Consider the following 144,179-nt stretch of genomic DNA (forward strand, 5'->3'; position numbering starts at 1 on the left):
TGGAAGAAATGGACAAATTCTTAGAAATGCACAACCTGCCAAGACTGAATCAGGAAGAAATAGAAAATATGAACAGACCAATCACAAGCACTGAAATTGAAACTGTGATTAAAAATCTTCCATCAAACAAAAGCCCAGGACCAGATGGCTTCACAGGCGAATTCTATCAAACATTTAGAGAAGAGCTAACACCCATCCTTCTCAAACTCTTCCAAACAATATCAGAGGAAGGAACACTCCCAAACTCATTTTACGAGGCCACCATCACCCTGATACCAAAACCAGACAAAGATGTCACAAAAAGGGAAAACTACAGACCAATATCACTGCTGAACTTAGATGCAAAAATCCTCAACAAAATACTAGCAAACAGAATCCAACAGCACATAAAAGGATCATACACCATGATCAAGTGGGGTTTATTCCAGGAATGCAAGGATTCTTCAATATACGCAAATCAATCAAGGTGATACACCATATTAACAAGCTGAAGGAGAAAAACCATATGATCATCTCAATAGATGCAGAGAAAGCTTTCGACAAAATTCAACACCCATTTATGATCAAAACCCCACAGAAAGTAGGCATAGAGGGAACTTTCCTCAACATAATCAAGGCCATATATGACAAACCCACAGCCAACATTGTCCTCAATGGTGAAAAACTGAAACCATTTCCACTAAGATCAGGAACAAGACAAGGCTGCCCACTCTCACCACTCTTATTCAACATAGTTTTGGAAGTTTTAGCCACAGCAATCAGAGAAGAAAAGGAAATAAAAGGAATCCAAATTGGAAAAGAAGAAGTAAAGCTGTCACTGTTTGCAGATGACATGATACTATACATAGAGAATCCTAAAGATGCTACCGAAAAACTACTAGAGCTAATCAATGAATTTGGTAAAGCAGCAGGCTCCAAAATTAATGTACAGAAATCTCTGGCATTCCTGTACACTAATGATGAAAAATCTGAAAGTGAAATCAAGAAAACACTCCCATTTACCACTGCAACAAAAAGAATAAAATATCTAGGAATAAACCTACCTAGGGAGACAAAAGACCTGTATGCAGAAAATTATAAGACACTGATGAAAGAAATTAAAGATGATACAAATAGATGGAGAGATATACCATGCTCCTGGATTGGAAGAATCAATATTGTGAAAATGACTCTACTACCCAAAGCAATCTACAGATTCAATGCAATCCCTATCAAACTACCACTGGCATTTTTCACAGAACTAGAACAAAAAATTTCAAAATTTGTTTGGAAAAACAAAAGACCCCGAATAGCCAAAGCAATCTTGAGAACGAAAAACGGAGCTGGAGGAATCAGGCTCCCTGACTTCAGACTATACTACAAAGCTACAGTAATTAAGACAGTGTGGTAGTGGCATAAAAACAGAAAGATAGATCAGTGGATCAGGATAGAAAGCCCAGAGATAAACCCACGAACATATGGCCAAGTTATCTTTGATAAAGGAGGCAGGAATGTACACTGGAGAAAGTATAGCCTCTTCAATTAGTGTTGCTGGGAAAACAGGACAGGGACATGTAAAAGTTTGAGATTAGATCATTCCCTAACACCATACACAAAAATAAGCTCAAAATGGATTAAAGACTTCAATGTAAGGCCAGAAACTATCAAACTCTTAGAGGAAAACTTAGGTAGAGCACTCTATGACATAAATCACAGCAAGATCCTTTTGGACCCACCTCCTAGAGAAATGGAAATAAAAACAAAGATAAACAAATGGGACCTAATGAAACTTCAAAGCTTTTGCACAGCAAAGGTAACCATAAAGAAGACCAAAAGACAACCCTCAGAATGGGAGAAAATATTTGCAAATGAAGCAACTGACAAAGGATTAATCTCCAAAATTTATAAACAGTTCATGCAGCTCAATAACAAAAAAACAAAAAACCCAATCCAAAAATGGGCAGAAGACTTAAATAGGCATTTCTCCAAAGAAGATATACAGACTGCCAACAAACACATGAAAGAAGGCTCAACATCATTAATCATTAGAGAAATGCAAATCAAAACTACAATGAGATATCATCTCACACCAGTCAGAATGGCCATCATCAAGGAATCTAGAAACAATAAATGCTGGAGAGGGTGTGGAGAAAAGGGAACACTCTTGCACTGCTGGTGGGAATGTGAATTGGTACAGCCACTATGAAGAACAGTATGGAGGTTCCTTAAAAACTAAAAATAGAACTACCATATGACCCAGCAATCCCACTACTAGGCATATACCCTGAGAAAACCATAATTCAAAAAGAGTCATGTACCAAAATTTCATAGCAGCCTTATTTACAATAGTCCGGAGATGGAAACAACCTAAGTGTCCATCATCGGATGAATGGATAAAGAAGATGTGGCACATATATACAATGGAATATTACTCAGCCATAAAAAGAAACGAAACTGAGCTATTTGTAATGAGGTGGATAGACCTAGAGTCTGTCATACAGAGTGAAGTAAGTCAGAAAGAGAAAGACAAATACCGTATGCTAACACATATATATGGAATTAAAAAAAAAATGTCATGAAGAACCTAGGGGTAAAACGGGAATAAAGACAGACCTACTTGAGAATGGACTTGAGGATATGGGGAGGGGGAAGGGTAAGGTGTGACAAAGTGAAAGAGAGGCATGGACATATATACACTACCAAACTTAAGGTAGATAGCTAGTGGGAAGCAGCCGCAGAGTACAGGGAGATCAGCTCGGTGCTTTGTGACCGCCTGTAGGGGTGGGATGGGGAGGATGGGAGGGAGGGAGATGCATGAGGGAAGGGATGTGGGAACAGATGTATATGTATGACTGATTCACTTTGTTATAAAGCAGAAACTATTAAAAAAAAAATTACCTGTACAGATATTCTAGCCTTGCACCAATGAATTAAGGCACATGAGTAGTTTTCAATTGAATTTTATAAATAAACTGATATAATCTAAGAACAGAAGATACTGTTTTTTATTTAGTGATGAATATTTGCAGTAACTGTATTATGTATGTCCCTTTTAAATAAAATATGCTGAAACCATGAATTTTGAAATAAACAGGAATTTTTTTGTGAATGTTTTTGATGTGTATTTTATGATAGACAAAATAGCACATGTCATGTAACAAGCATATCATGTTCTCAGTATGTTGCCAGACAGTAGAAATACAGACATCAATAAATCATGGACTTTCTAGAAGTTTGCAATAGAGTGAGGAAATAGTGAAATATATAGAAAAGTACAATACAATATTCATGCTACAGTGTGGATGAGAACCTAGAGAGGAGAGGAACTAGCTCTTCACTGGAAAATAGAATTCAAGTATCACCATGTAAATGGCATTTGAGATGTATTGTGAAGCATGAGTACCAACTCTTTAGGTGAACCAGTAATGGAATGGAATTCTAGGTTAAGGGAAAAGAATATGGAAAGGCAATGGGTCAAAACAAAATGCATGATGAAGTCTGTGGATACTTCTTTGGATCTTATTATTGTCTGTGCAGATTATGAAGTATCCAGGTATTAGTTGAAACATGAAAATAGAAATCATTTTTTTCCACTAAACCAAATGATTTTAACTCTAAGATAGAGCTGCAGTGCACTTATCAGTTTGGTGATAGTATATTAATAATAACCATAATGATCATCTCTGTCATGCCTTCATTAAGCGGTTACTAAGTGCTAGCTATTTGAATTCTCATAACCATACTTCATTTATAGCTGAGAAAACTTTGGCTCAAAGATGTTAAATAATGTGTTCAATAGCTAGTAGTAAGTTGTAGAGAAAACATTTAAACCTTGTTCCTATTTGCAGCTCCATCACTGAACTGAGTGTAAGGAATAAATTATTTGTACTCACTGATTTTCTCCACCTATAAATTCCGTGCTATAATAGAAACTAAATCCCAAGGTTATTGTGATTAACTAAGAATGTAAAAGAAAAAATTTTGTAAATAGCAATGTATGGAATCACTACTACTGATACAAATAAAGGATATTTTAGTGATTCAGGCTATTTTAAATATTAAAGATGAAGAGATTAGGTACATTCAACAGACTAGCTTTGTATTCCTAGAATAGTTCATTCATAGCAGACAATGATTTTCAGAATACATTTTAAAAAATACAATTTATGCACATTATAAATAGTTTTAATTGTGGGGAAAGTGTTACACATTTAGAAAATACTGAGGTAAACATACTTAAACTATTTTTTTTAATTTTTGGACTTCTCAGTGGCTTAACTATATGTTCAATGAGTTTCCAAGGACTAGTAGAATCTGAAGGATTCAAATAAATTCTCAAATTTATTTGAGCTCAGAAAATTATTTTCTTGGAAGTTATGAGACTAGGATTTTGTGGAATACATTTTGGAAATCCTGATAATAAGACATGATTTTAACCTTGGTGTTTATGTATTAATATTCATGTAGATATAAATTTTTAAAACATATTATTATAATGCTTGGGTAATACATGAATTACCTTACAGTCACCTAGAGCTATTAGTGAAAGAATCTAATGAATTAGTGAATGAACCCTAAGTCTCAGTAAAATGGAACTTTTAATATGCCACATTTAACACTGTGTCAGACTTGATTATCAGGAGTTGCAAGTGTAGATAATTGAACTTTTTGAATATGCTCTTCCATGCCTACTTCCCAGTAGTTTTCCTTTCAGATATATTTTTTCCTGAACTTCCTCTACAGCAGGAATTTAGTTCAATTCTGGCTAAGTAGATATTATATGATGTTGGCTTAAAAATGTTTTGTTGACAATTTTTGTCCCCATCAGAAAGAAAGAGGCACGTGAGATGAGTGATCTCATCTCATAACTTTGCTCTTATTTCCGAACTTTGAACATAATATTCCTGGACGTGATGATCTAGCCAATGTAGTCAGTTTGGCATCATGAAGATGAAACAGGACACACTGGAAATTCAGACTAGAAAATCATGAAATTCTGAGTCCTTGATGACATTGTTAAGCTATCAAAAAAACTGAAAACAGCTTATCTTTGATTTCTTGTTACTCACATTACTTACTGTGTGATTTAAATTACAATTAGTTTCAGTTTCCTCTTATTTATAATGCAATGCCTCCTACTTGGTAGAAGGACATTTTACTAATGGACTCCTTCCTATATGTGTGCTCCAGAGAGTTTGGGATAATCAAGTATTGCTTAATTGCTTATCCCAACAAAAGGCATTTCTGTCTTATATGGTATTCTTTTCTTTCTTATCTGTATTCTAACTTTATATCACAAATGATATGTGTGATATATGTAAAATATTATTTTAGAACAATAAGTTTTAAAAACGGTTCTTTTATTCACCCACCATCATCACAATAAAAGTATATATATATATATTTAAAATCAATATATTTGTTCTGCTACTGGCAAGATGGAGTAGACATATCTTTCCCTATTCCACCTGCTAAGTAGAATTAAAAATACTGAACATTATTTATAGGACAAACAAAATAAATTTTTGAAAGTTAGAGAGTAGAAAGCACACTGCTGAGGTTCTTGGGACACAAGTTAGAGCACGTTGAGTGAGTTTCCTTGGTTTTCTTTTTGCTTGATCCCAAGCTTGGAGGTGAAGAAGTTGGCAACGTGTATTAAAAAACAAGACCATACTTTGTGTTGCCAACAAGAAACTCACTTCAAATACAACGATATAGGCAGATTGAAAGTAGAAGTACGTAAAAAGCTGTATCATGAGAACATGAGTTAAATCAGTGTAAGACTGGTTATACTAACATCATATAAGATAGATTTTGGAGCAGGTAAAATTATCAGAGATAAAGAGATAATGTATTATATGGGTAACATAAAGGGAGAATTTATGAAAAAAGCATAGTAATGTATGCACAAAAGTTACATAGTTGAGAATTAAATGAAGCAAAAAGTGATAAAATTAAAGGAACAAATTTCAAAATCCACAAGCTTGAAATTTCAACACACTTCCCTCAACAACTGATAGCCAACTATATAGAAAATTAGCAAGGATACTGCAAGATCATCATGAAACAGAATGTAGTCAAAATTTATAAAACACTACACTCAATAACAGCAGAATACATACTCTATACAAGTGCCAAGGAACATAGAGCAATATAAATGATATTCTGGTCCATGAAAGAAACTTTGGCAAACTAAAAATCATATACAGTGTGTTCTCTGACCATAATGGAATTTAACTAGAAATAAATTTTTAAAAAAACAGCAAAATACTTAAACACTTAAACATTTGGACAATAAGTAAAACACTTGTAAATAATCAATAGGTCAGAGAGGAAGTCTTAAATAAAAGGAAAAGATGTTCAACATCACTAGCCACAGGGAAATGCAAAATAAAACCACCATGAAATATTACTCCACACCTCTCAGAATGGTTAAAAAAAAATATTGTGAGGATGCCAAGAAACTGGATCACTGATACATTGCTGTTAGGAACATAAAATGGTTCAGCCATTTCAAAAAAGAATTTAGGAGTTTCTTATGAAACTAAAAATGCAACTAATATATGACTCAATAATTGTACTATTGAACTATTATCTCAGAGAAGTAATGAAAGCTTATGTCCACACAAAAGCCTGTACACAAATTTTGATAACATTTTTATTTCTAATAGCCCCAAACTGGAAATAATCCATGCATTCTTTAATGGCTGAATAAGTAAACCACCTGTACTACATCCATACCTTAGAATACTACTCAGCAATACAAAGGAATAAACTCTTGATGGATGTAGATGAATCTCCAGTAAGTTATGCTGAGTGAAATAGATAATTCCAAAAGTTTACATATTGTATGACTCTGTGATTCTCTTTAGGTAATACTTTTGACCTGAAAAAATTATAGAAATGAAGAAGAGATTTTGGTTGCCAGGATATAAGGAGTGAATGGGGGCAGGAGGAAGGTGTATGTCTCTACAAAATGTCAACTTGAGGAATGCTGTGATGATGAAAATGTTCTGTATGTTGACTGCAACAATATCAAAATCATGGTTGTGGTCTTATTCTATAGCTTTGCAATATAGTATTCTTGTGGGAGATGGGGTAAAAGTTACATGGGATTTCTCTGTACTATTTCTTATGCCAACCTACAATTACCTCAAAGCTAAAAGTTTATTTAGAAACTATCACTATGACTTCCCTCTTAGAACTGCTTTTACTGCATCCCACAAATTTTCACATTTACATTTCTCATTATAGTTTTTATTTCTATTTTGATTTCTTCTTTGACCCATTGGTTGTTCAGTAGCATGTTGTTTAATCTCCACATATTTGTGAATTTCCTAGTTTTCTTCACATAATTAAATTCTGGTTTCATACCATTGTGGTCAGAAAAGATGCTTCATATGATTTCAGTCCCCCTACATTTGTTAAGACATGTTCTGTGGCCTAATTTATGATCTATCTTGGAAAATGTCTCATGTACCCTTGAGAAATATAAAAATGCATTGTGAATAGATACCTTAACCTGATTAGTTAAGAAAAAATAAAGATGAAACTGTTTGTTTCAACTGTAAACTTTTGTCCTAAGTGGCTGCAGGTTTTTTATTTGCCTTCCAATGTTTTCAAATAATTCCCACTGCTTTCCCACCATGAGTAAGTTTCAAGTTTGTTGAATCAAAGGTAAGAATCTTGCCATGTAGGATCTAGTGATGGGATAAAGAATAAAACAAAGAGATCTTAGGAACCAAATATATATTTCACCACTTAGAGAAGGCAGTAATTGAGTCTCTCACATATTTACAGACTGACAGTGGAGAATCATAATATTAGTTGTGGTGCTGGTGGAAGAGGAGTTCATGGTTCAATGTTTCTTTGCTCTTTAGTCCTTAACTAAGAATTTACATTAAATAAAATATAAAACATCAGTGTTTCAGAAATATTTAGACTACACCCTACAGAAATTAAAGTATATGCATCTAGTAGTCATAAAATAACTCCTGCTCCAATATATGTTATATGGTAAATATTGACTTCCCTTTCCAAAAATACTATAATTTAAATATTAATTTCACTTAAGAATAGTTGAAAACATTCTTCTTGCCATAAGGCATGGGGGGAATAACTATTGTTAGATATAAAATATCTGGCTGTATTATTGTGCACTGATATTTATTAAGATAGTATTTCCAGATAATTTCAATACTGTTCCTTATTAACTTTCAGAAATATTAATTTTCTGACTCTGGCATACATTATCAAACATTTAATTGGTCACAATTAAATAACCTCTCTTAGCAAGCATATTGATCAGTTGTCTGAGGTTAAATATTGTGGTTAACTCATCGTGACACAAGCACCAGGGAGCCTTTCAAAATCAGGCATTTTGTTGGAGCTTGAAGCCTCTTTTATGATACTATAATAAAATTTCAGTATTTTTATTTTTTTCTTTTCCTATTTGACATTTAGATTCAAAACATTCTTCTCCAGAGCTTATTGATAGAAAATTGATGATAAGATCCATGCTGGTGTTATAGATAAAGTGTCACAAAAATTTTTAAAAAAATATGATTTACAACAATGTTCTAAAAGACTACATAAAAGAGGAAAAGTAGGAATAGCTAGAATTTTATCAGTATCTAAATCAGTGCCTGATATTTCATAATTTATGGCAGTCAGATAAATGTAAATTGAAGAGAGTGCTCAGACTCTATGTAGCAGGTCATTTAATTATTACTTAAGTCATACACTAGAACAGCACACTCAGAAAGAAGAGGAAAATGGTTAGACACACACATAGGACCTTTAATTCTGTCACAATTATGGCCATATCACTTGGAAAACAGGAATAAGATGACCCTTCTGACCCAATGGTCTGTGACTTGCTTATCAAGGGAGAGAAAAGATTCCTGAATTTCTCCCTTTCAGATGCAGTAGTACTTCCCATTAATATACTTTAGCACTATAAATATATTTTCTTTAACATTTTAAAGTAGAAATTCCACCTTATTTTGAGAAGACTTTGGAAAAGTTGTAGAAATGACCTATAGAAAAGAGAAGTTAAAAAAAAAACCTCAGTATTTTTTTTTTCTTTTTGGTTGGCTGAAGTTTATTTTTTGTTGTTGCTTTTTATTTGTTTAGTTTCATTTTATTAAGATTTTGTTTTTTAGAGCAGTTTTAGGTTCACAACAAAATTGAAGGGAAGGTGCAGAGATTTCCCGTATAGTCCCTGCATCCACACATAAAGCCTCCCTCATTGTCAACACACCCACCAGAGTGGTACATCTGTTTCAACTGAGGAACCTACATTGACACATCATAATCAGCTAAGGTCCATAGTTCACATTGCAGTTCACTCTTGGTGTTTATATTCTAAATGTTTGTTATAGAGATATATGATAAAATATTATATAATATATATATATGTTATATATGATATTATATATTATTTATTTATACTATAATATTTTATGTAATTTAATATTTATATAATATATGTATATAATGATGTGTACCCATCATTATGATGTGTACAAAGTATTTTTACTGCCCTAAAAATCCGTTGTGCTCCACCAATTCATGTCTCCCTCTCCCAATCTTTGGCAACTACTGATCTTTTCGCTGTCTGCATACTTTTGCCTTTTCAGAATATTATATTGCTAGAATCTTACACTGTGTAAAGTCTTTTTCTTAAATTAATTTTTATTGGAATATAGTTGATTTACAATGTTGTGTTAATTCTGCTGTACAGCAAATTGAATCAAAGATATACATATATCCAGTCTCTTTTAGATTTTTTTCCCATACAGGTTATTACAGAGTATTGAGTAGAGTCTTATTAATCACTTTTTTTTTTTTTCTGCAGTATGTGGGCCTCTCACTCTTGTGGCCTCTCCTGTTGCAGAGCACAGGCTCTGGATGCGCAGGCTCAGTGACCATGTCTCACAGGTCTAGCCGCTCCACGGAATGTGGGAGCTTCCCAGACTGGGGCACGAACCTGTGTCTCCTGCATTGGCAGGCAGACTCTCAACCAGTGCACCACCAGGGAAGCCCAATCACTTATTTTATATTTAGTAGTTTGTATATGTCAATCCCAATCTCAGTTTATCCTTCACCCCCTTCCCCTTTTGTAACCATAAGTTTATTTCCACCTCTGTGACTATATTTCTGTTTTGAAAATAAGTTTATTTGCACCATTTTTTAAGATTCCACATATAAGTAATATCATATGATATTTGTCTTCCTCTGTCTGAATTACTTCACTCAGTATGACAATCTCTAGGTCCATCTATGTTGCTGCAAATGACATTATTTCATTATTTTTTATGGATGAGAAATATTCCATTGTATATATGTACCACATCTTCTTTATCAATTCATCCATTGATGGACATTTAAGTTGCTTCCATATCCTGACTATTGTAAATAGTGTTGTGATGAATATTGGTGTACATGTATCTTTTTGAATTATTGTTTCCTCCAGATATATGCCCAGCAGTGGAACTGCTGGATCTTATGGTACTCTATTTTTAGTTTCTTAAGGAAACTCCATACTATTCTCCATAGTGGCTGTACCAATTTACATTCCACCAACAGTGTAGGAGGGTTCCCTTTTCTCCACACCCTCTCCAACATTTACTGTTCGCAGATTTTTTCATGATGGCCATTCTGACTGGTGTGAGGTGATACCACGTGGTAGTTTTGTTTTACGTTTCTCTAATAATTACTGATGTTGAGCATCTTTGCATGTGCTTTTTGGCCATCTGTATGCTGTCTTTGGAGAAACGTCTATTTAGATATTTTTCCAATTTTTTCATTATGTTTTTTGTTTTATTTGAAATTGAGCTACATGAGCTGTTTGTATATTTTGGAGATTAATCTCTTGTTGGTCACTTTGCTTGCAAATATTTTCTCCCATTCTGTGGATTGTCTTTTCGTTTTGTTTGTTGTTTCCTTTGCTGTGCAAAAGGTTTTTAAGTTAAATTAGATCCCATTTGTTTATTTTTGTTTTTATTTTCATTACTCTAGGAGTTGGTTCAAGAAAGATCTTACTGTGATTTATGTTAGAGAGTGTTTGGCCTGCTCTCCTCTAAGAGTTTTATAGTATTCAGTCTTACATTTATGTCCTTAATTGCTTTTGAGTTATTTTTGTGTATGGTGTTAGAGAATGTTCTAACTTCATTCTTTTACATGTAGCTGTATAGTTTTCCCAGCACCACTTATTGAAGAAACTCTCTTTTCCCCATTGTATATTCTTGCCACCTTTGTCATAGATTAGGTGACCATAGGTGTGTGGGTTTATCTCTAGAATTTCTATCCTGTTACATTGACCTATATTTTTGTTTTTGTGACAGTACCATAATGTTTTGATTACTGTAACTCTGTAGTATTGCCTGATCTCAGGGAGGCTGATTCCTCCAGCTCCATTTTTCTTTCTCAAGATTTCTTTGGCTATTTGGAGTCTTTTATGTTTCCATACAAATTGTAAAATGTTTTGTTCTAATTTTGTGAAAAATTGTATTAGTAATTTGATAAGGATTGCATTGAATATGTAGATTATTTTGTGTAGTATAGTGATTTTGACAATATTGTTTCTTCCAGTCCAAGAACATGGTATATCTCCCCATCTGTTTGTGTCATCTTTGATTCCTTTTATTAGTGTCTTATAGTTTTCTGAATATAGGTCCTTTGCCTCCTTAGGTAGGTTTATTCCTAGGTAATTTATTATTTAAGATGCAATGGTAAATAGGATTGATTCTTTGATTTCTTGTTCTGATTTTTTGCTGCTAGTGTAGAGGAATACAACATATTTCTGTGTATTAATTTTATATCCTGAAACTTTACCAAATTCATTGATTAGCTCTAGTAGTTTTCTGGTGTCATCTTTAGGATTCTCTCTATATAATATCATGTCAGCTGTAAAAACTGACAGTTTTACTTCTTCTATTCCAATTTGTATTCCTTTTATTTCTTTTTTTTTCTCTGATTGCCATGGCTGAGACTTCCAAAACTATGTTGAATATAATTGGAAAGAGTGAACATCCTTGTCTTGTTCCTGATCTTAGAAGAAATGTTTTACATTTTTAACCATTAAGAATGATGTTTGCTGTATGTTTATAGAATATGACCTTTATTATGTTGAGGTAAGTTCCCACTATGACCACTTTCTGGAGAGTTTATATCATAAATGTGTGTTGAATTTTGTCAAAAGCTTTTTCTGCATCTATTGAGATGATCACATAATTTTTAGTCTTCAATTTGTTAGTGTGGTGTATCACACTGATTGATTTACATACATTGAAGAATCTTTGCATGCCTGGGATAAATCCCACTTGCTCATGGTGCATGATCCTTTTAATATGTTGTTGGATTAAGTTTGCTAAGATTTGGTTGAGGATATTTGTGTCTATGTTCATCAGTGATATTGTTGTGTAATTTCCTTTTTTTGTGGTATCTTTGTCTGGTTTTGGTATCAGGGTGATCGTGGCCTTGTAGAATGGTCTTGGGAGTGTTCCTTCTTCTGCAATTTTTTTGGAAGAGTTTGAGAAGGATAGGGGTTAACTCTTCTCTAAATGTTTGATAGAATTCACAGGTGAAGCCATCTGGTCTTAGACTTTTGTTTGTTGGAAGTTTTTTCAACATACTTTCAATTTCATTTCTTGTGATTTGTTCATATTTTTTTATTTCTTCCTGGTTCAAATGGAAAGTTGTAGCTTTCTAAGAATTTGTCAGTTTCTTCTAGTTTGTACATTTTATTGGCATAGAGTTGCTTGTAGTAGTCTCTCATGATCCTTTGTGTTTCTGTGGTGTCAATCATAACTTCTCCTTTTTCATTTCTAATTTTATTGATTTGAGTCCTCTCCTTTTCTTTCTTGATGGGTCTGGATAAAGTTTTATTAATTTTGTTTATCTTTCCAAAGAACCAGCTCTTGGTTTCATTGATCTTTACTATCGTTTTCTTCATCTCTATTACTTTTATTTCTGCTCTGATCTTTATGATTTATTGCCTTCTACTAACTTTACATTTTTTTCTTTTTTTTCTTTTGTTCTTCTTTCTCTAGTTGCTTTAGGTGTAGGGTTAGGTTGTTTATTTGAGGTTGTTCTTGTTTCTTGAGGTAAGATTACATTGCTATAAACTTCCCTCTTAGAACTGCTTCTGCTGCATCTCATAGGTTTTGGATCATAATGTTTTTGTTGTCATTTGTCTGTAGGTATTTTTTGATTTCCTCTTTGATTTCTTCAGTGATCCATTGATTGTTTAGTAACATACTGTTTAGCCTCCTTTTGTTTGTGTCTTTACAGTTGTTTTCCTATAATTTACTTCTAATCTCATAGTGTTGTGGTCAGAAAAGATGTTGGATGTTATTTCAATTTTCTAAAATTTACCAAGACTTGATTTGTGACCCAAGATGTGATCTATCCTGGCAAATGTTCCATGTGTACTTAAGAAGAAAGTGTATTCTTATGCTTTTGGATGTAATGTCCTATCAATATCAATTAAGTCTATCCGGTCTAGTGTATCTTTTAAGGCTTGTGTTTTGTTATTAATCATCTGTCTGGATGACCTCTCCATTGGTGTAATTGGGGTTTAAAGTCCCACACTATTATTTTGTTCCTGCTGATTCCCCCTTTTATGGCTTTTAGCATTTTCCTTATTTATTGAGGTGCTCCTAAGTTGGATGCATATAAATTTACAGTTGTTATATTTTCTTCTTGTATTGATCCCTTGATCTTTATGTGGTGTTCTTCCTTGTCTCCTGTAACAGTCTTTATTTTAAAGTCTATTCTGTCTGATATGAGTATTGTTATTCCAGCTTTCTTTTGATTTCCACTTGCATGGAATAACTTTTTCCATCCCCTCACTTTCAGTCTGTATGTGTCCCTAGGTCTGAAGTGGGTCTCTTGTAGAGAGCATATATATGGGTCTTGTTTTTGTATCCGTTCAGCCAGTCTATGTCTTTTGGCTGGAACCTTTAATCTATTTACATTTAAGGTAATTATTGATATGTGTGTTCCATTGCCATTTTCTTAATTGTTTTGGGTTTGTTTTTGTAGGTTTCTTTCTTCCCTTCCTGTTTTGTTCTCTTCTCTTGTGGCTTGATGACCATCTTTAGTGTCGTGTTTCAGTTGCTTTTTCTTTTCTTGTGTGTATATCTAGCAGAGTTTGGGGGTTTGTTGTTCCCATGGGGTTTTGATATAGCAGTCCATATATGTACAATGTTGTTTAAGTTGCTGCTCTCCTTCTTGCCTAGAGAAGTTCCTTTAGCATTTGTTGTAAAGCTGGTTTGTTGGTGCTGAATTCTCTTAACTTTTGCTTGTCTGTAAAGTTTTTGATTTCTCCATCGGATCTGAATGATAGCTTTGCTGGATGCAATATTCTTGGTTGTAGGTTTTTCCATGTCATCACTTGAAATATATCATCCCACTCCCTTCTGGACTGGAGAATTTCTGCTGAAAACCAGCTTATAATCTTATAGGGATTCCCTTGTATGTCATTTGTTGATTTTACCTTGTTGCTTTTAATATTTTTCCTTTGTCTTTAATTTTTTCAGTTTGAATAATATGTGTCTCAGTGTAGTCCTCCTTGGTTCATCCTGTATGTGTATCTCTGAGCTTCTTGGACTTGAGTGAGCATTTCTTTTCTCATGTTAGGGAAATTTCAGCTATGATACTTTCAAATATTTTCTCAGGTGCTTTCTCTTTCTCTTCTCCTTCTGGGACCCCTATAATTAAATGTGCATTTAATGTTACCCCAGAGGTCTCTGAGACTGTCCTCATTTCTTTTCATTCTTTTTTATTTATTTTGCTCTGTGGCAGTGATTTAATCCACTCTGTCCTCCAGCTCACTTATTCATCCTTTTTCCGCAGTTATTCTGCTATTGATACATTCTATTGTATTTTTCATTTCAATTATTGTATTATTCATCTGTTTGTTCTTTAAATCTTCTAGCTCCTTATTAAATATTTCTTGTATTTTCTCAATCTGTGCCCCCATTCCTTTTCTGAAATTTTGGATCATCTTTACTGTTATTGCTCTGAATTATTTTTCAGGTAGATTACCCATCTCTTCTTCATTTAGGTCTTCTTGTCGGTTTTTATCCTGTTCCTTCATTTGCAACATATTTCTCTGTCATCTGATTTTGTCTAAATTTCTGTGTTTGTGGTCTCTTTTCTGCAGGCTGCAGGATCATAGTTCCTCTTGCTTCTAGTGTCTGCTCCCTGGTGCATGAGCTTGGTCCAGGGGCTTGTGCAGGCTTCCTGATCAGAGGGACTGGTTCCTGCCCTCTGGTGGGTGGAGCTGGGTTTTGTCCCTCTGATGGATAAGGCTGTGTTAAGGTGTGTGTTTTTGAAATGGCTGTGAGCTCAGTACGACTTTAGGCAGCCTGTCTTCTGATGGGTGGCTCTGTGTTCCTATCCTGTTTGTTGTGTGGCCTTAGGCTTTCCAGCACTGGAGCCCGCATGTTGTTTGTTGGGCTTAGCTCTTGGTGCTGCAATGTGGACTTCCAGGAGACCTCACTACAATCAGTCTTCCCTGGGGCTTCCACTACCAGTGTGCTTGCCCTCACAGTGAGCTATAGTCGATCTTAGCCTCCCCAGGAGACACTCCAAGACCTCTAGGTAGGTGTAGCCCAGGTTCCTATGGAAATACTGCTTTGTGCTGGGTTCCAGTGCATGTGAGACCTTGTGTGTGTGCTCCAATAGTGGAGTCTCTGTTTCCCCCAGCCCTGCACTCAAGCCCCACTGGCCTTCAAGGCTAAATGCTCTGGGGGTTCTTCCTCCCAATGTCAGATACTCAGACTATCTTGGGGGTCTTTTTTTATGTGGGAAAATCCCAGTGTAGCCTGTGTGGGTTTAATATGTTTTGGTGTGAGGGCTGTTTTTAGTATAGATTTCTGCCACCTCTTTTCTCAGTGTATGCTAGCCGTTATCCTCTTGTTAGGAGGTGTGACTAATGTGGTGACCAGAGCCTGCAATGGATATTGAGCAGGGTCTCCCTTTTGCTCTGTGGTTGTCACTGTCTTATCAGAGGTGGCGTCTGTTCCCTAGTTGTTGGAGTAGAGGCCCCCAGTTCTGTTTCTTAGCTGTGTTTCTGATCAGTGGTGCAAGATAGGTGGAACTGGAGCACACTCACTTGGAGGGAAGCCACTGAGTATTCCTCCTCTGGAGCTGTTCACCTATGGGTATGCTCTCTTTTGTAACCTACCACCCCTTGTACAAGCTCTCAGATTACACTGCTGTTGCCACTGCTTTCAGGCCCACCTTAACTGTGGGTATGTCAACAATTGGCCCTGTTGTCTCTCAGACGTTTTTACCAGGCCACCAGTGTAGATCCACTGAAGTCAGGTCCCAGAATTGCAGTAATCATGGGTCTGGACTCCCTGTGGGTGGTGTTGGAGCAGCTCACCTGGCCTAAGCCCTGTATGTATGTGTCCACAAAGGTTACAGCTGCTAAAACCATACCTATCTTTGCTGCAGGATCACCCATTGCCTATTCATTCAGATGTTCTGTAGGCTCTGCTTTATAAAGCCAGGTGTGGAGGTGTTGATTCAGTTTGTGTAGCTGTGAGGAGAGATTTCACCTTTTCTTCCTCAGTTGCATACCCCCTGGGGTCAGTTGTGGTTTCAGCCCCATCTCTGCCTGTGGGCCACTCACAGGGGTGTGCTCCCAAGGCTGCCCTGGTACACATGAGTTTGCCCAGTGAGGAGGGGCCACAGAGGCAGTGGCAGTCAGAGTTGCGAGAAAGCTGGCCCGTGTGGTGATGAGTCACATGGGTTAGCCATTGGCCATGGGCACAAGACAGCTAGTCCCAGTGAGAGCCCTTCTTAGTGCCCTGGCAGGCAGCGGCCAGCATTTGGGGAGAGAGGTTTCAATGGCAGCCTCTCCCCTTACACATCACTTAACAATGGTGCTTTGTTTCTATGGCGGTCTAGGTTTCCTCCATGAGCATTCCCAGTTGCAGATTTCTTCATTCCCATCCCCACATGCTGTCTCCTCACAGCCAACAGCAGTCCTCTCCCTGGGTTTGCTCTCCAAACCCCACATTCCTGCTCCCAGCCACATCTGCAGCAATGGTCACTTGTCTCAGGCTGGGGCACACAGGGTTGTGGCATGAACCATCTGTGTAGGTCTCACTCTCTCCTGCCTGCCAGAGACTGGTTGCTGTGCTCTTCTCTGAGAGCCCCTGAAGCTCCCCTTCTACCCCAACTGATCTCCCTGCCAGAGAAGGGTCTTCCCCAGATATGGCAACCTCCCCTGTCCTTCATCTGCTCCCTCCCTCACAGGGGTGCAGGTTTCATCCTGCTTTCTCTCCTCTTCCTTTTCCTTTCTTCTCTCTCTCATCCTACCCTGTTACATGGGGATCTTTCTTGTCCTTTTAGGTGTCCGAGGTCCTCTGCTAGTGTTCAGCTGGTGCTCTGTGAGAATTGTTCCATTTGTAGATGTATTCCTGATGCATTTGCGGGGAAAAATGAACTCTATGTTCTCCTACTCCTCCGCCAACATAACTCCTTGTGTATAGTCTTTTTAGGTTGCCTTGTTTCACTTAGTATTATGAATTTAAATTTTCCCCACATATTTCCATAGCTTGATAGTTTATTTCATTTTAGTGGAAAGAATATTCCATTGTCTGAATGTGCTGTATTTGTTTGTCCATTCAACTATTGAAGGACTTCATGGTTACTCAAGTTTTGACAATAGTGAATAAACCTGATATAAACACCTGTGTGCAAGATTTTGTGTAGAAGTAAGTTTTCAACTTCTTTGGATATGTACCAAGAAGTGCTATTGCTGGATTGTGTGGTATGAGTTTGCTTGGTTTTGTATGAAACCCTCAAACAATCCTCTAGAGGACTAGTCCTCTAGAGTGGCTGTATTATTTGGCATTTCCACTAGCAGTGACTGAAATTCCTGTTGCTCCACGTCCTCACCAGCAGTTGATGTAGTCAGTGTTGCAGATTTTAGTCATCTTAATACTGTGGGTAGTTGTTTCTTATTGTTGTTTTCATTTTTATTTCCCTTATGACATATGATGTGGAGCATCTTTTCATGTGTGTCTTCTTTGGTGATGTGTTTATTATTATCTGTCCCATATTTTAATTGAGTTCTTTCTTTTCTTCTTGTTGACTTTTAAGTGTTCTTGTATATTTTGGCTCACAATTCTTTATCAGGTGTGTCGTTTGCAAATATATTCTCCAATTCTGTGGTTTGTCTTCTCATACTCTGAAATCTTTCACAGAGAAGATGTTTTTAATTTTAATGAAATCTACCTTATTAATTATTCCTTTCATAGATTGTGCCCTTGATATCTCTAAAACGTTACTGCTATACCAAAGGTCATCCAGGTTTTCTTATTTTTCTGAGTTTTATAGATTTTGTTTGTTTTTTTGTTTTTGTTTTTGCTTTTTTTACAGTATGCGGGCCTCTCACTTTTGTGGCCTCTCCCGTTGCAGAGCACAGGCTCCGGATGCACAGGGCCTGCAGCCATGGCTCATGTGCCCAGCCGCTCCGTAGCATGTGGGATCCTCCCAGACCGGGACACGAACCCAAGTCCCCTGTATCGGCAGGTGGACTCTCAAGCACTGCGCCACCAGGGAAGCCCTATAGTTTTTCATTTTATATTTAGATCTGTGACCCTCTTCAATGAATTTTTGTGAAGCATATAATATCTGTCTAGATTCATTTTTTTTTTTTGCAAGTGAATTTCCAGTTTTTCAGCACCATTTGTTGAAAAGACTCTCTTTGCTCAATTCTCTTACCTTTGGTCCTTTGTCAAAGACCAGTTGACTATATTTATATGGACCTATTGCTGGGATTTCTATTCTATTCCATTGATCTATCTGCCTATTCTTTTTGCTAATACTACACTATCTTGATTATTGTAGCTTTTTTTATATTAAGTTTTGAAATCAGATGGCATCAGTCCTTCACCTTTGTTCTCTTTCAATATTGACTAATCTGTGTCTTTTGTCTCTCCATATAAACTGTAGAGTCAGTTTGTCACTATCCACAAAATAACCTGCTGAGATTTTGATTCTGATTACATTGAGTTTATGGATTAAGTTGGAAGGAACTGACACTTTAACAATATTGAGACTTCCTATCTATGAATATGGAATACCTCTTCATTTATTTATATCTTATTTGATTTCATTCATCAGTTTTGTGTTTTTTCTCATATATGTCTTGTACATATTTTGTTAGATTTATATCTAAGTAATTTTAGAAGGAACTAATGTAAATGGTATTGTATTTTTAATTTCAAATTCCTGTATCCTGCAACTTTTTAAAATAACTTATTAGTTCCAGGATTTTTTTGTCTATTGCTTTGGATTTTCTATATAAATAATCATGTCTTGTATGAGCAAAGATGGTTTTATATTTGCCTGTCCAATCTGTGTAACTTTTATTTTCTGTTTTTTTGGTTTACTGCATTAGCAAGAACTTCTAGTAGGACTTTGAAAAGCAGTGGTGAGTGGGGACATTCTTGCCTTGTACCTGATATTAGTGGGAAAGAGTGCAGCATCTCAGCTTTAAGTATGATGTTAGTTATATGGTTTTTGTAGATAGTCTTTATCAGGTTGTGGAAGTTCCCCTTTATTCCTACTTTATTCCTATTTCAGGGACCCATTGAACTTGCTGACTGTACTTTGTATGTGTGCTGAAGCTGTTTGTTTTTAGTGTTGTAAATAAAGTCTTATTGGGGAAAAACATAGAGCAATTTGTTGTCATCTTATTTGGCTTATGAATAAATGAATTCTTAAAAGATTTTTTTGCATTTGAATTATTATTTGGCTTCTTTAGTTCTAAGTGAACTAATTTAATGGAATGTGACTTTTCTCTTGAGTTTAATCTTACTTCTACATAACATCTGTTCTCTTTCTTCCCATTTTTTCACCTAAATGAACAGTACTGTTTAGCACAAACATGTTTTTCTACTTTGTTATCACTAGCGCACAGTATTGATAGAAGGGTATTAAATATAAGGTTGTGTGGGAATGAGATCTGGTGGTGGATTATCGGTAGACTTGTACCTGGGAACCTGACTAGATATGAATCACAGGAGTCATTTAGGATTAGTTACCACGAAAATAATTATTTTGAAAGAGTAGTGAAACAAAGATAAATTTTTGCCCATGTTCCCACTAATACCCACAACCCCACTCCCATGTAAGATTTATTACTGGTCAAAATTGTTGTTAGTGGAGGGGTGAAAGCAACCTCTCTTCATATAATAGTTCTTATGGTGTTAAGGAAACCAGTATCAATGAAACACGAAGTATTTTTATTTATTTATTTATTTATTTATTTATTTATTTATTTTTGTGATACATAGGCCTCTCACTGTTGTGGCCTCTCCCGTTGTGGAGCACAGGCTCTGGATGTGCAGGTTCAGTGACCATGGCTCACGGGCCTAGCCACTCCACGGCATGTGGGATCTTCCCAGACCGGAGCACGAACACGTGTCCCCTGCATCAGCAGGAGGACTCTCAACCACTGTGCCACTGGGAAAGCCCCATGCACTATTTTTAAATGGGATTTCAACAACAGTTTTTTGGAATCAGGCTCCCAGACTTCAGACTACACTACAGTGCTACAGTAATCAAGTCATTATGGTACTAGCACAAAAACAAAAATATAGATCAATGGAACAAGATAGAAAGCCCAAAGATAAACCCACACACATATGGTCACCTTATTTTTGATAAAGGAGGCAAGAATATACAATGGAAAAAAGATAGACTCTTCAATAGGTGGTGCTGGGAAAACTGGACAGCTATATGTAAAAGAATGAAATTAGAACACTCCCTAGCACCACACACAAAAATAAACTCAAAATGGATTAAAGACCAAAATGTAAGGTCAGACACTATAAAACTCTTAGAGGAAAACATAGAACACTCTATGACGTAAATTACAGCAAGATCCTTTTGACCCACCTGCTAAAGAAATGGATATAAAAACAAAAATAAATAAATGGGACCCAATGAAACTTAAAAGCTTTTGCACAGCAAAGGAAACCATAAACAAGATGAAAAGACAACCCTAAGAAAGGGAGAAAATATTTGCCAATGAAGAAAATGACTAAGGATTAATCTCCAAAATTTACAAGCCACTCATGCAGCTCAATATCAAAAAAGCTAAAAACCCAATCCAAAAATGGGCAGAAGACCTAAATAGACATGTTTTCCAAAGAAGATATACAGATTGCCAACAAACACATGAACAGATGCTCAATAACACTAATCATTAGAGAAATGCAAATCAAAATTACAATGAGGTATTTTTGATTTGCACACACCATCTTCCTCACACCAGTCAGAATGGCCTTCATAAAAAATCTACAAACATTAAATACTGGAGAGGGTGTGGAGAAAAGGAAACCCTCTTGCACTGTTGGTGGGAATGTAAATTGATACAGCCACTATGGAGAACAATATGGAGGTCCCTTAAAATACTAAATATAGAACTACCATATGACCCAGAAATCCCACTACTGGGTATATACCCTTAGAAAACCACCATAACTCAAAAAGGGTCATGTACCACAATGTTCATTACAGCCTATGTACAATAGCCAGGACATGGAAGCAAGCTAAGTGTTCATCGACAGATGAATGGATAAAGAAGATGTGGCACATATATACAATGGAATATTACTTGCCATAAAATGAAACGAAATTGATTTATTTGTAGTGAGGCGGATGGACCTAGAGTCTGCCATACAGAGTGAAACAAGTCAGAAAGAGAAAAACAAATACCATATGCTAACATATATATGGAATGTATTTTGAAACAATGGTTCTGAAGAACCTAGGGGCAGGACAGGAATAAAGATGCAGACATAGAGAATGGACTTGTGGACATGGGGAGGGAGAAGTGTAAGCTGGGACAAAGTGAGAGAACGGGATAGACATATATACACTACCAAATGTAAAATAGATAGCTAGTGGTAAGCAGTCACATAGCACAGGGAGCTCAGTTCGGTGCTTTGTGACTACCTAGAGGAGTGAGATAGGGAGGGTGGGAGGGAGACACAAGAAGGAAAAGATATGGTGTTATATGTATATGTATAGCTGATTCACATTGTTAAAAAGCAGAAACTAACAAACACACCATTATAAAGCAATTATACCCCAATAAAAATGTTTAAAAAAATAAATAAATACCAAAGAAACACAAGTGAACAAGACAAAATTGGCCAATAAATACCTATTTTGAAGTCAGACAGAAAAAGAGAAATATCGTATGATATCACTTATATGCAGAATCTAAAAAGAAATGATAACAATGAACTTATTTCCAAAGTAGAAACAGACCCATAGACCTAGAGAATGAACTTATGGTTACCAGGGGGGAAAGGTAGGGGGAAGGGATATAGTTAGGGAGTTTGGGATTGACATATACACAGTGCTATATTTAAAATGGTTAACTAACAAGGACCTACTGTATAGCACAGGGAACTCTGCTCAATGTTGTGTGGCAGCCTGGATGAGAGGGGAGTTTGGGGGAGAATTGATACATGTATATATATGGCTGAGTCCCTTTGCTGTGTACATGAAACTATCACAACATTGTTAATCATCTCTACTTCAATATAAAATAAAAAGTTAAAAAAAAACCCATAACCATTTGAAAACATTTCAGCAAATATGAATAACTTGATATTTAAATGGTCTTTGCCCTGGTAGATACATTTCCACAAGTCATACACACACTGTGGAGCATAAGAAAGTTCAATGGCTTGTCTCAATGTGAACGTGAATTTGCACCTTCACATGGACAAACTGAATAACCGCATAAAAATTCAATTCTTTCTCCTAAAGACTCAATCACAGTTTTATATCTATGTTTTATTTTCTGTTTTAGAAGAGGGATACATAAATCCTGTTTTTTGTTTCCATGTCATTGAAGTGTAATTGATTATTGGATTTAGTAAGAATAATTTATTTAACTAATGGAACTCCTAATAAATATTGTTGTATTAAGTCATTTCACTGAATCCTAGTGGATTCGTTAACCACTAATTTTCTGTTTTTTTTTTTTTTTCTGGTTTGCTTACTTTGGAAAAGATTTGGCCATCTTTCTAAAGCTGTGTTATGAAGGTAATGGATGATAGCAGCACCTGAACTGTTACTGCTCTGAGAAGGTGAAGTCAGCAAGAGGGATGGACACAGAATCAGGATTTCAGCTGCAACTGTGCTCTCTGGAGAGGATTTAACTTCACATTCCAGATGTGGGTTTCAGAGACCTAGGGAATGTCATGAAGTTGGAATAAATGCTGCCAAATAGCAATCAATATATTTTTGGTTATGTAACTGCCTCTATTTTGACATTTAGGGACCATTTTGGAATATATTTAGCAATATTAAAGTTGTGTTGCTTTTTCTTACTTTTTTTTCTTGTAATTGATGGAGGGCTTTTTGAGGATGCTAAATAAATTTACTAGAGAATGGGCTTGAGGACACGGGGAGAGGGAAGGGCAACCTGGGACAAAGTGAGAGAGTAACATGTACATATATACACTACCAAATGTAAAACCGATAGCTAGTGGGAAGCAGCTGCATAGCACAGGGAGATCAGCTCTGTGTATGTATGTATATGTATAGCTGATTCATTTTGTTATAAAGCAGAAAGTAACACACCATTGTAAAGCCATTATACTCCAATAAAGATGTTAAAAAAATACTAAAATCCACTGACAACATGAGTATGACTAAATTAATACACAAGTATGTAAGGCTGAAAGGGTTTTTTATTCTTAACCTATTTGTTTATTGTGATCTTAAAAATAAATATTTGGAGAAGGTGTTGTGTTGCTCAGTATCATCCATTGATTGTTGACAGTCCTTTTGTATCAGAAACACTCTGAATAACAGGTCATTTACTTTTGTTATAAAAGTGAGTCATTCTATTTGCCTCAAAATGGAATCCATAGCTTCTTAAAGCAGTAGAAATCTGATTCCCAGAACATCAGTAATAACTGAGACTTGTAATATATATTATTGTTAAATGTATTTGTAAATGGATGATATTGAAGAGGGTTTAAACATAGCAGCAGTTAAGTGACAAAAATGAGCAATAGAACTAGGCAAGACAAATATGTAAAGATCTAAATACTATGGGTCAGGAAATTTAGCAAAACTCTATTAGAGAAACCAAAAGATCAGAATTTTAAATATGTTCTTAAAGTATTTAGGTGCAAGGATTCTGAAGCAAATTGCTTTGGTTCAAATCCTGGGACCTCCAATTTCTTAACCGTGTGACCTTAACTGGGCAAATTACTTAACCTGTCTGTAATTCATTTCCCTACTGCAACATGTTTCAGTAGAGAGTTTTTGAACATTGTATGAGTTAATATGTGTAAAGCACTTAAAAAAGGGCCTGCTTCATGTAAGTATTATGTCAGTATTGGATATTTGTATTGTCATTCTTTTTCTGCATATAGAGAATGAGAATTCTTTTGGACTATGAGATCCTTTGGGCATTGGGTCCCATGGGTGAACAATACTGCTGTTTTTTCTTGTTTTTTCTCACTACACTGTCTTCCCAGCATGATCAATGAAGATCACATCTGCAGCCATCTTGAGACAATCCTAGAATAAGATTTCCAGTTCCAGAAGTTATATAATGTTTTCCATGTTTTGACATATAATATGTTTAACTATTGTAGTGTTGTTTATCTGTTTATCTTCAGGTTATCTGAAAGCCTCAGGGTCGCTGGTATAAGGAGTGGTACAGGATCAATTAATGGATCTACATGAAAAACATATCTATTAGTACTGATGAGAAAATTAGTACAGACATTTCTATTAGAAAACATTTTTATTTATATTGGGAATTGAGATATGAGAGTGAAGGCATTGTAACATAAGTTTAAATAAAAGATCAGAATCAAAGGCACAGGGACTTGGAATTCCATTTCTAACCAGTAGAGGCTCAAGGTCTGGGTTTCTAAGATATGGATGATAGCGTTGGAGCAGATCAAGACTACAGTTTTAAAATGAGTTAACCTTTGCCAAACTAATGCTGTGTGAGATCCTGTGAATAAAAAGAGCACTTGGAAGAGACCTGTGCTGGCTTTGGAAATTTTCCTTTAGTAAAGCTTAGGTAAGGATAATAAAAGACTACTTAGCCTAGTTAAGCAATACCCATAACTTCTATGGAAAATTCCAAATCCTCCCTATCTTTGTAAATTTGCAACCATCTGGAGAAGCAATTCAAGTACCAGCTACAGGGAAATCAGAGAGAATTCCTTTTACTCTCTCTCTCTCTCTCACACACATGCACACACACACACAAACACACACACACACACACAATCACACTCTCTCTCTTAAAGGTAAAAGATAAATCAGTAAGAAATCTGATGCCCAGAGTTTTGCATAACCAGAATCTCATAGATCACTATTTAGAATGCAACTCTGCAAATTCCCAGGCGTCTGTTCCAGGACATGAAACTACATGCTTTTTCACAATTCTTTTGTGTGACATTAAAGTAATATTTGCGAAGTATAAGAGTAGCAAGTATAAATGGCATTTACAAAGATTTAAATAATTTTAAATATAATTTCTCTGTTGATAATAGTTTGGGAGACAATCATAGTGTGTCTATAAAAAAACTCATTTCCATTGAACTATTTATTTTAATTTACTTTAATTTGATTTGAAGGATTTGCCCCCACAGCACATAATTAAATCTTAATCAAAATAGGAATAAACATTATTAATTAAGTTCCTGCATTAATATGCCAAAACAGTTTAAAATGTTTTTTTCACTTTAACATGCAGTATTTCTCTATAATGATTTGATTCCAATGGGCACAAAATTTTGAATATTACCTCTTATGTGAAACTGTCATTCAATTCTGAACTAAGATATCATTGATTCCATTAGATTTTCTGTAAAATAATGATGGACTGATATGGCTATAGAATTGCTTTTGATGCGATTAGTTGTCTATGCATCTTACTATTTTATTTCAAGCCAAAAGTCACACTTTAAAAGAACATCTAAAGCAAACAAATTAAAATATTTACAATTTTAGAGTCTAGATGGTGATTATGTGGTTATTCACTGTACATTTCTGTCAAATTTGCAGTATGTTCATAATGTTTATAATAAAATATTGGAAAAAAGCCTCATATAGATAGATAGTTATCAAGGTATGGCACCCTCTACATCAGTACACAGACTGATGTTCATTGGCTTCTGGGATGCTTTTAACTGATACATTTTTACCTCTGTTAAAATCACAGATAACATTAGAATCACTGATCAATGAGTAATATTTTCTTTTCTCTTAATACAATGCTAATTATCATTTAGTTTATAATAAATAATGCGTAGAGTAAATTTAAATTCATGACTGTTTTAGTCTTTGGCACTGACTATTTTTTTAATACATTTATTTATTTTATTTATTTATTTTTGGCTGTGTTGGGTCTTCGTTGCTGCATGTGGGCTTTCTCTAGTTGCTGTGAGTGAGGGCTACTCTTTGTTGTAATGTGTGGGCTTCTCATTGTTTAACTTGTTTTGGAACACTGGCTCTAGGTGCATGGGTTTCAGTAGTCCTGGCATGCAGGTTCAGTAGTTGTGGCTTGCGGCCTCTAGAGCACTGGCTCAGTAGTTGTGGCACACTGGCTTAGTTGCTCCGTGGCATGTGGGATTTTCCTGGACCAGGAATTGAACCCGTGTCCCCTGCATTGACAGGAGGATTTTCAATCACTGTGCAATCAGGGAAGCCCTGGCACTGACTCTTTGAGTTACTTTATTTGTCAGAATTTTAAACTCAAGACAGGATATTTAAGTATTCAAGTAAATATTTAAATATCAGTATATTTAAAACCTTTTATATTATGTGGTACATAGTAGACTCATCATCAGTAAATGTCTGATGAAAGGAGAAAAAAAAGAAGCAAGAAAGAAGAAAAAGAAAGAAAGAAAGAAAAAACTGTTATTTGCTTTGGCCAGTGTCCAGCTATGGAACTAAAGTCCCTTTGTTAATTACCTCTCAATATAAGGTACTATGGAAAATCAAATCTAAAGAGAAAGTGTTTTCTTAGTTTCTTAATTCCATTCAACTCTCTTGTCTTCCCTCGTGCTTTTCTCATATGTTTCCCTAATTCAGAGATAAAATGGAATATCATTAGTGAGCTAACATTTATGAAACAAGGGGGCAGTGGGTGGTAGGGAGAGGAAGGTATCAGTAGGAATCCCTAGTGCCTTGTAGTGTGAATTGAGTCCTTGAATAGTTATGCAAACAATAAGTTTCAGTGAAGTGAAGCATTTCAGAATTAAATCTATTAATTATTTTTCATGTTGTTTAAAAGTGTTTTCAAATGACTTTCTACCTGCCTTGCCCAATATGTAGTCCCTTAAATAAGACAGCTTGCCTTAAATTGAACACATTTAAATTTAAACCAATGCAGCCAATTGTATACATCAAGTCCTATGGGTAAGATGTAGCACTGTATGTTGTGAAAAAATGTAATGGGAAGAAAAATCAAGTTTCTGATTATATTATTATCATTTTAGAGATAATGGTAAATGGTTAAAGAACAAAAAAAATAATTCACCTTCAGCTGGCAGGCATCTTTTATAATAATTAGAAGGAAGGAATAGAAAGAGGTGGGCATTGTTTGCCTACCTTACTAATAGCCATCTGTGTCCTCAGGATTGACCCTCACCTCTCCACTCCACTGCCCACATCGTTTCTTGTTCTGCTTTTGTCTAGTTGTAAAACAAATTAAAATCCTCAGCTATGAATGCTGTGGTTGGCAGAGTTAGAGCAGTGATATAGTTCAAAGAACCCCATCTGGCAAGCAAGCTCCAAAAACAAAAATAAAACCTTTTTTCCAGTTCACAGAAGTCCAGAGAGGGAGATTAATTAAAGTCAAAGGAGACAACACACACACACACACACACACACACACACCCCACTTCCTAGTATTGTCAGGATGATGATTTATTTTCTACCCTCTGCATACAAAGTCTTTCTCCTTCACGGTATGCTCTTTGATAAACCAATAGTCTCTTCACGTAAAATTCAAAATATTATAATATTTATGAATAAATCTCCTTGCTGAACCCATATTTCAGGAATTCTAAAAGACCTGACTGTATAAATTCTGTCACATTTACATATTATGTTTCTTCTCATCCAGTTTTAACTTTGGCACAGTCATTAATCTTTGGGGTTGGGTTTATTTTCACTTAAGGCTTAACATTTTTCCTGGTCTATTGACACAGTGTACCATTTGCTAACCACATCGTCCCCTTTGAGCTCCTCACATACTTATTTAAATGGCATGGATAATGCTATATTTCTCCCATATGATGAGGTAATTTACATAAGCATCCTCAGGGGTCTCTGAAGTTCTTGGTGAACATAACATTGTCCAAGATAATAGGATGCCTAGACAATGCTTTGTCCTTTGAATCCTGACTTTTCCTTGTGGTTTCAGGATCTCTTTAGAAGAGGCTGAACTTTCTTTTAGGTTTTTGTTTCTGTGAGGAAGAAAAAAAATGCAAAATCAAAGCTCTATAGTGTGCTTTCAATTCTAACATTTTAACAGATACTAAAAGCGAAAGAACTAAGCTATCTCTGAAGTATTGTTGGTTCGATGGCTAGGGAGGAGGGAAAACCTGCTGCTCTGTGGTGGAAAAAAAGAAATTCACGGATCTTTTGTGTTGAGTGAAATAACATAGCCTTTACTTGTTCTCCTACACAGCTGGCAAAAATGACTTTCTTCCCTTATTTCTTTCCTCTTCTCTTTACTTACTGCACCTTATTGGCTCATTTGCTCAGTGGGAGAAAGAGTAGGTGTAATGCAAATTGTCTGATATATTGAGGAGGAAATTCTGAGGGTAAACACCTGTATTCTGTAAGGTGATTTCCTATCACCAAATGATACAAAACTGGGCAGGATAATTCCAGTTGGAGAAATATGTTTCCATTGTTAAGTTATATGATTTCAGAATTGAAATGGTAATTTAGTAGCATATGACTTAACATATTAATTTGAGTTTTTTGTGTTTTTTTGCACTTGCTTTGATTTAGGCTTTATTTTAATTTTAAAATATTAAGATATTGTCAAAGTATACATTATGTTTTTACTCCTGATATTTCTAGTTTAAGTCTGCAGTAACAACTGCAAAACTATGAGGACGTTTCAACTCACAAAAACATCTGGTACACCTCAAATTATTTGCCAGCACCTCAGATTTTCCTGTCAGCATCACAACATGGGTTAACATCATGGATCAATTAAAGTTCAATTTACTGCCACAGTATATCATATGAATACTATCAAGATGCCTGTGGTTTTAGAAGCAAATTAGTAGCTCAGAATGTTAGGAAATTAAAAAAAAAATTCCTTTTCTTTTTTCCTTCTAGTTTTTCAGTTTGAAATGAAAGCAGACTATTTTTCAGAAGTGAACAAAGCTTTAATATGTTTTGATAACTAATGGAGTGTAACATGATCTTTAATACCTAGTCTCAAAGGAGGTGCCAAATTGATGTGGCAGGAAGAAGCCTGGATTGAAATCTAGAATAAGGTGGGGAAAACCTTATTCTAAAGTCCTGTCACTTAATAACTGTGTGACTTTGGTCAAGTCACTTTATCTATTTAGTCATTAGTTTCAATGTATATTATACATTGTTATAATGCATTTATTTGGAGAAAAGTTAGGGAAATTAGAGTTCCATAGCAGGGATTCTGGAAGGAATTTCCCTCCTCCTTTAATAGAAACAAGCAAACACAGAAATATACACATCATACAAGTGTTCTATCAGCTTAGATATAAACTGCAGTGGTCTACAAAGCTGATTAAACAGTCAATTTCTCCTGTCAATTCATTAAGCTTTATGAGAGTGAGAAAATGTAAAGATACAGATACTGTCACCAATAAAAAATAGGTATACATGAAAAGAAATTTAACAATACAAGACCTTTTATGAATGTATCCCAATTAATAGTTTATTTAAAGGCTAAGGGACACCATGTGTTTTCAATAATCTAATTTTAAAATGAAACATTTAAGGATGGAGAGATTCTCACAGTAGTGCAGGAAAAGCTGACTTAACTAGTCTTGAAGAAGGTCACAAAATAGGCCAGCTCTAGGTGAAGTCTCATTTCTTCACTGTTTTGATTTCACACTCCTAATTTGGTCGTCTCCATCATCTATATCTTCCTAATGTTGACATGCAGATGGACCAATCATTCCCTCCTTCCTTAATTCATTTTGTCATTTATTAACCAATTCATTTTTTATTGAGTTTTCATCACCTATACGATATTATCTTGTTTACCTCTGCAAATATAAAATGGAATAAGACATACTTTTAGTTTATAAGGAAATAGAGGACTACAGGTGAGGTAAAACAGATGCAATAAACATATTGGAGGAAAATGTGGGTATTTAAATAAAAGTAGTGCTTCTGTATTATATGAAATGAATACAGTGACTAGTGGGATAAAGAAATCAGTCAAGGAGCAAGTGCTATTTGAGCTGGATTTAGAAGTATAAATAGTATTTCATTTCACCAAGAAAGAAAGTCATGCATTTCATGGAGAAGGATTGGCAAAATTAGCACTTAAAAAGCAAGAGGATAAAGTATTTAATGGGGAAGAATATGTATTCTTATTTAACAAGAACCTAACGAAGAATAGTAGTTGTAGATAATGTCTGCAAGGTAGGTCAAATTCAAATAGAGAATGTGGAATTTAAACATTAGTCCATTTACAATGACATCCAGTGTTTTTATCAGCTATATGCTTGATTAAAATATGTTTGTAGAAAAATAAATCCATATGGATAAGGAAAGACATAATAGAGAGTATGGAAATTACAATCTGGAAAACCAGCTAGGACTATCATGAAGATCTTAACCAGGAAGCTGGCATCAAAACAAAGGGTGACTATGAGAGAAATTTATGAGGTATAATTAAAACATCTGGCTGCTATTTTAATTTGAGGCATGAGGAAGATATAGAGAGGAAAAAAATGAATCTGAAGAACTCAGCTTGAATAGCTAAGCAAATTGTTTCACTAGTAACAGATACAAAATATAGAATAAAAATTACCATGGAAGTATGAAGGAGATTTTGGAATGTTGTATAAGTTCATTATTTCACCCATTGAATATCAGCATATGTATACTTTTGGGTGAAATCATATGCTTTAAGAAATACTTCAAGTAGCAGTCAAAACGTATCAATTTAAAAAAAAAATGTCTTTTGACTGACACTTAAAGAATATAGAGGAAATAAGGAGATAAATTCTGCTTTTAAAAGTCTTGTGATATAACTGGAGGAAGAAAATAATATAGTAATAATTACTATAAAAATTCACTGGAAAACAGATGCAAACTAAGTTGTGTCATGTTTACTTAAAGATTAAAAGAATCTCAACACAGAGTAAGAAGAGCATCCGTTATCTGCTACCATTATAACAGGTCAGCTTCATCGAGTTAGGCAGAGGAACAGTATTTTCAGGAGACAGTAAGGTAAAAATGTACATGTACATGATGGATAGGATTCTGTGGTTGGAAAGAACCTGCTTATCAAGTCATCATTAACTCAAAAACCTGAGTGTTCAGGGGAAGCTACAAAGTCCAACTGTTTGCATATTCAGTTTAATAACTTGAATGACTTGAACAAGACCATGCAGAGAGCAAAGCAAATTCTTCCTCTGCTTTACATTATCATATGTTAAGCTCACTGGACTACAGTATAAGCACTCAGATAAAAACCAATGAATAAATATTGATGGCTGAAATAGGAACTCTTTCCTCACTTGGAGCAGTCCTAAAATGAGGAATGTTTCAGTTAATATTCTGGAAGAAGAGATAAATTTATAATTTTCCCAGAAATTTAAGGTAGAATTACTCCATTAATTTACCTATACCAACAATGTTAGCAATTGCTTCTGTTTTTCTGAAGTAGGGGATTGCTGATTCTTTTGTAATTACTCCTCAGGGACTACCTCAGTGACCCCTACTCATATTAAGCTAGAGTTTAGCTAACTCCGTTTCTCACTTTCACATAATCACAAGCTTTCCTATAGGACCTGTTTTGCTGTGGTTTTCTAAGGCTGATGTTTTATTAGTGCTTCTTGTCTTGCCACTTGAATTATATAAGGTATTTATCAACTAACAGCAGACCACCAAAATTTTAAATATATATATATATATATATATAACAATACCCAAGAACAGGTTTCTATTAAAGAACACTATTCTAAAAATCTCAGATTATACACAGAAGTTACACAGCATAAAAAACAATTTTTGGACATGAATCTTAAAGAATAAATATAAATAGTTCCTTATAATTTTTAAAATTCCTTCATTCAACAATTATAACAATTATTTACTGAATATCTGTTATAAATTGCATGTTTGTGTCCCCCCAAAATTCATATGTTGAAAATCAAATACCTTGTGGTATGATATTTGGAGATTGGACTTTTTTTTTTTTTTTGAGGTACGCGGGCCTCTCACTGTTGTGGCCTCTCCCGTTGCGGAGCACAGGCTCTGGACGCGCAGGATCAGTGGCCATGGCTCACGGGCCCAGCTGCTCCATGACATGTGGGATCTTCCCGGACTGGGGCACGAACCCGTGTCCCCTGCATCGGCAAGTGGACTCTCAACCACTGCACCACCAGGGAAGCCCACAACCACAGATTTTTAGACTAACATTTTCTTATTAATCAAAATAATGTGATGTACAAAATTAAAGTGAATTCAGATGATAATCTTGATAATTCAAGCATATATGTTTAAATATTATCTTTCCCTCTTGCATTGCTTAAGATAAAACAGATCCAATCTCAAGTTTCTAGCAAATAATCTGCTTTCCCCTTTACAGGACAGTGTAGGATAGCAAGATTGATTAGCTTCATTGGTTTTAAAAAACAATTTGGTATATAAATGAGCCAACTGCTTATTGTTGTTTTTAATGGAAAAACAATTTTATGCAATAACTAGAGGGTATGTCACTAACCTGGGCCAGATTTATTAATTTGTGAGCAGTTTTGTTGTTGTTGTTGTTATTCAGAAGTGAAAGAGTGAGTGAATCAACAAAACTCATCGCCACACCTGGGAACAAGAACCTCCCGCATATTCTACAGGAATATTGGAATGTTATATCATTACAGGAGGCAGGATCCCAATTATTTGAGTGTAATTACTAAATTTTTGGCCAAAGTGCTTATTTCATTTTCTCAACATGTTAATGTTGCTATGGCTGGCCTAACTCAAGGTAGCTGATTTTGTAGTAAATATATTTCATAAAGTCGTCTTCCAGAAGTAACAATGTGTTATTGAATTTTCTCTAAATAAAAAAATATATATTAGAATTTTGTTCATGACATTGACTAATTAAGATTCCATGAAGGTGCACACTTTGGTCAGTTGAAGACACAAACTAGTTCAAAAGTTATTCCTACACCATTCCATCAATATTATTATAAGGGTAGCATAAGTGTAAATAATAAGTATTATTATTATTATTTAATTCATGTTTTAGTTTATCCTGAAGTGCATGGAAAAAAATATTCTTGAGACAGAATAACTTTGTTTTTACTGCCAGGGAAACACACTTTTCTCAACATATTTTTGAAACATCTGTTTAATGTCTCCGATTGTTTTTCACTTACAGTAAGCTTGTCAATACAAATAATCATTCAGAGAAAATTTCATGCTTGAATGTATTTGGGAATAAAACTCAGTATATTTGGTATAAAAAGCTTTCAAATAATAAAACACTTGCACTTATACTAGAAGTACATAAAAGCTGATATGAATAAACAACTGATATGGATGGAAGGTTTCACATGAAGGGCCTTATTTTTATAGTTGGAATGTTTTCTCAATGAATGCTTGTTACCAACTGTCCTTCCAGCAGTCCTCTCTCAAGACACCTACATTTTGACAAAGCCTAGCCACAGAATCTTACCCTTCCTCTAGTTAAAGTCTCCATCAATAAAGTTGTCTTGATCATTTTCCTTTATTTCAGTTTTTGCGCAGTCTTTCCCACTCCAGTTTTTAATTCACTCATTTTTTGTCTTGCTAGTCTCTTTAAAAGAGTTATAATGATTGTAATACTATAAATAATATTTAAACATCAACTATGAGCCATACATCATTAAACTGGATTCTTGAATTTGTAATTAATCTTCCTAGCAATGCCATTAATATTTTGTTATATTCATTTTACAAATAAGAAAATAGAGGGCCAGAGAGTGAGTAACTTTTCAAAGTTAGAAGTAAGGGGCAGGGCCAGGTTTTAACCTTGGTCCCTCCAAGTCCAGAGATATGCTTTGCATCAAGTCACATGATTTCACTGACTTTATTGGGGAATCAATCTTGTTCTCATGGATCAAGTACAAGATATGACAGGATCAATTGTACTACTGGGTTGCCTTCTCTCTAGATCTCTCTTTCTCTCTCTTGGTGAGCTTTGTCAGTCATCCGTGATAGTAAGGTTAGAAAACTACTCCAAATCTGAGAGAAATATGAAGAGTGGATGAATCTATTTCTAAAAAAATTGTGTGAAATTTCCCAGTTTAATGAAACCAAATTGAATCTATAATCTCGAATTGCACTTCCAAACATTTTGACTTTACTGATAAAATGATTACCCAAAACAGTTATGGAATTTAGAAACCAATTTATTCAAAATCTTCATCTTATAGTAATGAATCTAAGGCTCTAACTGGTAAATGAGTTCCTTGAAGTCTAAGTCAACTGTATTTTATCATTAATGGGGTTTTAGAATTTTATTAAGTTCATATCCTTTGCTGTGAAAGTTTTTTTAAAAAATTTATTTAGCTAAGAAAATACACAGAATGAACTAGTTTTATTCTTAAAGAGAATTTCTGGAAAACTTTTCAACATAATTATATGTACATTGAATTGTGGTTCCTACTAACTTACATTGAAACATAATGCTTAATAAAACATATTTTAGGAGACCTTAATTTTAATATTGCTTTACTCAATTTCCTTTTCTCAAGCATAACCTTAAATCAGATTTTAAACTTGTGGTAGTGTGAAACAGTGAAAGAATTTGTGTTTCAGATTCACATAGTTCTTTCTGTTCTGATGCTATCTATTGTTCAATATATTAAATTTCTCACAAATTATTTAACCTTTCTGAGCTTCATTTTTAGTTTAAACTAAAAGTTATTCTCTTCATAAGAACTATTATAAGAATTATATATGATAGCTGACATAAAACTCTAGCCCTGTGATTAGTTTGTAGTTGAAGGAGATGGTGTTGTAGTTGCCCAATATTTTGTGGCCTATCCTCCTGGGAGGCTTTTATAATCCTGATCCCTGAAATCAGTCTTAAACCATGATTTATGAGTGGAAGTGTTATGTTACCCTGCCATGCAGATGTTTCAAGTGTCTATCATGACAACTGAAATGTCTCATACTGGCTTTCCAGCCAGCAAGAGTCTTGCAATGAGGAAGGTATGGCCACCTTTGATGAAAACGTAGAGTGAAGAAAAGGCAAGTCTTTGTTTTTTGTTGATGGTAGCATGTCATAACTGTTATAAAGGCAACACAGTCTAGCTTATTTTGGCTGATTCAGAAATAATTAACATGTAGCAGTACTCCTAGTAGACATTTGTGATTTACTCTCTAATATTTATTCCTCATTTCCCAATAGAACCTGATTTCTTTTATGTCACCTAGGAAAAGTTCATTCTGCCCACTATAGAGGAGGGGTATTTAAGTCTGAGCCCTTTAATGTATTCCCTCATTTTCTTTTCTAAGACATGCCCTTTCAGCTGTTCACTGCAACACAAAATTGGATAGCATTCACTTTTCCAGGATTAGAGAACCAATTTAAGTGGATATAGTAAATTCTAAGAAGGTAGGAAAGTGGTAAAGTGATTAAAAAACTTTAAGGCCAGGAACACCTCCCTCCATCACACTCCCACCCTCATCCCCAACTCCCACACACACAGCACACAGCTGTTGACTTTATCTACCCCCCAAAAAGAGAAAAATAAATATAATTATGCAGAGAAATTTGGAAAGCAACTTGTACTTTAGAAGTATATTATTGTGCCTTGCTATCCAACTTATTGTTTCAGATTTCTCCTAAACAGAGGATTATGCTGAGTCAACAGAGTGCTATGATAATGCAGAATACTAAGGTGAGTTAGAGATTTCAAGACACTCTCTTGGACTCAAACTTAAGTATTTAAAGACTCTGGCTTTGAGGACCAGCCCATGGAATTTCTGCGTAGCACACAGATCAAAACTCTTCTAAGGTTTTAGGGAGTTATTTTGCTGGAGAATGGCAAAAATAACAAAAACATGACTGTTGGTCCTTTGATGATCTCTAGGTCTTTAGAGCTCCATGAATAGGAAGGAGGATGCTAAAGCCAGAGTAGCTCATGAAACCTTTCTAATGTTCATCTCAAGTGTGTCAGTGGAAGACAGTGTAGAGTGGAGACTCTCTTAGTAAACTCAACCAAGGTAATCCTTGGAGACCTGGATTCTGATAACAAAGAAATGTTTTTTTTTTTCTTCCTTTGGTGAGGATATAAATGCATTTCATATAAGCATGACAATTTTTAATAGTTCATGTTGTGTGTATAGACATTGGTTAATTAAAATAATTGACTCATTGAGACCTTTGTCATGTCCTACCATGAATTTAATTTCTCTTTTCTACCTTCATTGTTATTCTTTTGGGGATTCACATGTTCCAAGAAAAGCTAAATTATAGAACCAAGAACATGGCCTAATTTGCTTCATCTGGATACAATAATTGATTAAAAATTGGACAAAGGATATAAGCCGTATTATATATATATATATATATATATATATATATATGTCATTTCCTGGTAAATCTGGGGAAACAAAAAGTCTTTCTCTTGTTCCAGATGGTATTTTGTGCATATGTGATGTTTTGAAATACTGCTGCCATTTTGCTATCAGAAGAGAATATCATAGATGTGAGAACCAAAAACAAGCAAACAAAATCTGATCCAATATGTCCGAATTCTCTTCTAGTTCTGAAATTTTTACAAGAAACCATGACCTGCCTTATCCAAAAACTTCCAATTTTGTTGATGTTACTTTAAAAAAAATACATTTTGTCAAGTAACTTTTTAAAGGACTTTATTTTAGAGCATTTTCATATTTACAGAAAATTGAGAGGAAGGTGCAGAGATATTCCATATGCTGCACACACACACACACACACACACACACACCCATACATGCATAACCTCCTTCATTATCCTTATCTACCACCAGGGCAGCACATTAGTTACAGTTGATGAACCTACATTGACACATCATTATCACCCAAGGTCCATAGTTTACATTAGGCTTCACTTTTGGTGGATTTAGGCAAAGATATAATGGCATGTATTCATCATTATAGCATCATAGAGAGTATTTTCACAGCCCTAAAATTATTCTGTGCTTCACCTTCAAAAAGAAACTTTTTGAATTCAAAAATTCAAAAAGTTTTTGAATTTGAATTCAAAACTGTGAATTCAAATTTGAATTTTAATTCAAATTCAAAAAAAAAATACTCTCCCCACCCCCTTGTAATCTTTTTACTCTTTCCATAGCTTTGCCTTTTCCAGAATGTCTTATGGCTGGAATCATGCAGTGTGTAGCCTTTTCAGATTGGCTTCTTTTACTTAGCAAATGGCATTTGAGGTTCCTCCACATCTTTACATGGCTTGGTAGTTTATTTCTTTTTAATGCTGAATAATATTCCATTTTCCGGATGTACCACAGTTTGTCTATTCACCTACTAAGGACAGCTTAGTTGTTTCCACGTTTGGGTAATTTTGAAAAAAGCTGCTATAAACCTCTGTGTGCAGAATTTTGGTGTGCGCAAGTTTTGTTTTTTGTTTTTTTCTTTTTCCTTCCAATATTCTGGTTGCTTTACCTCATCCTTTCCAAGGCCCTGAGGTAATCTATATTAGTATTTTGCTAGCACCTTCTATGTTTTCCTCCATGCCAATATGAAGATACACTCATATAAAACATATAGAACACACACACAAAGATATACATTTGTAGTCTCTTTGCTGTCCTTGTGAAAAACAGTGGGATCACCTTTTAAACACATTTATGCATACCAAATTATCTCCTGGAAATCCATGTCAGTTAACTGGTTGAATTTTAAGTCACTCCTTTAAAAGCTAGGTAATATCTTTTGGTGTGGATATACTAATTCTCTATTGATGGGTATTTATTTAAGGTTTTTGGTTTTGTGTGTGCTCACATTTTTACTACTATGAGAATTATTCTGATATTAATATTCTTGTACTTATTTTTATTTGCATCATTTTTGTATTTATATAGAATAACTTTTCTAAGAGAGTAAATTACAAAGTCAAAAGATAAATTTTAAAAATTATATCAAATTTTATTATACTTTTCCATAATGCTGAAATAATTCACATTTCCTTGAACAAGAACTGAGCATACTGTCTTCCATACTATCCTACAAGGAATAGATATGTAACTAATTTTTCCAGTCCAAAATATACAAATTACTATCTCTTTGTCACTTAAATTTACTGACTACTGAGTTTAGGCATCTTTTTTTCAGTGTTTGGACAACTGAATTTACTCTTCTGTGAGTGTCCTAGGCACATCTATTTTTGCTACTTAAGCATTGTGTTTATTTTTCACCAGGTTACATGTGATTTTGAGTTTATCTCTAAGAGGTCTGAAAATTTGAATTCTTACTATAAATATATTTTTCCCAGCTCCCAAAATTTTGTAGACTTCATTTATGGTATATTCTGAAATACAATCTTTTAAGACATTTTATATAGCAAATGTTTCTTTATTTTTACAGTTACCTGACCTAAAGATTGCCTCTAGATTTTAATACAGCTGTTTTGATTTTCTTGCTATATTTTTATCAGTATAAAAATTGATAAAAGTGTTTTTAACCTTAAGTCTGATATCATTTGGATATTTTTTCAGTATGTGTTATGTAACATAGAAATCCAGCTTACATTTATTTCCAGATGAAGATACAATTATGTCAACAACATTTATTAACTACTGTTTTTTATTTCCCCCTCTGGAGTTGAAGCACTACATTTGCAAGATAGACATTAAATATTTATATGTACTGGGAACAATTTCAAGATTCCCAATTCAGTTCTATTAATCAGTTTGATTATTCTCAAGTCAATATTGATATATGTGTTTATCCCCAAGCCAATATTAATTTTATTATAAAAACTCTAAATATATTATGATGTTAGATATATTAGAACTATTATTAGGATTTTATCAGCCCTGCTCACTTCCATCTGCCAACAAACAAACCAACATTCTGTTGAAATATAATTGGATTTGTATTAAATTTATATATTAATTATGGGACAGTGGTTATTTTTATTATTTGAAATCTTTCCCTCAGAATCATTTTTATCCCTTTTTAAGTTTAGATCTTGCTTTATGTTCTACAAAACGTTTAAATAATTTTGTATTCTGTCTTTTTTATTAAAATTTCCCAGGATTATTATAGTTTTGCAACATTACAAATATAATTCTTTCTTCATTTATTTTTAGATACTTACTCCTAAAATGAAAAAAAAATATTGATTTTCATGTATTTGTCTTAAAACTAAAACATTTCTATAATTTATTATTTCCAGAAAATCTATTGTACTTGGAGATCATAATCCTAGAATTGCATAATCAACAATTGCTATAGTATTATGCATTATTTTTCAATGTTTTTATCAGTTCTTTTTATTATATTATTTCACTTTTTATTTTACTATGTTTTAGCTTATATTTCAACTCTGACAATATGGAATAATAATGATGAAAGTAGTCATCCATTCTAGTTCCTGAGCTAAACTGAAATTATCTTTCTGTTGTAGGATAATATTTACTCATATTTTTGATAAATTGTCATGATTACATTTTAAAAGTTTATAGCTAGTCCTATTTATCAGCAAGCAGCTAAATTTTATGTACAATTATAACCTCATTATTTATCAAGTTTTACTTTCTTTTTTGTAATACAAAGCATTTTAACTGACACCATTTGTTACCTTCAATCCACACAATGACAAAGTTTATAAACATATTTAAATATAGTAGTATAAATTCCCAATCTTACACATTCTATATGAATTTAATATTTCAATGGTCTAGTTTTTACCTAATAACTTCAAATAGAATTATTAACTGAAAATCTATTCTTCTTCATTCAGCTTTATCAGTGAGTGTACATAGTATAGCTTATTAAGACACTCTCTTTTTCAAAACTTTAATAATGTTGTAGTGATTTACTTTTATGTATTAAATTTAATATTTGAAAGTAATTACATATTGTCACACATTACATGCTGCAAGTGTTCTATTAATATTGCTGATTATAATTAAGTTAAATATTTTTGACCTGAAGGTTTTTGGTGATAGGGAATACAAGATTATGCATTAAAAGACTAAAATTTACAAGTAATAAATTTTAATCTGTGTTTTGAAATGCCAATATTTCATAAATGCAAGAAACAAAACCTAACTTATTGAATATGCAATATGGATATTACTTTATTTCACACTCAGAACATTAGGATTTTACCCTTGTTTTGTTCCTGTTCAAACACATTTCTCTGATTTTTTGTGTTTTTTTTTGCAAGTTTTAATTATTTAAAAGTTGTTTTCACTTTTTAAAACATCTTTATTGATATATAATTTATATATCACACAATTTACCCATTCAAAATGTACAATTGAATGTTTTTTTTTAATTGAAGCATAGTTGATTTAGAATGTTGTATTTATTTCTGCTGTACAGCAAAGTGATTCAGTTATACATGTGCATACATTCTTTTTTATATTATTTTCCATTATGGTTCATCACAAGATATTGAATATAGTTCCCTGTACTATACAGTAGGACCTTTTTGTTTACCCAATTTTAAATTAGTAATGCTTAATATAAATAACATTACTGATTTTAATAGAGAAGATTCATTCAGGCTTTTTTCTTCAATGGATACATACTTTCATCAACAATGTACAACATAGTTTAAATAAATAATAATATAAAATAAGTTATACAAATCAAAATACTTCTTTCAGGGTCTAAAATAATATCATATTTGCAAGCCAAGGTTTTACTGCTATCATTAGGCTGCATAAATAACAAGCAGTGTGTGTGTGTGTGTGTGTGTGTGTGTATTTTCCCAGTATGTGTATTGGATTACAAGTTTAGGTTCTTTGATTTATTTAAAACATCAGTGAACTTTCTAAAGTAACTGACATCCTCTAGGAAATCATTTATGTTAGGGTAATAGGACTAATAATTTACCATGGATTTAAAGATTCTGTACATATAGTTCTACACTGAGTATTTCAGAGCTGATAAAGTAGGACCAGTCCCTTGATCAGAAATATGGGAGAAGCACTTAAATAATCATAACATGATCTGATAATCTTACTCATAAATTAAGACCAATAAACGTTGGAAGAGTACTGCGTTTGATTGATGTAATAAACTTAATTGACATGTGTCCCAGCTTTAATAGGAAAATGTGTTAATATTTTCTTCAAACTTCCTCTTGGTTTTACCATACTTAATTATCTAAAAACATTCTTCTTCATCTGAGAATTATGGGTAAAATATTGATTATCAAATTAGAGAAAAAATTTAGACTATTTCCTCTGCTCATGTTAAAGTTGCCAAAGCCTTTAGTCAACTATTTGAAAGAACTTAGCTCTAACCTACCTATTAGAGAATTATAGAGAATATTGTATAAAAGTTTGTGCTTATAGAGAATTGTAGGTAATATCCTATAAAAGTTTGTGCTTTTTATTCATAGCATATTTTATTGTAAATTTGTCAAGTTTTCATAAAAATGCTGTGCATCAAGGAACAAATTGTGTCCATCATCAGTGTGGTAATTGCTACAGACTAAGATAGCCAAATGCAGAAATATTAAGAGCTATATAATTAACCAACCATGAAATAATTTGGCTGGCATCATACAAGTCTACTTTGCTGACAAATGATAAGGCCAATATTCTGCTTTGAAATGGAGAATGTTGATTACATTTCCAACTCAAAGAAATTACATTCTTTAAGTCTCCAGTGGAAAGCAGGAGTCCAGAGTTAATGAAAGAAAACGCAAGACTATCTGGAATTCCTGGGGCTTCCATATTATTATAATATATGATTAATATTTATGGAAAGTTTTTGAAGTGCCAATAAAAATAATTATGTGTGTGTGCATGTGTGGTTATGTTCAAAAACTTCCTAGAGACAAAAGTACAAAAACTCAAGAAAAATACAAGTTTAGATAAATAAAAAGTTATTACAGTAAACTTGCCAAGTTTGACCCTAATTCCTTGAAGGAATTAAGATGATATACTATCATTTCATATTAAACAGATTTTGAACATTACATTATTGTATGATGACCACACACCATCATTTATCCTAGACTGACACAGCTTTAGATATTGTTATTATTTTCTTCAAAGCTGATAATTTTGATTTCTGAGGGTTTTCTTTTAAGTATATAAAAAAATTAATAACTTTTTTGGATTTCTGTTTCTAAGTGAGTCATTAATTATGGGGAATGCTCAATATGAATAAGAGATGACCTTGAAAACCTCCCATTCAAACACACACAAGAAAATATTCAATGAAATTTTTATTAACTCAATTACTTTCTATAAAAAAATAATTCATTTGTTATTTCTACTTCAAATATCACTAAAAATATCAATTTCAATAAGGTAAATTTTTCTGACCAGTTTTGTCTCAGTGTTTTCCTTGCCAGCTGGAATTTTCCACCAACATATTTACCCTGCCGTTTTACACTTATAATTACAATTTTGCAGAATGTTAATGTGCTTTTTGTAATGGAACTTAAAGATTATACAGTTTAGCATTCTTATTTTAATTTACTATGTTCACATCTGAGGGGGGAGCGGAAACACTCTATAGTTGTATGATTATTTCAGTCTTTGGTGAACCTGTGTCCCTGAACTCTGAACTTCAACAGTGCTTCTCAGTTTTTTCCCCACTTAGGTGGACAAGATGGCTGGTAGAAACTGGAGTTAGGTATTTCCCTTCTCCCACATGATAGGATAGAGTTGTGTATTTCCCTGCTCCCTAAGTACGTTAGGCTCTGACTAAACTCCAGCTGGTTAGGTAGACTCTGGTAAAATAGTTTATTCTAAAGGCAGGCTTTGTAAAGAACAGAGTGCTGCTGTGTATTTCTTTTTTTTTTTTTTTTTTTTTTTTTGCAAATCATAAAATTTATTGAATATGTTGAATTCATTACCAAAAGCGTTTACACAAAGAAAATTTAAGCCATATGGTTTCTAAGGGTTTATTCTAATAAATATTTATGGAAGAAATAACATCAGGATTACATAAACTCTTTCAAGTATAAAAAAAAATGGGAGACCATTTCCAAATCACTTTATGTATTTAAAAATGGTTCTTTTTATCCTTCCCCCTGCTGGAAGTTGGAGGCTATTTTTCTCTGATATTTATTATGAGGTCCTGGAGGTAGAGATCCTGGAAGTAAATATCACAAACATGCAGTGTTTCCCCTATAGCTGGGTCCCCTGGATTTTTTTTTAACAACTTTATTGGAGTATAATTGCTTTACAATGTTGTGTTAGTTTCTGCTGTACAACAAAGTGAATCAGCTATATGTATACATATATCCCTATATCCCCTCCCTCTTGAGCCTCCCTCTCACTCCCACCCTCCTTATCCCACCCCTCTATATGGTCACAAAACACTGAGCTGATCTCCCTGTGCTATGCAGCAGCTTCCCACTAGCCATCCATTTTACATTTGGTTGTGTATATATGTCACTGCTTACTCTCACTTTGTCCCAGACTCCCCTTCCCACTCTGCGTCCTCAAGTCCATTCTCTACTTCTGTGTCTTTATTCCTGCCCTTCCAGGAGGTTCATCAGTACTTTTTTTTTAGATTCCATACATATGTGTTAGCATATGGTATTTGTTTTCCTCTTTCTGACTTACTGCACTCTGTATGACAGACTCTAGGTCCTGGATTTTTAAACTCTCAGCATTCTTTACACTGAGGCTCCAGCAATTCGTCAGTTAGAATTTAGGTTTTCCTACCTCAACACTGGTTCTCATGGAGGATTATACTCATGGGTTTTTGCATTGGTAAGTTTTTCTTTTTTTTTTTAAGTTCTCATTTATTATTTTATTTTTTCAGCTTTATTGGACATAATCGGCCAAGTTTTGTATCTGTCTTTCTCTCCAATTGTGGAGGCAGTGGTTTGCCCTGTGTCTTAACTTCTCTGGCAGATCTAAAAAGAGTTGTTTATTTTTCCATTTGTTTTAACTTTTTATTTGTTAGGACAGAGTGACAACATCTAAGATCATTTCATGCTAGACTGGAAAATCCAGAGTTGTAAGTTTTTAATGAAACACTACATTAACACTGTAGAAGTTCTGTGGAATGGAGGAGTAAGCATATCACAAGTGCTGAGGACAACCTAGAGCTGCTCCACAGATTTGAAACAGTCTAGTTTTTCTGTGTATAACTGTGTCACAGCTGAAGAGGTAGAAACTCAACTAGTATTTAGCAAAACTGAGGAGAAAAGACTAAGAAACATCCTATATATGAATTAATCATATGAAAGGGCCATCATGAGAGGCTGCCAGACAGCAATATTCCTATTCAATTCTGAAACACCTGCAGGAATTTTTACCAAATTGATTGTCTTTTTTGCAGCTTTTATATAGAGCTTTTTGGTAGGACAGTATCAGCCATGGAGCCTGCCTCATAATGGCATTTCTCGTGTGCCAGAGGGTTTATATTTCCAGAGTCCATATTGATCCACTTTATCTGGTTTACCTTTATAGAGCATTTCACATCTTTGTTGATAACGCTAACTGAATTGCTGCAGGACTGAAAGATTGTTCACAGCATATTGCAATGAAAGTTGTCAAGCGTCTTTAGAATGCAGTGAAATTGACAAGATGGAGAGCTTATGATTCTGAATGCATTGACAGTAGCGCTTTAAGATGATTATCTCAACAGAGAAATTTTAGGCTGAATTCAATCTGTAAATTTCCCAACTAGTGTCTCAATCACACTGTATAGTATGACATTTCAGAATGTATTCCCTTTAATAAAAGCATGCTATTGTGCCTTTTTTAGTTGCTATGGTTAATAAAATTTAAGATTTACCTTTGGGCAGTATTCTCCTGTTTTACTGGGTAAATCGTTTTTCCCTCACTGGGCTTCAAAATATACATATTTCAACATTGTTCATTAGTTATTATCAAATAGGTACTTCTGCTATGATTCTAACAACTCAAATTATTTTATTTATTTATCAATCTGTTATTTATTTATTTATTTATTTGGATTGCAGTCTATACTACTGACCCTAGAAATATGTCAAACTTCAGTCACACTATTTTATCACTCACATTTGGCTATGGATATATCTAAAATTAACATGTAATTACATTATTATCCAAATTATGCATATGATTTAAAGAGTCAAATAAATTTACACAACTTGTATATGTCTAGAGAACAGGGACTATTAACTCTTTTAGCTACTTATTGTAGGACATCCACATTGCTAAATAACATGCTTGTAATTATTTTAATAAATTTTTTTCAATTTTAGACATAATTTCTGAGCTTTTATTTTGGGAAAATAATTTTGTTTTTCTTTTTCTATTCTTGCTTAAGCCACTCTACCACTGGCACAGGTTTTTCAGCTCTTCGTATCATTAAAATGTAGTTATTTATTAATTTTGATTAATTAAAATTTAGAAACTGTGACCATCTAAACATCACTTACATGTTGTATGTCGAAAGTATGCTTTTTTTTTCTTTAACTTCCTTGTTTTCTCTGAAAGTAATAGTCTGCTTGCTTACTCACTTAGTTTTCTGTATACTACTTAACATTAATTCAACCCCAGATTCTCTACTCCATAATTTTATCTCTTCTGTTTTTCACATATGACTGGCAATCCTTGGCTGTCCACTCATATTTAAGAGTGGTCAGTAGAAAGCTGCTTGGAAGTTACTTGTAGGTGTACAGGTGTGTCAGTTGTGGCCTTATGTTTTTTTTTAATTAATTAATTTATTTTTGCTGTGTTGGGTCTTCGTTTCTGTGGGAGGGCTTTCTCTAATTGTGGCAAGCGGGGGCCACTCTTCATCACGATGCGCGGGCCTCTCACTATCGCGGCCTCTCTCGTTGCGGAGCACAGGCTCCAGACGCGCAGGCTCAGTAGTTGTGGCTCACAGGCCTAGTTGCTCCGCGGCATGTGGGATCTTCCCAGACCAAGGCTCGAACCCATGTCCCCTGCATTATCAGGCAGATTCTCAACCACTGCGCCACCAGGGAAGCCCAGGCCTTATTTTTAATTTGGCTTAGTCAGGTTCTTTTCTTGGGAAACTCCTGCATCTACAGCCTTATATCTTTTCTGGTACACCAAGGAAACGTCTTCTAGACTCCTAACTTCTGGGTATGACGGTGGATGCCAGCACTCTAGAAAAGAGTGGGGAAAGAATGCTGGAGGCATGTCATCCAGTGTGAGAGCGTTGTCTTAGCCTCTGACATCACAATGTACTCAGTCCTCTCCTCTGCCTTGTGTTTCCCCTCATTCACCCTGCATTTTTTTCTCTTCCCTTCTCTGGAGTTTAAATGTCTTTTACCTGGGAGGAGAGAAGGCATTTAACAATGCTGCATGGAAAAACGATTCAGGGATTCTTAAAAAGTCTTTAATTCAGTGGACACTCTTATTACCCATTACTAAGCTTTTTTATTGCAGGGGGCCTTCTATGATACAATTTATGTTGTTTCATGTTTTTTCTTACAGCAGACTAAGGATTAAGCATTGCTGGGTCTCCAAAATAAGTTACACTGCTTTATACTCTTTTGCTGTTACTGTTCCCTATTCCATTCACAATCTCTCTTATTTATTTTTTAATCTCTTTTAAATCTGTATCTACTTTTTAAAAATGCTACTTTTAAAAAATATTTATTATAATTTTAGGGCAGTTTCCGTAGGGAAGAGAGCTAAATATGTTTGTTTAATCTAACATCTCTAACATCAAAATTTTTCTTTTATGTTTCTTTGAATTTTATTTTTTTTCAGTTATTATGTTGAAAATTCAATAGGTAAAAATTGATGAGTGTTTCAGAAATATCATAACAGAAGAAGTATAGTTTAGACATTGACTCTGATAATTTGATTCTTTTAAGATTATTCAAGTACTTGATGTTAATTATTTTTAAAAAGTTAAGAATACAGAAAAGTAAGAAATTATGTTTATCCTTATCACCCAGAGGAACCAGAGTTAATATAGGCCCACAAACAGTGAGATAGTGTTTTGTTTTTTCCAACATAACTTTACAGGCTGAAACAGTACATCACTAATACACTTCATGTAACTAACATTTTCAATTGACAATATAGTAAAACATATTGTGAGCAAAATAATTAAATAACATTATTTTAATAACTACAGGTTATTCTACCATATTTATATACCAATAAGCATAAATATTTATTATATATTTATTTTGGACATTTCAGAATATTTCTAAAGTTATACCATGAAGATCATTATTTTTTGCAATTTTATTTTTATTTTTTAATTAATTTTTAAATTTTTACTTATTTTTTTATACAGCAGGTTCTTATTAGTTATCTATTTTATACATATTAGTGTATACATGTCAATCCCAATCTCCCAGTTCATCCCACCACCATCAACACCACCACCAGTTCCCAACTTGGTGTCCATATGTTTGTTCTTTACACCTGTGTCTCTATTCTGCCCTGGAAACCAGTTCATCTGTACCATATTTCTAGGTTTCACATATATTCGTTAATATATGATATTTGTTTTTCTCTTTCTGACTTACTTCACTCTGTATGACAGTCTCTAGATCCATCCACGTCTCTACAAATGTCCCAATTTATGAAGATCATTCTTGAATTCAAGAAACCTTGTTGATCTCAGTTGACAATTAATACTAGAAACAAACTATTGTCAGAAAGACTAATTTGAAAAACTAGTCAAATTATATTTAGCAATCAGTTTCCAAATTGTATTTCTTTAGTTCAAATAACTATGTATAACTGACAAATCAATGCAGTTATCCATGGGTATGTTTTGCCAAGTTCATTTCATGGGCTTGGATACCATTGTAAATGTATTTATATGTTTCAGTAGATTCAGAACTGCTCCTTAAAGAAAAATTGGGTTTGCTTGACCATACCTCTGAGTCTTTTAAGAAATTGAATATCCAAGTTAGACCCTCCAATTTCCACTGGGAATTACTACAGATTCCTTACAACCTGATCATCTTTTGTCTTAAGAATGTGGGTCTGTCTTTGAACAACAATATATTTTATCACCTCATTGACAGTATAGTTTTACCTAGTCAAGAAATCTACTCTATCAAGAAATTTGATTACTAGAAATAATATTTATAAAATATTGTCTGACATATAAGCAGTCTGTTTTTTGTAATATAGATTGTATTTTCTAAATATAGTTAATTGAGCACATTAATTCACCAAGAGATTTGCCTTTTGGGGGATATGCAATTATGCTCCCCATTGGCTACAAGAAAAGGCCACATGAGACCACATTTGGGTTATAATATAAATGTTTAATATGCTGGTCAATGTATCATTTAGTAGTCTATATATATAAACCATATATGGGAACTTTCTTAAGGAATCAAGTTTTATGAATATGTACCATGAATGTCATGAAAAGGAATCATGAATCTTATTCAGTGCCCATCTCCTGTGCTTATCATTATATATATATATATATATATATATATATATATATATATATATATATATATAACAATGAAAATCATTTTTATTTGGTCATATAATTTTTTGTTTTGACAATTGTTTCAGTCTTACTGTTAAATATGAAGACATAATTAAGTAGAATTTAAATGTTATTAAAAAAAGAGATTGGGGAAAGGTAAGGAGAGGTAGTTAAAAAGAGACATTGCTCCACTCTTGTAATTATGACTACCTTTATGTGTTAACTCTCTTCAGTGTTTCTATAATTTAACAACATCTGATACATTTAAGAATTAGCCTCATTAAATGACCATCTACATTACTGACTGATAGTTTATAATGTTTTTGCTTATTATTTTGCTTTACTTTGTGTGCTCACTTGAAATTCTCTAACATTTTTAGGCATGTTAAACTACATTTTTTTTTAAATCATGTCCAAGCTCTGAATTCCCTTACAAAAATTAATTCAAAGAAGGAAGAACAGTGTGAAAAATTTTCACTAATGAACATTTTACTATCAGTCCCCGTTTGAAAAAGGCAGAAAAACTAACTAAAGATATACTGAATAGCTGTGTTTATGCTGCTTTAGTCAGCCAGCTATCTATTTCTGTTTAGTATTACAAAAAAAGGTAGATAGTCCTCCCAAGTATGTAAGTTAAACAAAATGGGAGATATTTTAGTTTATAAAGCCCATATAAAAGTAATTTTTCCTTCTCACCATATATTTTTATTCAGAATGTATCATTGATTTGAATGGGCAATTCTGTATATGGATCGATGGGATACTGTGACTATGTCTGAAAAGAACCTAACTACAAAATAGCTTGTGGCTAAACACCTTATCTAAAACATTAATCCATCTGTTCAAAGTAAGCCAATATATGTCTCAAGAAAATAACTACAAATAAGTAAAACTGAATGATGAAATAATGCCTATATTCTCTATGGGACAAATGTACTCTGGATATAAAAACATCCTTCCTTTTTTTTTCCCCTATTCTGAAAGGCTTTTAAAAAAATGTTTTCACATTTAAAATGGTTATCTTGAAATAAACAAGTCAGTTATGTGAAAAAATTGTTCTGAATTATTTTAATTTTACATTATTCTATAAAGCAGGCCATATATATATATACAAACACATTCTGCAACACATTCTATATGAATCTTAGAAGTTATCATCAGTGCACATTATTTGCTACCTGTCTTCCACATAAAGAGTGAGCAGTTGGCACATAGAGCAGGAGGAAGCGAAAAGGAGTGCCCAACCCAAAGGGGGAACATTCAGAGAGCTTGCTTTTTTTTCCAGCTACCCCGGGTCACTGATACAAACTGAATGAAATCCTTCTCTGACTTTTGAAGACCCATTAATTGACATTCAAATGCTGAAGATCATGTATAGGGTACAAATTACAAACCTGTAAGGATTTTAAGTATTTATGTTGCAGAAGTAATCTGTGATACAAGATAAACACATTTTCCCAAATATGTAAATTTACGAGGTGGAAATTTTGAAGGAGACATAATTAGAGAGAGTCAAGTTTGGAGGGTTTGACTGACACCTTGAAGGTGTTCTCACAATGGGATCATGGAACAGAGACAAGGTATAACTTAGCTTCTTACAAAACTTATTTTCTTTACATCTGGAACAGGGTCTTCTGGATCTCTTCCTTCTCAAATCACTAATGAAGACACTCTTTATACATATAAACTTATTTTCTTCTTCCAAATCCTAAAAGTTTCAGATTCCCCATACTTCTGTTCTTTGTCCTTTTATGTTCTTGTTTTCCTTTTGAAATGGGATTTCATTTTCTCTTGCAAAATTCAATCCTATCTATACTTGTGTCATCTAAAGCTTCATTCCTGGTCTTGAGCTTTCTCCTATCTCCAGTAAATGAGTTTAGGCAGAATATAAATAAAGCAGAACAAATTGCTACAAGAATGCCCTGCAGTTAATCACCACTTCAAATTGACCAATCCTACTCAATTTCTTTCCCCAAATCCATCCCTGGTTTTGCCTTTCCTATCTTAAGAGCATTATTTGTTTATTTATTTATTTTATTTTATTTTATTTTTATTTTATACTCTTTATTGGAATATAATTGCTTTACAATGGTGTGTTAGTTTCTACTTTATAACAAAGTTAATCAGCTATATATATATACATATATCCCCATATCTCCTCCCTCTTGTGTCTCCCTCCCAACCTCCCTATCTCACTCCTCTAGGTGGTCACAAAGCACCAAGCTGATCTCCCTGTGATATGTGGCATTATTTATTAATCTGTTTACTTGCTTAAGGAAAAAAAATCCAAGTACATGAGTTCTAAAATTATAACAGTTAAATATTTTCTGTGTCTGAAGCTTCCCTCACATGTCTTCTATCAGCCATTCTCAACCTCTTTAACAAATTCTTATTTCTTACTAGTTGTCTCAACATGATTGTCTTAGGCTCTCTCTGATTTTATTAACACTTCTTTTCAATCCATCCATCATATTGCTACTAAAATTTTCACTCAAAAATACCAGATTTAACTGTCACTTTCCTGCTTCAAATCTTTTATTTTTTCTTAAAAAAATTTTGAAGAAATTCAAAGTACTCTCTATAACATAGCCTAAATTATTTTCTGTTTTATTTTCTATATTTCCTCATCCAAATATATAGCCACACTTAATTAATGGCAGTTTTCTCATGTGTGTCATGAAATATATATATATATATTACATTATGAGTCCTTTGTCTTTTTTTTTTTTTTGCTATGTCTCTTCAATTTTGGTAAATCTAGTGGACAAATCTGATAAACACTTCAAAGTCAAATTCCAGTTCCATGTCTCCTCTGCTGCTTTGTAAATAACACACCATCAATATAGGCTTCCACATTTATTCTCCACTATGTTACGACAATCTCTAATTTTCACAGCTGATTATAACTATATGCTTATATCGCAGCCAAACTGACCAGATGACAAGCACCTGGAGGGCATAAACATTTTTCATTTATATTTGTAGGTCCTGTATTTAATGGGCCCATTGTAGGCACTTAAAACATTTTCATCATTTAAAAATCTGAGCTTGTGACTGAGTTTGTGACCTTTCCAGTTGAAATGGAAAAAAATGAGAAACAAGCATCTTTCTAGAAAAGTATAAAAAATGTCCTTGTGGTCCTAGCCAACGTTCTACCTATCAACAATATGGGCTGTAATATCCCAAGGTCAGCTCTTGTAGAGCACTCACCTAACAGCTTCAGAATTACCCAGACTGATATTTAGCTCCATTACAAAGCATTTTAGGAGGTGCCTATAGCATGAAGCATACACTATAATACCATATTCACATCCTTTCCTTGTGCAACTCAGTGATAACTGGACTGTTAGGAAGAAAACATTTTGTATGGTTTCTGACTAACCCTTCTGAGTAGTTTTTGTGCCGTTTCAAAGTAATTTAACTCTGGGGAGGGAGCAGAAGCAACAATCATCAGTCTAGGATCAGAATTAATAGGGTCTGTATTGATCGGACAAAGCTCTTTACTGGAGTTCTGGCCAGAGTCAAAAGTAACATTTCTTCACTTCTAACTTTGATTGTCTTTATGGACCAGCATCAAAAGATGTGTGAGTTGCAAAATATCAGTCATCTTTTTCAGACCATTAAAAAAGGCAGAACAGTGTGTCAGGTGATTGAAAACAATGTGAACTATCATTAGAACCTGAATTTTAAAAATCTTGTAGAATAATAAAAAAAAAGTTAAGTAGGAAAAAAAGAGATAACCTACCATTTACTACCCATGTTAACAAATGTTTTCACTATTTTACTTTTTATTTATTTCTAAATACAGAAATATAGGTAATAAATGTTAAGCCTCCTAGTTATAAATCTGTAATACTAATAATTGTAGCTTTTTTTTTTAAAGTGGCTTATTTTTTCCATGTTCTCCTCACATAACAGCAAGATTTACATATACCATTTTATAATGCTGTTTAGGTATATTTGTGGAATCAATTATACTGTATATCTTACTTCATGGCTTATTTTTTAATTGAATGTTTATTTTTATGTCTGATAATAAAAATTTAGGAGAAAACAAAGTATTACTCAGTTGATTTATATTTTCTCTCCTGTGATTTTTTTTCCAAGATCTTTGAATGGGAATTCACTATTGGTTCTTATATTTAGATCAATAATGTGAAGGTAGGGTTTCCCTGGTGGCGCAGTGGTTAAGAGTCCGCCTGCCGATGCAGGGGACACAGTTTTGTGCCCCGGTCTGGGAAGATCCCACAAACCACGGAGCGGCTAGGCCCGTGAGCCATGGCTGCTGAGCCTGCGCGTCCAGAGCCTGTGCTCCACGACGGGAGAGGCCACAACAGTGAGAGGCCTGCATACCACACACACACACACACACACACACACACACACACACACACTAATAATAATGCAAACGTAGATGCAAGACATTTTATAGAATGAAGAGGAAATAATGAGCAAAAATAGAAGACACAAAAGAATACAAACATATGCAGAATAAATGGTTCAGTGTGAGATGGAAAACTAAAATTTCATTCATGCCTTACTCTATTTGATAATTGTAGTGATTTTCTTTGGTGTGAATGTTAGAATCCCATCTCTCTCCTCAACCTCATCTATATTATTCCTTTGAGTTTAATAATAAACACTTACATTTTCATTTCATTTTTTTAATATGTTAACTTATAACTTTAACTAGTTTAGTTCACACCTTGTTTGCTGGTTTAAAATATCTTTGTCATTAAAGTAAATATATATGACACAAAATGATGAAAGTATAAAAGAAAAATAAAAACATGAAATCTAATGTTTTATCCATATAATTCCAAGGAAATGCCTTCACTCATTTCCCTTACTTCTATTTCAATAGCTCTCAGTGAATTCATATTTCTAAACCTAATGATTTACTTACGAGACTGACATTTTTGTATACAATCCTTACCCCAGATTCTTACTCTATCTTGCATATAAAATTAAATAATAACAATTTCCATGGTGTTTTATAATTGTCTCTTTGCATATCTGATATTTACTTGACAGCTAAGCATTTTTTCTTTCACTTTTATATGTTTATTGTCTACCCTACGACTAATATTAGTAAATGAGTACAATAATTGACAAATACATGCTAACATTAACATTATTATCTCTGAGGAGATAATCCGCAAAATGCTTAGTCATGACATGGCATTTTTTCGTCCACAGTCTTTCCCTCCACAATCATTTCCTCATGGTCCTCATTTTAATCTTCCTGGGAAACTATTACTATTTTCTGGAGACAGCATTAAACAAGAGATAAATCTTTTAATTGTATGTTTTGTTAATAAAAACTGTTGAGAAAATGCATGATATCTATGAAGGGACATGCCCCTTCCTATGAAGAAAAAGACAAATTTCACAGCACTGGGTACATACTATCTCCATTTGCACCTTTCCTCTCTTATTGAACTACATTTTATTTCCCACTCAAACACAAAAGCTATAAATTCATACAAGGACATGTCTTGATTTGTAACTTACAAGGTTAATGTAATTATTGACATTATGATGAAAAAGTCTACATAATTAATAAAACAAAAATTGATAGAGCAGACTGCATTTGTTAATAATATTATAAGGATCCCTATATGGTCACTTCTCAGGGAATTTAGTTTGTATTGTGAGCCGACCACAATCATCTCTATTTTTATTTCATATAAGGGCAACACAATTTTTACCTGCTTTCATTTTTCAGTGTCAATTGTTTTTTCTATTCACAACACACAGTCAGTGTTTGCTGAAGATAATTCTTCAGAAAATCTCTATGGTAAACCAGTGACTGTACATTATAAAGACCTATCATCACACACATATCCACATTTACAAATATATATTCTTTCTTCCTATGTCTCTAGAAGATTTTCTTTTCCTCAACACAGTTATTGTCTATTATTATCAATCCCTTATAGGTCTATTCCCACTGGGCTATATACTTACAATTATCCTTTCTTCCACCAGTTTAAACTTCCCATTTCAAAGATTACTTAGCTTCTGTTAATTCAGTGACATTGAAACACATAATCCAAAGAATGAGTGGAATGAAATGAGGCTGGAATGATACATTAGAGCCAGGATATGAAGGTAGTAGGAGTTTTACTTTTCCTAAGAACAATGGAAAAACTGATATTTTGGTAACGTATTTAACTTATCATTTAAGTGGGGTTATTTAATCTGCTATGTGGAGAACAACTATTAAGAGGACAAAACCAATAAAAGGGACACAAGTTGATTTAGCAATTTGAGTCAAAGTTGGTTTGACATGATCTAATGATATGGCAGTAGTCACTGAGTGTAGGCATAGATTTATGAGAAGTATGTGGGAGAAAGGGAGACAGATAGAGAAATAATTGATGATGGCTACGTTTCTGTCTTGATAGCTTCTTGGATGATGATAGTGTACACAGGGTTAGGGAATGAAGGAAAACAAAAACTGGTTTGGAGAACAATAGCTTGGAGGGTTGCACCTTAGTTTGGATTTCTTGACAAACAGACGCTGAGGAGATGACTCTAATTCAAGGAGCTTATTTGGAAGAGGACTTTAAAAAATACTGATGGGGAGGAGAAAATGAAACAGGGAAACAGATACAACAATGCAGGTTATGTTACCTGGTAAATTGCCACTTAAGTTAAATTGCTAGATCCAGTTTCCAATGAAAAACTGAAGTTTGATCAGGCTGGCATATTTTGGTGTCCGTCATGTGTAAAACATGTTCCCTAGTGTTATCTCCACTCTGAGAAAAGCATATTTACAGACTGCAGAGTTACAGTATTGATAGAAGAGGACTTCTCCCAATGTATAATTTCCTTCCACTTCTGGCTTATATGCAGGTGGTAAAGGGAGCTCCACCCACCAGAGAAAGCTCTGTTTTGGTGGTTGGACCTGAATGTGTACTACAGTGAACAGGATGAGAAGTTATGTGAGGGAAGAGGGCATTTGTTACACAATGGATTGAAGAAGAAAGAAGTAATAAGTTGAAACTCATGATAATGTATTTTTTCCAGAAACCAATAAAAGAGGGAAATTTCAAGAAAGATAAAGCTGAAATATTGAATCTTTAGAATTCAGGGGGAATACGGGCTAAAAAAGAATACAGTAGATTTACAAATGTTATTTCTGACGTCATATGAAAATGTGCAGAGTAATAGCAGAGGTAGAATTCATAAGTTACATAGTGTTTTTTTCTAATTTTGCCCTTTCAGTTATGGTATACTTATTGTAATTTTTATCAGGATCACATTTACTTTTAGACATATGAGAGGATTGTATTTCCTTATAAGCTTGCATTTATGTGACTTGCTTTAGTCAGCTAAATGTCAATAAAGATGATACACGTAGAAGACTGGAATGACCAGGGGTCTTCTGCCTGGCACTACTGCCAATTTCTTTGTAGATAAGTGTGTGTTCTGTAATACAAACTCTATTGGCTACTGCTGTAACACAAACCCTAGCATTGCAGATTTCACATTCCTCTTTGGCTCAGTGATAAATACATATCTGAATTCTATGCTGGCTTTCTACTTCACAGCTCATTTTAAACTATAGGCCTTCCTCTTCAAATCAAGGTGTGTAACTGGGTTCATTCAATGTGTCCCCACCAACATTCCACATTCTGAAGTTTGTGAATGGTGCATCTTTGTTACTATTCTTTTTTCTTAGTGCATTTTCACTTTTTCATAAATTCTAAAATTGTCTAACATTTGTGTTACATTATTCCCCATTTTCTAGTGTGATTACTTCTTATTATTATTGTCATTGTAATGTAGATTTTAATGCGTGGTAAATCTTCACTGTTTTTTCCATTCCCTTAATCTGAATCTGGTATTTACTTTGTTTCACTGAAACTTCTTTGTTCATTTATTTATTTATTTAGTATAGCCAGTAACTTTATTATGTTCAATCTAACGGCCTTTTAAATATTTTTTTATTCTCTTTGACTTTTCAAATTCAAATTATAATTTCTTCAAATTCTTTACTCTTTTGTTTAAGTAATGATACTTCCATTTTTTAAAAACCCTTTGTTTTGCTTCAATACCTTGCTTCTTTGTACTTATTAAACTTGTGTATGTGGATAAACTTTAAACTTAAGGCTTTATTCTCAAATTTACCTTTGTCTTCTTCAACATCCAGTGTTTGGAGAAATCTAATTGATACTCATGTATTACATTGTAATTTCTAGACTTTCTTTCAGGTAATCATCTTTGCCAATGATCTTTCCTCTGATTCATACTTTTATTTTACAAGTCTACAAGCAGAATATTTCTATTTTGCATTTTAATGACCAAAATTCAGCAAATATGAAGCATAATTAATTTATCGTCCCTGCCTTTTCTCCTCATGGTGGTGAATGACATTACAGTACCCTCACTCCTTCATTCAGTTAACTAAAATGATTAGTTCACTTTAACTGTATATAAGCATATTTAGTGGTTGGGGCAAAATTTAAAGATAAATAAGCATGTTTCTGATGTCAAAGAGTTCATGATACATCAGGGGATATAAGTCAGCATAAAAATACCATGATGGTAGCAGAATGTAACAGCACAATGAAGAGAATTTTGTATGAAATATAACAAGCATTCAGATCTCTAAAGACTTCTCCTTGGATTTCTTGCAAGTAAATTACTAAATACAACTGGCTCTTCTTTTGAGAATTCTCTTAGATTCTTGTTTCATTTTCATTCTCACAACCACCACTCTACTCTAGAATATTCAGTTTGCCACACAGAGTTAGGTTATTTTCTTCAATGAAAACTGATCGTATAATTGGTTTTGTAATCTGATTATAAAATATTATATTGATTAGGGCCTATCTATATGCACAGAAACTATCATGTGTTCCAAAAGCGGAGACAACACATTTTGTTAATGAAAATGAGAATAAAAGATAATATCTTGTTCTACTGTTCTCTGAAGACACAGAAAAAAAAATCATTTAACAATTAAATATTTTTTTCCCTCACAACGAAGGGAAAATATACAAAGTTTTTACATATTTCTCATCTGGGAACACATCAGGGAAGCCAATCAGCATTAGTCTTCAATTTCAAAGATGACTCTACCTGCTTATAAATTTCAATACATCATTATGATGTATCTTTAAGAGTTACAGAAAAAAATGTAATACAGACATTTTTCTCACTTGTAAATAAATTTGAAGAAAATCATTCTGGAATTCAAGATCTATCCTAGAGCATCACCTCTTCTCTGAGTTCCCTTTTCACCTGAATATATTATCTACATCACTCAAGCCAGATTAATTTTACCTCAACGATGTTTCCTGTTGTATTCTCCATAGTTCTCTATGTACTTGATATTAAAATAAGAAAAAAGTGATAGTTTACAATGACTATGATGTCTATCTAAAGTGTGCCAACATATAAGTGCCTGTTATAATTAATATAACTTGCTTAGAGATATAGATTATTAGAATCTAGAATTCTATCTAGAATCTTAGAATTCTCCTCTAGAAATATCATGATTTCTTAATTTTGTTACTTATGCAGCTATATTGTAAACACCAAACCAACTGTCATATCTAATGATTTTGTGTCCTTCAAAGATTTTCACAAAGAACTGGGCTTTCAAAAGGTTTTCAATCAAACTTTGTTAATGTAAGTTCATATAAACAGTTATCAGATTCAGACAGTCATTCACAAGTAATGTTTTCTCTCATATATTTTACTTTCAATAAAAATACAAAGATGTAAGATGCACAACAATGCTATATTTTAAAATATTCAGAGAACTGATGAAAAGGAAATTTGGAGGTTAATGTTTCCAGATAATTGCACTCAGTCTCTATTTAACATTATAAAGACAATAATTCATATTCAAGTATATTCTCTTAGTGTTTAAAATGTTTGTTATTATATTTTATTTTTTAACATCTTTATTAGAGTATAATTACTTTACAATCGTGTGTCAGTTCCTGCTTTATAACAAAGTGAATCAGTTATACATATAAATATGTCTCCATATCTCTTCCCTCTTGCATCTCCCTCCCTCGCACCCTCCATATGCCACCCCTCTAGGTGGTCACAGAGCACAGACCTGATCTCCCAGTGCTATGTGGCTGCTTCTCACTAGCTAACTATTATCCGTTTGGTAGTGTATATATGTCCATGCCACTCTCTCACTTTGTCCCAGCTTACCATTCCCCCTCCCCGTATCCTCAAGTCCACTCTCTAGTAGGTCTGCATCTTTATTCCCGTCTTGCCCTTAGGTACTTCTGACCATTTTCTTTTATGTGTTTGTTTTTTGTTTGTTTGTTTGTTTGGTTTTTTTAGATTCCATATATATTTGTTAGCATATGATATCTGTTTTTCTCTTTCTGACTTACTTCACTCTGTATGACAGTCTCTAGGTCCATCCACCTCACTACAAATAACACAGTTCCATTCATTTTTATGGTTGAGTAATATTCCATTGTATACATGTGCCACATCTTTTTTATTCATCTCTTGATGGTCACCTAGGTTGCTTCCATGTCCTGGCTAATTTAAATAGAGCTACAATGAACATTTTGGAACATGATACTTTTTGAATTATTGTTTTCTCAGGGTATATGCCCAGTGGTGGGATTGCTGGGTAATATGCTAGTTCTATTTTTAGTTTTTTTAAGGGACCTCCATACTGTTCTCCATAGTGGCTGTATCAATTTACATTCCCACCAACAGTGCAAGAGGGTTCCCTTTTCTCCACACCCTAGCTAGCATTTATTGCTTGTAGAATTTTTGATGATGGCCATTCTGACTTGTGTGAGATAAAATTACATTGTAGTTTTGATTTGCATTTCTCTAATAATTAATGATGTTGAGCATTCTTTCATGTGTTTGTTGGCAATCTGTATATCTTCTTTGGAGAAATGTCTATTTAGATTTTCTGCCCATTTTTGGATTTTATTTTTGTTTGTTTTGTTTTGTTTTTTGGATATTGAGCTGCATGTGTTACTTGTATGTTTTGGAAATTAATCCTTTGTCAGTTGCTTCATTTGTAAATATTTTCTTCCATTCTGAGTGTTGTTTTTTGTCTTGCTTATTGTTTCCTTTGCTGTGAAAAAGATTTTAAGTTTCATTAGGTTCCATTTGTTTATTTTTGTCTTTATTTCCATTACTCTAGGAGGTGGGTCAAAAAGGATCTTGCTGTGATTCATGTCATAGAGTGTTCTGCCTATGTTTTCCTCTAAGAGTTTGATGGTGTCCTTACATTTAGGTCTTTAATCCATTTTGAGTTTATTTTTGTGTGTGGTGCTAGGGAGTGTTTTAACATCATTCTTTTACAAGTATCTGTCCAATATTCCCAGCACCACTTATTGAAGAGGGTGTCTTTTCTCCATTGTATATTCTTGCTTCCTTTATTAAAGATAAGGTGACCATATGTGTGTGGGTTTATCTCTGTGCTTTCTATCCTGTTCCATTGATCTATATTTCTGTTTTTGTGCCACTACCATACTGTCTTAATTACTGTAGCTTTGTAGTATAGTCTGAAGTCAGGGAGCTTGATTCCTCCAGCTCCGTTTTTATTTCTCAATATTGCTTTGGTTATTTGGGTTTTTTTGTGTTTCCATACAATGTGTGAAACATTTTGTCCTACTTCTGTGAAAAATGCAATTGGTAGTTTGATAGGGATTGCACTGAATCTGTAGATTTCTTTGGGTACTAAAGTCATTTTCACAATGTTGATTGTTCTAATCCAAGAACCTGGTATGTCTCTCCATCTATTTGTATCATCTCTAATATTTTTCTTCAGTGTCTTATAGTTTTCTACATACAGGTCTTTTGTCTCCTTAGGTATGTTTATTCCTAGATATTTTATTATTTTTGTTGCAATGGGAAATTGGAATGTTTTCTTAATTTCTTTTTCAGATTTTCCATCATTAGTGTATAGAAATGCCAGACATTTCTGTGCATTAATTTTGAATTCTGCTTCTTTAGCAAATTCATTGATTAGTTCTAGTAGTTTTCTGGTAGCATCTTTAGAATTCTCTGTGTATAGTATCATGTCATCCACAAACAGGGACAGATTTATGTCTTCTTTTCCAATTTGTATTCCTTTTATTTCTTTTTCTTCTCTGATTGCTGGGGCTAAAACTTCCAAAACTATGTTGAATAATAGTGGTGAGAGTGGACAACCTTGCCTTTTACTGACCTTAGAGGAAATTTTCACTATTGAGGACGATGTTGGCTGTGGGTTTGCCATATGTGGCCTTTTTTAAGTTGAGGAAAATTCCCTCAAGCCTACTTTCTGGAGGGTTTTTATCATAAATGGGTGTAAAGTTTTGTCAAAAGCTTTCTCTGCATCTATTGAGATGATCATACATTTTTTCTCCTTCAATTTGTTAATATGGTGTATCACTTTGATTTATGTGTGGATATTGAAGAATCCTTGCATTCCTGGGATAAACCCCACTTGATCATGGTGTATGATCCATTTGATGTGCTGTAGGGTTCTGTTTGCTAGTATTTTGTTGAGGATTTTTGCATCTATGTTCATCAGTGATATTGGTTTGTAGTTTTCCTTCTTTGTGACATCTTTTTCTGGTTTTGGTATCAGAGTGATGGTGGTCTCTTAGAATGAGTTTGGGATTGCTATATTTTGGAAGAGTTTTAGAAGGATAGGTGTTAGCTCTTCTCTAAATGTTTGATACAATTCGACTCTGAAGCCATCTTGTCCCAGGCTTTTGTTTGTTGGAAGATTTTTAATCACAGTCCCAATTTCAGTGCTTGTGATTGGTCTGTTCATATTTTCTATTTCTTCCTGGTTCAGTCTCAGAAGGTAGTGCGTTTCTAAAAATTTGTCCATCTCTTCCAGGTTGTCCATTATATTGGGTTATAGTTGCTTGTAGTAATCTTTCATGATGCTTTGTATTTCTGCAGTGTCATTTGTTACTTCTTCATTTTCATTTATAATTCTATTGAGTCTTCTCTCGTTTTTTCTTGATAAGTCTGGCTAATGGTTTATCAATTTTGTTTATCTTCTTAAAGAACCAGCTTTTAGTTTTATTGATCATTGTTACTGTTTCCTTCATTTCTTTTCCATTTATTTGTGATCTGATCTTTATGATTTCTTCCTTCTGTTAACTTTGAGGTTTTATTCTTCTTTCTCTAATTGCTTTCGGTGTAAGGTTAGGTTGCTTCTTTGAGATGTTTCTTGTTTCTTAAGGTAGGCTTGTATTGCTATAACCTTCCCTCTTAGAACTGCCTTTGCTGGAACCCATAGGTATTGGGTCTTTGGGTTTTCATTGTCATTTATTTCCAGGTATTTTTTGATTTCTGCTTTTATTTCTTCAGTGATCTCTTTGTTATTAAGTAGTGTATGGTTTAGCCTCCATATGTTTGTATTTCTTACAGATTTTTTCCTATAATTGATATCTAGTCTCATAGCGTTGTGTTTGGAAAAAATACTTGATATGATTTCAATTTTCTTACATTTACCAAGGCTTGATTTGTGACTCAAGAAATCATCTGTCCTGGGGAATGTTCCATGAGCACTTGGGAAGAATGTGCATTCTGTTGTTTTTGGATAGAATGTCACATAAATATCAATTAAGTCCATCTTGTTTAATGTATCATTTAATGTCTGTGTTTTCTTATTTATTTTCACTTTGGATGATCTGTCCATTGGTGAACATGGGGTTTTCTTATTTATTTTCACTTTGGATGATCTGTCCATTGGTGAACATGGGGTTATAAAGTCCCCTATTATGATGGTGTTACTGTGGATTTCCCCTTTTATGGTTGTTAGTATTTGCTTTATGTATTGAGGTGCTCCTATGTTGGGTACATAAATATTTACAATTGTTATATCTTCTTCTTGGATTGATCGCTTGATCATTATGTAGTGTCCTTCTTTGTCTCTTATAATAGTCTTTGTCTTAAAGTCTATTTTGTCTGATATGAGAATTGCTACTCCAGCTTTCTTTTGATTTCCATTTTCATGGAATATCTTTCTCCATTCCCTCACTTTTTGTCTGTATGTGTCCCTAGGTCGGAAGTGGGTCTCTTATAGACAGCATATATACCAGTCTTGTTTTTGTATCCATTCAGCCAGTCTATGTCTTGTCATTGGAGCATTTAATCCATTTACATTTAAGAGTATTATCAATATTTATATTCCTATTACCATTTTCTTCATTGTTTTGCTTTTATTTTTGTAGGCCTTTTCCTTCTCTTGCATTTCCTTTCTAGAGAAGTTCCTTTAGCATTTGTTGTAAAGCTGATTTTGTGGTGCTGAATTCTCTTAGCTTTTGCTTGTCTGTAAAGGTTTTAATTTCTCCATCAAGTCTGAATGAGATCCTTGCTGGGTTGAGTAATCTTGATTGTAGATTTTTCTTTTTCATCACTTTAAATATATCCTGCCACTCCCTTCTGGCTTGCAGAGTTTCTGCTGAAAGATCAGATGTTAACCTTATCGGGATTCCCTTGTATGTTATTTGTTGTTTCTCCTTTGTTGCTTTTAATATTTGTTCTTTGTATTTAATTTTTGATAGCTTGATTAATATGTGTCAACGTGTTTCTCCTTTGATTTATCCTGTATGGGACTCTCTGTGCTTCCTGGAATTGATTAACTATTTCCTGTCCCATATTAGGGAAGTTTTCAACTATAATCTCTTCAAATATTTTCTCAGTCCCTTTCTTTTTATCTTCCTCTTCTGGAATCCCTATAATTAGAACATTGGTGCATTTAATGTTGCCCCACAGGTCTCTGAGACTGTCCTCTATTATTTTCTTTCTTTTTTCTTTATTCTGCTCTGCACTAGATATTTCCACTATTTTATCTTCCAGGTCACTTATCCATTTTTCTGCCTCAGTTATTCTTCTATTGATCCCTTCTAGAGATTTTTAATTTCATGTATTGTTTTGTTTGTCACTGTTTGTTTGCCCTTTATTTCATCTAGGTCCTTTTTAATCTTTTCTTGTATTTTCTCCATTCTACTTCCAAGAGTTTGGATCATATTTACTCCCATTTTTCTGAATTCTTTTTCAGACAGACTGCCTATATCCTCTTTATTTGTTAGGTCTGGTGGTTTTTTGCCTTGTTCCTTCATCTGCTGTGTGTTTCTCTATCTTCTCACAAAATATTCTTTATTTTAAATTAGACATAATTGGAAGATGAACTCACTGTTAGTACTATTTAAAAACAAATCATAATATAAGAACATCATCACTTATCTATTGCTGTACAATCCCATGATGATTTCACCTTGGGGAAATTATAGAAAGAATGTTAGCAATAAAACAACTTAAAGTTTGGTTTGGCAAAATGTAAGATATAAGGATTTTTAAAAGCTTTTCTTAATATGTTTACATTCTTTCTTTTGCAAATTGCAGTGCTTTTCATATATCATTGATCGACTTTTTCCCAATTAAATTATCAAGAAATGAGGTAATTACCTAAAAATAAACGTACCTAAGGGACAAAAGACCTGTATGCAGAAAATTGTAAAACACTGATGAAAGAATTTAAAGATGATATAAATAGAGGGAGAGATATACCATGTTCTTGGATTAGAAGAATCAACAATGTGAAAATGACTATACTACACAGAGCAATCTACAGATTCAATGCAATCCTTATGAAACTACCCCTGTCATTTTTCACAGAACTAGAACAAAAAATTTCACAGTTTGTATGGAAACACAAAAAGATCTTGAATAGCCAAGCAATCTTAAGAAAGAAAAACGGAGCTGGAGGAATCAGGCTCCCAGACTTCAGACTATACTACAAAGCTACAGTAATCAAGACAATATGGTACTGTCACAAAAACAGAAATATAGATCAATGGAACAGGATAGAAAGTGCAGAGATAAACCCACTCACATATGTTCACCATATCTTTGATAAAGGAGACAAGAATATACAATTGAGAAAAGACAGCCTCTTCAATAAGTGGTTCTGGGAAAACTAGACAGCTACATGTAAAAGAATGAAATTAGAACACTCCCTAACACCATACACAAAAAATAACTCAAAATGGATTAAAGACATAAATGTAAGACCAGACACCTTCAAACTCTTAGAGCAAAACATAAGCAGAACACTCTATGACATAAATTACAGAAAGATCCTTTTTGACCCACCCCCTAGAGAAATGGAAATAAAAACAAAATAAACAAATGGAACCTAATGAAACTTAAAATCTTTTGCACAGCAAAGGAAACCATAAACAAGACAAAAAGACAACTCTTAGAATGGGAGAAGATATTTGCAAGTGAACAAACTGACAAAGGATTAATCTCCAAAATTTTCAAGAAGCTTATGTAGCTCAATATCAGAAAAAACACAAACAAACAAACAAACAAAAAAACAACTCAATCAAAAAATAGGCAGAAGACCTAAATAGACATTTCTGCAAAGAAGATATACAGATTGCCAACAAACATATGAAAGAATGCTCAACATCATTAATCATTAGAGAAATGCAAATCAAAACTACAGTGTGATATCATCTCACACCATTCAAATTGGCCATCATCCAAAAATCTACAAACAATAAATGCTGGAGAGGGTGTGGAGAAAAGGGAACCTCATACGCTGATGGTGGGAATGTAAACTGATACAACCACTATGGAGAACAGTATGGAGGTTCCTGGAGGTTCCTTAAAAAAACTAAAAATAAAACTACCATATTACCCAGCAATCCCACCACTGGACATATACCCTGAGAAAACCATAACTCAAATAGAGTCATGTACCATAATGTTCATTGCAGCTCTGTTTACAATAGCCATGGAAGCAGCCTAAGTGTGCTTTGACAGATGAATGGATAAAGAATATGTGGTCCCTATATACAATGGAATATTACCCAGCCTTAAAAAGGAAATGAAATTGAGTTATTTATAGTGAGGTGGATGGACGTTGAGTCTGTCATACAGAATGAAGTAAGTCGGAAATAGAAAAACAAATATAGTATGGTAACACATATATATGGAATCTAAAAAAAAAATTCATGAAGAACCTAGGGGCATGTTGGGAATAAAAACACAGACCTACTAGAAAATGGACTTGAGGACATGGGGAGGGGTAAGTGTAATTTGGGAAAAAGTGAGAGAGTGGTAGTGTATATATGGACTTATATACACTACCAAATATGAAATAGATAGCTAGTGGAAAGCAGTCTCATAGCACAGGGAAATCTGCTCAGTGCTTTGTGACCAGCTTAGAATGGTGGGATAGGGAGGGTGGGAGGGATGGAGACTCAAGAGGGAAGAGATATGGGGATATTTATATATGTATAAGTGATTCACTTTTTTATAAAGCAGAACCTAACACACCATTGTAAAGCAATTATACTCCAATAAAAATGTTAAAAAAAAAGAGAGTGAGTGGGGAAATCAGGTAAAGATACCTCAGATGAAGTTATTGTAATAAAAGTATGTAATGTAAATAAAATAAGCTATTAAAACAAAAGAAATGAGGTATTTCATAAACCTCTGGGTTTAACAATTATCCTATGTGGACATTTTCTAATGAGGTTGACTCAATGTAATTATAGTGAATACCTTTTAGGAAATATTTGTTCAATGCTCACTATGCACTAGGTGCCTTTTTTAATGCCTATAATATTGCATGGTACACAACAGGTACTTAATAAGAATGTGTGGAATATATAATGAAGGAATATGTTAAAATTGATGATACAAGGAAAACTTAAGTCAAATAGCTAAGGAAAGTATCTCTGCAGCAATTCACTGATTGATAAAAGTCATTCAAGAAGTGTTTATTGAGCTCTACCATTTGTCTTATAAGTGCAAGCAGTGTGTGGTGAACAATATGGATTCCTTGCTCTCATAAAGTTTAAGTGTTTAGTAGGAGGAAACCGGCAAAGAACTAATATATTTTTTAAATGATAAGTGCTATTACTATAAACAACTTTAAGTTAATATTAGGAGATTGCATTAGATAGTGACTGGTGCTATAACCTGCGTATTTGTATCTCCCCAAAATTCATATCTTGAAATCCTAACGCCCTGAAAAGTTGGTATTAAGAGTTGGAGCTGGGCTTCCCTGGTGGCGCAGTGGTTGAGAGTCTGCCTGCCGATGCAGGGGACACGGGTTTGTGCCCCAGTCTGGGAAGTTCGCACATGCCACTGAGTGGCTGGGCCTGCGATCCATGGCCGCTGAGCCTGCGTGTCTGGGGCCTGTGCTCCACAACGGGAGAGGCCACAACAGTGAGAGGCCTGCGTACCACAAAAAAAAAAAAAAAAAAAATGAGTTGGGGCTTTGGGGAGGTGTTTAAATCCTGAGGGTAGAGCCCTTATGAATGAGATAACTGGCTTTTAAAAGAAACTCCAGAGAGATCCTGAGCCCCTTCTGCCCTGTGAGGACAAAATAAGAGCTCTTGACCTGGTAGAGGGCCTTCATCCCATTATATTGGCACCCTGACTTCCAGCCTCCAAAACTGTGAGCACTAAATTTCTGTTGTTTTATAAAATACCCAATCTGTGGTATTTTGTTAGAATAGCCTGAATGGACTAAGACAATTGGGTAGGGATATTAAATAGACAGTGTCAGCAAAGGCCTAACTGAAAAGGTGTCATTTGGTGAATAGAAAATTAAATTAAAAAAATAATAAATAATTTTAAAGAAAGAAATAAAATAGAAGTTGCCTTTTGGTAGCTGAGAGGGTAGTTTTGGTTAAAGTATCTCAGATGATTCTAGATATTCAAAGAAATAATAAACCTATGGGAGATTAAAGGGAACATTTGGGAGTGATAGATATCCATAAAAGTATATTAGGAGCAAATATGAGAAATTATCAGTTTTTTCGAAATGCAACTTTTTGCCTCTTACCTTATGTGGTCTGGAGAAATAAGATTTAAATGTGAACTTTCAGATTTTTATAAGTCAATTTATGTTATATTTAACAAATAGCTTGGTAATTGTTAAATTAGTATTAAATATGAATTATTGTTATTAAATATTGTCCTTACCTGCAATCTGTAATGATGACCACTTCCTGCTAAAATAAGGAGGAGGGAAAATAGATATTATATTATTCTTATTTTATTTCCCAAGGGACTCTTTAGGACAAAGAGACGAAATGAGAAGGAAAAGGCAAAGTGAAGAACAGATAAAATGCTGAATCATTTGATAGGAACAGAAACTGGAGAGGAAATCTGGGTATCAACTAGGAGCTAAAGTGGAGTAAGGAGTGTAGAGAAGGGGCTGTTCAGGAGTTGTGGAGAGAAGTGCATTGTGAACCCTGCAATGAGGAGACCATCAAAAGAGTCACTGCAGCCAGAAGCCACTGATTAATCTGTCACTCTCAGTACTGGTGATCACTTTTGATTTGAGAGGTAAATTCACACAGGTAGCTTTGTAGGATCTTTTTGAAACACAATCATCAAGTCACCTTAGTAAGATCTCTGAAATTCTTGTTCAGAATCAGTTCAGGGGCCAGTATCTGATACTAATTATCAGCACACTTAAAAAATAAATTTTACTGATTATATGGAATGTTAAAAGTATCACTCCTCCCTCAGTGAACTATGGTCACAAGTTCCTGCCCAAGGGGAATCAGAGTTCTTACAGCCCAGGCAGAGCTGTTTGCCGAGCTGTTTGGAGGTAGCTTGTACAACAAAATGTCTATCTGCTCTTTAACTGATTTAAGGCTGTGTGAGCATTCTATTTACCTAATATATGAGAAAAATGTGTAAAGGAAACCTGTGTAAATTGAATTGGCGTTCAAACCAAGATGTAGTTGTCAGTTATAATAAGACTGTGAGTGCTATGTGACCTTAGCTTGCAGCAACGAGCAGATTTAACAGTGATTCTGGAAGAAGGAGGCAAAAAACAAATTATTATCTTTCACAAGTAACAGCTCATAATATTAATGCAGATCAAGAATAACATAGGGAAAAGGTGCATTTTAACAAATATTGTACTACAATGATCTTTGTAGGCAGAGACGTTGATTGACAATTAAATAGCAAGCATGTTATATAGTTCATTGCCTTATTTCACCATATATGGAAACAGAAAATGTGGCATTAAATTTGTTCAAAAAAAGGAAAATAGAGGAGAAAATGCACCATTTAGAAAGAAATTGCTGGCAATCTGAAGTTTATCTTTTTTTTTCTCATATTTTTTGTCTAAATCCCCCAAAAGAGATCTTGCTAATCTTTCCAGCTCCTGGATAAATTGTCATTAGTTCCAATCCAAACATCAAATGAAGGACACCAAATTCTAGTCAGCAAGGCTACTGAGAAATTTAATGTAGTGTTGACAGAGCTGAGAGTAAGTTGTCAAACTGAGCAAGAGAGAGAGAGAACTTCATTAGCATCTATGGAAATGTGATTTCAGTACAAAAAAGTCCCTTATTTAAATCATGGTGACCAGACACATCAAAAAGATCTCCTTCATGGAAAAGAAGAAGGTTGATTAAACAATCTTAAATAATAGTTTATTTTTTACTTGAAAGTTGGACATTTGGCCAGTAGATTTTAAAAAAAGAAGTACATTCCTTACTGAGTTTTAAAACTAAAATTACTAAAGGCTAAAATGTATATATTCAACATGAATAAGCTTATTCTGTTTAAAAACTATGATCAATTGACTTGGGGGATGACATGAAAATTTAGGGATTGTATTTTTCAGAATGATTCAATATTTCACAGGTGATAAAATAAAAAAAAATGAGGTAGCGTCAAATTTTATAAGTAATTTTGCTATTTTGAAAGTTATTTTTTACAAAATATTTCTCCAATAATTATGATATGCTTAGATGAAATTAGTTATATCATGTGGCCACACGTGTAGAAAGTTCAAGGAAAAATTAGGATATGTTACAATACTTTAAAAATTATTACCTTTCATTAAATTTATCACATTGCAGTACACTACCTGAATTGTTTGCAAGGAGATAAATCTATTTCACATAACTCTTTCAAAGAATGTTTTTCCTTTGGGGAATTAAGGAGTCTACATAAGAGGTAAAATTGAAAGAATTAGTAAGCAACACCAGAAAGATAAAACCATACTATGTCCTACTTAGTATCTGATTAAGTGAACAATTCTTATTCCCTAAAAATACAGTGCTATATTTTAGAGTTTAGATATTAGAACTAATTTCAAATTGTAGAAATTCCAATGTTTGTTATTAAACAAAAAATATTAAAAGTTAATTGTATGAATGAAAGCAAATGTTTTAAAAACCAAATATATGCTTTTGGAGGAATTTTCAGCATTACAGAATGATATTGTTTTTAATATCAGTTCAATAAAATCTATACTTCAAAAAGTTATTGTTTCAAGAGTGTTAAATTTATATTTAAAATTGGAGTGCTTGTCTGGGAAATTTTTCATAGAATATGTGTGTGAATGTCTTAAAAAGCTTTGATTGATGAATACTGGGAGGGAGGGAGTATCCCTGATAGGTGTTACACATCTGTCTCATACATTAGGTTTTCTCTTTATTAGTTCAGAGTATGTTTCTGGAAAATTCTTTGACATTGTGTTGGTAATTTCAGCTTTCTTCAGAGATTTGATGATATGCATACCAGTTGTCTTTCCATTCACAGTTCTGCCATAATTTTTGTCACCATTAATTGAATGTGGTCTAGTAACAATGTATGGATATTATTACATAGGCAATAATGTCACCATTGACTACAACAGTCAAAAAATTGTAAATATAAGATAGGGTCACTACTTTGGGCTTCATTATTACAGAAGACTTCAAACGACTGGAAATAGCCCTTCAGTACATTAGTAAGAGACTTCTACTATGGAGTGATTTGAATTAAAAAAAAAAATTCCTAAAAAATAATGACATTTCTCGGAACATTTTTTTTCAAATTGAATTTGTTTACTTCTATTTTTTATTTCCATTTTACATTGTCTTATGGGAAAACACATCATTTATTTATCTCAAATAAATTGTATCTTTAAGAGCTAGCACCATCCCATCCCTGACACCAGGCTTGATTATTAGGATATCCTGCTAGCAAGAACAAGAGAGTTAAAACCAAAGAGAATGTACTGATTTTCCCTGACTCTATACTTTCTTGATACAGGTTTTTTCCACTCTCCCAAAGTAGAGTGTTTCTATGAAAGCTTTTGTAAGACAAATGGCATAAAGAAGTAATTGCCATAGGACACATCTTGCTAACAGATGCACAAAGTAAATCAAGATCAAGCACAGAAGCTCACAGAAGCACAGAAGTTCAAAGAGATATTGATGCTGAGATACTGAGTGTAGTTCGCAGGGAAGGAGCTTGGTGGTACCTCTCTCTCTGCTCATGGTGCACTGCCTCTATAACTGCTCCCTGAAAAACAAATGCTGAATGCCATCTTCACTGTTCAACTTTTTTCATAAAGGCAAAAATCCTCTTTTGCTTCATTTCAGTTATCTAAAACAGGTACTAATATAGAACTTTGGTAAAACAGCAAAGTGGTATAAAACAAACTTTCTAAAAGCCAGGTATAACTGTACTCTAGAGCTGCTTGGGTTTGCTGAGTGGTCATATCAAGAAACTTTATAATTTAATGGTAGATAGATAAGTATACTTCCAAATTGAATGACAGTGCAGTTTTTATTCCCTATTCATAATAGAATTGTTTCACATTATTCTAAATTTTCAATTTAGAAAATACTTTTTCTCACTTGATTCATACCAGTGTTACCAATATTCTACCTCACTCTAACTTCAGGTAATATGCCAAGGAAAACATCAAATATACAGTGATGAATCCGTATTAGGGATAATGTTGTTTGTGAGAAAAACTTGAGACAAAATTATCACTTTCTTCCTGGGTTCCTTTCTTTTATTGTCTTTTAATACATCTTGTCTTGCATTTTGATTTCTGCCTTATGGTAATTCTCTGTATTGGACAGTTACTTGGAACAGAGTAAGCATTAAAAAACAAGATTCATGGTATTGTTTGTGAGGATGTACATTCTGATCTGAACTAAACCGAGAAGAGTAGGGAATAAAGGAGTCTGAATTTATGTATTAGCTAACAGGAGAAATATTGGGTGTTCCCTGTAGAACTCAAGCCAGGATTCAGCACACATTTGACTGAAGTACTCTTGTGATAATCTCTCAGGAAGGAGAGCAAATTAGTTGGCAGCTGGATGGGCAGTTGAAGGCTAGGAAACTATAAGTGCTGGCAAAGCCCAGAGGATATGAATTCAGCATATGAGAAATCTAATATCTTCATATTGGCAGTACAGACGCCCAAATCTGGATATTATTATCACTTTCAATTTAGAGGGGGAAAGTAGTATAGATATAATAACAGGAATTAGGGAATGAATGAATATGGGACTTAAACTCAAACTTCTTTCCTATACAATGAGTTCAAGAAGGAGGAATGAAACACAGTTTTACACATACACACACACACACAAAATGAGAAGAGAGGTATTCTATAATGTTGAAAAATATTGATATGTTTTAAAAATAACTAGATCAAAGATTGGTATGTTTTACTGTCTTATGAATATTTCAATGTAAAAATAAATTAGCTAAGGGAAAAGAGTGTAGTGATGGTTTTGATTTCAGTAGACATGGGTTTTGTTTTCAGTGCCTCCACAGAGATGGGCTAAGTATTATAACTAATATGTATAATTTGTAAAACAATACAGCCTTATTAACTCATTACAGAATATTTACCAAGCCTTAGTCAGCTAATCACCATATAATGTGAATCCAAATGTTAATTTTATAATAATCTTATAATAGAAGGTAATAATATTTATTATTGAAGGTAAAGTGGTTCCCCACTCTTCATTCTTTTACATCTTTCTCATATATATTAAAAATGACAAATGTTTCAACCATATGCCTTCTTATCTTCTTAACTGAATCCAAGCTATACTAGTATTTAGTTTGAAATTTTTTATATTTTATTGTAGGTTCAGGGAAATTTCAAGTGAACCAACTACGAGAATATTCAATAGAATATTCCATGGGACTTCCCAGGTGGCTCAGTGGTTAAGAATCTGCCTGCCAGTGTAAGGGACAGGCGTTCCAGCCCTGTTCTGGAAGGTCCCACACGCTGCGGAGCAACAAAACCCGTGCCCCACAGCTACTGAAGCCCACGCGCCTAGAGCCCCTGCTCAACAGTAAGAGAAGCCACCACAATGAAAAGCCCGTTCACTGCAACGAAGAGTAGCCCCCCACTCGCCACAACTAGAGAAAGCCCTCGCACAGCAGCGAAGACCCAACACAGCCAAAAATAAATAAATAAATTTTTAAAATATTCCCATTATCTATTGAGATTATTTTTATAGGGATTCTAAGCATTACACTCTGAAATAGAATTTCACATTTCTACATAACAGCACTCCACTCACACAGAACCCAAATAAATACAAATCATTTTTTTAGTAAACAAAATTACTTGATGTCCAGGAGTAAACCTAATCTTTAAGAGTAGAAGCTAGTGAAAATGCCACTCTCAACTCTAACAAAAGGTCTGTACAACTTTCATAAAATGCCTGGTTTATCTATATGGTTTTATACATATATAACCATTGGGATATGTAGCCCAGGTATCTTCTCTACAGAAAATGGAAGGTCCTTGGGAAATTATTATAAAGGAATTTGTCATACCATTGTTGCTTTATTCTAATTCATTTTGTTCTTTAAGATATTATTGTCACTCCCTGTGATGAGATTTTCTAGAGGTAATAAGTTTAAAAGTATTGATGTCATATGCATACATTTTCAAAATTAGAATATTAACCTAGTTTCTAAAATGGACTAAGATTTTGAGTATAGCCATCCAGATATTAGGATTTACAGTTTATCTTTAAGTGCTCTCTCCCAAATATTTGATATAGTTAAATAAATCCTGGATTTAGTGGCAGGTGGTTTGTGTTTAAGACTTTGTTTTCCCATATACTCTCTTTGTGAACTTAAAAATATGAGGGCATCTTGTAGAATAACCAGCTCCACACCCACACCCACATCCACTAAATGGTGTTAAAATATTGCTGCCCTTGATAGCTTATAGACTTTTTTTTTTTTTTCTGTACTCGGGCCTCTCACTGTTCTCACTGTTGTGGCCTCTCCTGTTGTGGAGCACAGGCTCTGTAGACATGGCCCACGGGCCCAGCCGCTCGGCGGCATGTGGATCCTCCTGGACCGGGGCACGAACCCGTGTCCCTTGCATCGGCAGGTGGACTCTCAATCACGGCGCCACCAGGGAAGCCCCCAGGCTTATTTTTTAAATCAAGTAAAATGACATATATGAAAGCACTTGGTAAATGATAAAGTACTAAGCAGTGCAGTATATACTTTTTGTTATAACATTCTTTAATTTAAAGTGCGTAGATTTTTTCTTTGTAAAAAAGATGATTTTAACATGAATATATAAAAATTACAGGTTTATAAAATCAAATCCAAGCAATTAAAATTTCAAAAATGATCCCTAGGAAACATAGATGATGTGCTTCTTGCATGATAATCTCCATGACAAACAGCAAGCATTGTGTAAAATTACAGACTATCTGCTTTTGCAGTAATCCTCATTAAGGCTTCAAAGAAAAATGATAATGTCAAGGTCTTGGGTGGCTCTAGGACATTGACTGCCATCCAAACCATTCTTGCAAATATTAGTAAACTAAGGAGGGCAGACTGCTGCAAGCTATTTTTCAGCCAGAAGGATTAGATTTGTCTCCTAGATGGGTCTGACGTGTTATAGATTTCCAGTGGGTTGAGGTTTTCCCAGTTACAGGGTGACTTTCTATGAGTTGCTGCTTTCTGAGGGTCAAGAATGGACCCGAGTAGGGGACTGAAATTCAATATTTTGCATATGAGTGCAATAAGAATTCCTCCATAAGAAATTCTTGGTTGAATTCCCTTGGTTTAACTGCTTAATACATGGGACCACTGCTGCTTCAAGATTCTTGTAAAAGCAGTTGATGACATTTTGGTAGTGGTTGCTGTGTGTCAAGCCCTGGTCTATACACGTTACTCATATTAACGTTTCTAATTCTTATAGCAATTGTATGAAGTAACTATCATTATCATCTCAATAGCAAGTGAGGAGACTGAGACACAGAAACACTAATTAATTTGTCCAAGTTCTCACAGGTAGCAAGTGATGGAGCAGGGAATCAAACCCAAGCCAGTTGTCTAATTCTGGAAACTGATCCCAAGACTTCTATCCCATACTGCTGTACCGAGCCTATAAGTTTTAAACAGAAACAAAAAAGGGGAATAGTACAACTTAAAAATTCCACTTTAATATGTTTTTTCCACTTTTTTTCTGAAATGACAGGAAGAAGAATCATATTAAATACTCTCCACCCATACATAGTTGTCCATTTTCAAATACATATAATCTAGAAAAACTGGACCATCTCCTATTCTTCCACATAGAACAAAAGATGGGTATGTACAAGGTGAGGCTCCAGAGAATCTCTTTCTTTTATAATCATGGGGAAAGGATCTGAGGTTATTTCCTTTTCCCATCCTCTATCTTTCATACTCTATAGAAAGAAAATGAGAGGAAATATTTATAATTAAGTAAAACTGGTAAGATACACTGACCAGTTCAATCCGGCTTTAATAGTGAATTTTACTTGTTTCTCTAAAGATATCAACATTATCTATTTAAATAACAACAAAGTACATCTGCTATTTAGCTTTGTGTGAGCTTTTCCCTATCACTGAGATTTAGGGAATACCACTTAAGGGAAGAAAAGCAATTTTAAGGTTATCATATAAGTGACAAAGACTTTGATCTGACAAGATATGCTCAAGAGACAAAAGACAGCTGTAGAATTCCTTCTGGATCTCTCACCCATAATTTCACGGAGCTTGGTATAATTAACACACTTCATGGGATTTAAGTAACATTTGTTGCTTCTCTATCAGAATGCAAATTTGAGAGTTATATGGATCTGCACAGGAGACAGGAACAACTGTTCACTAGGTAATAACTTGTGCACTACTTCCCAACATAGAAAGAGGTGACAGATACGGCATCACTCAGGTTTTATTAGGGAGTTAACATATGTTTTATTGCAGCTACAAGTGCTAAAACCATATATGTCATAAAATCAACTAAAATTAAATGGTTTATTGTCATTTTGAAATTCTTAGTTTCCATGTTCTTAAAAGCTATATTAAATAATAGGACCTGTTGTTGTCAGATGAGTGACCATGTATGGGTAAATGGGAATACAATCTAACAAACAATGAAAAAAAATTTCACTGGGTCAGCATCCACTGTTTAGACAGGAAGAAAATTTCTCAACAATAGGAAGTAATTACTGGTTGGAGTGTGTGTACACATTAAACAGTGCTACTACAGTCAAGCTTTCTAATCCTGGGACTCATTCTCTTCTATAATAGGTGAAGCATTTGATAAAATAATCATTTACAGAAATGGTTTATTCCCCTGTCCTATATTTATGTAAAATGAAAGAAACAGGACCCAAACCCTTTACTATATAGATATGAGGTAGTCTGATTTATTTTTTTCTAATTTTGAAATTTGCCTGTAAAAAATCAGTCTAATAGAATACAGACATAGAAAATGATACAAACAATCCATCATATGGTAGATCTTTTGAAGTGACACTTTAATATGGAAACATATTTCAGGTTATGTATGTACTACTTCACTTAACAAAAAATTGAATGAAAATGAATAAATGTATAAATGCACTTTCTTTTATATGTATAATGCATTTGTACATGTATATACTTATAATACATATAATGAAGAAGGGAATACTGGACATACTATCTAATGTTTCAAGTTTATGTTTGTGTGTGTACATATATATATATATATACATATATATATATATATATATATATATATATATACACACACACACATATACATAATATATATTTCTTAGCTGCATTATCTATAGTAGTTCCAATGATCAGGTTGCTCTCTCATCTAAGATAAGAATAAAGAAATACATAATTTCAGAAACATGCTATTGTCCAATTCAAGCTTTCCTTAATGTGTTCAGCTTTGGCAGGACCCTCATCCAAAAGAATGCTCCTATGATTTTATATGCATAAAACTCTATTGAAGTCTCATTTATCCCAAATGTCTCTTATTTGTATTTAACCACAGACAAATTATTTTAAGATTTCAAGATCATTTTGGGGTACTACAGCAGTACTTCTTTATATCAATAGTGGAGTTAAAAAATACTCTATGAGAAATATAGTGGTTAAGCTAGCATGAACGGCTTACTGAATAAAATCAAAGTCTCATTATCATACCACATGAAAAGGAGCTATGAGCTCCTAAGTAGAAATGGTGCTTTTAAATTCTAAACTTTATAGGCCATATATCAAAGCTTATTGAAAAGGAGAAATCTACTAGAAAGAATAAGGAATGAAGTCTATGTAGAAGTTAAGTTTCTTGTAAGTTGTCAAAGGGAAGTATGCTTCTACTGAAGTAAGTAGAGTGGAAAAAGGCAAAGGTAATGCATATAGTTCTACACAGACTGCAGACGCATGGAGAGAAGTTTCAACTAGAACGTCTATCCATGCACTGCTTCCTTCTTCAAGAATATCTTGCTGAACAACATGATAGGAAAGTCCTGTGAACTCGGTGAACTAAGTGACTTACTTGATTTCTATTTTGCTACAAGCTCCTTAACAGCTCGTAGATTGGAAACAAAATCTGAGATGAGTAGACGAGACACAAACATACTTGGACTAGCCCTCCAAAGAATTTCAAGATTCAAATTATTAAATTATAACACAGAAATATTTCATGTGCTTATACAATGTAATTATGTAACTAAACAGAATATTAGAATTTTAGGGTACAAATATTTTTGTGTTTATTTGATAAATCATATTCTTTAAGTAAAACTTTTAAGTAATAATTGTTTATTTATTTGCAATGTATATTTCTTTTATCGGGAGGTAAATGGTCACCTCATCTAATCTGAATTAGAATTTTTTCAAATGAACTCATTACATTGTCAAATGACAAAAATATTATAATTTAGCAATGAGTTTGATGTCCTTTAATTTAAGGGGAAATAATCCATGGATTGGGGAGTATGGTGCCTCACAAACAGAGGAGCAGATTTCCCTAAGGATTTGGGGCAAGAGCAAGTTTTTTTTTTTTTTTGCTGTATGCGGGCCTCTCACTGTTGTGGCCTCTCCCGTTGCGGAGCACAGGCTCCGGACGCGCAGGCCCAACGGCCATGGCTCACGGGCCCAACCGCTCCGTGGCATGTGGGATCTTCCCAGACCGGGGCACGAACCCGTGTCCCCTGCATCGGCAGGCGGACTCTCAACCACTGCGCCACCAGGGAAGCCCAAGAGCAAGTTTTATAGAGTATTTGAAGCAGCAGTGCAGAAACAAGGCATGATTGGCTAGAAGTTTGAGGATTTCCTGGTAAAGTTAGCAAGTCCCATTTTCTAGGGAAAGGTGAGCTAGTTAGAGCTGAGTTGGAGGATTGTGATTGGTGTATGTTAGTTCTCCTAGACAGTGAGACATTTCTCCTGAATTCAGGTTGATTTAGGTTTAGATTTATGGTGCGGGTGGGACCACTGGGGCAGGCTTCATTTTGTGGGTCCCACTATAGGAAGTTCTTTATCAACATATACAAAATATATATAGCAAAAGCTGAACTCAGGAATAGTTTTTCTAAGGTTATATGAAATGTATTCCTCCTATCATCTTTTCAGCCAGAATTTGCTTTCTATATGTATTCTAGCTATTAGGTCATTCAATATGAAATCACACAATGCCAAGCACTTCAGTGATGATAATTCTGATGAATGTATTTTAATTTTTACACATTAACTAAATCACAACTAAATTTTAAGTGTTTATATTTATAACCCTCTGAAAATCATTCCTGAAACACTTACTAGGTGTGTTATGATTTGCACAGTTTTAAGGTTCCCAGACACTTACCTCCAGGTCACCAATATTTTTCAGAAGACTGTGGCTGGTCTGTGGTACAAAGCCAAGTCTTTCTTCTACAAACTTCATTTTAAAAATCAGAGAAAGAAAATTGTCTTTGTTTTTATTTGTAACAATCCACATATTATCTTCAGATTTATCTAATAATACATAAGCCAGATCATTTTTTCAGACAATATAGCTTTAAGTTGAGTAGAATTTACTCCTAATTTATCCATTATTTAAATATCAAATGAAATATTTACTATTTTATCTAACATAATATCTGTTCTGCAATATTTCGCAAAGAAATGATGTTGTTTATCTCCAGATTAATATGGGTTAGATCTTGGCTCAAGTCTTGAAGTTTCCAATTTACATCAAATCATAACACAAATTTCAGTTACATGTGCATATTTAAGAATTTAGCTCAGATGATCTGAAAAGTTACTAATAGTGCATGCATTGGCCCTTCCAATTTCAATTTTGAGATGTCTTGTGGTCATACTATCTTTATGTCATCTGGCTGAGAAACTCTTTTAAAAAGAGTTACAGGCTGCAGATTAAATTTATGGGATTGTGTTGCTATTTTTTGATAGATTAAATGTTTGATGTTTATGAGACCTTGTAAATAATTTTGTAAAGTAAATAAACTCATTGTAACAGGGTCTCATGTTCATCCTAATGTATATATTTCCCAGAGTTTAGGCATGTCTAGGCAAGTATGGGGATTAGTGGCATGTCTTCCTGCCCTACCCCCAGCCTCATTATTTTAACATATGGGAATAAAGGGGGCCTTGAGAGCTAAATCATTTAGAGAAGACTGCAGGAGCAAAAGTGTAGTTAAAAAAAGTGTCTAACTTGGAAAGAAGTGTTAATTCTCAGGGCATCACAATGCCTAGCACTCAGTGCCTGACAATGTTTCCATCTCCTAAAGTCATGAATTAATCTTAAATTGAGAAACCTGGGGAATTCCCTGGCAGTCCGGTAGTTAGGACTCCGAGCTTTCACTGCCGAGGACCCAGATTCAATCCCTGGTTGGGGATCTAACATCCCAAAAGCTGTGCAGCGCAGCCAAACAAAAACTGAGAAGCCTGTAATAAAAGAGCAAGAAAACAATTCTTTGTTCTTACATGCCATTGCACAATCTATGCAACTTTGAGAGAGCAAAATGGTGTCAGTATTTCTGACAATTTCTGCAGCATTGAAGGTTAGTGTTTTCAACATCAGTATCATCAGAAAACAGCACCCAGTATAAATATTAGGTTCTTCGGCATGTCCAACATTGTTGACAAAGATATTAGTAGTCTTCATCAGGACTGATAATTTCAGTGGGCACCACCTGTTGACTTGCTGCTGTTGACATTGTCATCAATGGATGACAGGAAGAGTGAAGAATGAGAATACTGAGAGTTTTCAAAATTACATAGTATAGACTGTGAGAAAGACATACTTCTGATTTCTACTGTGACTTGGCCTTACCATTCTACAGCTCCCAATCCTTCCCCTTCCAGCATGGTAAATAAGTGATACATTATTAAACAGTGGAAGAAACAACATACGGAATTGAAAATGTTATTCTTTGCTGCTTTATTTTGATTCAACCTATCTTTTTTTGACTCAAATCTAATTATGTATTATAACTCTAAAACATAAATAATATGTATATTATAATTTTTTGCTATTATCACAATAAAAATAATTATAAATATTATGAATGTTTATACAATACAATTATGTAAATTTTAAGGACATCTTTCCATAACGGGACATTTCTTCAAATGTTCCTGAAATATATCTGATGCATCACAGCCAAAATGGGAAGTCTCAAGATAGGAATAAAGTTAAACAAAGAAATGCTCCCTGTATGTCTTGAGAAGTGTACAAATACTCAATAAACAAGTGAGTATAACCTACAGTCTTATCTAAAAAATAAAAATTTTTGAGTTAAAAATATTTATTTATTTTTTCTTGGCCTCGCCATGCTATGCAGCTTGTGGGATCTTAGTTCCTGAACAGAGATCAAATCTGGGCCCTCAGCAATAAAAGCATGGAGTCCTAACCACTGGTCTGGCAGGGAGTTCCCCCCAAAATACTAATTTAATAGCAAATTCATTTAGTATTTGGTACATATGTACATTGTACACATTTAATAATCTTTGTTAAACATATCCTACTAATGCATATGATATACATGTTCCTGTCAGAAAAGAGCATAACCCACAATTTTGGTTTTCATTTATTTGTATCAAAAAAATTTTTTGCCTTCTCTGTAAATTTGAATGGCAAATCTTCTGAGATAACAACATGTAGGAACAGAAGCATTGTTCCATGTGGGGAAATGTGACAATTTCTGTAGTTTCTTTACTTTGTACTCATCCCTCCTCATATGTTTACTTTTTTTTAACATCTTTATTGGAGTATAATTGGTTTACAATGGTGTGCTAGTTTCTGCTTTATAACAAAGTGAATCAGCTATACATATGCATATATCCCCATATCTCCTCCATCTTGTGTCTCTCTCCCATCCTCCCTTTCCCACCCCTCTAGGTGGCCACAAAGTACCGAACTGATCTCCCTGTGCTATGTGGCTGCTTCCCACTACCTATCTGTTTCACATTTGGTAGTGTATATATGTCCATACTACTCTCTAACTTCATCCCAGCTTACCCTTCCCACTCCTCATGTCCTCAAGTCCATTCTCTACGTCTGCATCTTTATTCCTGTCCTGCCCCTAGGTTCTTCAGAACCTCTTTTTTTTTCTTTAGATTCCATATATATGTTTTAGCATATGGAATTTTTTTTCTCTTTCTGACTTATTTCACTCTGTATAACAGACTCTATGTCCATCCACCTCACTACAAATAACTCAATTTTGTTTCCTTTTATGGCTGAGTAATATTCCATTGTATGTATGTGCCACATCTTCTTCATCCATTCATCTGTCAATGGACACTTAGGCTGCTTCCATGTCCTGGCTATTGTAAATAGAGCTGCAATGAACATTGTGGTACATGGCTCTTTTTGAATTACGGTTTTCTCAGGGTATATGTCCAGTAGTGGGATTGCTGGGTCACCCATACACTTATGATTTCTAACATTCAGAAGTATCCTCCCATTAGAACTACCTCTCTCAAAACTCAATAACTACTGACCAACTGCATTTTAATTACAAGAAAAAGATATCTTTGAATTCTACTAAGCACACAATTTATTCAGAAATCCTCAATCAGAATTTCAGCACTCAGGACATTTAAATTAATTTATTCTTTAACGATGAAAACAGATTGCCCATCAGGAAAGGAAAACTTTAAAGGCACTTTCTACAAGAAGCTTAAAGAACTCACCAGGCATTGCTGAAGCCTTGGGGTAAGGAGAAAAAAAATCTTTTTGATAAATTAAGTATATGTGATTCAAATAGAGCATAATTTTATTCACTTTATATTTTATTACATAAATTTAAAAATTTGGAGATTTGCTGTACCTAGAATGATTGATGAATTATATCTGCTGATTATTCAATCTTGTAGTGATAAAAAACATATTCTCCTCTTTGCTTTGGTTTCTCAATCTTTCATCTAAGTATCTATATGATACCCATGTAGTTGTATTTAATTTAATTGAACTGCATAGTTAAAAATCAAATTATATTTTACTTTAATCTTTCTCTTTGATTCTTGATTCCTTCTGAGAAATGGGCTCACCAAAAAGATAATCATAAGATATACTTGTCTAAGTACTTTATAATTTGATAGTGATTTACATTCAGTTCCAAAGCACATTAATGAGTAATGTCTCTCAATCTTTCTACTCACACAGAATATATTATTATTATAATCCACTAGTCATTTTGAGCTCTACTCTTAGTTATATCACCTTTCTCACTGAAAATATTTTGTTCATAATATATTTTCAGCTGTTTTAGTTTCCCAAATTCAAGTTCCTTTCAAAAATCCCCTAACTATATCTAGTTCAACTGTTTCTTAATACAGTGTCTTGATTATGTTAAGTGCCTAAGAGTGCATACTTTAGAGATATATTAATATAATCCCAAACAGATGGTCCAATGATAAAAATTATATATATTCTCAAGGTGATGTAATAAAAATGATCTCTGTTGCAAATGAGTAAAATGAAGGATCACTTATAATAATAACTCTTTAAAGGATATTATCAAGGAACAATTTTTTTTAATTACAAATGGAGGCTTTGAAGAACATTAAGGTTTGAATACATTTGCTTCAAGCAAGTGTGCTGTAGATATTACTTATATGTCTTTACTTCCCAGCAAAAGAGAGGAGACTACACTGTTTACCCTGAAGAACATTTTACAAGCCACAACAATCTTGAAGGCAACCTTTTTTTAACTATTCAATAATTATTTGTTTGAACCGCTTTAAAAATATTGTTACTTATTAGAATATTTGCATGATTTTCCACTCAAATTTGCATACATCATACATGTCTAAGCATGAAAATCTTTATCTTAAATCAAGCAAAGCTACAAAATAGATAAAAATCAACAGCATAATATATTTTTAAATGGTCAATTTAACTTTATTAAAATTAACAATTTCTGTTCTACATAAGACACTGTAGAAAGAATGAAAGACAAGCCATAGACTTGAGAAAATATTTCCAACATATATATATGTTAAATAAGTTGTATGTAGAATAAAAAATAGCTTTTGAAACTCAATAATAATAAAACATCAACCCAACTTTTAAAACTGTTAAAGATTTGAATAAACCCTTCATCAAAGAAAATACACAGATGGCTAAGAAACACATGAAAAGATGGCATCTTTAGTAAGTAGGGAAAATGCAAAATAAAACTATGATGAGAAGCTATTATATACCTATGGATTGGCTAAAATTTAAAAAAGATTTTTTATGCCAAGTTATTTCAAGATCAGAGGAACCATAACTCTCATCCATTGCTCATGGGATTACAGTATGTTAAGGTCACTTTGAAAAAGATTTTTGCAGTTGCTTGCAAAGTTAAACATATGCTTATTAAATGACCCAGCAATCTCAACCTAACAGCAATGAAGATTTGTGGTTTTGCAAAAAAACAAAACAAAAAAACTGTACACAACTGTTTGCAGCAGCTGTTTAATAATCTTCCCACTGAAGACAACCTAACTGACATTCAGTGGTGAATAGATGAACAAGCTCTGGCCCATACAATGAAATACTACTCAGCACTAAAAAAGGAGTAAACTAGTGACATGTAACAGGCAAATCTCAAATGTGTTATGCTTAGTAAAAAGCCAGATTCAAAGAGCAGAATCATGTGCTATATGATTCCTTTTATATACACTTCTGGACAAGGTATGGTACAGGGACAGGAAAAAATCTGCAAACAGATGTTTATAGCAGCTTTATTTATAATTGCCAAAACTTGGAAGCCACTAAAATGTCCTTCAGTAAGTGAATGGAGAAATAAACTGTGGTACCCCCAGACAATGGAATATTACTCAGCACTAAAAATAAATGAGCTATCAAGCCATGGAAAGACATGGAGGAATCTTAAATGTATATTATGAGTGAAATAAGCCAATCTGAAAAGACTACATGGTGTAAGATTCCAACTATATAATATTCTGGAAAAAGCAAAACTATGGAGACAGTAAAAGAAGATCAATAGTGCTAGGGTGGCATAAGAGGGGAAGATGAATAGGCAGAGTACAGATTTTTAGGACAGTGAATATGCTCTGTAGTGGTGGATACATGTACGTTTGTCCAAACCCATAGAATGTACAACACCAAGAGCAATGATTTGCCAATGTAGGTTCATCCTTGATAACAAATATACCATTCTAGTGAGTGATGTTGATAATGGAGGAGGCTATGCATGTTTTGAGGCAGGGAGTATATGGGAAATCTCTGTACCTAAAACTGCTCTAATTTTTTTTAAATAAAAAAAAAGAGACAAATAGGAGTAGGTGGCCCTTTCTCCTCCGCTAGACATGGAGAGTGTGGCCGGGACAGACGATGGAGCCTCTGTCCTTTCCACCTCTGGAATAGACTTCCGAGTGTGCTGCACCTCGAAGTGAGCCATGACGGAAATGCTAGAACTGTGCGGCCCCTTAGTGCAAAAGCTGGGGGACGGGCTGCCAGAGGAGATTCGGGAGCCCATGTTGCGAGATGCGCAGTGGACTTTTGAATCAGCTGTGTAAGAGAATGTCAGCATTAATGGGCAAGCATGGCAAGAAGCTTCAGACAATTACCTTATGGATTCTGATATCAAAGTCCTTGAAGACCAGTTTGATGAAATCATAGTCGATATAGCCACAAAATGTAAGCAGTATCCCAGAAAGATCTTTGAATATGTCATCAAAATCATAAAAGCAAAACAAGAAATTCTGAAGCAGTACCACCCTGTTATACATTCATTGGACCTACAATATGACCCTGATCCAACTAAAAACTGCACCCAGAGAAAATGGTATCCATTGCAGCCAAAGAGAATCAGTCTTCACACATAAACTCTTTTTGTTCATTTTGGAAGTTGAGATTAGGCACTATCAACATTTAGATTACAGCTTAATGCCTGGACGGGACTTCATTTAAAACAACAGATAAGTAGTGATTCTTCTGTACAAATATAGTAGCTCTATGCTGGGGTATGATATATTGTATTTCTTTCCTAGCCTTTGCATTGATAATCAATGAAAAGCGTATTGTTTGAATATTGGCACAAAGCCCGTCAATGGTCATTAAGAGTGCAAACTTTTACTGTCATTGAATACCATCAACACTTGGCTGCCTTACAGCTTTTATGGAATTTCAGAAGTAACATATTCCACTGGGTTTCCTGGATATATATCTTTCTCTAAAAAAAAAAAAAAAAAAAAAAAAGAGCTGTGTAACTGTTGTCGTTATTTAAGGTCTGAAAGTCATGCCCTCCCCAAAGAAGTTTGATGTATTAAATTAACGTACAGATGACAAGACTGACTCTGACTTTGTTACTCTAAATTCCTCTAATTTGGATTTGTGGGATTAATTTTAGGATTTTTTGGTTTTGTTTTGTAAGACAAAGATGATGATTATTTGTGTAAGAATTTCTCTTAGAAATAAAAATTGGCATGTAGGCAATGTTTCTAACCCACACTTTTGTTTTCCATAGATCTCTTAACATTTAAACGTAATTTGACTTGGGACTAACAGTTTCTTTTCAGGATTTCTCAGTATTTCTTTGTAAATGGCTCCAGTTCAAAAATATATATCAGATTATTACATTAAACAAATTGTCATTGTGGAACAAATATAGATACAATCATACTGAACTATTTTACATTTAAGAATGCTTATATATCAAGTATATAATCATTGGTAGAAGTCTGAGAAAGCTATATTGCCTATACTTCTAACATTTAACTACAGTTTCTTAATACAATGTAGGCAGGGTCATCTAATTTGCCAGCTGTTTCCCTATTAATGACTCAATATCTTCATTCCTTTGTGGAGGAATTTGCTAATCATGAGGCTGGAAAATCTGTACTTCTCTTGTTCATTATGTCTTAATAATCATAAATATTTAAATGTGACAGAAAATCTGTCATAGTAAAGGAAACTTACAAAGCTACTTTGTCACATTCTGTATTTGAATGTTACAACTTGATATCTGTATATTTGTACACAGTTGTGTGTTTTTTATTAAAATAATGTATAAAGAAAAAAAGAAGAGACAAACACAAGAAGTAGATAAATATAATGTAAAAATTCCTGCAGCTTAGGTGTATGTACAATGCTGTGAGAGCAGAAAGTAATTCTAAATATATCTGATATCAAAGAAGTACTCTCAAGCCTATAGTAAAATTCCAAAGTATCCTCTGATGCAGTCAACTCCACAGAATGCTACAGATATTAATAGTTCCAGTTGTTATTTCTTTTTGTTAGGAGGTGGGGTGGAGGGTGAAGTAGAAAAGTATACCCTTATTGCTTTCCCAGGCAAAGGGGACCACAGCAGCGTAATGCCCTCAAAACTGTGTGTGCGGAGCACAGGCTCCAGACACACAGTCTCAGCAGCCATGGCTCACGGGCCCAGCTGCTCCGTGGCATGTGGGATCTTCCCGGACCGGGGCATGAACCCGTGTCCCCTGCATCAGCAGGCAGACTCTCAACCACTGTGCCACCAGGGAAGCCCTAATTGTTATTTCATGATCAAATCTTGGTAAACCACTTATGCTTTATCCCAGATTATTGGACTAATTACAGATGAGATCCTACAAGAAAGCAACTATTTTAACATTCTTTAATCCACTATTACCTATAAGTAATTGTCCATGGAGTCCATACAAATTTTATTTCTGGTAGTAAAATAGCACCAAGAACTGAATGTTAATCACATACATTTTAGGGACATACATATTATCTTTGCTGTTTATTTACAAAAAAATTTTGAATTATGGTTAGTAGAATATTCTCATTTTTGGCATCTCTGCTTTGAATTGCTTTTAATTACTACTTCAAAAAATTTTAATATAATATGAAAACATTATGTTTAGTCAATTCAGTTAATTGAAAATCTTACTGGGTAACTGCTATATGATAGGTCTATGTTAAATGCTGAGAAGACACTAATATACAATAGAGGCTCATTTGAGGAGACAGCAAAGCTAGCATGAAATACAAACCCTGGTGTTACTGCTGCATCAAAGGCAGGTGTCAGATGCTATGGTATTTGTAGGAAAGAAGCTGAATGAAGTCATAAATAAAGGGGCATGTCAGAGAAGAAAGCCATAAAGGAATTTGTTTAAGTATTCCAAACTACTTTATTTCTGAACTATACCTTGCTGGAAGAACTTTAACTTTTTTCTGATGAATCCCACTGTTGATTATTGCTTTGCTATTAGATAAATCATTACATTGTCCTTCAGGTAGATCAAATGCATTTTCCTTTGTACTCTTTTCTGACCCACGTTCCTGATTTCTTCCTGTACTCTGAATAGGTAGATCTTGCATTCCTCATAAGGTTTCTTTTCCACTTATCTGCTATAATTATATCCTCAAGTATAATTGGTCTTTTCAAAAAGTTTGGATAATTCAATCATCACAGATCCAATGGACAGAGTATACAATGATCAATACTGCAAATTTCAATGTTCTATCAAAAGTATTAAAATTAAGTTCTAAATATTTTTCTGTATAAATTTAGTTTCCCCTGGGACAAGCTTGTCTCCAAACTGTAGATATGCGCAGGGCTATGCTTTGTGGCTAGAATATTGGTGTACTTTCAAGCACCTCTTTTGGTTCAGGTCTGATAAAATATATATATGACACATTCTTTTTATTTAGGGCTAACGGTGAGGACAATGATTTCAAATTAAAGTGATTTTATTTTGTTATTTTCTTTTCTTCCTTTTGGTTTTCTCACCTATGACACTTATTCTAATGAGATTTAACTTTGAAACTGGAAACCTAACTCTCTGTTTGTAGACTTAGCTTAATTTATTTTACCTAATTGGCTGCCTTGTTTTCAGTTTTAGTTTCCTAGTTAGACATGTGAAAGACACCGAGGGTTGCTGTTCAACCTTAAACCCACCACCTGATTTCCTGAAATAATCATACCTACTGTTTTAGTGTCTTGGTGACAATGGGGCAGAGTTTCCCATTTCTAGACTGCTATTTATAGAATTATAGGATCATAAAAGCCTTCATAAGTTATCTGTTTTCTTAGCTTGCTAGAGAGTTTTCTTCTTCCTCAAACATTTCAGGACAAGAGAGCAACAAAACTCATCTTTGAATCAATTCTGGACCACATAATCATAAAAGTAAATTGTCCTTTCTTCACCGTGATATATGGAGGGTATAGCACAGCATCCAGGTGCTAAAAAAAAAGTGTCAATATCTCTACAAAAGCTGAAAAACTTTGCAAGAGTTTAATGGTATAGAATCTATAAGTATCACCATGTGAAAAATAGTTGGATAGTCAGTTGGCTAAATACATTTTCTGGAAAAGTGATATCACTAGGTCAAATAAGTTGGATTATCTAAAATAACTAAGAATGAGACATCTATTTGTCTAATATTTAATGAGCATATAGCCTAGAGCTTTTTTTAGTCTTTCTTTTCTGTTATTGAGTAGCTCTTGTGACTAAATCATGTTTAAAGAGCAGAAAATAAATCATAGAAATCTAAAGCTGAGAGGGACATTGGGGTAGAATTATTCATGCCTGTTCTACTAACATGATAAAACTAAGACCTAAAATTCTTAGACATTTGAACCACATTCACTTGTAGCTGATGATCAACACCACAACTCAAACATCACAAGGTATCATGATATAGTTCAAAGAATGAACTGATGTCAGGGCAAGTAAATAAGATGGTTCCAAGCTCATGACAAATCTGCTTCTTAATTTGTTATCAAAAAAAGTAGTAAAAGGAAATAATTCATCAGTGAGTCCTGGCTTGTTATTGACTCTGTTTGGTCAATCAGAATAACTTCTAACTGATTCACATTCTTTATGGTTAGTCAGAAGGGGTCGTGGCTGCTAACCAAATCAGCAGGTCTGGAGACCATAGATGGATGAAAAATGAAGACAGTCAGGTGAGTATTTGGATTAGTTTCTCAACAGGGACCTTAAAGTGGATCTTCATGGATATGAGTACAGAATAACTAAATCTTGAAACTAACAAATCACACTCAGTTATTAAATATGGAGAAATATGTTCATTTTTATTTTTCACAATTTGGTAAATGGATTACAACATATTGATCTTGTTATGTTTCTACAGATATCATGGATTCTTATTTAGATCATCTATTCTTTAGAGATTAGATTCAGAGGTTTTCTTGCCAGCTTTTGTATGTGACTTATGATAATACATTCAGGAATTCAGAAATTTTGAGTCGAGAGTTTAGGGATACTTTCTATGTGTACTTTATCTTAAAATAGGGTTTTTAGCATTAAGAATGATAGAAATAATTTTGTTTGGCCAACCCAGTATTTAAAAGATATTTATCTTATCTTTCATTGATTAATTGGCTATCTAAATAACAAGGATATAGAACAAAGATAGGAACAAATGTTTTATATGTACTATCTCTTACATTTATTTTAATCCATATACTATTTCATTTGTTTTCCTTTTGGTCATTTACTCTAAAAATTGATAAGATCTAAAAGCATTGCTTGTCTGGAAAGGTTTTTATTTATTCATTTATTTTTCTTTGTGTAGAATTGGCCATGGCTTATAGGATGCAATAAATCACAATCAAACAGTATTGAAAACATTTTTGAACTGGTAGAGACTTATGGATAATATAAGACATGCACATATAGAATATGAAGAATAATATGTAGTGGCATTTAATTACCATTTTCATTGGAAAGAAAACTGGAAATGTCACCAGCCCTTCAGACTTGGAAAACGGAATCTATCAAGATAAGGAAATAGAAAATGTTTAATGTTTCATAAGCAGATTACTCAAATTTTTAGATTTGTCAACATCAAATTTCTAAAGAAAATATTAAATATTCAACAAATATTTCTTGAGAACTTAGTATGCATGAGAATCATTTCTTTATGCTGCAAAGCATAGAGAAAAAAATACATGACCCCATTCTGAATATTGTATTACAATCTAGAAGACAGTGAGAGACCTGTTGAAAGAGATAAGTAAAGTGTTACCACTTTTTTTTTTCTTAACTCTTTGGAGAAGCATTTAATAAAATCAAAATCTTTCTGCTGTGTAGCACCTTTTGACATTTGAGTACCTATTGTCTAGTGTAGAGAGAATAACAGGATAAGGTCAGGTGACAGAACGGTGGCAGTATAGGAAGAGGACAAGTAAAGCAGTTGAGAGATCTAAATATTAGGAAAAGGTATGTGTAGTGATGAATGCAGTCAGAAAGACAAAAATAGGGATCTGAAGAATCCAAGAAACAAGGAAGGACTGAGATAGCAAATAAATAACTTGCCCATTGATTGGGAGTGATTCTTCCTAGCAACTTAACAAAGCTGGTAATATATAAGTTCTCAGAGAATAACAAAATTAATTTCAAAAGGACATTTAATGAACCTTTAATAAGGTGAACACATGACTTTTCCATTATCCCTTTTTCCAGAGAATCAATAGACATGGAGTCACATTTATTATTCCATGGGCCAATACATTTTTCAGAGACTGAGGATTCTTTTATTGGTATCTTTTAATTTTCAGGGAAATTGTCAAAAAAATCCAAAGTTTAGAGAACTCAGATGAAGCTCATAAAATGTGCATGTTGCCCTGTCAAGTTTAAAGGTAAAACACTGAACATGAAATAGTAAGCCTTCCTCGGGAGTGGGAATAGTGAGTGTACTTCTCATTAAGCAGATGAATAAGGATAAATTAAAAATAATATCAATCATTAGTAATGGATTATCCTTATTTTTAAATATACTGTGTAGTGAAAGTGTTTATTACTCACATTTTATAAGTGAAGAGATTGAGGTCTAGAAATTTTAAATGACTGGGAAAATTCATAGAGCTTGTAGTCATATTAAAACAAGTTCTCACACTTCCACTGCTCTGTGGCCCTAAATACAACCATTCCCTTTACCTTGGAGTATGCAGTGCTCCTTCCACCATGCCATGTTATCTCCCCAAAACAAGATATTCTTGTCTATACTGAGACACCCAGTTATTTTCAAAGTTAAAAAATTTATCAAAAATATTCTTCGTTGGTAGAAAGAATTTTTCTTTGTTCGTTATATGGAGAAAAGTAGCTAGCATATGTATTATCTTTTCTCATATAATAAATTATAAGTATACATTCTCAGCTTATCACAGCCATCTAATTACTAATCACTGATATATACACTGAAGCTTACCAATCACCACTCCTAAATAAATAGCTATGAAAGGAAATAAAACAAAAAGAATGAAGAAAAATAAACTCAGATTCTTTTGTTTGTATTTAGCTCATTTATTTTGACAAGCACAGTTTAAATTTAACAACTGGCTTAATCAGCCTTAATGCTCACTCACTCCAGGGAACACTGAAGAGAAAGCCAGAATCATCAACTTGAGGGCAGCAAAGGTCTTCATTGCCTTGTGATTGAAGACAGAATGTTTATTGCTTCTGTGTCTTTGATGATAGATCTTTTCAGACTAACAACCAAAACATTTACTAAGCAAGTTCTCTGTCTGTAGAGCTATGAGAATTGGTACTAGAAATATTATTTGTGATTTTTCTTTTCCATTACACAAATAAAATGTTAGGTACTTATGAAAATGTATTATATTTTTTTTCCCTTTCATTCCATGTTTGGACAATTCCCTTATCTATTTCTGAAATTTACCTTACTCTTCTGATTATGGTAAAGGCTCCAATTTCTTACTGATTTGAAGATATTTACTTATTGTCTTTTTTTTTTTTTTGGATGATAAAGTGTAATGCAAAATTAAGGGGACTGCCACGCAACATAAGAGAAAAACAAGTTGACCTGCATCATTTCAAACTGCATATTGTCAACGGATACTGAAAATTAAATTTATAGGAAGTGCTATTATAAAATGCCTCTAAACGTCAAAAACTTTCTACTGAGTGTTAAGTCACGTTGCTCGGAATATACAGACAAGAAACAGGAGGAGGCTAATGTGCAAATAAAGAAGTAAATACCCAGAGGATTTACCATACAACATGAAGTACCATAGAGCATTGAGCAATTCTTCAAGTTAAAGGAACAAATGTGCCCTTGCCCAAGGTCCCCAGGCAAGGTGGTAAGAATGAATCTAGCAGTATATTCACATGATGACACATTTATGTGACACTTGTAAATTTAATCAGTCAAGTTCACTGAATTGCTCCACATCAACTTCATCATACTTTCCCTTGTGATCATGGAAAGTGACTGTGGGCATTATTGGAATCTTTCTGAGAGAAGTTGAGTTGGAAATACATTTAATTTGGCTTTAAAGAGACAGCTGTGTTCTTACAGCTAAGGTATTACCAACTGCCCTAATGTAGGACAGTTTTCTGGGAAAACTTCTACCATCCACTGCACCAACCTATATGGTATGTGTACCACCTCAGGACTTCTAGTACAAGCCAGAATCATAGAACCAAAAGGCCATATTTTATGTACACAGCACCACATAAAGAGCTATGTGGGCAGTGAAGCTAAAATAAGATTTGACATGTGTGGAGCAAGAAGCTTGTATGTGGAAAATTCTTCTAATAACAAAATTATAAGCAGACAGTTTTAATACCCAGTGAAAGCAGAACTTCTTTCCTGTCATGAATAAACTCAATAATGTGGCATATACAATTAAAAAAGTACCACACAATAAAATTTTAATTTATTTCTGCGTGAATTTAATAGGAATTATTCTGACACCAGGGAGCAAATCATAATAAAAACTTTCAAATCATAATAAAATTATTCATTCTAAGATTTGGAATAGAAATTGTGAATAGGCTCTTGAATTATTTGATAATACAATTAATAAAGACCATAGCATATAAACATATTGAAAAATAATTTTTTAATTTAAATATTTCAATTCCTCCCTAAATAATAAAATAAGTGAACAAAATAAAGAACTCATAGTATAACTCTAAATACAAATAATTACAAACTAATTGAATAAAAATATATTTGTTACTGCACAAAAATGTTTAAAGACTGAAAATTTTACATAGAAACTTGATATGAATATGATACATACTATTAAATACCAGTGGTTCTGAGGTAATAAAAGAAAAACTAGAGATTTAGAATAAATAAAGTTGGCTTCTAGCTCTTATGATTAAGAATAAAATTTGGGTTAGAATTTCGTGAGTAGAATTTGTGTTAAAAAACGTTAAGGAAAATGTTGGCAAAATAAAATGTTAATAAAGGTCGAAGTTGGTTCTGAAGGGAAGTAATATGGCTGAAGAGATGATTTGTGGATGAGGTATGTGATATTAATTACCTTGATCTTAACTAGTTTATATTATATTGTTTAGACAGTGTAGAACTTTGGACTATTGTTGAGAAAGATAGTCACATAACTGTTGTTAACAATTTTATGATATCTTTAATACTAAAGACAATATATGTGTTTAAATGAAAATCTGATATGAATATGAGGAAATAGATTCATATTTTTGGATGACTGAGGACAATGCATTAACTTCAACATCATTTTCCTCCATTATAGTCTATGGTTGAAACTTGCTTATATAAATGACATATAAAATTGTATAAGATGTTCTAACTTTTATTATTATCATTGTTTAAGAGGAAACATGTTTATGATAAGTTATTTATAAAACAGACATTTTCTTTTGGTATTTAAATTCCATATACCCTACAAATAGTATTTATGATGTGTCCGGAACAAAAGTTATATAAATTTTCCAACATTTCTTTGGTAAAATGGCAGTCCGTATTTATATGTTCACTGGTACATTTTTAGATTAATTTTTAATTTTTATTATTATTTTTTTTGTGATATGTGGGCCTCTCACTGTTGTGGCCTCTCCTGTTGTGGAGCACAGGCTCCAGACACGCAGGCTCAACAGCCATGGCTCATGGGCCTAGCTGCTCCATGGCATGTGGGATCTTCCTGGACTGGGGCACAAACCCATGTCCCCTGCATCGGCAGGAGGACTCTCAACCACTGCGCCACCAGGTAAGCCCCATTTATAGATTTTAAAATAAATTATGAACTATTTTTTAAACATATTTGCTACCAGTAGTTAGTAAGAATTTGATGATTTTTTTTTTTTTTTTTTTTTTTTTTTTTGCCAATCCTCTCCTCCTTTGGTGACATTTTTCATCAGAATTTAAGGATTGAAGATTTAGAAATTTGCCTTCCAAGACAATATAATTATGCTAAAAAATAAATTCAGGGATAGTAATCAAGTTTTAAATAAAGTTCAACTTCTGAGATCAACATCACAGATACATGAACAGAATAATGACGTGCTCATCCATGTTTACATTTATGTGTTCATGTGTGTTATGGGTGACAGATGTTATATTATTAAAAATAAAATACAATTTTTCTAACACTGCATAATATGCAACCTATTTTTTTAACATCTTTATTGGAGTATAATTGCTTTACAATGGTGTTAGTTTCTGCTTTGTAACAAAGTGAATCAGCTATACATATACATATATCCCCATATCTCCTCTCTCTTGTGTCTCCCTCCCACCCTCCTTATTCCACCCCTCTAAGTGGTCAAAAAGCATTGAGCTGATCTCCCTGTGCTATGCGGCTGCTTCCCACTAGCTATCTATTTTACATGTGTTAGTATATAAAAGTCCATGCCACTCTCTCACTTTGCCCCAGTTTACTCTTCCCCTTCCCCGTGTCCTTAAGTCCATTCTCTATGTCTGCATCTTTATTCCTGTCCTTCCCCCTAGGTTCTTCAGAATTTTTTTTTTTTTGTAGATTCCATATATATGTGTTAGAATACAGTGATTGTTTTTCTCTTTCTGACTTACTTCACTCTGTATGACAGACTCTAGGTCCATCCACCTCACTACAAATAACTCAATTTCGTTTCTTTTTATAGTTGAGTAATATTCCATTGTATATATGTGTCACATCTTCTTTATCCATTCATCTGTCGATATACACTTAGGTTGCTTCCATGTCCTGGCTATTGTAAATAGAACTGCAATGAACATTGTGGTACATGACCCTTTTTGAATTATGGTTTTCTCAGGGTATATGCCCAGTAGTGGGATTGCTGGGTCATACCATAGTTCTATTTTTAGTTTTTTAAGGAACCTCCATACTGTTCTTCATAGTGGCTGTATCAATTTGCATTCCCACCAACAGTGCAAGAGGGGTCCGTTTTCTCCACACCCTCTCTAGCATTTATTGTTTGTAGATTTCTTAATGATGGCCATTCTGACTGGTGTGAGGTGATACCTCATTGTAGTTTTGATTTGCATTTCTCTAATGATTAGTGATTTGAGCATCCTTTCATGTGTTTGTTGGTAATCTGTATAACTTCTTTGGAGAAATGTCTATTTAGGTTTTCTGCACATTTTTGGATTGGATTGTTTGGTTTTTTGATATTGAGCTGCATGAGCTGCTTGTAAATTTTGGAGATTAATCCTATATCACTTGCTTCATTTGCAAATACAATTGTAAATATTTATTCACCCAACATAGGTGTACCTCCATACATAAGGCAAATGCTAACAGCCATAAAAGGGGAAATTGACAGTAACATTTTCAATGTCATTCCCAAAACTATAAAGTTAACAGGAATTTCATGCAGTAGTTTTTTGAAAAGTAGTATTAACCCAAATTAGTATTCTATTCTTATTGCATGATTTTCTGCTATGCTGTTCAATGATGATCTTACACCCCTCCTGAAATGACAAACATTTAGCTGGTGGGAAAATTCTTGTCTATCTAATTTGCAATAAAGAACACTGAATATAAATTCCATTTATAGTTGGACTAGTGGCTCCCTCAAGAAATCCTTTTAAGGCCCTCTGAACTTCAAAAGCAATAATTCAATAAATACCAAATTCCCTACTGTGTGTGAAGCATTGTGATAGCAGTAGGGAAGAAGCATAGAAATAAATAAGAAATAATATTTTATTTCTATCATAAAATTGAAAATGATACTAAGAAGCAGTAGACATGTAAGTCAAATGTTAAATGGGACTTAGAGTAAGGAGTAGAAGAAAACCTCCTAAATCTAGTTAGTTATTTTACCATTAGGAATCAAGATCCAGTTCTTTAAGAAAAGCATGCAGAAAAAATGATTCTGAACTTTGTAGTCTGCATTTATATCTGTAAGTAGAGTAGGAATATAAGGCTATGATTTAGACCTCAGCCTTAAGTCCATAGGAATGACATGTCACATTGCACATGCTGTGTGGGTGACCTTTTAAATCTAATTTGCATGAGTCTGCCATCTCTGTTCCACAAGTTCACATTTGCTAGGGCAAGAGCACTTCACTGAAGGTTGATGGGCTTTCTTGGGCATACATTCTTTTCCAAATCCTTACCTGTGTGGTTGTGTTGTTATGAGAGTTAGTTCATCTGGTCAGGCTAGTCATTCCTGTTCATGTGACTAGATGACTTCCTAAGTTTATGTTTGCCCTGCTAGTCCAGTCAATCTATTTCAATGAATTGGGTAAGCAAAGAGCCTTTGTATACCATTAGACCTATGCTTTAAGTGACTGAACAAAGCAGCATTGGAACATATCAAGTGTATCCCAGCCATTATTGAAATTAATGATGCTCCCTCTGCAAAAAATGATGGAAGGAAGGAAAGGATGGGAGATTCCAAAATAAGACTCCACACTGAACCATTTAAAGATGTACTTTCCAATTAACTGTTAAATAAAAATTGAGCAAAAATGATCCAATAATTGAGTAGTTAAATTTCTATCCCTATAATGTTCATGTGTCCAATAAAACAAAGCATCACCTTATGAGTTGTATTTAGCCTTAACCTGTACAAAATTTGAACAATTGCCATCTGTCCTTTTTCTTCTAATTTCTGTAACTTTTATCACTAAAATTATCTAAAAATTCTTATATTAGATATCAATTTTGCTTTCTTAATATATAGTTGTGATTGCTTGTGTGTATGACTAACCCATATTCAAAATATACATTCAAAGACATCCACTATATCTGGTGAAGCAGGCTGATTTTCTCATAGCCTCCTATTATTTATACCTACATATATTTATTTTCTTTCCTTTTTTTTTTCATATTTATTTAAAGCCACAGATCACATTTCTACTTACCCAGAAGGGTTTTACTTACCCCTTAGTTCTTTGCCATAGCTATTTGTATTCTGTAACTTTACATAATATAGAATTAATATTGTATTTTCCTAATAAGTGTCATTATTCTATAGCTCCTTCTGTATAACACTAGCTTAACAAGTTTAAAAATATCAGCAATTTTGGTATGATCACAATTTTGACCCTTTCTGTGTATTTATTACAATATTATCTGGATGAATAAACACAAAACATCAAAATCATTGGCTGTGTGCTTACTTAACCTATGGATCACAAAAATGACAGCCATAAATAAACTCAACAAAAAACCATCTACCCAATAAAAGGGAAAATCCTGATTTCTTTTAGTGACCATGTAGCTAGTTTTAGACAACACACTAAAGGGAAGTGACCATCTCTATATAAAAATAATTCAAAAATAAAAAATAAAAAACTCAATTACTCAAATAATAATTCAAAAAATACTCAAATACTCAATTGTGAACCTATTACACAATGGAATTTCTGTAATTTATTTTTTTCTTATTTCTAAGTGATAAAATATTTTATTTTATTGGTCAATATTTTCAGGCAAATATTGTTCAGTATTTTGTAGCAAATTATTCCCCACTTTTTCTCTTCTTAAGAGATATTAGTAAATCCAATATTAAATAATCTTTTAAATTTCTGGCTTTACTACATATAAAATTTAATATTAATTAAACATTTTAATCTATGTACAATAAATAGCATTGATTTTCTTTTTTTGAATCTATCTCACTTAGACATCTTTCATCTCTGTTTAAATCTTCTATATTTCTTTGACCCCTCCAATTACCTGAACTCAAGAAGCTAGGTATAAAACAATTCAGTGACATGAGAACTACCTTCTATGACACAGCTTTACAAACTCTGCCCACTGTGTACTCAACCAGTTTATATTATGGAAAATGCATGTCATTAAATAGAAGTCCCAAATTCAAGGAACATGCAATCCTGACTTAACATGGAAATAGGAGACCTATTGCTTCTGAAGGCTGCAGTGCTGATGTGCAGATAAGGAAGGACACTCCGAACCTGATTGGCCAGGTTTTCTAATCCGTATCTCATTTACTATCAACACATTTCAAGTGTTAGTGTCTTGTATTTAATATAAAACTCACATGACTCATCCATAAACTTTAGTTTTCTATCTGTGATGAAATTTACATGTTGACTTGCCCTAAAAGGAAGACAGAGACATTCATATAAGGCAAAATACTGCAAGTGAGACATATGAAGTTTATACCAAAATGTTATTTGAGTAAATTTGTTACACCTGATTCTATATATGGGATTGTTTGGGCTAAATTCACAGTAATTTAAATTATTTGGAAAATTAGGACAGGTAAATTAGGACATACATATGGAAAATATGATCTTGTAAACAATCTGTATTTACTACAGTGTGCAATTGTTTTTTCTGTATCCTCTTTGCACTTATCAATTGTTTGTGAGTATATGGATTTTGAAACTAATCTTAAACAATTATATTTACCTCTACCAGATAACATGTTAATAAGCAAACATAAAACAATTAATTTTTATATTAAATGTGACATATATAGTAAGTATTCAGTGATATCCTAAAAAATATTAGTGAAATAACCAGGACTTGGTGTGAAGACAATATTCCTAAGAGCTGCTTGGAAAAAATAGCACAGTGAATCTATATTCCATTGGGTATCATTTTAAGAGACAATTGCAAAACACTAGAAAATAAGGAAATCTTTTTTGTTTAATCGCTCTTGAAGTCAAAGATAGTATACTTTCCCAGTAGGCAAAGCAAAATACTCATTTTTATTTTTGAATGATCAAATTTTCCATTCCCTAGTGGCTTTTTCACTCTAATAGTGATCTTTTAGATCTTCATAGTGAGAAAAAGACAAATTGCTTAGATGGGAAGCGTTCCAGAAAATGAGCTACAATACTTGACCCAGTGTCAAGCTGGAGTCTGGCTGCTTTTTTCTCACTTTAATGAGGCTAACCTTCAGCTATGATGGGAAAATGGAATATATTTCTTAATGGCAGACTGTTCTTCAGTATCACAAAACCTAGATGTTGTGCAAGAGAATCAATGACAGCAGGGAAATGATTTTAACCCTGCTGGCTTCTGGCCAAGGAGTGAGCTATTACGTTAGCACCAACATTTTGTAAGGTTTTAGTTTCTAAAATGAGAATACAAAAGACTTGGCAGAAATATTTTAAGGGTAAACTCTCTAAAATCACAAGAAATTACTAGAAAGCAAAGTAAGTTGCCTTTTTAATACATGAAATAAAATGTTTCCATTTGAAGCTAAATTATCCAAATATCAATAGTATGTTGAAGTATTAATGATTTTCTGTTAGTTGAAATTAGTATTTAAAAAATCTTGCCAAACACAGCAGGAACAAGTGCAGATGGAGCTAAGATGATGTAGAAACTAAGATGATGCTTAAGCTCTTGGATACATTAGCAAATAATCAAACATTTTAGAAAAATTGAAATATGTTCTGGTAAGAGATGTGAATGATTGCTAGTTTCTAGAGAACAACTAGGTTCTTTTAGGAGAAAAAAAAACACTATGAAAGAATTATTATGGTATTTTCCCTTGTATATTTTATTTTAAAAATGGGTTTCCATTCACTATGATAAAACAGACTATATTAAAATAGAAAATAGAAACATAGTGGACTAATAAAAATAGAAAATACAATATAACATTTTAATCAATAGCCCTTTCATTAAGAAGTATTCCCAATATCCTGAAATTCAAAAATATAATTTTCACATACAAAATTTCAAAGTGCACTAAAAATAATTTAGGATCTTTTTCCCATAAGATAATTTATGCTTTTGTTATTTCCAAATCTCCTTTTCTTATTAATATAAGAGTTTTCTGCTCACTAATAAAGGTAGCATATTTTTAGGTTATGATGTCTGTGTATATTTTTATTCTGTTTTCTGGTTATTTTTTATTTGATGTTTTGATTCACGGTTAGTTTTTTTTTTAACCTGGTGACATCATCAATTATTTCTTGTTTTGCTTTCCAAACAATGCTATTATTTCCCAGTCCGCAAAAATTATTCTTGTAACACAGGACAAAATATCTTTCTTTCATGGTTTTTTATGGCAAATTAACATGAAAAACTGAGCATTCCTGTAAACACTAATAACAGATAATTTTTCTCTTAATACTATATGTAATATATGAGGATAATACTGTATATAACATTGAAGTATTTAAAAGCATACCGAATTTTCTATAGACCAGACTAAAAGTGGTATGAATGAAATCCTTCCCTGATTAACATGTTAACATTTTATATTATAAATTATCTTCAACAACCTAAGAATCTGTTGGCATCTTTGCAAAAAATAGCAACCTTACTTGATAAACACATTACTTGAAGAGCTAAACATTATTTTGGTTTTTAAAAGATTCGAAAAGCAGCCCTAAGAACAGATTTGAAAACAGGAAACCAAAGTAAGGGGTACTTGTTTTTTCCAAATTCTCAAAATGTTTGCAAAATGGCACTAACAACTTCCATGTGAGATTTTTGGATCTCGTTTTTTATTGGAAAAAGGCTTGACATTTGAAGAAAACCAAAGTTATCTCATGAAATCAGTAATTTTTATTATTGCTAAATTTGAAAACGTGTAGTATTTGTGCCCTGAAATGCTTCTAAGTCATTCTGTCTTTCATCTATTGAATATGAATTTACATAGAAAATTTTAATTCTAGAAAACCTCATTCTGTTATCTGATGTTTCTGAGTCATGTCCCCTGGACACACTATCAATGTTACTGTTTTACCTAATCAACATTTTTTGACAATACCTACAGTTTCAGACAATTTCTGTAATAATCAGAGTTAGTATAATGAAAAATAATTGGTCTTGTTGTTTGTTATCTTGCTACTTAATAACTGCATCTTGAAAATAGCAAAATTTCTTCAATCATAATTGACCCTATCTCTATCTTTATTTTCCTCCAAGAAATAAAGAAAAATGGTCAACATTTATATTTAGAAATCTAGTTAAATCATTCAAAGAAATGGTCAAAGTGAAAAAAAAACGCACTGAAAATTTCAGGAAGTTAATATTTTTTTCATGACAAAAAAATAAGCATAAATAGTACATATGATTTGGACACTAATGGAGAATATTGGTGTGATTAGCTTTCCAATGAGTAGAACCTGGGGACTGATATACTGTTCTTTAGAAAATAAAATAGATTTCCAAAGTTCCTTCAACATTTTCCACAAACTGCTTTTAGCTGATAAGCGGTGGGGAAGATATTCATCTTTCAGATGAGAACATGCTTAGTTTATTCTCAATAATAAATGATTGTAGATTAGAGGGGGAAAAACATACACAAAGAGTAAATGAACTTTAAATTAGAATACTGACATAGAATTCTTATTAATGAAGTTCAAGTTTACAACTTACCTTAAATAGAAATTTTATTCCCACGTGCAGGCCAGAAAAAATAGTGACTTTCTAAAGCAGACCCTCATTAGCCTGAGACTTCCTGGCACTAATATTTTCTAATAGTACCTGATTTCCTTAAAGGGAATTGCCTCTCTTCCACTGAGTGTAGTCTTGATAGGAGGGTATTTTCTAATTCCCTAGGATCGCTGCCTACATTTTACCTTAGAAGCCTGGTGGGCACAGTCCTTCCATGCACAACTTGAGACAGCCCGTGGCTGCCATGGGGCCAGCTATAACAGCGTTATTATCAGTAGGACTCACTGCAGGGGAAGGAAGAGGTGATGACAGAGGCAGAGACTAACTAGTCAAGGTAAACTCTTAGTTCTCAGGCACTTTTTTAAATGTCAAGAGTCCCCAAGTTTGGACTGTTTGATTCTGCCAACTTCCCAAATCTTTCTCCCATTTCTTATCAAAAATTCCCTTTTCTAGAGTTGATTCCTGTCACTAAGAACACTAACTATGGACACCATCTATCTACCAATGATACATATACTGAGAAGTTAATTTATCTTTAGGCATTTCTTATTCTAATAAGAATTTTTTTTTAAAATGATTCATATCGATCTATTTTATGAGATCTGTACTGTTTAGCTGATAAATTCTACCTTTTTGCTATTTTCAAGTTGATATTCCAAGATACTAGTGTTTAAGCATAATATTAATAACATTTCATTACATTTTGGACATTTTTTCAATTTTAAATATACTTACACATAAATTGCTTCATCTCAGCTGATTATCATAAATGTCAAGTTTTCAACAGACAAATACTACACTTTTATTTTACAGATGGACTACCATTCACTGAGGATAACAAGATTTCTAAGTATAGACAATAATAAGTTTTAAACTCTGTATTTTGTGTTATTTACCACACAACACACTACCTTCCATCATTGCAGTTGGGACAATTAAAGAGCAAGAGCATGGAATATGTTATTATGTATTAGTGGTTCTGATAACCAATTCCAACGTGTATGTGTAGGGGCGGATTGCCCACACACCACCAAGCAATGCTCAGGACCCCATTGTGGTGTCTTACAATTCAACTCATTTCTGACTCTGATTACCTGGAGATAGTATCAGATTCCACAGGTAGAGGGCTCAGTCCCACAAGATCACTCTCCAGTTGGAAGCCCAGGTCGTTACCTGCACATCTGAGGGATGGCTATAAATCAGAAGTTTCCTTGATGCCCTCTTTGGGTTTGGTTAATTTGCTAGAGCAGTTTACAGAACTCAAGAAACCTATATACCCACTAGAATACTGGTTTATTACAAAGGATATTAAAGGATACAAATCAACAGTCAGATGAAGAGATAAATAGCTGAGGAAGCAAAGAAATGAGTGTCTGTCCTCATGGAGTTTGGAGCCCAGCATGGTGGCAAGTATAAGAGTTCTGTTTTCCCAACCTAGAAGCTGGCTGAACCTTCTCCTTTGGCGTTTTTGTGAAGGCTTCATTACGTAGGTAAGTGTGACTAAATCATTGACCTTTGGTGATTGACTCAATGTCCAGTTCCTCTCCCCTCCCCAGAAATTAAGGGGTGAGGCTGAAAGTTCCAAGTCTCTGTTCTTGGTTGGTTCCTTTGGAAACCAGCCCCCATCCCAAAAGTCACCTTATTAACATAAACTCAGTTGTGCTGGAAAGGGTATTGTTGTGAATAGCAAAACACTCATTTCACCTTTATAACTCTGAAGTGATGTCAGGAACTGGGGATTAGAGACCAAATATGATAAGAGATGTTCCCTTTGCTCTTATCATTTAGGGAATTCCAAGTGTTTTGGGAGCTGTGAGCCAGGAACCTTGGGTGAAGACTATATATATATATATGAAATATATTTTGGTTATCTGAATGACCAAGTATATGTTTCTTATAAATCACAACACTGCACTAGAAACAAAGAAATAGGAAAATAAATGGGAAAAAGTCCATAGGCACTGTTCTTAAGTCACTGGTTTAAGATTGTGTGGAAGGGTGTCAAAAATTAGTGGTAATGTCATAGATCTTACTGACACAGTAAGAAGAACCTATAACAGTATCTCTCTCACACTTTAAGGGATCTTACAGAAATGTGGGGTTTGGGAATATCCTGCTGTCGGACTTTTGCCAGGACCCCTCCTCTAGATAAAGGTAGAAAGTGTTCTAAAAATTCTGGCCATCTGAGTCTTAAGCTTTTTCCTCTCCTCACTTGATCTCCAGGCTAAGGACCCTATTTGCTGTGTCAAGGGAGGAATAGCTAGGTATTGATGGAGAGTGGCAAGCACAAAGAAGCATTTAACTGAATTTGTTAACTTTAATATTTGACTCATATTTGTAAGCTCTCAAATAATATTCACATAATTAGAAGTGCACATAACCTATTTCTTCAAGGAACCTCCTTTCTAAACAACTGCCAAAGTACACAAAGAGAAATGAAGGGTGTGCAATATATATATGTGTGAATCAGAATTATATTTGGATTTAAGAGGTCAATTATTCAGCAGCTATTTCTATTTGAATGAGCTTACACGGTAAAATGTGGGGTTAAGTTGAACTTATGGTGATGAGCAGAGGGGCAGAGATGGCCAGGAGGAGTACAGTGATCTATGGTGGAGAAGAGCTGACAGGTCCCAAAGGCTAATGGATCTGAAGGAGTTGATAACATTATGTATCTTGCACGATATACAATGACTGTCCTAAGGGAACATTTGAACTTTTGGTCAAAGGACAGGCCAATGAATTCTGGAGGAAAAGAACATTACAAGTGTCATAATATTTTTGCTCTGAAGAGTATACAGTCTAGTCATATTGTATTGTGCCTAGTCATATTGTACTTCTCATAATATTTATTCTGGTGTGATTTGCTATTTGAGAGCTGTTTTTCTCTTTGAAATAAGGAAAACTTGGATCCTTCTTGACCAAATTCCTGTAAACAATGACAGACTTATTGGAACTTACATAAAGGCATTAAAATATAACAAAAGTCAGCTCTTAGGAAGATGAACACTTAGAACAGACAAAATTTATATTAATTATTTTTTCCTGCCTAAGTCGTGCATGCCTAAGAACCTCACACCACCTGTATTCTCTCTCCAGGGTTGAACTTAACCTTCTCACCATCTGCTTGCTTGCTGCTGTTAAAAAACAAACAAAATTCAACTAAGTAAATGTAAAGGTCTAATTGGATTTATTCAACAATTCATAAATCGGGTAGCATCCCATCTAGCAAATAGTAAAGAGCTCCAAAAAGTTGTAGAAAATGAAAGATTTTTAAAGGTGGAAACCGGGCAAAAAAATAAGTTATTAGGAAAGAGTGGATTTTTTCAGGCTAGGTTACCTTCCTCAGAGGGACAAAGGGTGTTCTAAGGGGCAGATTACCTTACTAGTGCTGATCAGGTAATTCCAGATTGACTGGTTAAAAGTTACATGCATGGGAGAAGCTGAAACCTCAGTTAGGTTAGACATTAAGTCTTGATTAGTTGACATGGGCTTTGCATAAGCGACTCTATCTGAGGGCTGTTGTCTCTTTTTTAACACTGTTATTATGATGTTCACACAGCAGGCCACTGGAGGGAGGCGGAAAAATGTCAAACAGTAGCCACATCACATCAACAAACAGTAGTGCAGCAGTAATATAAAGCAGTTTCACAGAGCTGTGTAATTTTTTGACCTGGATGTCTTCTTAAACATGATATGGTCTTGATCCTTTGCTTTTACCCTATGATGGACTCTACTGCCAGGAAAGGACTTACTCTGTTTCTTTCCTGTTCTTAACTTCTGTTTATCTAAGCAGCACAGGTAAACAACTGAAGAGCACTGTATTATTATAGATAACGTTTTGAGCATTTGTTATTTATGCTTTCATAGCTACATAGTATCTATAGGGAATTAAGGAGCAGTATGTTTTGAGTGTTTAATTTTGTTTACTACTATAAGATCAGCTTGTATGTCCAACACTGATTAATTATTAGAATAGTAGAATATTTTCTGGTATGAGAAAACTTACTAAGAAGGCAAATAAAGTTGGTTTAGCACAATTTTGCTATTACCTTGTAGGTGTTAATATAGGCCTTATCTGTTCTACTTTAATCCAAGGATGCAAGTATCAGATTTCACCATTGTAGCATGGATATGTTAAGGGATGTCCTTTTTTTTTTTTAACATCTTTGTTGGAGTATAATTGCTTTACAGTGGTGTGTTAGTTTCATTTGTGACACTGTTGGAAGGTCTTTTCAACAATGGACTGAGAGATCACTGAATAATTCTGTGGTCTAGCCACTCCTTGACCTAGTGAAATTATGAAGGAAATGTGTGCTTGATGGACGATGGCTAAAAAAAGATGTAATCTTTGTTTATTAGCAAAGCTTATGTTCCACATCCTAGCAGAGAGGTCTCTCTTAACAAAGGCAGTTTGTATCCTAACCCCCAAATCCTGAATGACAGGCTTTTTCTTCATCCTTAACTGAAACCAAATATCAAGATCTTGCCACCTTTCCACCAGATCCATGATAAAGGAGACCATAGGAGACCATAGAGAAAATAAGTTCACATGAAAGATAATGAAAAAACACGTGAAATTATGTTTGAATATTATTTCCTTTAAAGAGTACACCATGAGTAACAGGGAACTTTACATGTCAATGGTGAAATAATGAAGGGCAGAGGGAAAATAGCTTAAACACACAATGGCCATCCCTATAAAAGCATAGTCACATCAAGGTCAAACAATGAGATCAATCTTATTAATGATTTCTCCTCCAAGGATTCAGTCAATTAAGCAGATCTGCATTAGAGTTTTATTTATTGAGCTAGCATTGATTTTTAAATCTAACAATTCTAGCACTAAATTCTTTTTATGTGAGCTTTTTTTAAAGTTGTTTTTTTCTTGAAGGGCAACGTTAATGAAGGAAAGTGTACAAATTATAAGCATTCTGTCTAGTATTTTTTTACAAAGTTACTACATTCATATAACCCCTAACAAGACTAAGAACACAGGATATTAAATAGACTTCAGAAGCATCCCTCCCTTTTGCCTCTGTACTGTTAAAACCCTTCCTGCATTAGCTAACTACTATTCTGACTTCTAATGTCATAAATTGTTTGACTGTTATTGATCTTTATGCGTTGAATTGCATATACACTTTTTCTTGCCTGTCTTTCACTAACCAACAGTATAGGATAGTCTTGCCTGTTGTTGCATAAAATAGTTTATCAATTTTCTTTGCAGCATAGTGTTCTGTTTTGTAAACATACTACAATTGCTGTATTTTACAGCTGATGGACAGTTGGGTAAAACATAATTTGGAATGATTATAAATGCCACTGTTATAACACACACATATATGTCTTTGGAGACTCAGGTGTATTCATTCCTATCATGAGAATACAGAGAAGTGGAATTCGTGGATTGCGGTGACACACCCACTTAGCTTTAATATCAGTTTTTCAAAGCAGCTGTTCCAATTTGTATACCTACCAGCAGGGTATGAGAGTTCCAGTTGCTCTAGTTTATCACTAATTCTTCTTCTTCTTTCTTCTTCTTCTTCTTCTTCTCCTTCTTCTTCTTCTTCTTCTTCTTCTTCTTCTTCTTCTTCTTCTTCTTCTTCTTCTTCTTCTTCTTCTTCTTCTTTCTTCTTCTTCTTCTACTTTTTTATTTTATGGTAGTCTTTCTGGTGAGTGTGTATTTGTAACTTGCAATTTTCATATTAAGTAATCTTTGCCTAAGCCAAAATCATAAAATGTCCTAAATCTTGAAGTTTTCTTTTTTTACATTTGCTGTTTAGTTTCTTAATCCATGTATAATTGATATTTGTATAGCTGGAGATGTAAGAGTCAAGAATATTTTTTTTCCCACATTGATACCAACTTAACCAGCACCATTTATTTCAACAACCATCCTTTTGTCACTGCATTGCAGTGTTGTATATCAAAAATTTGGTAACAAATACATATAGGATTTCTCTTTCTGGGCTCTATTTTGTTGTAGTTTTATATTTTTCTTCCTTGTTACCCTGTTACTTGTACAATTGGCATTGTAATAAGTCCTGATATGTGATAGAACACATTCTCCAGATTCATTACTCTCTTTCAATATACTCTTGTCTATTCTTGGGCATTACAATTCCATATAAATTAAGTTATTTTGCCAATTTTGGAAAACATTATTCAGATACTGATCGGTTGTTCATTGAAAATATATATGAATTTGAGGGGATTTAACATTTTATTATATTGTGAGTACTAATAAATAGAGGTCTTAAAATCTTTTGTTACATTAACTCCTAGGTATTTTATGCATATTATTTATTAAATATTATGTTTGTTGTTGTATGTAGATATAAAATTGGCATTCATTAGGTTGTTTTTTTGTGCAATAAAATTCTCAAATTCAGTTACTTATTCTAACAGTTTATCTCTAGATTACTTTGATTTTCTGCTTAAATAATCATATTGTATCAAAATAATTATTTTTAAAAAAAATCTTCCTGTCTAATCCTTAATGCTGTTTATTTTGCTTTCCTTAATGCATTAGCAAGGTCCTGCTAGTATTGTGATGAATAAAGCTATTGATAGTGGTCATTCTGTCTCATTCCTAAATTAAGGTGGAAAGCTATCATCACCTCACCATTAAAGAGTTATGCTTTACATAATTTTGTAGATGACTTATCAAATTAAAGAAAGTCTCAACATTTTTTGCAACATTAATTTTCATAGGATAAGCCAACATATTCTTCAAATAATTCTAAGATATTATGATATTTTATCTTTTTAATGTATTGCTATATTTTATTTGCTAATATTTTCTTTAGATTTTTTTGAATCTTTGTTCATAGTTTTTGCATCTTTGTTGCATCTTTATTTATCTTATGTTTGCTGAGGCCTGAATCTCCCCTTTGTTTTAATGTCTTTATCAGTCTTGGAACCAAGTCGATGACTAACTTACTTTATGGATTATTTTCTCTTTTCATATATTCTAGAAGAAGTGTATAAGATTGATATTATTTCTTATATTTTGGTGAAACTATCTGGAGTTTGCCTTGTGGGAACTTTTAAGTTATTGATTATACCTCTTTAAATTGATGCAAGGAAAGAAGGAAATATTTCTTCCCAGGATGTCAAATGAGGGTCCTTGGCTTTGTACAGAAAGAATTCAAGAACTAGCCAAAATAAAGTAAAAGCTAGTTTATTTAGAGAGATACACATTCCATAGGTGGAATGTAGAGTGTCTCAAATGGTGAGAGCTGCCCCAGGTATTGGAATAGTAGTTTTTATGGGCTGGGTAATTTCATATGCTAATGAGTAGGAGGAATATTCTTGTTAAGGGGTAGGGATTTCTAGAAGTTGGGATATTGCACACGTTTTGGCCTTCTATGGTCAGCCCCTGAACTGTCATAGCATGAGGGGAGTGCATTTTTTAGTATTCTAGTGAAGGCATAATAAGCTAAAAGGTGAATGACCAGACCATGTAGAGTGCCTCCTTGGTGTTAACTGGTTCCAGCTGGTTTTTGTCCTATCTGCTTTTTCTCCTCAGCTGTGCCCCCTTCTACATTCTTTTAACAGTTGTGCCCTGTCTCCTTCTTCCCTATCTCAAAGGGACATAGGATTATTCAGATTTTATATTTCTTCTTGAGTCTGTTTTCGTAAGCAATATTGTCTATGGAATTTACCCATTTCCTTTAACTTTTGAATATTATTAGGCAAAGAATTGTTAAATCATATTCTATTGTGAGTTTAATATCTGTAGAATTCATAGTGATATTCTTTTTTTATATTCCTACTATAGATATTTATTTTTTCCCTTTTTTAAAAATAATTTTTGTAAGGATTTATCAAACCAACTTCTGTCTCTGTGATTTAGTGTGATATGTTCGTTTTTTATTTCATTAACTTTCTTTCTTTAACCTTAATAGGAAAGACCATCAATGTTGAATAAACCAAAAACAATATTATATTCTGCAAGAAATGGTGTAGATAAATGTCATCCTTAAGGATGTATGTAGGGATAATGGACTCATTATATCTTGGTTTGATTTATTTCCTGTCCCTGCAGAACCATATGGACCCTAGAGGATGACTGTAGACTACCTCAAGCTCATTCCACAGTAGCTCCAGTCACAACCACTGTAACAGATACAGTATGTTTCCTAGAGCAGTTTAGTAAGATCCCAGATACATAATGTGCAGCCATTCATTCGATGGATGCATTATTTTCTATCCTAATCAGAAAAGTGTTAAAAGCAGGTTTTATTTACATAAAAAGAACAATAATATATACTTACAGTTTTACTCCAGGGCTATGGAAATTCTCCCACCATTGTTCATAATATAGACTAAAGATATATGGACTATCTTGACAATCTCAGAATATCACATTGACTCACTGTATCAATTAGATTCATTGGGCTGAATGAGAAAAAATTGACTAGTAGCCCAGAGAACTTGGTAAGACACATGCATTCCTAAAGATAAGAAATAAACCTAGTGAAGATTCAGGGGTGTGTCACATCCATAAATATTTAAGTGTCTGTTGATCATGGGAGTGCCACAATATCACTTTCAAATTAAAAGATAATTATTAAATCTTACAGCTCCTAAAAAAAAAAAAAAAAGCATAACATTAGGTATGCCTCTTCAGGTTTTAGAACGAGTTTGTTCCTTCTGTAGGGATACTTATCTGCCCAATATTCTAGGTGACATAAAAATCTGCCAGCTTTGAATGGAGCCCAGAGCAGAAGAATACTTTTCATCAGGCCCAAAGTATGGTATAAGCAATACTTTACCACCTGTAAAAAAATTAATAAACCAAAACCTTAATTAAATAGAGTTGGGAGACCATAAGGGGAGCTCTCACACCCTGCTGCAATAACAGAGCCCAACAGGAAGAAGAAAGACTCCTCTTTTTTTCTAGCAAGGTCTCAGCCAATAAAAAGCCATGACTCCTTGTTTATCATAGCCCTCTCAACTTCCCTTTTCTCTCTCTAAATGCATTATATTTCCCTTGCTGTGGGGTAACTTGGATACAGCTGGCCATGTTTTCAGACCCCGAATTGCAAATATCTGCTTATCCCCCCAAAAACCCCTCTTGGCTGGAGAAATATCTGGCAGTTTTTTTACTTCAGGCCAACACACTTGAGCCATATAATCCTCCAGACCCTATGATTTTTGAAGTATCAGTGGTGAGAAATGATGCTGTGTAGAACTTTTGACAAACTAGTGGGAGAACCACAATCTATGGGTTCTGGAACAATGCTACTAGTGGAAGAATTACCCTGGAGCAAGGCCATGCCATCTGTAGTGGAAAATCATACATCTTAAAAAAAAAGAAAACAATGTATTTGTGCTTCTGGGCCTTGATTATCATGAGTGAGGTCCTGTCAGACCCATAAAGACATAAGGTTAAGGAGGTCCACATACAATCCATTGTATGATGGAAGTTGTCTATCTAAGATTAAGTACTAACTGGATCAGGGGCCATAAGCAAGCTGCATATGGAGCTTGGACCCACTGTTGTATCAGCACCTCTCCATCTTTTCAGGCCTATGACCAGATGCAAATGATTTATGACCAGAAGAAAGAGGAGAATTATGCCCCATCTTGGTTTATAGATATATCAACTCAATATGTAGGTTTAGACTAATTATGTATGACCATTTCACTACAGTCTCACTAAGGAGTACGTTTTTAGACAATTATGAGGGAAAAATCCTCTAACTAATCAGAACATCAAGTAGTGCACTAGCATTTACTTTTTTGTAAAAATAAGTGGCCCCAAATTAGAATATACACAGAATCATGAGCAGTGGCAAAATGGCTTGGAAAGCTGATCGTAGACCCAAAAGGGAAAAGACAGGAAGGTAAGGATAAGGAGACCTGAAGTGGAGGTTTATGGGTATAGCCATGAAATAGGAAAAGAACTGTGAAGATCTTTACCCACCACAAAAGAGCAACCATTGTAGAAAGGGCACTAAACAACAGTGTACAGCAAAAGACCCAGCCAGTTGGTATCAGCCAGTTTTTATCTTTGTACCCATGACTGGCATGATGGGTGCAGAAATTAAGTGGCCATAAAGGCACAACTGGAGGCTAAGCACAGACCCCAAAGCATGAATTGATCTAGCTGCTATCATCACAGAATGTTAAACTTGCCGTCAATGGGGAATTATGTTAAATTCTCAATATGGCACTCTTTCTTGAAAAAAAACAACAATTTACTTGTTGGTAAGCTGGCTGCTTTGGTCTCTTGCATCTTGGAAAGACCAGAGGTTTCTTCTCACAGGATAGATACATATTCCATATATGAGTTTGCTTTTCCTGACTTCAGGCCCTGTCCTCAATCAGCAACATTATACAGGGTCTAATTGAGTGTTTGATCCACAAGCATGAGATCCCACATAATATCATATTGGGCTAGGAGATCCACTTCTTAGTTAAAAGGGAAGCAAGAGTAGGCCCACAACCTCAAGATCCACTGGTTAGATTATGTATCTCCTTGTTTATCATGCCGACTTAATAAAATGTTGGGATAACTTGTTGAAGGCACAACTGAAGTGCCATAGGGAGGCAATACTCTCTGAGAATGTGGTACCATCTTATTGGATATCATATATGTATTGTATCAAAGGACTTTTTGTGGCTCCATGTCCCCAATATGAAGAATACATATGTCTGGGACCAAGCAGTGGAAAGAGGAATGGTCACTCCCGATGACCCACTTTGGCCTCTGTAGTGTTGGTGGTCCTGGTCCAGGAGATCCAACAAGAATATCATTGAATCATATACTACAGCTGCCAACTGAATACTTTGTTTTCCTTATTGTTCATGGACCAGCAGTCAATAAGTAAAGTTACTTTATTAACAGCGATATTAATCCTGATCACCAGGAGGATGAAGGGACCAAAGAAGAATATGTGTGTAACACAGATGATCCACTTGGTTACTCCTTGGTAACTCCTTTCTCAGTTGTGCTGTAGATGGATAGATACAGTCAACCCATCCTGAAAAAGACATGCTGACAGCAAGAGGTCAGGCCTCTCTAAGATGCAGGTTTGGGTCACACCACATGCTAAGCCATCAAGCAGAAACCTAGAATGGGTAGTGGAGTAAGGATAGAATGAGTTTCAACTGAGGACCCCAGACCAACTGAATTAGTAGGGGCTGTGGATCTTCTGACTAAACTCCCATTTCCAAATCTCCCTCCAAGATGACAGGTCCACTGGACGAGCCCCTTCCTTGGTGTTCATGAAGAAACAGATATAAACTGTGCAAAAGTTTAACTATGGAAGAAGAGATGCATTTCCCATATACTGTTCAAGGAAGAACTTGCTTCCCAAACATGGGGAGCATTGGCAACAAATACCTCCTAGAGATCAGCTCTGTCAGTTTCTGCTTTACCTTCAGAGAATCAGCAAACCAAAGATTACACCCATCCTGCAGCAGCCCACAATTGGTGAAAAAGAAATGAAGGGGTAGAGATCCCAACTATTTTGGTTTGAGGCAGAACATGATTACCAATCATTTATTACTCAAGAACTTCTTGCTTTGTTGTGCAACAGAAATTAACACAGTATTGTGAAGCAATTATACTCCAATAAAGATCTATTAAACAAACAAACAAAAAAGGAAAAGACAACCTATGGAAGGGGAGAAAATACTTGCATATCATACATCTGCTAAGAGGTCAATACAGCATACCTTGGAGTTATTTCAGGTTCAGCTCCAGACCACTGTAATAAAACAAATACTTCAATAAAGTGAGTCACAAGAAAAAAAAAAAAAACTCTTACTGGGCTGAATAATGTTTTGCCCAGACTTCATTGCATTTTGATGATCTCGTCTGATATTTACTGTACCACAACTTTCCTTTCACAAGTATTGATCCTTATCAGTATCTTGCACCCCAAATTCTAGTGTCTATCTCTGAAGAACCCAATATACAATGCTTTGGACCCATGAAATTACCAACATTTCTAAGCCTCTTCTCTCAAAATACTCAAAATCTGCTTCTTCTTGACTTTTTTTTTAATTAATTAATTTATTCATTGGTTGTGTTGGGTCTCCATTGCAGCACATTGGCTTCTCATTGTGGTGGCCTCTCTTGTTGTGAAGCATGGGATCTAGGCACGCAGGCCACAGTAGTTGTGGTGTACGGGTTCAGCTGCTCCACGGCATGTGGGATTTTCCCAGACTAGAGATTGAACCCGTGTCCCCTGCATTGGCAAGTGGGCTCCCAACCACTGCACCACCGGGGAAGTCCCTTGACTTTTCTTAATGCCACTTACAGGTTAGCAAATATTTTGTTTCTTTTTCCTTTTTTTTTTTATTGAGTTATAGTTGACTTACAAGATTATGTTGGATTCAGATATAAAATACAGTGATTCAATATTTTTATACATTATCTCCATATAAATTTACTATAAAATATTGGCTATATTCCCTGTGCTATATGTTACATCCTTTTATCTTACTTATTTTATACCTAGTAGATTGTTTTTCTTAATCTCTTTTATCTATCTTGCCCATCTCCCAATCACTCTCCCCACCAGTAACCACTAGTTTGTTGTCTGTATCTATGAGTCTCTTTCTGTTTTGTAATATTCATTTGTTTTGTTTTTTAGATTCCACATAACAGTGAAAACACACAGTATTTGTCTTATTCTGTCTGACATTTTTATTAAACATAATACCCTCCAGGTTCATCCATGTTGTTGCAAATGGCAAAATTTCATTCTTTTTAAGCCTGGGTAATATTCCATTTTGTATATATACCACATCTTTATCCATTCATCTGTTGATGGACACTTAAGTTTCTTCCATATATTGGCTATTGTAAATAATGTCACTATGAACATGGGGGTGCATATATCTTTTAAAATTCCTGTTTTCATTTCTTGGATATATAGCCAGGAATGGAATTGCTGGATCATATGGTAGTTGTATTTTTAATTTTTCAAGGAACATGCATATTGTTTTCCGTTGTGACTATTCTATCTTCCAGGTCACTTATGTATTCTTCTTTTTCACATAATCTGCTGTTGGGGCCTGAGGGATTGGAACCACACTTCTGAGCTGGCTCTGGATCTCTGCCCTGGCTAGATTCAGGGCTGTGGCCTGAGCTGGCTCTGTTTCTTGCCCTGTGTATGCAGGCCTGTTGGCAAAGGTGGTCTCCACCTTAGCAGGAACAGTGCAGAATCAAGAGAAGCTGGAGCAGGAGCTTGACACAGGATGGGGTTTGCACTGGGGAAGTCCTAATAGGTCAGCCAGAGCATCAGGCAGTGTTTGTTCTGCTGCCCCTGTGCTGGGACTGGGAGCAAGAAAGTCTGTGAATGCTCTTCTCAAGAGCAGAGTCCCTTTTTCTTACAGCCTTCCAGTAAACCCCACTGGTTTTCAAGCCAGCTAAGAGGCTTTCTTCCCAGTGTTAAGCCCCGTGGTCATTGTGCCTAATACAGGGCCTATACTGCTCCTTAGGGAAAATTCCCAAGCCTGTAATATCCCCCCTACTCTTCTGGGTCACCCACTGGGCGTGACTAGATTGTTTCTCTTTACCTCCTACCAGACTCCATGTGGTTCTTTCTTTACAGCCTTGGTTATAGAAGAGCCATTCTGCTAGTTTCCAGGTCATTTTCAGTGAGAGTTACTTCATATGTAGTTGTAGTTTTGATGTGTTTGTGGGAGGAAGTGAGCTCAGGGTCTTCCTGCTCCACCATCTTGATTCTGCCCAGATTAGCAAATATTTTGAAAGTGAAAAATGGCAGACAATGTCATCTTCCCCATAATATCTTACTTCTCCCTAAGACCTATTTCCCTCAACTTCAGATTGCCTTGACTTTTTTTCCAATGCCTTTAGATACAAACTTTTGTAGAACATTTAGCTTTTTTAGTTGTTCTTGGTGGGAAAATCATTCTAATTCAAGCTACTCTTGTTTTAATCAGATCACAATGCCATAAAAAACCTACAGACTGGATGGTTTAAACAATAGAAATTAATTTTCTCACCTCTCTCTGAAGGCTGAAAGTTTGAGATCAGGGTGCAAGCATGGTGTCTTTTGTTGAGAACACCTTTCCTGGTGTAGGGGCAGAAAGATTTTCCCTTTCCTCCCTTCTAGTTTCTTTGGCTGCTCTGATAATTACATTGACATAAGACAGATTAACAGCAGAAAAATTAATTTTGTATGTATGGAGTGCCATAAAAATACAAGACTCTTTGACAGTCAGGTAATTGAAGTTTATGTGCCATGCTGATCTAAAGAGAGGGGCTAGGGGTCTGCCTCTTCAAAGGGGAGGAAGATAATACATGGGAAGATGAGAAGAGCAAATATTTGGTAAATAAATGTGTGCCATGCCATGTTTTTCGTATATAAAAAGTTATCTCTGGTTAATAGCTCTCTTCCTGGTATAGGTCCCTTATCTAAGTTATTTTAGGCAGTTAAGGGGGAATAAAAAACTCTCCCTGAATCTGCTGGGTACTGATTGTCTTCAGCTCGAAATAATACACAGGCCAAACTGGTCCATTTTTTGTTGTATATTCTACTCCCCTTCACTGGCTTGAAGGCAGTTATTTTCTTTCTATGTCCTCACATGGCAGAGAGAGAAAAGACTCTGGTGTCTCTTCTTATGAGAACTAATCTCATCATGAGAGCCCCACCCTAATGGTCTCAGATAAACCTAATTTCCTTCCAAGGCCCTATATCCAACCGTTGTCACATTGGGGGTTAGGACTTCAATACATACATTTTAAGGGGACACAATTCAGTTTGTAGCATGTCATAACCAAAAGTTGATTGTGATTATTTTATTCATTTAACAAATATATGTAAAAAATAAAAGTCTTTAATGTTCCCAAAATTCTTTCATCCTAACTCATTCGTAAGAGGAAAACGGTGTTTTAGTTGTTTCATCTGTTATTTATTTCTATAATCCTATATTAATGTCAAATTATTACAACTTGTTATGAGATTTTATATGTACATTCATCAATTTTGACATTGTACATCGACTCTCTATGATTGTAATTAAGAGTACTAGCTTATTTACATTTAGAATCTTTTATCCTGCCAAAGTAATTCTCTCTAAAATTTTATTAAATTTATATTTAATATTTTAATTACTATGTTTATATAAATATTGTTTCCTGTTGAGCCAAGCACTATACTGTCAGTTTATTTCATTTATTATATAACTTTTTAATTTTAATTTAATTTAGTATTTCCTTTCTTACATTTTTTCATTATTATTTCACATCTGATATTCTTTCTACACTACTCCAAAGCTCCAAAAATGTATCTTCACTTAAATTGACGTATGATGAAAGCTATTTTGGTAATTTATCAGTTCTATTGATACTTTCCCAGATACAGCCTTCTGAGAGCTCTCTGGCTTCCTATTCTATTTTTACCTGTTAGTTCACCAGACCTTTGGCATAACACTCGTCCTATGCTTGCTTTTCTATCATCCTGAGAATTTCCTTCTCCTTCTTTGGTTCTAGATCTCTTGGTCATGTCTTCTCTTATATTTTCTTCATCATTTTTCTAGCCTTTGCCTGCCACCCTGTCACAAAGTCAATGCGACATATTTTACATTTCTGTTATGGTATTACCCCACTTCTGGGTACCAATTTTTGCATCAGTTAGCTTTTACACAACAAATCACCACAAAAAGTAATGGCTTTACTCATTTTCTAAGAGGATTGTAAGGGTAGGGAGGTTTTATCAGCCGGGTCACCTCAAAAATATCTGCTTGGTTACTTCATGCATTTTTCGTTAGCTGGTTGATGGGCTAATGGCTAAATGTTTAAGATGGCCTTGTCTGTTGGTTGGCAAGTTGTGAACCAGGTAACTTTAGTTCTATTCTGATTGATTTCTCATACTCTAGCACAATATCTCAGGTTTCTTCACCTGGTAGTCTCAGAATTATAAGTGCAACACAAGAGCAAGTGCCAGTGAACTTATGTTTCTGAGACCTCTGCTTGTCTTATATTTGCTAAAATTAACTTGGTCAAGATAAACTGAATGGTCATTGCAAAATCAAGTGGTCATAGAAAGGGAAGAATTTGGAGCCCTGTTTGCCATCTACCACTCTATCTGCCATAACAATAAATTTTACTACCTAATCAAAATTCTAGGCTCAAAACTTGTGAATCATCTGTGATTCTGTCTATCTATCTACAAATAATTCTAAATAGTTTATGATTTGTTGGGCACTGTTCTAAGTCTTCTATAATTATTTACATTTTAATCTTAACATATCTAGGAGATGGCCCTATTAATATTCCCAAATAACAGAAAAAAAAAATCTGTGGCCAAAGAGTTTAAAGAGCATACCCAATAATGAAAGTGAAATTTGAAGCTAGGCTGGCTGGATCTGGAGTCCATGTTCTTCATTTTGGCCCCAGAGGTTATGTTTTTGGCCACCTCATCATGCTGCCTGCCATAACTATATTTACTCTCTGATTTGTTTTTGAGAGTTCTTTTATCTTTGACATATATTTATCACCTCTTTCTTTTCTGTACCGCCTCCCTAATTTTCCTTTAAAAATATTTATGAACTCATGATTAAGTACAATATTTGTCCCCTAATAACCTAGTATATTTCTTTCCTCCAAAGCTACGTGACTCTTTTCAATTTCCTCACATTGTGTGCTTAGTCAACCTTTCCTCCAGTGTCTAGCAGCCTGAGACACATTACATTGTGTTTCTTATTTTTCTCCTTCCTTTCCATATATCAAGCCTCAAAACTTTCTTTTGCATGACCTTCTCTTTTTCAGTTCCCATGTAAATCCATCTCTCTCAAAGTATTCTGAATTTATATTAATCAGTACTCGTTTTGACAAGTCATTTTTATTCTTAATGGTTACTTCCTTGTTTTAGGAGTGTATGTGTGTTTTTCCAGAATAAAATTTAAATTTAAATCATCATCAAAATGATTTCTTTGTTTGTTGATAATTGCTTCTTTGTTGAGCATTACAGAAAATATATTATATTGTGAATACCAATGTAAGTGGAAAGTACAAGCCTTATCAACAAATTTTACCTTTAGTAGTTGACATGGAAAGAGTTGATTTTCAAGACTGAGTCTTGTGGAGAGTTACTAAAAATAATTCCAGGAAAATGTTAAGATTTCTAAATATATTGGAAGATAAAGAAAAATGTATGATTTTTTGAAAGAATAATATCATTCTAGGAGTAGGGGAACATAGTAAGAAAAGTTTCAATGATCTGCTTAGGTAAATTATAAGCAAAGTGGTAAATAGAATAATAATAGTATTAGGAGCAGGAGAAGGTCATTTTGGAGATTCATAATTAGTAGTTCCAGGTCTTAAGACAGTTCAAATGAAAAGTATAGTTAACACTATTTTTAAAAATTTATTTTCTGTTTTTGTTTTTGTTTTTTTTTGTTTTTTTTGGCTGTGTCAGGTCTTAGTTGCAGTTGCAGCACTCGGGGTCTTCTTTGAGGCGTGGGGGAATCTTTCCTTGTAGTGTGGGCTCTTTGTTGTGGTGCAGGAGCTTCTCTCTAATTGTGGCAAGCAGGCTCCAGGGTGTGGGGGTTCTGTAGTTGTGGAGTGCAGGCTCCAGGGAGCATGGACTCAGTAGTTGTGATTTGCGGCCTTAGTTGCCCCAGGGCATGTGGGATATTAGTTCCTGGACCAGGGATCAAACCCATGTCCCCTGCATTGGAAGGAGGATTCTTTACCACTCCCTAGTTGAATCCTTTTTGCTACTAGTAGGAGAAATAGAGACAGAGCTGACATATTTAGTTTTAAAAGACCAAAATGTCATCTAATAGAACAAGCTTCATTTAAACTCCATAAGAAATGTATCGTCCTAATTTTCAGGTCTGTTTTTGTGATAAATAAATAAATGCTTAATCCACTCCAGAAACTTACTTTTATTGTAATCTGTTTTAGAAAATTCTGTTTAACCTCTAATTTGCCAGTTTTATAATCTCATAGCTTTCACTCTCAGTCTAGGATTTATATAGCTAAATCATCACAGGATGTACTGCAACAGCAATAGAATCAGCCAGCCACAATTATAAAACAAAAAGACTATTGTCTGAGCAACGGTCTTTGTGACCAAATGGGATCTGATATGACAGTATAGCCTTCCTAATTAAGAGGTCCACAAATCCTAAAGGTATATTATAGCAAATTTAGACTATACCAAACTTCATAGTAAAGTAGAACAAATATTCAGAATGTAGTTATAGTTTTGGATTAAAACTACTGAAATTTATATTCTGCCTTTCACTTAGTTAAGAAAGCTCAAATAAAATAAGTTTTAATTCTTTAATTCTAAGTGTCCTTGAGTACAAAATTTGAAGATGATGATACCTGACATAGAAGGATATGGCAATTGTTAAGAGTTATAAAATACAATATAGCTAATGAATATTAAGCTTGTTGGACACCGTTTTATGTGTCCAAATTCTCCTTCAGGAGCTAAAGATTTATGGTCCCAGCTAAGTTTTATCCAAAAGAATTAGTTGGACACTCAGATCAACAATAATTCCTGTAAGTTATTTTATATTCCTGTTAACAAGCTATTTGCTTCTTTTGACCAAAGACTTGAAAAGAAGTCTTGCTACACCAGCTTTTTCTTATTATTTTTGCATTACTGATGGCTTGTCTTTACCCCTTGCAAGCTATAAAAAATTAATGGCATGACATCACATGTGTCTTAATAAAGGAGTCACACTGAAATTATTGTGCTAGTAGCATAAAAATGTGTATCAGAGAGGAATCATGGGGAAAATGGAGAAAATGACTCAGTAGAAATACTAAACTATAATTAAGAGGGTCAGAGGTTGATAAGTGCAAATTTACTTGGTGGTATATCAAACCAATTTTTCTTTTATATATTATAGTGAATACTAACCTATATGTGATGCCTTTGGGGAAATGTCATAACTGCAGCATGACAACTTATTATTAGTCTTAAATTTAGAAAAATAGCTGAGCTAAAAGAGACATTGAGACAAAATTAAATTATGAGATACATTCGGATGAACATGTTTGATTCATATATATTACCTTCCAACATAGAGTTAGTTACACAATACTTACTACAATGACAGGTATTACCAACCAATCATAATATTTTTTCTCACTTAAATCAAAAGTAATTGGATTGATTGAATAAAAGGGTTCCTTATCCTTTCCAATAAAGAACTCATAGGCAGCCATAACCAGTAATTTGGTGCTTGCATGTAGATTAAAAATTGCTTGTCGTGCCTCTATCTAGTGTTTTATTTTATTTTATTTCTCAGAGTGAGCTCATATTAAATGATCTGACCAGATTGGGTATGTGCAGTTAGAAAATATTTGGAATAACCAATGTATTTGCTAAATAAAATATGTGTAACTTGTGGGAAAAAAAAGAAAGGAGAAAAATTTGAGTTGGTCACTCCACCTTCTTTAAAGGTCCCTCTTGAATGCTATATACCTCTGATTTACTTTAATATTCAGGCACATAGATTCTTTTTGAATGAAGAAAAAGTAAGTTCTCTATATATTCTATGATTATTTCTATATCTACATATCCTGCACTCACACCATCCCATCATCTTATCCACTTTGTTTATGATGTTTTGCTATTTCAAATATTATTGCATAAGCTGGGCTTCAGATTCTGCATATCAATGTAATATCTGAAGGTAGTAAAAAGTGTTTTGAGGAGAGCATGATCCTCAGGTTATAAATCCTATCTACATATCCTTTATGTAAAAAAAATCAGTAGACAAATGTTCTCATATTGAGCCTTTTTTTTAAAAGAAAATAACCATAAAAAAACATAAAACAAACACATGAATTTAAAATAAATAAATAAATTCTGAAACATAGAAGCCAGGGTAGAAGTATCGTTAAGCAATATTCTTCCATCCATCCATCCATGGATGAGCAAGTAAAAGTCATATGAAAACAAAGGTAAACATTTACAAGTATTAGGACTTTTCACAAAAGATAAAACATTGTTGAGTGGAGGGAAACTAGAAAAAATGAATTTTCTGTATTTCATACTATCCCTATTATTGAAAAAAAATTGTTTTAGGTAGAAAAAAATATGTTTAAGACACAGCGACTTGAGTTGTTTTTTTCTTTGTTTCATAGAGCTTTAGGAATTAATATATTTAGTTGTGATGAAATGTTTATATTTCAGCAAATTTTTCAACCTCCTTTTTTATTGATACTTATTTGTTTACATTTAAGAAAAGTTAAATTCAGTGATTTTTTGCTAAAATTAAAATAATGATAAAATCTTTAAAAAATATTATCTGGATCCATTTCTTTTTCTCTCCCTTCCCTTACTTATATTTTTCCTATTTAAAATTTTGTCTGTGTATTCATATAAGTCAATGGTGTTTATATATTAATAAAGGTAATTTCTTAATGGTGGGCTTTTCGGTGTTGTATATTTTTTTTTCTTGATAGTTGAGAAACTTATTTTTCATAAGCATAGTTTATGATATAAGCAATTTAATAGTGCTAAGTCATTATTTGGGGTTATTTGGAGGAAGAATTATAAATTCAAGTAAAAGTTGACAAGAAGAACTGGTCCTTAAGGGCTACAGTGTAAGAAGGTGTTATGTTTTATGTGGACTTTCAGTTTTCATCATATAAGTTTGATTAGATTTTTACATGTAAAAGATTTTGAGAGGTATAATAATAAAAAGAAATAGAATGAGAAAAAGAATTACTTAAAGAAGAAAGACTGACTGGGGTGATATGAATACAATGAAGAAACTAGTTTAGACATAGAATGGATTGTAGAATTGCAAGATTAAATGTAAGGAGACATTTTATTTATTGTTCATTCATTCATCCATTCGTGCATTCATCTGTCATATTTTGACAGATATGTATTTAGTTTCTATTTTGATCAAGCATCATTCTAATACTTTGGTATTAGACCAAAGTGACCAAACATAAACAAACCTTACTGTCTTGAATTTTGCATCCTAGGGATGGAGGAGACTATGATTGTTGGATGTGAGATGATGAGTGGGTTTTAACTATGGTAGTGATGTTAACAGTGGGGAATATGAAAATACAGAAAAGACAAATCAGATGCATAAGCAGCATCACATATCCACATATTGATTACATGAATGTTTAGGAAAATTATTACTCCTAATAAGGATTATCATGAATTCCACCTGAATGTAGTAATGCCTCTTTCCTGATCTTGTCTTTATTTATTTACTACAGAGTTCAAAAAGGATTTAAGATATCTTAAGGAAATATGTATAAGAAAATAGAATAAGTCTCCATAGTCTTTGTTTCCAAACTCTCTGGAGATTGAGTTTTCTCTAAAAAAATAATCCCCTTTACAAGATCACATAACTATTCATAAAACAGAGGGCATCTCTAGAAAATTGTCTTTCTTGGATCACTCAATAATTGTTTTGAGGATTACGTGCTTCTATAATTCTTACTTCATCGGGATTTAAAGACTGATGAGCTCAGAATCTGTTAAGGATTTAAGAGATTTTCAAGGAAATGATCTATATAAATACAGGGTTTTACGTTACAATATTCTCCTTTTTTTTACTGCCATGTCAATATGGGGCTCACTCAGAGAGCAGCTTATGTGGCATTTACTCCATAAGCTGCTGATTATGCTCTTTAATATCTGTAAAGCTCAACTTCTCGCGGATGGTACCTGCTGTACTCACCACTTCCTCACATGATGTGTCAGTCATCCAAGGATCTCTACATGGCCGCAATTCATTTTAGGTTCTTGGGTGACATTTGAAGTACATCATCTTTCTTTGACAGCTATTACTCTCACTTGATAAAAAGTGTTGATAACAAAGTTTTTATAATTTTTGTTTCACTGACTCCATTTACAACTTAGAGTTAATTTGTGTTTACACAAGAAACAAATTTACAAAGTAATTGGAAAATTACAATAATTTTCTAATTAACTAAAGAAAATTGAAAACAAAAATTACCCTCAATTACCAGCAAATTTCAGGAAATAAAACTTGTGAATTCCTTAACTTACTTGATTATAATTATTTCACATTTTCTCCTGTTCTTTTTCCATATGGCTTTGAATATCCTACATTTAAAATAATTAAAATATTATTCACACATTTCATTTTACCCTGTAATATTATTGACTGAAATTACATGGAGTTTGTACCAATGCCCTATAACAGTAATAAAGAACATTACTATTTAGCAACCACATTGACACTAATATCTGTTTTATTTAGAAGAATATGTGCATGCTATATGCTATATTTGCATTCTGACATCTAGAGTGCAAACTCCTAGGTAGAGAGGATATGGTGAAGAGTCTAAAGAAGAAATCAAGTGTGCTAAAATTGTGTGCTGGGGGAAGGAGAGGGGGATGTGAGGCTAAATCAGTTAATAGATAAATAGATAGATAGATAATTCATTTTGTGTGGGAGGTTTGCAGTTTTCTCTTTAGTACTCAATTTGTTTTAGCCTTTCAAAGTATTACCTATGTTATGGTTTAAACCATTACCTATGCTATGGCAGCCTTGCTATCTTTCAATATGTACTGGAAATCATTTATAATCTTGATGTGGTCTCTCAGCCAAGTGTGCTTCATGAGACTCTTATCTTGTGCACATTCCAGTGACCAAGAAGGCTTTAACTTCGCCTCAGCTTCACTAAAATTTAGATAGGTTTCTTCCTGACTATAGGACCCTGACCTCCCTTTTGTAAGAACATTTACATTAGAAAACTTTTCATTGTAAATTATTATGCTGCTCCTATGAGCTGTAAACATTCACCCAGCTTCTTGACAGTTTTACAAGCCAGGAACATCTTTCTCAAGGACCCGGGAGTCATCCCTTTGAAATGTAATCATCAGGAAAGATAGGGCCCCTATCTCCCAGGCTCAGTGGAAGGGTAGTAGTGTAACTTCAGCAAGCTCCAATTAGCAAACATAGATAGACTCATCACAGGGAGTAATTTCCCTTCTACATTTTTTAGTACTTTTCTACTAGCTAAACTAGCCCTTAAAATCTCTCCTGCCTTTTTTTTTTCAGAGAAATTAAGTTCAGTCTCTCTTCCTTTTTGCAGTAATCTTGATCTCCATTACAGTAGTCTTAAAATCTTCCTTGTCAGAGCAATTTTTCTTTGATTTAGAGAGAAAGGATGGGTCCTTTTGTAACTGAATTATGAGCTGATTTTTCAATTGGGTGTGACTACCGTAGAGATTTACTAATAAGTTTTTAAAAGTGAAATAATAATAATCACATTAAAAAATGGTGAAGAAAACTCATCTTCTCTAATCAGTACACATTTTTTATTAGAAGCTTGATTCTTGTTTCTGGGAGAAGAAAGAGGCTGTCAAGGTTACGGAGGGTTGGCCCATGATTTCATATGAGATGGTAGGTGTTTCCCACCTTCTTGGCTCTATGTTGTGTCACTGTACTTTGGCATGGGCTTAGCTAGAGAGATCTTTAGAAAAAGAGGTACATCTAAGGGGGCAGGAGTGCTGAGAAAGGATAGTCATTCTGATACCATCTTAAGAAGTCAATTCTTGTAACATCTTAGGAACACTTGCTCTAGATATCTCATTCCACTAGCATATGATGGCCAAAAAAAAGAAGTCTGTTCTGCTCAACGAAATTTTTGGTTAAGAAGCAGAAAATGAACATTTTTTCTTTTGGCATTATCTCTTTTTTCTTTAAATTTTATTTTCTGAAAACTTGAAAAGGTATTTTAAGTTGACTTACAAATTTAAATGGAGGAAATGTATTTTCCATAATACTTTTCCACATTCAGTTCAAGTGAAATGAAATGATCTTAAAAATACTCAAATCATGTTTATGTATCCTTAAAAACAAATTTTTACATCTGCATGTACATATATACATATATTCTTTAGTGTTTGCACAATGTTTTGACAGCAGTAATAAACACAGATATTTGTCTGCAGTACTAACATTATAATATATGTTGGATTTAGAGCTAGATTCCATGCTATATGATATACATGTATTTTGACCCCTGGAATATGACCTCTTTCTCAGTAGAGAGGATATAGTGAAAAACTAAAGATTATATTTCTTTATATGTTATATAAACTTATGTGTGTATACATATACACACACATACATGTATATTTAAATGCATTATATATAAGTATACATGACTGATAGCCAAAGTTTGTAAACTAAACACATTTTTCTGCATACTCTAATATCACACTGACCTGGAAAAAATACTAGAATGCAGGTTGCAAGAAGTTTATTAGATAGAAATTTATGCATTTTTAAAAAATTTCTTTAAATTTAAGATAAATTTTGTTTCATTTTAACTTACATTTTGATCAGCTTCTCTAATAGTCAGGATCAAAACATCCTGATTTGGCCTCTGGTGGGCTTTAAGCCTTCAAGAGCCTTCTAGAATCAATGGGAACACTAAAGATTTCCTTTATTTGACTCTTAGTTTGTCATTGATTTTCCAGGATATCCATTTGAGTGTAATCTAAAAAAAGATTGTAGAAATGCTTAGTCAATATGCCATTACTTTTCATGAATTCGGTTGATTACCCAGTTACTCTGTTGGATATTTGGTAATAGTTCAACAGTGCAGTTCCTGACTGGTAACATTTTGCTAAAGCCAAAAATCTGGCTCATCTTAAGTCTGAGCGAACATCAAACTTACTAGTGACCTTCTTCTACATGACTCCAGCTTTCTCACAGATTCTAATGCTGCAATTTAAGTTTAATTAACATGAAAATACTTGACCTTAGAAAAACTCAGCTTTCCTCCTTGAGTAAATATGATTCAAAGAACCATCAAGTGAAGTGGCAACTCAATTTAATAGGGATTAAATTTTCTCTGACTCTGTAATGAAAGGTAACTAAATTTACATTTCACTACTACAGAAATATTTAGTTTTAAATAGATCAAAGGTATAGTCATTTGAGGGTCAGTGCCTGAAGTAATGAAGGGTACCTCAAAACAAGAATAGTTTTAGGAATAATTTTGTAAAATACAATATTAACCTGGCTTTCCACTGTGGGTAAAGAAATTTGAATGCAGCATTCACCCAATTAAAATGCTTCACCTTAATTTCATTTGATAAAGTTCTATTAACCTAAAAACTTAAAATATAACAAAACTGAATAGTTGCAAATATCTGAACTGACACCATGAGATGAATTGTAAATACACAGTTTTCTTATATTCAGCAACTGGAGCTAATATTCAGAGATTAATTGTATTAGTACAATTTCTAGAAAAGGAAACAGAGGCTTAGAATGGTTGAATACCTTTACAAAGATCACAGAGCAAATACAGAATTTGAAAGCAGGTAGAGTTGACCCTATGGGCTATGTTTTTTTTTTTTTATCACTATTCCATATATTTAATACACCTTAGACAGAAAATTTTCAGAGAATTGTTTCAGTACTGATTCGTGTCAGGGTCGTTTTAAATGGAGTTTGTCTTCCTGTTTCTATGTTAATCCAAGGCAGATGGGTCATTTTCTTTCACCACACATGCTTTAATCCTGAAAAATTCTTAATTCCCATAAATGGATCCTATCAATCATTGCAAAATGCCAGTGGACAGCAATGACACACTCTCTTTGTTCATCACAGTGACACCTATTTTTGTGACCTGCCCAACTGCTCCTTGTTCTAAGCTTCTCAAACTCTCCTCTGGGTTTGCATTTTAGCTCTTAAAACTTGCTTCAGATTTATTGCCATTGAGATCCCTTTGGCATACCTTTTTTTTTTCTATGGATTTTGTTTTATTTTTAAAATTTTTTTATTAGAGTATAATTGTTTTACAATGTTGTCTTAGTTTCTGCTGTACAATGCAGTGAATCAGGTACATGTATACATATATCCCCTGCCTCTTAGACCTCCCTCCCACCCACCCCCCATCCCACCCATCTAGGTCATCATAAAACACCGAGCTGAGCTTCCTGTACTTTATAGCAGGTTCCCACTAGCTATATAGTTTACACATGGAGTGTACATATGTCAATCCTAATCTCTCAATTCGTCCCACCCTCCCCTTCCCACCCTTGATCATTTGGTACTTAGTCTTCTGAAATTTACCTTTCCTGACCTACAAAACTTCACTAAAAGGAAAAGATCCAACAACTTTTATTTCTGACACCATGAAGAAAAAATAAATAAATGACCTCTTTGGTAAGCCTCACTCAACAGCCCCTGAGTGAGAAATCAATCAAAGACGTATGTATGCAGTTAGTCAATTTTAGGTCCCAGAGGTGTAGAGTCTCCATTAAGTGTAAGCTTGTTTTTCTAATTCATTCCTTTACAGATTTGCTCTTTCACACACTTGTGAACATGTTGGAGTTGTGTCTCTTGTCCAGTTTTTACAATATGTCTCTCAACATTTCCTGTGGTCCTCCATAAATGCCATCTGTGGCTTCGGTGGGAGAGGACTTTAAAATCTCACTGGCTTTTGGCAGAAAATAACCTATCTCCATATGAATGACTCCCTCCTACTTGTAACTTTAAAACCTAGAATACTCTGGTTTCTTCCTATTTTCAAAGCAACTACCCGCCCCCCTTTACCCTTTAACACTTAAAGCTCCCCAGTCATTTGAACTAACTGGAATTAGAAATTTATACTCATATAAAGTATTTTTTCTCAATCCCTTTACTTCTAATTCTAGGTAACACTCAAAACTACTTAAGTAAGGTAGCATAATTATAATATAAGAAGTAAATAATAAAGAAATAACATAAATACTTTAAGAATAGTTAAGATAATATAAATATATAAATTAATATAATATTTAAAACTTATCAGCAAAGTTAGAAATTGTATCCTTTTAGGTATCTATAGAAAGAAAATACTGAATGTGGAGCCATTACTATGTGCCAGCCAGAGCTATGCTAGATATTCAGATATCAAAGCTAATAAGGAAAAGTTTTTTCTCAACAAATTTGAAATGTAATATAGGGAAAGAAGGTTTAAACAAGTAATGGCAGCACTAGATGGATAAGTGCTGTATGGATGTGTAAAAGAACGTCAAAGAACAAATGGCACTCTGCAAGAAAGTCTTCACAAAAGAAATGTTTTATTTTGTTTTAAAAGTGAGAATATATTTTTCATACGGTTGAGAGGGATATTGAGGCAGTTAGGATGATATGTGCTCAAACTTGAGCCACGAAAGAATATTGTCTTTAAAAATGTCCAGTACTTGAATCATAAGATGTAGATGAAGGCAGAGTTGAAGAGATGAGATTGGTTTAAGAAATGTTATCCACTTTAGGCATTTAAAGAGAAAGGATCTAATACAGGAAATTAGGAGTTTACGAATTCATTGAGATGGCTGGAGGAGTGGATGTCATGGAGCTACCCCAGGAGGTACTGGTGTTCAGAGCAAACTATTTTACTGAAGCTGTTCTTCAGAAATAAAGGAGCTGCTGCTCCAGCATGGCCTTTCATACCCATAAATCAGTTACTATATGCTGGAATGCTGAATACGACCCTTGATGCTTCCTCTTAATGAGTCTCCCTACAATTTCTATTGTCAGCTGAAATAGCAACAGGAGGATGGATTTGACTTTATCTACCAAATATCACTGAAATTCATTTGATTTGTGGAGTCTAATTTACAAAGCCTTTTCAGTATAGGAGGGCACTCTAGAGACAGAATTGAAAAAAACAGTTCGCATTCTCTAAAGACCATCTCTTTGAGTATTCAGTATCCATATTTAAACTTCCACATATACTTTTATTCCCAAAGGATAGCAGTAGTAACATATCTGCAACACTATAAAACCATTCATTTTTGTAAATAAAGATGCACTCATTCTGTCCATAATAAGAAAGACTCAAGTCCTATCAGTCATCATATAAACCCTATATGCTATTCATTCCCCTTCTAGTTCAGTCAAATTTCTACTTGTTACCCTATAATACAAGAAAATTATAAAGGTAATTTTCAAATTACATCTTGTATTAAACAATAGGTAATAGTAAAGTAAAATAACCAAGGTTTGCATGTAAATAATTAATGACATTTTATATAGAGAGACAGCAAATACATTCATTATTTTTACAAATGCTTATTATTATCGATAACTTTCTGTCCTTCTAAATAGAAGACACTCCAAACATTATTGTTCTATAGCCTAGATGAACTGCTTTCTCTTGCTTTAGCCCTTATGAGTCATTCAGTGAATGAGTCAGAGCAACATACCAAAATGTGATATATTGTCTTCAATATCCAGAATCTTAGGAACCATTTTATCTCTAAGTGGTAAGAAGGTCAAGAAGTGAAACTTTTGTTTCTCCCTGGAGGGGTTATTTGAACCTGTTCCAGACTACAATACACCTACAAAGTTCACTGAAATGCAACTCCTTAAATATTCATTTACATCTTTTCTCTCTGACGTGCTTGTATCTTGTCAAAGCATTCAGGATACCCCATTCTTCATACTCAAAAATAAATGGGCTTAAGGTAACTAGCTGATATAACTCTAAAGTAACATAGTGAAGGTGTACATCAGTTGCTACATGGTGGAAACAAACCATTACTGTTTTTTGTCTTATTGCAGTAGGGGAATAATGGTCAATTATAGATAAATAGCCATATGTTGGGTACCGACACGTGGCTATGTATCAAATTACCCCATAATCAAATTACCTCAGTTTAGAAACCACATCTGGGATATCATCTGTAATAGGATTCATTATTTGAATAAGTTCAATGTATCCCATTTTCATTCATTTCCTATGTATTACCTGTCTTTGGCACCAACCAAATGAGTGAGTTATTTGGAATGTACTAGAAATTTCATTTGGCACTAATCTGTCCTTTCCTATTTTGGATTACTATCTTGGTGCACAAATGTAGCCTCAGGGGTCCCCACATTCCCCTTTGCATCATAATTACCTCAATCCATAGGGCCAGAATTAATGTATGAATATTCCAACTCTTCACTCAGAGACTGGAGCACATCGGCTGGATAGACTCTTGTCCTACAGCAAGACAAAGCCAAACTCACACTAGTTTTTCACTTGATTACCAGGGGTGGACCCCCATGATATTTGGTTTCCCATAAATTATAATTTATGAGAATGTATCCAAAAATCTCTCCAAAGGTAGTTTTTTTTTTCTCTTCTCTCAATATACAGCTATCCTAGTAAATATCTGCATACTATTTTGGAAAAAGGAAACACACATTCATATCAGTGTCACAGGGCTGTTCTTCAAAAGTCCCCAGCTTTCTCTTCATTGATGAGATATGGATCTATTATCTGGATCATATCTGGGAATTGACTGTAATTGAATGTAAAGCCATAAGTACATAAAGTTGAACTCAGTCTCTTGCTTACCATACAGAGATTTCTCAGATGTTTGAATCAAGAAGTATCCATATTTTTCAGTGCTAGAATAGCATAATGAATTAGACATCATCAAAATTCCACATGGATGTAATTTCTGTTTTGGCACTGCTGTCTTTTAAAGTAAAAGTGCCAACCTTGCCCATGGATTAGGGATTGGATGCTGCTACTAAAGACCTACTATTCTGAGATTCTTTCATCTACATTAATTGAATGTCAACACCTCTTACCTTCAACCATGGCCTATAGAGAAGAACAGTTCTTTAAAAGGATATTTATACTCCTGTTATCTATGTATTCCTCAATGCTTTTCTTGAGAAGTTGTCCCTTAGCTCTTTCAAGAAACATGGTAGTATGTGAGTAATAAGTTAAATATGATAAATAAACACAAACATTCTTATCTTTTTATTATTTTAGATTATTTTCTCCACATTACATCAATTCCTTCTGATACTTTAGCTTCATTCAATGTAGGCCAAAGTTGAATCCAGTTTTAGTCAACTAATTGAGGTAAAACGTATTGTCACTTTCAGCTACTTACACTTAGATGTTAAGTCCAGAGTTTGGGGCCAGCATGTATATAGTAAATGGAAAAACTGAACTACAATCCAGAATCCAGATTCTGAGAATTTCTTTAACAGTTCAGACTCTTCAATAAAGAAAGGTATCTTAGAAGTATGGAATGCATATTGAATGAGTCAATCCACAATATCCTCTTCCAGAGAGAAATGTAGCTTTCAGAAGTCTTTGTATTCAATACTTTAAGTTTCAACTTTAGCTTTTAAGCAATCTGGGATGGGAGGGGTTTTTTAGGTGGAAAGAATATACCAGATTTGATTTAGGGAAGGTATTTTTATTGGAAAGTTGGAGCTTGGTTTGGTTTGGTAATATTTAAAGGTTGTTGGTTGGAGTCATGACTGGGGGAATAAAAGACACCAGTTAAGAAAAGAATGGTGGTGTAATGGCTGAGAGATTCTAGTGGGATTAAAGAGGTTAAATCATAGGATGTGCCATAAAAATGGAAGTTTTCCCCATGGATGTGCTTGCCTATGAAAATTAAAGCTCAGAGAAAAAAGAAAGCTAAATTTTTAAAGATTTCACCATTAACTTTAATGTAAATAATGATATAACAGCAAAAGTAAAAACCTTAAAAATAAATAAGTTGATCTTCATCAAAATTAAAAGCTATTATTCTTTAAAGAGTACTATTAAAAGAATTAAAATATAGACTATAGACTCAGATAAATTATCTGCAAATCACATATTTGATAAATGATTTTACCCAAACTAAGGCACTCTCAAAGCTCAACAATAATAAAAGGAAAACCTAATTTGAAAAAGGGCAAAATTTGAAGACTTCTCATCATAAAAACATGTCAATAGCAAATAAGTACTTAAAAATAGAAGAGAAAGGAACACTTCCCACATCATTTTGTTAGTCATTAGGAAAAATGTAAAATAGCACTAAATCTAATACTATTACATCCAAATTAGAATGTTTAAAATTAATAAAACTAATCATATTAAATTGGTGAAGATGTAGCATGACTAGAATTCTCATATACTGCAGGTGGGAATGGAAGGTGGTATAATCGCTTCAGAAAACATTTTGGAATTTAGTTAAAAAGTTAAACATATTTCTAACATATGATCCAGTTATTTTCCTCATGGTATTTACCCAAGAGAAATAAATGCATATATAAAAACAAAAACTTACACATGAATGTCCATAGCAGTTTATTTTTTTAAATAAATTTATTTATTTATTTGTTTGTTTTTATTTTTGGCTGTGTTGGGTTGTCGTTGCTGTGTGCAGGCTTTCTATAGTTGAGGTGAGCACGGGCTACCTTTCTCTGTGGTGCACGGCCTTTCATTGTCGTGGTTTCTCTTGTTGCAGAGCACGGGCTCTAGTCACACAGGCTTCAGTAGTTGTGGCTCATGGGCTCAGTAGTTGTGGCTTGTGGGCTCTTGAGTGTAGGCTTAGTAGTTGTGGTGCACGGGCTTAGTTGCTCCACAGCCTGTGGGATCTTCCCGGGCCAGGGCTCAAGCCTGTGTCCCTTGCATTGTCAGGAATATTCTTAACCACTGTGCCACCAGGGTAGCCCCTAGTAGTTTATATTTAATAGTCAAAAGCTGGGAACAACTGAAATGCCCATCAACATTGAATGGATAAACAACTTGGAATATATTAATATTCTATCTTATGATGGAATATTAACCAGCAAGAAAAACAAAGGAACTAAAACAACAATATAAATGAACTTCCAAATATCTATATTGTGTGGAAGAGGTCAGAACAAAAACAACAAAAAGAGTATGTACTCTTTGATTCTATTCATATAAAACTCTAGAAAATGCAAACAAATCTATAGTGACAAAAAGGGAATCAATGGTTTCCTGGAAGGGTAAGAAAGCAGGATGGGCAGTTATTATTTTTTAATAACTCCAATAGAAGCTAACCTTTTTATCATTGTAGCTGGTAAGATACTTTTGTTGTTCTTAGTAAAGAAAACATACTATTTCATATATGTACTATTCTGCACACATTTTTAAAATAATTTTTAATAACACATTTTTAATAATTTTTGTCCACTTTTTACAGTTAGAGGAGAGGAGACATATAAATAATAAGTAAAAGTAGAAGGAGATGATTAAGAATTGACCTATGGCATGAAAGTGTCTAAGCAAATATAAAATGTAACATCAGTAAAAGTAAAATCAGTTATTATTTTTGGCAACTAAGGTTATTCTTTTCGGCTCTCAAAAGGAACCAGAGATCTGTCTTGTTTTATTGTTAATTCAGAACGTGTTATGTTTAGACATTTAATATATTACAAAAAAAAAGGTTTGTAAAACAAAAGTAATTTATTGTAATGTAGGTAGGTCTATCAGCCTATGCTGTTACAATGAGTTAAAACCTATTTGATTTATAAAACTAGACAACTACAATAATAAACACTTCACAAAATTATATATAGTGAGGTTTTTTGGTTTTTTTGGTTTTTTGTTTTTTTTTAGAGACTGGCTGATTTTCAAAAAAACATGTATCTAGAAAATGTACATGTGATCATCAAAGTAAGGTTGTGTCCTATGATTGCATCTTTTTTTTTCCATTGTTAATTTTTTTTTTAATTTTTTTATTAGTTTCTGCTTTATAACAAAGTGAATCAGTCATACATATACATCTGTTCCCACATCCCTTCCCTCATGCATCTCCCTCCCTCCCACCCTCCCCATCCCACCCCTCCAGGCGGTCACAAACCACCGAGCTGATCTCCCTGTGCTCTGCGGCTGCTTCCCACTAGCTATCTACCTTACGTTTGGTAGTGTATATATGTCCATGCCTCTCTTTCTCTTTGTCACAGCTTACCCTTCCCCCTCCCCATATCCTCAAGTCCATTCTCAAGTAGGTCTGTGTCTTTATTCCCGTTTTACCCCTAGGTTCTTCATGACATTTTTTTTTTTAATTCCATATATATGTGTTAGCATACGGTATTTGTCTTTCTCTTTCTGACTTACTTCACTCTGTATGACAGACTCTAGGTCTATCCACCTCATTACAAATAGCTCAGTTTCGTTTCTTTTTATGGCTGAGTAATATTCCATTGTATATATGTGCCACATCTTCTTTATCCATTCATCCGATGATGGACACTTAGGTTGTTTCCAGCTCTGGGCTAATGTGAATAGAGCTGCAATGAACATTTTGGTACATGTCTCTTTTTGAATTATGGTTTTCTCAGGGTATATGCCTAGTAGTGGGATTGCTGGGTCATATGGTAGTTCTATTTTTAGTTTTTTAAGGAACCTCCATACTGTTCTCCATAGTGGCTGTACCAATTCACATTCCCACCAGCAGTGCAAGAGTGTTCCCTTTTTTCCACACCCTCTCCAGCATTCACTGTTTCTAGATTTCTTGATGCTGGCCATTCTGACTGGTGTGAGATGATATCTCATTGTAGTTTTGATTTTCATTTCTCTAATGATTAATGATGTTGAGCATTCTTTCATGTGTTTGTTGGCAGTCTGTATATCTTCTTTGGAGAAATGCCTATTTAAGTCTTCTGCCCATTTTTGGATTGGGTTGTTTGTTTTTTTGCTATTGAGCTGCATGAGCTGTTTATAAATTTTGGAGATTAATCCTTTGTCAGTTGCTTCATTTGCAAATATTTTCTCCCATTCTGAGGGTTGTCTTTTGGTCTTCTTTATGGTTACCTTTGCTGTGCAAAAGCTTTGAAGTTTCATTAGGTCCCATTTGTTTATCTTTGTTTTTATTTCCATTTCTCTAGGAGGTGGGTCCAAAAGGATCTTGCTGTGATTTATGTCATAGAGTGTTCTACCTAAGTTTTCCTCTAAGAGTTTGATAGTTTCTGGCCTTACATTGAAGTCTTTAATCCATTTTGAGCTTATTTTTGTGTATGGTGTTAGGGAATGATCTAATCTCAAACTTTTACATGTCCCTGTCCTGTTTTCCCAGCAACACTTATTGAAGAGGCTGTCCTTTCTCCACTGTACATTCCTGCCTCCTTTATCAAAGATAACTTGGCCATATGTGCGTGGGTTTATCTCTGGGCTTTCTATCCTGATCCACTGATCTATCTTTCTGTTTTTATGCCAGTACCACACTGTCTTGATGACTGTAGCTTTGTAGTATAGTCTGAAGTCAGGGAGCCTGATTCCTCCAGCTCCGTTTTTCGTTCTCAAGATTGCTTTGGCTATTCGGGGTCTTTTGTTTTTCCAAACAAATTTTAAAATTTTTTGTTCTAGTTCTGTGAAAAATGCCAGTGGTAGTTTGATAGGGATTGCATTGAATCTGTAGATTGCTTTCGGTAGTAGAGTCATTTTCACAATATTGATTCTTCCAATCCAGGAGCATGGTATATCTCTCCATCTATTTGTATCATCTTTAATTTCTTTCATCAGTGTCTTATAATTTTCTGCATAGAGGTCTTTGGTCTCCTTAGGTAGGTTTATTCCTAGATATTTTATTCTTTTTGTTGCAATGGTAAATGGGAGTGTTTTCTTGATTTCATTTTCAGATTTTTCATCATTAGTGTACAGGAATGCCAGAGATTTCTGTACATTAATTTTGTAGCCTGCTGCTTTACCAAATTCATTGATTAGCTCTAGTAGTTTTTCGGTAGCATCTTTAGGATTCTCTATGTATAGTATCATGTCATCTGCAAACAGTGACAGCTTTACTTCTTCTATTCCAATTTGGATTCCTTTTATTTCCTTTTCTTCTCTGATTGCTGTGGCTAAAACTTCCAAAACTAGGTTGAATAAGAGTGGTGAGAGTGGGCAGCCTTGTCTTGTTCCTGATCTTAGTGGAAATGGTTTCAGTTTTTCACCATTGAGGACAATGTTGGCTGTGGGTTTGTCATATATGGCCTTTATTATGTTGAGGAAAGTTCCCTCTATGCCTACTTTCTGTGGGGTTTTTATCATAAAAGGGTGTTGAATTTTGTTGAAAGCTTTCTCTGCATCTATTGAGATGATCATATGGTTTTTCTCCTTCAACTTGTTAATATGGTGTATCACGTTTGTTGATTTGCATATATTGAAGAATCCTTGCATTCCTGGAATAAACCCCACTTGATCATGGTGTATGATCCTTTTAATGTGCTGTTGGATTCTGTTTGCTAGTATTTGGTTGAGGATTTTTGCATCTAAGTTCAGCAGTGATATTGGTCTGTAGTTTTCCCTTTTTGTGACATCTTTGTCTGGTTTTGGTATCAGGGTGATGGTGGCCTCGTAAAATGAGTTTGGGAGTGTTCCTTCCTCTGATATTGTTTGGTAGAGTTTGAGAAGGATGGGTGTTAGCTCTTCTCTAAATGTTTGATAGAATTCACCTGTGAAGGCATCTGGTCCTGGGCTTTTGTTTGATGGAAGATTTTTAATCACAGTTTCAATTTCAGTGCTTGTGATTGGTCTATTCATATTTTCTATTTCTTCCTGAGTCAGTCTTGGCATTTCTAAGAATTTGTCCATTTCTTCCAGGTTGTCCATTTTATTGGCATAGAGTTGCTTATAGTAATCTCTCATGATCTTTTGTATTTCTACAGTGTCAGTTGTTACTTCTCCTTTTTCATTTCTAATTCTATTGATTTGAGTCTTCTCCCTTCTTTTCTTGATGAGTCTGGCTAATGGTTTATCAATTTTGTTTATCTTCTCAAAGAACCAGCTTTTAGTTTTATTGATCTTTGCTATCGTTTCCTTCATTTCTTTTTCATTTATTTCTGATCTGATCTTTATGACTTCTTTCCTTCTGCTAACTTTGGGGTTTTTTGTTCTTCTTTCTCTAATTGCTTTAGGTGCAGGGTCAGGTTGTTTACTCGAAATGCTTCCTGTTTCTTAAGGTGGGATTGTATTGCTATAAACTTCCCCCTTAGAACTGCTTTTGCTGAGTCCCATAGGTTTTGGGTCATCGTGTCTCCATTGTCATTTGTTTCTGGGTATTTTTTAATTTCCTCTTTGATTTCTTCAGTGATCACTTTGTTATTGAGTAGTGTATTGTTTAGCCTCCATGTGTTTGTATTTTTTACAGATCTTTTCCTGTAATTGTTGTCTAGTCTCATAGCATTGTGGTCGGAAAAGATACTTGATACAATTTCAATTTTCTTAAATTTACCAAGGCTTGATTTGTGACCCAAGATATGATCTATCCTGGAGAATGTTCCATGAGCACTTGAGAAAAATGTGTATTCTGTTGTTTTTGGATGGAATGTCCTATAAATATCAACTAAGTTCATCTTGTTTAATGTATCATTTAAAGCTTGTGTTTCCTTATTTATTTTCATTTTGGATGATCTGTCCATTGGTGAAAGTGGGGTGTTAAAGTCCCCTACTATGATTGTGTTACTGTCGATTTCCCCTTTTATGGCTGTTAGTATTTGCCTTATGTATTGAGGTGCTCCTATGTTGGGTGCATAAATATTTACAATTGTTATATCTTCTTCTTGGATCGATCCCTTTATCGTTATGTAGTGTCCTTCTTTGTCTCTTCTAATAGTCTTTATTTTAAAGTCTATTTTGTCTGATATAAGAATTGGTACTCCAGCTTTCTTTTGATTTCCATTTGCATGGAATATCTTTTTCCATCCTCTTACTTTCAGTCTGTATGTGTCTCTAGGTCTGAAGTGGGTCTCTTGTAGACAGCATATAGATGGGTCTTGTTTTTGTATCCATTCAGCCAATCTGTGTCTTTTGGTGGGAGCATTTAGTCCATTTACATTTAAGGTAATTATTGATATGTATGTTCCTATTCCCATTTCCTTAATTGCTTTGTGTTCATTATTGTAGGTATATTCCTTCTGTTGTGTTTCTTTCCTAGAAGCGTTCCTTTAGCATTTGTTGTAAAGCTGGTTTGGTGGTGCTGAACTCTCTCAGCTTTTGCTTGTCTGTAAAGGTTTTAATTTCTCCATCAAATCTGAATGAGATCCTTGCTGGGTAGAGTAATCTTGGTTGCAGGTTTCTCTCCTTCATCACTTTAATTATGTCCTGCCACTCCCTCCTGGCTTGTGGTGTTTCTGCTGAGAGATCAGCTGTTAACCTGATGGGGAGTCCCTTGTGTGTTATTTGTTGTTTTTCCCTTGCTGCTTTTTAATATGATTTCTTTGTGTTTAATTTTTGACAGTTTGATTAATATGTGTCTTGGCGTAGTTCTCCTTGGATTTATTTTGTATGGGACTCTCTGTGCCTCCTGGACTTGATTAACTATTTCCTTTCCCATATTGGGGAAGTTTTTAACTATAATCTTTTCAAATATTTTCTCAGTCCCTTTCTTTTTCTCTTCTTCTTCTGGAACCCCTATATTTCGAATGTTGGTGCGTTTAATGTTGTCCCAGAGGTCTCTGAGACTGTCCTCTGTTCTTTTCATTCTTTTTTCTTTATTTTGCTCTGCAGCAGTTATTTCCACTATTTTATCTTCCACCTCACTTATCCGTTCTTCTGCCTCAGTTATTCTGCTATTGATCCCATCTAGAGTATTTTTCATTTCATTTATTGTGTTTTTAATCGATGCTTGATTCATCTTTAATTCTTCTAGGTCCTTGTTAACTGTTTCTTGCATTTTGTCTATTCTATTTCCAAGATTATGGATCTTGGAAATAGAATCTTGGATCAGCTTTACTATCATTATTCTGAATTCTTTTTCAGGTAGACTGCCTATTATCTCTTCATTTGTTAGTTCTGGTAGGTTTTTATCTTGCTCCTTCACCTGCTGTGTGTTTTTCTGTCTTCTCATTTTGTTTGTGTTACTGTGTTTGGGGTCTCCTTTTTGCAGGCTGCAGATTCGTAGTTCCCGTTGTTTTTGGTGTCTGACCCCAGTGGCTAAGGTTGTTTCAGTAGGTTGTGTAGGCTTCCTGGTGGGGGGGACTAATGCCTGTGTTCTGGTGGTTGAGGCTCGATCTTGTCTTTCTAGTGGACAGGTCCACGTCTGGTGGTGTGTTTTGGGGTGCCTATGGCCTTATTATGTTTTTAGGTAGCCTCTCTGCTAATGGGTGGGGTTGTGTTCCTGCCTTGCTAGTTGCTTGGCATAGGGTGACCAGCACTGTATCTTGCTGGTCGTTGACTGAAGCTGGGTGCTGGTGTTGGGATGGAGATCTCTGGGAGATTTTCGCTGCTTGATATTATGTGGAGCTGGGAGGTCTCTTGTGGACCCGTGTCCTGAAGTTGGCTCTCCCACTTCAGAGGCACAGCACTGGCTCCTGGCTGCAGACCAAGAGCCTTTCATCCACCCGGCTCAGAGTAACAGGGAGAAAAAGTAGAAAGAAAGAATTAGTAGAAGAAAGAAAGAAAGAGGGAAAGAAAGGAAGAAGGGAAGAAAGGAAGGAAGGAAGGAAGAAAGAAAGGAGGGAGGGAGGAAGGATGGAAAGAAAGAAGGAAAGAAAGGAGGGAGGGAGGGAGGAATGAAAGCAAAAGGAAGAGTGAATGGAAGAAGGGAGGGAGGGAGGGAGGAAGGAAAGAAAGAAAGGAAGACAGGAGGGAGGGAGGGAGGAAGGAAAGAAAAAGAAAGTGGAAAGAAGAAGGGTGGGAGGGAGGGAGGGAGGAAAGAAAAAGAAAGAAGGAAAGGAGGAGCGGAGGGAGGGAGGGAGGAAGGGAAAGTAGGAATAAAAAGAAAGAGCATGTAAAGTAAAATAGAATAAAGTATGAAATATAGTAGCGTTATTAAAATTAGAAAGTAATTATTGAAAAAGAAAAAAAAACGGACCGATAGAACCCTGGGACATATGGTGGGAGCAAAGCTATACAGAGAGAATCTTACACAGAAGATTACACATACACATTCACAAAAAGAGAGCAGGGGGAAAAATCAAAAATCTTGCTCTCCAAGTCCACCTCCTCAATTTGGGATAATTCGTTGTAAAAAGAGGAAAGGGGCGAGAAGTCGGAAATCTTGCTCTCTAAGTCCACCTCCTTAATTTGGAATAATTCGTTGTAAAAAGAGGAAAAGGGGGGAAAGTCTTATATCTTGTCCTCAAAGTCCACTTCCTCAAGTTGGGATGATTCGCTGTCCATTCATGCACTCCACAGACGCAGGGCACATCAAATGGACCATGGAGCTTTAATCCGCTGCCTCCGAGACTGCACAGAGAGATTTCCCTGTCTCTGCTCTCACAGCTCCCGGGTCTCAGCCTTGGACCTGGCCCCGCCTCTGCGCGTAGGTCGCCGGAGGGCGTCCGTTCTTCGCTCAGACAGGACGGGTTTAAAGGAGCCGCTGATTCGGGGGCTCTGGCTCACTCAGGCAGAGGGGAGGGAGGGGCACGCAGTGTGGGGCGGGCCTGCGGCGGCAGAGGCCGGCGTGACGTTGCAGCAGCCCGTGGCGCTCCGTGCGCTTTCCCGGGAAAGCCGTCCCCGGGTCTCGGCACCCCGGCAGTGGCGGGGTGCACAGGCCCCCCGGAAGGCGGGGCGGACAGTGACCCGCGCTCGCACACAGGCCCCGCGGCGGCGGCGGCGGCGGCGGGCGGCGGTGTCGGCGGTGGGCGGCGGCGTTGGCGGCGGGCCGCAGGGGCGGCGTCGGCGGCGGGCCGCGGCGGCGGCGGCGGCGGCGGCGGCCCACGCCCATCTCCGAGGTCCGCGCCTTACCCGCGGCTTGCGCCTGTCTCCGGCGCTTCCCCAAGCAGCCCTCTTAATGCCCTCTCCTCGTGCACCAGGAAACAAAAGGGAAAAAAGTCTCTTGCCTCTTCAGCAGCTCCAGACCCTTTCCCCGGACTCCCTCCGGGCTAGCCGTGGTGTACTAACCCCTTCAGGCTCTCTTCCTGCCGCCAGCCCCAGTCCTCTCCCTGCGCTCCGACTGAAAGCCGATACCCGAGCCTCAGCTCCCAGCCCCGCCCGCCACGGCGGCTGAGCAGACAAGCCTCTCGGGCTGGTGTGTGCCTGAGGGCACCGATCCTCTGTGCCGGAATCTCTCCGCTTTGCCCTCCGCACCCCTGTTGCTGTGATCTCCTCCGCTACTCCGAAGCTTTCCCCCTCCGCCACCTGCAGTCTCCGCCCGCGAAGGGGCTTGTAGTGTGTGGAAACCTTCCCTCCTTCACGGCTCCCTCCCACTGGTGCAGGTCCTGTCCCTATCCTATTGTCTCTGTTTATTCTTTTTTTCTTTTGCCCTACCCAGGTATGTGGGGAGTTTCTTACCTTTTGGGGGGTCTGAGGTCTTCTGTCAGCGTTCAGTAGGTGTTCTGTAGGAGTTGTTCCACGTGTAGATGAATTTCTGATGTATCTGTGGGGAGGAAGGTGATCTCCGCGTCTTATTCTTCCGCCATCTTCCTCCCGCTCTATGATTGAATCTTGAAAGTATTTGATACATGGTTAGAAGTATAAATGACAAGCAAGAATAAAGAGTATGAGTATGGATGATCTATTTAAACTTGCAAGAATGTTTTAACATAATGAATAAACTTATACATCAAACTAAGGCAGACACTTTTGGATTGCAAACTTATTTACAGAATGTTTTTTGTTTAGTTATTTTTTTTAATTTCCCTTTATTGTTAAGCCAAAAGCACTACAGTTGAATTTTGAAACCAAATGAAATGAATTGGAACGGACAAAAGAAATGAAATGATCAAAAACAAAAGCAATGGACTTCCCTGGTGGTGCTGTGGTTGAGAGTCCGCCTGCCGATGCAGGGGAAACGGGTTCATGTCCCAGTCCGGGAAGATCCCACATGCCTCAGAGTGGCTGGGCCCGTGAGCCATGGCCACTGAGCCTGAGCATCTGCAGCTGTGCTCTGCAACAGGAGAGGCCACAGAAGTGAGAGGCCCACGTACCTCAAAAAAAAAAAAAAAAAAAAAAAATACCCCAAAAGCGATTATACTAGTGCTTGTTATACTCAGTTATAAAGAAAACCTTTGAAAAAATGATATAGAACAATGACAGAAAAAACCTTAGATGGATGGTATTATGTTTCCCACCTATTTTAAAGATAGTGTAGATTTCCAGAGTTTTGTATCGCTAATATAATTGAGCTCTGATATCTCAGGCTGCTGTTAAGAATTGTGCATTTATTACCTCATTTCATTTTCAGAAAAGCCCATTCCATTTCATCAATTTTAAATCAATTAATTATGTTTTTCTTTCTTTTTTATTTTAGCTTGTCTGAAGTCAAGGTTTATGTTACAATTAATGGGATGTCCTTGTGTAATTGTTGAGGTTTTTTTCTTTGCTAATGATACATAGAATAATGATACATCTCAAACTGTATGGCATGTTAGAGTCCTTTATATATGGAAATGCCTGTTTTCTATATGAAAAAAAAATGATGATAAGAGAGGCTAATAAGACTGATTAAAGTGAAATAATTAAGTTTTAGAACCAGATTCCAACTCAGGACTCTGATAACTATACATATACACTTCACAAATACTCTATAATACTTTTCCCCATATTATTCATACATAATATTTCCAACATTAAGATTTACTTAATGATTACAAGGATAATTTTGCCATTATTTCAGCTATAGTTAAGTAATTAATTCTAATAATAGTTACTATTGAAATGAAAATAAGTTTACATTTTTTTGTCTCATGTGAGTTGGTGATATGCATTATGTTAGTTCTATTCTTTGAACTTGAAAGAGTACCAGCAATGACCTTTGACAAAATGTTACAAAACAAAATTATTCTTATTGCTATAATATTCACTGACATACTGACAGCCTTTGGATGCTTGTGTGGGAAAACTTCTTTTTTTCATAAGATAACATAATGTCCTATGCGATTGTCAGAGTTTACTTGTAAACAATGGATCTGTTCAGTCATGCCTTAACTCTATAACATATTGTCCTGAAACTGTCCAAAGAGTGAAAATATTCAATTTACCTTATATAAACATGTTTTATACCTATCTTTACTTCTTTTTATGAAGATTGAGGTAAAGATGAGGTCACTGTAAAAATACCACATTTAATAAATTAACACATATTCATTTAATGCATCTATTAAATTCTGTACACAGTTCTTGGTATAGAGAATATATTATTAAAGAAACAATATCTCTATCCTCAAGGATAATAAAACTAGAGGAGATTTATATTAAATATTTGTACAAATGCACATATTAATACAAATTCTGATGTGCTCATTAGAGAAAGGGACATAATTGTCTAAGCTATTACAGCAGTTATACTTCCCCATAGCAAAAGAGGGGAGAGCCATGGAAGACTTCTGTAAGAAAGTAGCATTTAAGATGAATCCCAAAGTATGAGGTGAAATTGGTAAGAGTGAAGGGAAGTGTATTTCATGAAAATTGAACAACTAAGTGAAGTCCCCATGGCGAAAGGCAGTATTTTATGCATCACTTCAACTTCTCTTGGCCTCACCTGTGTCTTGTTCCACCTGCCCCTTTGTGGATCAGATCTGCTTGGGTTTTGATTGACCTCATGCAGCCATAACCTGAGTGTGTCCCATCTCATTCTCTTGCCATGTGCTTTGCTTCCAACTCATGACTTCTCTTTTAGTGCCAC

The 144,179-nt window shown here is 34.4% G+C and overlaps 1 pseudogene across 1 annotated transcript; it reads left to right on the plus strand.

Moving 5' to 3' along the window:
* The first annotated feature begins 35,394 nt into the window (after nt 1–35,394).
* Nucleotides 35,395–85,204, plus strand: LOC308605034 (kinetochore-associated protein NSL1 homolog; annotated as a pseudogene). The gene is made up of 3 exons: nt 35,395–35,454; nt 36,084–36,146; nt 84,662–85,204. The product of its transcript is annotated as a kinetochore-associated protein NSL1 homolog (transcript).
* The last annotated feature ends 58,975 nt before the right edge of the window (nt 85,205–144,179 follow it).

The sequence above is a fragment of the Mesoplodon bidens genome (genome assembly GCF_964165515.1).
Source record: "Mesoplodon bidens genome assembly, chromosome: 17".
Classification (NCBI taxonomy): Eukaryota; Metazoa; Chordata; class Mammalia; order Artiodactyla; family Ziphiidae; genus Mesoplodon; species Mesoplodon bidens.